This window comes from Furipterus horrens, unplaced genomic scaffold (genome assembly GCF_987537825.1).
Source record: "Furipterus horrens unplaced genomic scaffold, mFurHor1.1.pri manual_scaffold_17, whole genome shotgun sequence".
Classification (NCBI taxonomy): domain Eukaryota; kingdom Metazoa; phylum Chordata; class Mammalia; order Chiroptera; family Furipteridae; genus Furipterus; species Furipterus horrens.
The window spans coordinates 92,972,658-93,095,513 of NW_028327187.1; the positions used below are offsets into that span (position 1 = coordinate 92,972,658).

Consider the following 122,856-nt stretch of genomic DNA (forward strand, 5'->3'; position numbering starts at 1 on the left):
AGTCACCTTAATTAGATTTTCAGACTTGTTAGCTTCCAGGATGCGTTTTAGGAAAGAGCCAGGTTGCTCACCTGGGTAGCATATTCACAAAGCAGCTCACAGAAAGAGATGGCCTCATTGAAGTATCAGCTTCTGGGTTTTGCCAACTTCAGAAGACAGGCTATGAGATGTGCAATATGATTTCGGTTTTGCAAATAAGGAGGACAGGGTTAGAGAGCTGTTATACAGCAGAGGAGGGATGAAATCCAGGCCTCAGTGGCTCCAAAGACAAATTAATACTCAGAGGATCTGGGTTGTGTCAAGAGCTTTATGATGGTACTTTCTGGTGTGTAGATGAAAACATGTCAAATAAGTCTTTAGAACTGTTTCAGTCTAATGATTCTCAAAATGAGGTCCTTGGACCAGCAGTATCAACATCCCTGGAACGTTGTTAAAAACACAAATTCTCAGTCCCCAGTCCAGAAATGCTGAGTAAGCAGCTTTGTGGGGAGCCAGGAAGCCAACACAAGGGCAGATCAACTAAACAGCTGCTAGGGTTGCCAATTTGAAAGGTACTAAAATATCACAGAAATAAATTTTTAAAAATGCTGCATCAGTTAACTCGGATCTACCCTTCTGCAGAGAAAGCCAATTGGTCTCTTACTCCATGCAGCTAATAAATTCCTTGTTATGAATTTGAACATGTGACAGGAAAATAATATTTGCTTTGTATAATGTTCTACATCCTTCTAAGAAAGGCTTATCCTGATAACCAGAAATTTGTTGCTTGTTAAGACAAGTTTTTCACCATTTGTCACCATTTGGCCTTTTACCTCCCTATTCTGTCCTTGATGCCTAAAGGATAAGCAAGCAGTATAGCACAGACCTCTGAAAAATCTTTCTATGGGTCATCTTAGATCAAATTCCCTTGAAACAGAGCCTGAGATGGGGATTCTTGTGCAAATAATTTATTGAGGAAGCACTCAGGAGAAGCAAAGCAAGGGAAGCAGGTTAGCAGCAGGGAAAGAAAGCTAACCAAAGATGTGGTCTCAAACAGATATTAGCTTTAGCCTGATCCCATGGGGAGATCTGGTGCATTAATTTCACCACAAAGTTGGTCTAGAAGGAAGGGAGCCAAGTTCTGCTACACCTCTCTATCAGTCATTCATTGACTGTGGGCTTCTGGTGGTGGGATAAGGGTGAGAATATAATCTCTTAGGCTAAGTGGTTCCTGGTGGCTGAGGGTAGCTCTTTAGAAAAAGAGGTGGCTGTGAGCCATTAGCAGTTAACTCTGACAGCCACTGGGGGATGGGTGAACCCAGGTAGAAGGGATCTTAATGGGATACCAACAGTGTCTACTACATGGAAGGCATTTTTAAAATTTCTGTTCATATCCCTGGATAGCTGTACCATCCCTGCCTCAGGTATGAACACTCCTTTCTATCCCTTGGCCTCACAGAACCATAGTCCTAAACCAGGCAACTTCCTATTCCTCACTCAGCGTATGAGGTAAATCAAGTCATGCTTTTACATTTGTAGGATCCCAGATAGTTTGCAGAGGGATGCTGGATAGTTGCATTATCTCTCCCTATAGAATATATTTCTGTCCTAGGAACATTTTGTTATGTCCTATTTTCTTTTGTAAAATGAAGGAGTGGTCTGGATTTTTTCTAAATCTCATTCTGTTTTAAAAATTCATTTGCCTAAGTCAGTTGTGCTTGCATTTCCTCTGGGAGTGAGTTAAACAAAAACATTGATTAGAAACTGAGTCTGGCTGGCCCTGGCCAGTATTCAGTTAGCTAAGAGCATTGTCCCATACACCAAAAGGTTGCAGGTTCAGTTCCCGGTCAGGGCATGTACAGGAGGCAACAAAACAACCTCTCTCCCTGCCTGTCTCTCTAAAATCAATACAAAAGCACATATCCTCAGGTAAGGATTAAAAAGAAAAACTAAGTCTGGTGTCATTAATATAAGACAGACACTATTAAAACTATAAAAAGATTTAGTCCGTATCAAGGAATTCCCTTCCTTATGTTCTGACCAAGATTCTTTTATCAATAATTGATATTAATTTTTCTAGGCAATTATTAGGGATAAATTTCTTTTTAAAAATTATATAGTGCTATTTGGATTTTCATGTTTAAACCCTTAGCCTCAGCTTGTCCAACAAAACAAAACAAAATTTTACTTAGATTCCTTACACTGTGGGTCTGGCTATAGACAGGCCTTGTTTTGTTCTTTTCACCCCTTGAATGTTAAAAATTTCTTTAAATTATTAAAGAATTGCACAATTGACCTCAAATTCCTGCTTCAATTATCTGTGTCATGTATTTGCCACATAAAGATGGACAGACACTCTCATTTCGGTTATGGAGTCTTAATGAAACTGGCAGAAACTGAGGCAAGATACCAAAATCATCACTGAAGTGTCCCAATGTGTCTCATTTTAATCAAATACAAGGTGACATTAAAAAATTCCTGATGTAAATAGTTGATATGAGGGCCAGCCCTACCAGATACTGGCCCTTTGTGTGACTTAAAACAAAGCACCTATTGAAATTTGTTCTGAAAATTGTTCCCTCTGGGTGGACAACTTACAAAAATGTCACCCCTTCCTCCTGGTTGTAAGGCCTGTAAGGGGGCATAAGACTTGGTAACTGAAGTACAGACCAGGTTTCTACCCTTACACTTTTCACCTGAGACATTTGCACAGCATAAAACTTGCATGTCATTTTATAGTGTTCCTGGTTGTAGGCATCTGATCATCGTAACTTGACTGTTTTTTAATTCTTGGATATGGCCTTTCATATTTGTCAAAAGACATCAATCCTACAAAATTGCTGAGTGGTACCAAGTCTCAAGACATGCCTCAACCATCTCCATAATCTAAACATTGATGAGAGCTTCCAAGACTAAAAGGCCCCAAAAAGAACATGTTATGGATACCATCTCCGTATGTATTCCTCAGTTGTTTTTATGCCATGAGAAAACTTGCTTCTGACTTGCAGTCCTGGGGAATATGAATACAGCCCAGAGATCCACTAGCAGCTGACTGTCTGGTAAATGTTTACTTACAAATTTATGTGGGTGATAATTTATTAAGGTAATAAGCATAGATTACATTTAATAGCTTAGACATTACACATTATGAACACAGTATTATATGTTTAGTTGAGGTAAATGTATACGATTATTAATATGATGACAAAATGTAACTCAGAAATTGTGAATTAGTTAAAATCAAGTCAAGCCATGTATTACAGTGCATCAATACTTAAATTAAGGACTTCAGGAAAGTTTCACAATGGCAAAGTAATATCATATTGTTCACCTATACCATGTATCATGATTTGTTTATTTCTCTTAGATTCTCTTCTCTTTCCACCATAAACTGACTCATTCTGCTACTGAAGAACATCGTTTTCTCTCTTGTCAAGCATCACAGCATTAAAACTTCAGCTTCGGGAGCTGAGGTGAATAATCTGTCAGCAGGGACACCATGACAGCCTAGGATGACACAACAAAGAAAGAGAAAAAATAAATGGGTATTAGCAAGAGTCTGCTTAAGGACCTAAGGAAGAGGAAGTGGGTTGCAGCTTTGAAGGCCTGTGGTTACAATATATTTTCCCATGGAAATGATAAGGGGATAGTTTTGATCTAATATTTATTTATTTATTTTTTAAATATATTTTATTGATTATATTGTTACAATAGTTCCAATTTTTCCCCCTTGCTCCCCTCCGCCCAACACACCCCCCTCCCCAACAATCCCCTCTCCAAGTCCATGCCCATGGGTTGTACATACAAGCTCTCCTGCCTCACCCTTTCATATATTCTTCTTCTTTTTTAAAAATAATTAATTAGTTAAATATTTTAACAATAAAAAATAACAATCCCTCCCTCTCAAACTTAAGACTCTAATATTTATTTTTATTTAGATAAAGAAAGATCAAGAGGAATCAGACTGACACAAATATATGCACAAACACCCTGCTTACTTAGCCCTCATTCCAGGACTAGTCGAAATGATATATCATAGTGGTAGCCATGATTAGATGTTCCAGTCATAAGTGAAACCTAGGTATTGACTGTTTTTTAAGAAATGTAATCCCTCCCATTCTCATGCTTATACCGTGGTTTTGTCACTTATAACCTAAATTAGATGTAGAATAATAAAAATAAATCATGTGAGATAACAAATGATGTCTATATGAATCTGAGTCCTCATGAGAAAACATTTATAACCAAGAGTACAGCTTCCCATTAGGCTGTCAGCCACAAATGGTAATTTTCATTTTCACTCTTCCCAATTTCCACTATAATGGTAATAGTATTAATATCAGACAATGATGACAAATGTTTATTGAGTGCTTACTATGTGCCAGACTAAGTGCCTTATCATGTGTTAGTGAGTTAAGAAATATTTGCCAAGCTCTGTGCTAGGTGCTGTGGTGAGCTAGAGAGAAAAATATTCATGCATTATCTGATTTAATGCAACAACTGTCTATGGTAGCTTCTATTATTATCATTTATAGATGAAGAAATCTGTCCTGGTAATGACAGATAATACAGAACTGGGTTGGACCCAGATTTTTCTGACTCTATTCTTAAGAGATAGTTTTACTACCTTCCACGTACTTGCTCTTTCCTTTCCACCATTCTCCAAATGTGTCCCTAGTCCATATCAGAAGTACAGGTCTTATATTTAAAAGGTGTTCATTGAGTATATTTTTTGAGCAGTTAGCGTGTTCTGAGCCCTATGCCGAGTGCTTTATGTGCATCCTAATATTGAATATCCTTTCCTTCTGTGTGAGGTGGTAAGGGACATAAGATACAGATGAGGGAACTGGGGCATAGGTATTTTCCTGAGGGGTAGTAGTAAGGGATGGATCTTCACCTGCCTGTCCCTAGACCTTGACCACTTCACTCAAATCACTCTTACCTCATTTAATCCTTGCAATCTTATGAAGTTGTTTCTAATTTTATCCCCATTTTATATGAATAAACTGGGCTTTGAGAAATTATAGTGCTTGATCAAGATTACACAGATAGCCAGGATTTTGACTTGATTTCCAAAGCCTACGTTCTAGGACAAGTACGCTATATTGTCTTCAGGCTACAAAAATGTATTGAGCACGTATTTAGGGTGTTTGTCAGGCACCATTATAGGTATAACAAAGAACATTACAGCCAAAATCAATGCTTTGATGCAGTTTTCATTGTACTGGGGGAATAGGCAAGAAACAAAATATCCCATAGTGATAAATGTCATTAGAAAATAAAATAAAAATGGTATAAAGGGGCATGGGGAACCACTTAAGGGTGGATGGCCAGGAAAGACCTTGTTAAAAGAGTGACATTTAAGTTGATACCTGAATGACAAGAAAAAAGTAGAAAGGCCAAACCCTGGGATAAAAGCATGTTCCAGGTAAAACATTTTAAGCTTCTTTATAGGTGCCTGGGACCACATCTCAGGTGTGGTTTTGTTCTTAATTGCCCTTACATGTGTCAAATTTATTTTCAAAAGTAAAATCTTAGAAAGTCCACTTGAAGTAGAGTTTCCAGATTTAGCTAAACAAATAAATATAGACAGACAGTTAAACTGGCATTTTGGAAAAATAACAATTTTTTAAGAACTATAATTATGTTCCAAATCTTGCGTGGGACATTAGCTATTCAAAACAATTATTTGTTTACCTGAAATTTCAATTTAACTGGGTGGCCTATATTTTATCTGGCACCCCTAACATAGAGATAAGTAAAAGACCATAAAATACTGTGAATTATATTTGCAATGGTGTTGTGTGTCTGAGTGTGAACCTGATAGTGCTTTGAAGTGTCAGCCTTTTGCACAGTCCTTTTAAGTTACTTTAGCTCCACAGTAAAATTTGTAGGCAGAGGAAGAAACCCTACTGATTTTTGTGAGCTGTACAGCCTTACTAATTATTGAAAAATTCCAAAGCAAGCTTTAGGTGGTGGAGAGGGTATATTAAAAAAGGTGGGGGATCCAAAGGCCTGTGCATTATGGAGAGAATGATGTGATTACTAGAGTATTCTGAACAACACTGCTGGAAATCATCCAGCATGGAGGCCTTAAAAAGCTATCCTGAGAGCTGAAAGAATACATTTTTACTTTAAAAAAATCACATGCTTTTATAAAAAGTCCTTCACCCTATTTAGTTAAATACCTTATTATGTACCAGTCATTATAGGCATTTTGGAATTGGAAGGTAGTTTCTCTGTTTCCTTCTTCCTTCCATCCTAATTTTAGATGAAATTATGTGAAAGTCATTCTGTAACTGTAGTACCGTTCAATAGAATTTTCTGCTGTGATGGAAAAGTTCTAGGTCTGTGCTGGCAAATACAAATAGTATAGCCTCCAGCCATATGTGGCTATGGAGCCCTTAAAATGTGGTTAGTGTATTTGAGGAATTAAACCTTAATTTTATTATATTTTAACTAGTAAAAGTTTAAGTCTAAATAGCCCATGGAAATGGGCAACAGGGTGTGGAATGACTGTTGGAGAGGGGGGAGGTGGGTGGGGCAGGGGAGAGAAATGGGGGGAAAGTGGGACAACTGTAATAGAAAAACAATTTAAAAATAAAATTTTAAAGTTTTAAATAAATAAGTAAATAGCCACATGCACCTAGTAACTACTGTATTGAATAAGAAAATTCTAGAGGAAAACAAATATTGTGCCTTTAGAATATCTCAGAAAAATCTAACAAAGAAGTGCTGAGCCTAAATGCCATTCCAAATAAGCTAAGAAGAATTTCTTTGTCTATAAAATAAGAATTTAGACTCTACAGTCTCTAAGGTCTCATTCCACTTGAAAATACTATGCTTTTAAGAACTGTGCAGGCTGCAGGGACTCCACAATATTTATTTTTTAATCTTCAAAGCTTGGCAGAGAATCTGGCACACAGTGGATGTTCAGTGTATGATTGCTGAAGTGAGCTTAACTCAATGGGATGTCCAAATTATCTGGCTTAGAAACATAAAGTGAGCATGTGTGTCATCCCCTCCTTTCCAGAATCCATGTCAGGTTATCACTAGTCAGCTACGTCACTCTTTCTTTGCAGAACTGCAGGCAAGCTTAGAACCTTCTGAGGATAGTACTCCAAGTAGCCTATTGATGATATTGAGGACCTAAGTTTAAAAATTGTTTGCCATCTTTATAGCTTGATCTGCTCATTTTGTATATGAGGAAACTAGAATCTAGAGAAGTAATACTTATCTAAGATGACAGCTGACTAGTATTAAAGACAGTTATAGAATTCAAGCCTTCTCACTGCCAGTTGAGTATTCTTTGTATTTTAGACTCTCCACCTTCATTTTAACATAGCTATGCTTCCTGTTTAAAATATAATTTCCCCTAATAACAGTGGGTACCTCAGGAAGTCGGGGGATAGAGAAAGAGTGTTAGAAAATAGAAGGATGGAAAAATGGGTGGGCATAAGATTTCATTGTCTATGTATGTATATATACACATATATGTACATACTTATATTTATTCTTATACACATTTCAACCATGCGAATATATTATGTATTTAATTTTTAAGATAAATTCAAGGATGTCGTTTAATAAGCTCTTTAAAAATTGACAATGGGGAGGGATAAGATTGTCGAAGAAGGGGTTGGCTGGGGGGGAGCAATGGGGGAAAAATGGGACAACTGTAATTGAAAAATCAAAAAATAAAATTTAAAATAAAATAAAAGAGGCAAAATGGAGAAACACACACACACACAAAAGTTGAGACGTACAGAGCTTCTTAACAAATGATATGTTAGAAAGCTTTCTTTTAGTTTCCCCCTGTCCCCCTGAATTTCTAAAAGGAAATATTTTAACAGATTTAGGTAGATTTATTTTTGTAACTCAAATCATATTCTGATAAAGACTAGAGCTTGAGGAAAGGATTTTGTTGTTGTTGTTGTTGTTGTTGTTTTTATTTATTTATTTGCTATGTTTCTTCCTGAGGTATATGGTTGGACAGCTCACATTTTTTTTCAAGCATTTGCTGCATAGGCACATAGCCTGAATGGTGATCAAAGCATCATTTTCCTTTCTTCCTTTTTAAAAATAGTCTCTGTGGATGCTTGCTGCTGTCTGCTTTATGGTGGTTCTACCTTGTATGTTCTGTTGTTTGCCCACACATTTTCCTTTTCATCATCTAGATCTTTGCTCCTCAAATGTGGTCCACAGGAGAGCAGAACCAGCATTACCTGGGCACTTGTTAGAAAAGCTAAACCTTGGACCCCATCTCAGACTCACTGAATCCAAACTTGAACTTTAACAAGATCTCTAGGTGATTCAAATGGACATTAAAGTTTCAGAAGCACTGGTCTATGTGACAAGGCAATTGCTATCTGGCCACAGTTAGCATCCTGAAGTGGCAAACTAAAAAGTACAGTAAAAAAATCATCCTTCTTATTAAATATGACAAATTTAGGCCTGATATACAACTTTTCATTGCAAAGGGAGTCATTATTGGCTTCCAAACAGCCATAGTGGAGCTTGAATTTCTGCTTGTTTCTGTATTTGATCAACAATGAAAATGCTAGTAATAATTATAATAAAACTATAATTGTTATTAGATACCATACTAAGTGTTTTAAATGTATTATTTTAATGCTCACAGTAACTTTATCAATCCTCATTTATAGAATTAGCAGATAGTCCTGGCCAGCTTGTTTTCCTCTACTACAGAGGTTGAAAGCTACAAACTACATTTCCCAGACTACCTAGCAGCTAGGATGCTGACATGCCACTTAGCTGCATATACTCAAGACTTGGAACCATAAGTGAACTAAATGCAGTGGAAGCCATTCTCTGGGAGATTGGATCTTCTTGTGCATATGTAGGTAAAGGTATCTAGTTCAGCTGGGGCAGCTATAATGCAGTATCTAGCATTTAGTTTCAAAGACCTTAGTTACCAGCTTATGGGTGGCTGTGTCAGTAGTATTTTTGGCTACAAAAGTACCACAGTGTTGTTGGGCAATTTTCCTGCCTGTGTTGTTTCTGAATGTGTGGTATCCACGAATGATTTGCTACACCCTCTTTCCCCAGATATTCTGGGGGCTGCTTAATGTCTTTCAATAAATTTCTTTCCATTTATCTACCTAGAGTAGACTCTATTGTTTGCCAGTAAAACCTGGCTACTATAGTAATTGAGATTGGTTAAATCATTTAAAACTGAAAACAAAACAATGATGGTGCTAAATTACTGCACTTGAGTATTGTTTTTCAGAAAAGGTGACATTTGGGATATTGTAAAGTAGAGGCTTGAGGTTAATATTTCCCAGAATAGCAGTGATGAAAATGAAATTAGTAGCATTATGTTAAAGGAACCAATAATTTTTGTTACTTTTGCTGCAATTCTGGAAATGTTCCATACCTAAAAACAAATGTGTCTGTATGGCCAAAGTCAAGTGGAGAACCAAAACAATTATCTAGGCAACTTGTGAAAGGAAAGAAGAGAAGAGGAAGAACATAGGATTACTTTAAATGCTTCTTTTGTAGCAGGCACTGAATAAGGGCCTCTATAAACATTGACAGGGGAATTGTAAATTGAGAATTATACAACTTGTAATGCTTGGCAGGCAATGGTGGCTAGCACTCAGACTGATCAAGAGGAGTAAGAATTTCTATTAAAATAGATAATTTCGGAGTGGGATTAGTTTTACTAAATTAAAATATACTGTAAATGATAATGAACAGTAATACGTAATCTATTGTAAGAGAGTGAACAGAAGCCTCAGAATTTGGGGGACAGGACTCAGTGGAGCAGAGCCACTTTCCTGAAAGATACATTTGCATATCTATGGCTGGTAGTTAGCTTCTTAGTTGTGCAAATAGCTATGGCCACTCAGAGGCACCAAGGAGATGGGAGGGGCTTTGACCATAGAATGGTGACAAAAAAAAAGTTTATGGGTCCTGCATGAGATTCTGTGAGTGGCCAGGACCATTCACTACACTGACTGCATCACAGGCCATGGTCAGGGTTTAAAAATAAGGTGGTAGCCATGTGAGGAGGAGAGCCATGCGGTTTTGAAAGTATGTAGAGGGACCCCCATGGGGTCTGGGGTGTGAGAGAGAGCCATAATGTAACAGCTATGTAGTTTGTAGGGATGATTTGGCCATATGGCCTGGGTTAGTAAGAAAGCAGCCATGCTGCTATGTTGATTGTGCTGGCTCTAGCTGATTCCGATTGCCTTGCAGACCTGGACTCTATCTGGACTCTTGGAACTTGGGACTGTGGACACTCTCTTAGGACTTGTGCCTTTCCTAGACTTCACCATAATCCAGTGTAACATGGCACATGCTTTTCTAGACTGTTACATGGAGGCTGATAACTGCATGCCCCAGATCCTGAAGGAGAGAGCTGACAGATAAGGGATGGGGAGCTATTGGTTTTGGGGTTGGCTTACAGCCTTTTGGGAAGCAAGGGAAGTGCTGGGTCTCATGGGAGAACAGCGCTCTGAGCTAAAGTGCTTACAGCCCCCACCCAGGTTGGAATATTATAAATAAAAACCTGTTTTTCTCAACACTAATTGTTGGGTCTTACACCAAGGTACCACATGAATGAGCCTGGCTTTGCTCCATAACATGAGCTTTCTGGGAAAAAAATAGATGCCATATAAGCAAGCAAAGGAGGTGGATAATCTCAGTTGCTTATTTGCCAAAAGGCATGAATGACCTACTTAGGGCCACAGAGAACTCCTTATTCTCCATTCCACATTTCTTGCTTACCATGATTGTCCACTTTCTGTTTTCAGCCTCTGGGAATACTAGTGATCGTGGAGAATAAAACACTTCATCATCCACTTCTTCTGGCTTTCTGGGCAAGCAGTGTAAAAATGTCCAGTCAGAGGCAGCAACTTGAGCAGTCTGAGGAAGAGATGGGGATAAGACTGTGTTTTGACTACTACATGTGACCATCACATTTGTCTTCTTTAATATTTAAAACGCATTATGGCCTGGAGTCAGAGATCATTGCAAAGGGAGAGATGAAGGAACATGCAAAGAGATAAAGAAGGGTGTAAGCTCAAGGCACCCAGGGGAAATGTATATGGTCCTTTCAACTTTTGGAAATTTACTGTTATTTTTTCATTTGGGAGATCATCACTCTGAATTAAACCACTAACCCAGCTTTTTGATAGTCTCTCTAGGGGGATAGTGGACATTTTAGTAAAAACCTCTACTAGTATAATATGTGGCTGGTAGCGAAAGTCACCAATTCTATCCCAATATATTTTAGAAGTTGCTTTTATGTGATTGTGTTGTATTTTGAGCTTATCTCAAATTATGGTCTTTAGCACTTGAAGCATATGTTATCACCAGTTAAAACAATTTTGAAAAAGAGCACTAAGATAGGAGTGCATTAAACAGGATTATTGGTACGCTACTACATGTTTCATTCTTAATGCAAATGTTCTAACAGTTTTAATTTTCTCCAACAGTTAATTCCTGAAAGTTACATTTTTCATCCATTTCCATTGCTCACTTACAGATTCCAAACTACATTCTATCATAATTTCTTATAGCAAAATTACTGCCTTTGTACTTAAATTTTGTTTTACCTCCCACTTTAGGTCTAGGTTCAGAACCTTCTGAGTTTCTAAATACTGGAAAAGTGACAAGGGAAAAGAATAACATTTAAACCTGTCATACATCAGTGAGATTAATGCTCTTCATGTCAACAGTTCCAGCAACAGAAAAATGTCTAAGTTTTTCAAGGTAAGTGTAAACCACAGAGAATTTAAAAATTCTCCATGAGTACAGAGAACAGACTGACAGCTGTCAGAGGGGAGGTGGTAGTGGGGGCTAGGTGGAAAAGGTGAGGGAATTAAGAAAAAAAACCTAAAAGACAACATTATGATGATTCCCAAAGGGAAAGGAGGGTTTGGGGGAGGTAGAAAAGAGTAAAGGGGGGGATAAATGGTGATGGAAGGACACTTGACTTGGGGGTGGTGAATACACAATACAATATACAGATGATATATTATAGAATTGTGCACTGAAACCTATATAATTTTATTAACCATCATCACCCCAATAAATTCAGTTTTAAAAAAGAAAAATATAAAAACTCTCCATGAAAGTATTTGCCACATATATGACAAGGGATTGGCCATAATTTATAAATAACTCCTATAACCAAAAATAAAAGGCAAAAAAAGACAATAGAAAATGAGCAAAGGATATGATAGTGGTTTATAGAAAAAGACATATACTGACCAATAAACACAAAAATATGTTTAACTTCATTAGTAATCAGTTAAATGTAAATTTAAAAAAACATGAGCTACCAGTTCTTAAAATTAAAAATTAAATAACTAAGGATGGAGAAAGTTGTCAACCCTTCAGATGGGCTATTTTGAAGCATTTCCCATATTTTAAAATGTATATGCCATTTCACCTAGAAATTCTTTATCTAGGGATCTATTCTCCAGTAATGTTTTCACATAGAAATATGTATAAGGATTTTCATTAAAGTATTGTTTGTAATTGGGATCATTGAAAATAGCCTAACTTTTTAACAGGAAGCATTTTAAGTGAATTATAGTCCACTCATGCTTTGGAATCCTATACAGCCGTTAAAAAGAATAAAAAATATCTAAATGAATGGGTAAGTGAAAAATATAACTTAGAATAATATGTATAATATACCATGAGTGATAAATCAATAGTTGTGTGTATAGGCATATGTAAATACACAGAAAAGTTCTGCAAAGAGACACATCAAATTGATAAACACTTGCTACCTCTGGGAATAGTCACTGTTAAGGGGAGGGAGAAAGACATTTTCACTTTTTATTTTTCAAACTTTATTCTATTTATATATATATATATATATATATATATATATATATATATCGTCGGCGGCGGCAGCCGTCCGTCTCGAGAGACAATGGTGTAGCTTCTTAAGAGTCTATCTGCACCGCCGAGAATGGCTGTGCAGTCCGATTCGGGAGTGACACGGTATCTGTCTCCTCCCGTGTTGAATCGACATCTTGCGATGACGCTGGAGTGTCCTCTCCAGTGAAGCTGAAGCTACAGAGCCTGGGCAGGGTGATATGGAGGGTCTGCTGTTGCCCATGCACCAGACCCCCCCTCTCTTCGCAGCTGAAGGGTCCAAGGGAAAGACGGAGTCGATACAGCTTGGGTTCAGGTGCGCCGCAGGAGTTGCCGGTGTTGGGTGTTGACTACAACGTCAAACCGCCTTAGGGACTCCGGCTCCGGATTTTCTGTCGGGGTTTACTCCCTTAGCCTTTCCCCTGAAGAGGTATGCTGCAAGGCAGCGGAGGTTTTTTGGAGTCAGAGTTTTCCTTCTCTGATATATATATATATATATGTATGTATGTATATGTATATATATGGAGCTTATATTTACATATTACTTTATCAATAAAATATCTACTATAATTGCTTAATCCCTTTCTTCAGTTACTCTGCTGACAAAATCCCAATGTCCACCTGACTTTTAGGGTTTTCCTCCAGAACAGTGATTCTCAAAGTGTGACCCTAGAGCACAGCACTGCATCACCTGGGAACTTGGTAGAAATGCAAATCTTGGGTCTCCCACCTGACTTACTGATTCAGCATCCCTACTGGAGTGGAGTCCTTTCAGCTGTGTATTAACACTTCTTCCAGGCAATTGTAATGCATGCTCAAGATTAAGCATTGCTTTAGGTATTCATGAAAAGCATCACAATAGATAGGATTCCCCTGGGAATGCCCTGGAGGCAGTTAACAAAACTCAGCTGGACTTGAGTCCTTAGAAAACAGAGTCGAGGACTGTCCTGAAGAACATGATTATGGGGCATTTCTTAAAGAAGAAATCTTAAGAACCTGCATGCAACAGAAGTAACTATGTCTCTAAACATATAAAGTGTAAACCATTTTGATGCCTCCATTGCTGTGAGAGAGAAAAGTGCCTTTCTAAAGGACGTAGCTAATCTTCAGGGGTAGAGACATCCCTAGGGGATGCAGTCAGTGAGTCCTTCATAGGGAATAAAAGGACAGTCTGCTCTTCCTAAAGTGAATGAGTGATTAGATGGTTCTGGCCTTTATGAATGGAAGTAATGAACCTTCAGAGAGGCATCAATGTGTACCTTCATTGTAATCTGGTAACCTTGGAAAGCCTGAAGCCGCTTTTTCTTCTCCTCTTCTTGTCCCATGCTTATCCAAGTATCTGTAATTAATACATTTCCTCCACGAGCTGCTTCCAATGGATCATTCGTCAGCAACAGCTTGGTACTGTTCTAGAATACACAAGCATGCTAATTAAACATGGGACACATAAAGGTGATAACAACTTTATATATAGGAACATACCTCCTTGGCATACTGCTCTGCCAACTTGATTACACTGGGATCCGGCTCATAACCCTGCAGGGGGAAGAATTTAACTGTTATTTAAATGATTTTATTCTATATGCTTTCTTACATATGGATTATATTCTTTTCAACAATATTCCCACTCTTCTTCCCTTTTTATGCTTTAATTTGTAGCACAATCGTGTTCAGTAGTATATGATATTTACACCTTGATCAAACCTTAATAGTACCTTGGCATTTAAAAATATAACCAATTGCCCTATTTTTCTTGTATTGTTTTAGAAACGGTGCAAATATTTCCCGTAGCCCATGGTTGGGGGATGGGGGGAGGAAATACTATAGCTTTTAAGGCACTTTGCATATCTATGGTAAGCTGGTAGCTAGATAATAGCTGTGCTGCCACCCCAGGGCAAAAGGTGGACTGACTTTCAGGATTTAAAATGACGGGCAGGCAGCCTTGAGAGGAGGATGTTGTAGCAGCCATGTGGGAAGCAGCAAGCAGCTATGCAGTTTATAGTCAGGATCCGGCCATGCAGGCACGTGGCTGCTTTGATCGTGCCCACTCTAGCTGATTCCAAAGCCACCAAGGACTCTGCCTTGCAGACCCAGACTCTTATCTGGACTCTTGGAACTCAGGACATGCAGAGAGGACACTCCTAGGACTTGTGTCTTTCCTGTTCTTCACCATGACTCATTGTAACATGGCACAGGCTTTCCTGAACTATTACACAGAGGCTGAAGACAACGTACCCCAGATCCTGAAGGAGAGAGCTGACAGATAAGGGAAGGGGAACTACTGGGCTTGGTTTTAGTTTATAGCCTTTTGGGGAGCAAGGGAAGTGCTGGGTACCGTGGGAGAACAGGGGTCTGAGCTGAAGTGCTCCCAGCCCCCGCCCCCCAAGATTGGAATATTGTAAATAAAGACCTGTTTCTATCAACACTAACTGCTGGGTCATACACCAAGGTGCCATGTGAACAAGCCCCAATTTGCTCAGTAACATTTTGACCTCTTTTGTCATAAAGTCAAACATAGTAGGGTGCTTTTAAGCTCTTGATTGCACCACTTCTTGTTCCTCTAATAGCTTAAGAGGATCATATACATAATTCTACAACCTTATGCATTTTTGTCTCAGAGTCTTTCCACAAGCTGTTTTTTTTTTTAATACTCTTTTGTCTGAAATGCTTTTCCACACCCACTCCATGTGGAAAACACTCTCAGGTCTCAGCTCAAATATTTCCCACTCAGAAAAACCTCCCCTGACCTCCCCAGCTGAATACAAACAGCTTACACGCACACTTTATTCTTTTGCACTCACTGGCAAGTGTTCTGACCTCTGGGCACTTGCTCTGAAATGGCACTTACACAGCAAGCATCCTGTTTTTGCTAAAATATATTTATTTGGGATGGTTGGGTGAGAGAAGTGTTAGGACTTAAGTGAGGTAAGCCTAGGGCACAAAATCTAAGGAGGCACTCACTGTCAGAATCCTGCAAGTACAAATTTTGAACACTCTAATCTCAGCTCTAGGTGAGAGGACATTATAGGAGCAGCTAAAGCCACTCGCGCTATTCCAGACCCCACAGGTAGCCCTCTGCCTCCATCCTTTCCTTCTAATCTCTTCTGTACATTATAGCAAGAATTGCTTTCTCTGAAGCCTTCAATGTTCACTAGTTTTTCTTAAGTCAAAGCTGATTAAGAGTATCAAGGCTCCCCACTGACACCCCCTGCTTCTGTCTGTTTTAATTCTTCTCACCATCTTGCTGTAGGAAAGCCAATCTTAGCTGACATCCCTGCACATGTCTTGCTTTTTTCTGCCATCACAGCCTTTTACCCTTGAGCGCAACCCACTTTGTCCACTCCTGGGTGTCTTCAAAGGAACATGTCAGCTCCTCCTTTGTCAAAACTCTGGCCTAGCTTCACCTCTACACGCTCCATATGGAGTCTTGTCAGTCCAAACACCATAATTATTCTCACTTTCCTTCATGCTTCTCATTTTCCTGAATTCTTAGCTTTTATTATGAGTTGGTTTTTATAAATCCTCAGTAGGGCATTGTGGTGAATGCTGTGATATGCCACCCAGATTCCCCTTTATGAATAAAGGACTTACTCCCCCAGCTGCTGGGCATGCTGCTGAAAGATGACTTTCAGCTGTCAGCCTTCTTTGGGCATGGCCTCAGCTACAGAGAGCTGACACACCCAAGGTCACATACCTTCACAGTGCAACCTACGTTCCATGACTGGTTGACAGGAGGGTATGAAAACCACACTCCCTCCTCCCACCTCAGAACAGCTCTGAATGACCATCTCAGATCTAGAACTTTCCATCAGGTCAGCAGAAGCGGTTGTTGGGCCTGCATCACAGCTTGGTTTCTCTCTCTGCTCACTCCTGCTTCCTTTACCTCCCTTCCACAGTTGTTGATCCCAAGGGCATGCCCTAATAAACATCCTGCAGGATAAATTCTGTCTCAGAGTCTGCTTCCCAGGAATCTCAACCTGTGAAATGTATGTTCAAGTTTATTCATTTTAAATTGTGTTTATTTGCACATGACTGTCTACTGTAATTCCTTCTCTCATTACAAACTTCTTTAGGAGAGAAACTATTCAGCCCTGGCTGGGTGGCTCAGTTGATTGGAGCATCATCCTGTACACCAAAAGGTTACTGGCACATGCCTAGGTTGTGGGTTTGAACCCAATTAATTTACTGGAGGCAACCAGTTTGATGCTTCTCTTTCACATAGATGTTTCTCTCTCTTCCTCTGTCTCTAAAATTAATCAACTGATCACAGGGTAAGGATTTTTTAAAGCTGTTCAGATGTTGATGATGATAGGTACAGACACTTGAGGAGCGTTACTATCTTTCAAAGAGCCATAAAGTTTGGAATTTTGTTTATCAGGATTTGGGGAAGGTACCATATTTTTCACACTGTAAGAGTCATCTGACCATAAGACACACCTAGGTTTTAGAGGAGGAAAACAAGAAAAAAAAATATTCTGAACCAAATGGTGTACTAAAATATTTAATAAAATATAATGAAATAATACTTCAACCATGTAAAGTGAACAGCAGTCAACAGCGGTATTAAGAACCATCATCACTGTCATTAACAAATGAGGAGAGACTTGAAGGTTCAAGTACTCTTCTAGTTTTCTGGGAACCCCAAGAACTCATCATCGCTAGTGTCACAATTTATGAAGCTCAGTTGCTCACAATAACTGATATCACTTTCTTCACTATTTTCATACTGACCAGACACCCTGAGATTCAACAGTAAATTGGGACATTTAAGCGTCCCCAGGGGTTTCGCGTGGGCCCACCGCTTCCTCTTCTAACAGTCATTGCTACCGCTGACAGGTCAGATAATACACATCACGATCTGTGACGCAATATTCACTCCATAAGACGCACATTTTCCTTCCACTTTGGGGGAAAAGTGTGTCTTACGGAGCAAAAAATATGGCAATTAATAAAGGTTTGCTAATTTAGTAACTAATGCTGTGACCATTCAAACTGGTAAATATAAATGAAGAGACTTGGCTATTACCTCATGTGCCTCCTGCCCTAAAAATTTAGCCTTCCCTTTGAAGAGCAGGTTTTTGTACTCTCTAAGTATAATTATTCTTAGAGAAGGAATCAGTAAGTACCTAGAAAACCAATGAAGAGGTTTGGAAATTAGAAAATCACCCAGCCTTGTATGCACTGGGCCATGACTGAGAATACAAAGTGGAATTTTTATTCACAGCTCAGCCTTCAGTACTAACTCATTCATTGGCTTTTACATAAATCTTAAAACCAGAGGAAGAAGGTGATTAACAAACCCAGTTCAGTCTAAATATTCACTTAGAATGATGTTAAAATCATCGCCATCAATAGTTTATGGAGCAATTTTACAATCAAGGACAAAATTATGTTTTCTGAACATATAAGTTATTCTTGGTTGAAGAATGAGGAAATAGATTAATTTTGGCCTTGGGCACTTTTTAGTGCTTCTTAAATTTACAATAAATCTCCTAGCTCTATCTTTAAAGGAAATAGGTCTACTTATAAATTGATGGAACAACTTCTACACTATCAAACTTTCCAGAAGACATTTTAAAACTCTTACTCCCACCAAGAATTAACCAGGTTTTAGTACACTTTATCATTTAAATGAGTTTCTGCATAAGAACAATACTGAAATTACTCTTTAACATTGGAATTTTTTTCTTTGATGCTAATAAAACATCTTTGACATGCAATAAAATGTTTAAATCATTATTTCTCCAATAGAATAAATCCTTTCCAAAAACATTTTATAGCAAGGAATGATTATTGTTAATGTATGTTTTATCTGTAAAAACTAAATGTAGTAATAGTTCACATTAACACAGCGTTTTCCTCAAACTAGATTTGTAGTGAGAGTGCTAATTCTTTCCATAAAGTGAAGAAGCACCAGCTTAAGCACATGTCGCATCTGACCCTTTATTTCAGTTTATGCTGAACAAAAGAGAATTGTCTGTTGTAAAAGTTACCTCTATGAGTCCCCAGAGTTTATTTACCATAATAGGGTAACTGTTTTTTTCTTCTGTGGCAAATGTATTAGGCAGAATAGTGTCCTCCAAAAAATTCATTCCCACCCAGAACTTCAGAATGTGACCTTATTTAGAAGTAGGGTCTTGGCAGATGTCATTAGTTAAGATGAGGTCATACTGGATCAAGGTGGGCCCAAATTTAATATGTCTTCATAAAAGAGAGACATTTCTAAACAGAAACACAGACCAAAAGGGAAAAAGATGGAGACAGAGGTTAAAGTGATGCAACCACAAACTGGGGAATACCTGGGGCCACTAGAAGTGGGAAGAGACAAGGAAGGATCCTTCCCTAGAGGCTTCAAAAGGAGTATGGCCCTGCCAGCACCTTGATTGTGGACTCTAGTCTCTAGAATGAACAGTGAAACAATAAATTTCTGTTGTTTTAAGCCACCAACTTTGTGGTAATTTGTTAGCCCCTGCAAATTAAGGCAGCAGGGTGCATTGACTCAAACTGATCCAGCAAGAACACTAGGGAAAAGCATTTTGTTTTGTTCTGTTTTGTTTTGGCAGGATGTAGCACACAATGCTGATGCTCTACCCAGATGCCATCAGAAAGTCCTTTTTTACAGCTTTTGCTCCCTCTCTCTATTTCATTGTGCTTTTCACACAGATCACTTACTCTTCTTCAGAAAATGACCCTCTGGCTACCAGCTGCTTTTCCTGCCAAAAGTGTCAGGAGATTTGTCACTCCATGTCCCCTTGCTGTCCTTGACCAAAGACTGGTTCAAAGGATGAAAGCCCACCTTTCTTTCCTCAGATTGGAATAACTCTGGGGTATAACTTACACTCCAGATCACCTGTGGAATCAAGCTGAAGCTCCCTTTTGTGAGACTGTGCATTACATGGGACTAGGGTGACTAAATTATCCTGGTTTGCCTGGGACTCTCTCAGTTTTAGCTCTGATAGTTAGTTTATGGCCCCAGAAATCCCTACTCTTGGGTAAATCAGGATGGCTAGTCACTGTAAATAGAATTCTTGCTTAGATTCTTCCCTTTCTCTGTTCTGCTACCCCTGTTCTGCTACAGGTTTCCCTTAGGAGACTTTCCTTAATAAATCACTTGTATATAAATCCTCATGGGCATCTCCTTGTGGAGAACCTGGCCCAAGACATCAGTAGAGGGTGAGGGTGAAGACTGAGTGCTTGAACACCTCAAGGGCTGGAATATTTCCTGTTGGAGAAATTCAGCTATTAATCCACATTGTGAAATTCAAGTTCCTAGTAATTGACAAATAAACATCTCAAACTCAAGAAGCAAAAGTTGGGAGGAAGATTTAGTCCTCAAATATTTACTTCTGGATGTCTTAGCTTATCAGAGTAAACCACAGCAGTGACTATTGAGATAACAGCAAACACATGCTTGATTAGAAACATACTGGTGCACAATAATTTTGATTACTCATCATTAATGAGAGGATCAATTCTATCTTTTACTTTGTTTCTAAAATGGTTTCTATTTAGGGGAAGTTTCCTTCCAAAAGACTCCTGATAGAATATTAGTATTCAGTGAGAAACATAATGGGAAAACAATTCAATAGAGATTGGATTTTAAAGAAAGATTCTGTGGGAATCCTTCAGGACTGCTTTGTGTTATAAGTCTCTTGTAGGGTTAATTTTTATCCTCTAAAAGGCCTATTTATTTTGAATGAGGCTGCAGGTATCTTAATCTAAGGCTTGTCTTAGGGGAATCTGCACTTTTTATTTTGGTATACTTATTTATGATTTTATGTTATTATGTAGGTAAAGCATTTACATGTTATGAAATTCAAACCATATATAAGGATATGCTATGAAAAGAAAATCTTCCTCCTACCTCTATTCTTGAACCTTCAGTTCCCCTTCTCACAGCAACAACTACATATATTACCAGTTCATTATGTAACAGAACGGTCACTTTAGACCTCTGAAGAAGTCCTGCCTCCTTTACATTCTATCAGAGATTAACAGCAATGTAGGACGCATGTGGGAGTCAGGTTCACAGCCATGTGGGACTGAGATTTTATAAGCTTATGAATCCCTCAAGTTGAGTTTGAAGCACTAAGCTGGTACAAATGCCATCACTGTCACTTTCACATTAGATTGACATTTTTCTATCAACCTCTAGTATAGTAGTCCTCCATTATATGCAGTTTTGGTTTTCACAGTTTTGGTTACCCACAGTCAACCACTGTCCGAAAATACTAAATGGAAAATTCCAGAAATAAATGACTGATATGTTTTTCAACTATGTGCCATTCTCAGCAGTATGATGAAGTGTCACACCATCCCTCTCATCCCATCTAGGACGTGAATCACCCCTTTGTCTAGCATATCCATGCTTTATACACTGCTTGTCCTTACTCACCTTGTAGCCATCTTGGTTACCAGATCAACTGCCACAGTATTGCAGTGTTTATATTTAAATAGTCCTTATTTTACTTAATAATGTCTCATTCACCTCACTTTATCTCATCATGTAGGCATTTTACTATCTTACATTATCATAAGAAGGGAAAGTGCAGTACAATAATATATTTAGAGAAAGACCACATTCATGTAACTTTTATTACAGTTTATTGTTATAATTATTCTCTTATTAGTTATTGTTGTTAATCTCTCTTACCGGGCCTAATTCATAAGTTAAACTTTATCATAGGTATGTATATATAGGAAAAAACAGTGCGTATACAGTTCGGTATTCTCCACAGTGTCAAACATTCACTGGGGCTCTTGGAATGCATTCCGCATGGATAAGGGGAACTACTCTATTCAAAAAATGACAGCATTCTCCCCATGCTTTGTGAGCTCTATGCTGTCTGGATTTTATTGCTTTCTTCAGCCTTTGTGATACCAATGCACAAGGATGCCAGTCATCACTGTAGCTGGTTTCAGGGCATTCGAGGGGATAATTCAGACACAGATTCACAGCATGAAAGGCATCAGCCACAACTATCACTTATTGAAGAGATGGGAAAGTGTACTCAAGAGGCCAAATAGCTATAACAGTAGGGCTGGTAACATAACCTAAATTTTGTGGTCTCACCTGTGCTCTTGAATGGAAGAGAGGTTTGTTTTCACTGGGTAACTGCATCTGGGGATGATTTTGGTCAACGGGGGGTGGGGTGGGGGTGGGAATAGTTTCAAGGCAGAAAGTTTCCCTACCTTTGGAGTAGCTGCCTGAATGTGCATTCCGAATTTTGCTGCACTCATCATGATGGAGTGCAGGATGTTATTCCCATCCCCAATCCAGCTGAGGGTAAGGCCTTTCAGAGAGCCATAGTGTTCCTAAAAGGCAAGAATGGAGGAGATTATATATGGGAGGGAATCCACTTATGTAGATTATAATAAAAGAAACAGTCTTCATTCCAATTTTAATGTTTTGTTCGAATGATTAAACTATTTTTTGTATTATAAAGAGCAATTAAATAACATGAATGCACAATCACAAAAAATAGCAAAATGTCCTACTATCTTAAACCAAGACATTGTATGAACTCATATGAACACTCATATTTTCAAAATTTTGAAATATTAATCTTTGTTTTATTCCTTCATTCATTCATTCAACAAATTAAACACCTTTCATGTCCACTTTCCTTGGCCCTGGAGATATAACAATGAATGAGAAAATAAATCCCTGCCTTTATGAACCTTACATGTGTTAGTATAAGAAAGGAGAAATACAATGTACCCTAGAACAGCGTAGTATAATAGTTGGGTATGTTCCCATGTATTACATATAAAGTTGAAAAGATGCCCATTAATACTCTGAGCTATTTACAGATATAGATGTGTGTAGCTAAAGTATAAACACATGCCTGGGAATACATGTCTATATTTGTAAATACAGACATCGGGATAATAATTTCCTTGTGGGGTGGGAAGAAATGAGATCAGGGAGAGTTACACAGTCAGCTTCAATTCTACCTGTAATGTTTTATTCAAAAACAACAAAATATCCTAAAGTTAGACTTGATAAAACTGTATAATAGGCATGTAAGTGTTTGTTTTATTTTTCATGAAGTATCTGTAGGTTTTATATATTTTTATATTTATAAAAATAATATTAAAAAAAGATAAAGGGTAAGCAATTTGGAGATCACAGAACTACTAGGTCGCTAAGCTAGGATTTAAATCCAGGTCCATCTGATTTAGATTCCATGCTCTTAATAAGCTGCTATTTAGTCATTCAACTCTCACTTTGAGGATCTCCTATATGAAGGCATTGTACCAGGTTCTGCAGGGGACAATATGATGAATAGGACATTTCATATGCCTCAATGAATTTATAATCTAGTAACAATAAAGCCCCAGGGCAAAGCATTAAATTATCTGGCATATATGTAAAGCCAGATCCACCAATAGCCACTTGGTATCTAACACCATTGTATCATCCTCTGCATGAATCTTATCCTCCTCACTGAGTTTCATGTTGAGTTAAACCTTACATTTATATGTATATATCTTATTCAAATGAGGAATAATATAGACCTATCCAGTTTTCCTTGTCTCCACAGAATAGTTCATAGACACAGAAGCCATGGTTTTCAGGATTCCCAGTGGCAAAACAAACAAGATAAATCTTTCAACGTTAGTTATTCAAGTTCCCTATTTGGCATACATGGCTAAATCTGACCCTCAATGCTATCTATTCTGTATGTTCTTAACTCCAGTTTTAAAAATCAGTTTCTTAAAATGATAGAAAATAGCATTCTTCTCAGAAGATAATTTCATAATTGACCATTTTGAATATGCAAAGCACACTACACCACTCTTCGCTCCCAAGTCACAGAGCCTGATATATGGAGGATTACAGAAAGCTTTTCCTTTCTGCATTTCCAGCATTCCCTATTTATCCACTGTGTTAAATGTGGCACCAAAAAGCAAAAGGATTGAAAGAATGGGATAAGAGAGGGGCTAAAAGAAGTTGAGAATCAGGTTGAGAACAAAAGGCTCTTACAATATACCTTGTTCCTTGACTATCTAGTATACAAGCATATGCTATAATTCATTGCCAAGATAATATTTAAAAACAAAACAGCAATACCATCATTGAAACAGTTCCATTTAGAGCTAGTCAAGAACTATTTATTGATTTTGCTGTATAAGGCAAGGAAATAAGCCAACCTGGAGTGTGAGGTAATCAGCCAGGATCTGGATAGGATGGTACAAATCTGACAGCCCATTGACGATGGGGATGGATGCTTCTTTAGCCAGGATGTCCAGATCTGATTGTTTATACACTCGAGCCAACACTGCATCTGTCATGCTAGACAACACACTGCAGCGATCCAAGACAAGATAATCTGAGTTAATTATGCTTAATAATTCCTTCTTTAATACAGAATTTTAAACAGTAATAAGAGATACTGATAAATTATGCCCTGGCTGTTGTGACTCAGTGGACTGAGCACTGGCCTGTGAACCAAAATGTCTCCGGTTTGATTCCCAGTCAGGGCACATGCCTGGGTTGTGGAACAGATACCCTGTTGAGGTCATGTGAGAGGTAGCTGATCAATGTTTCTTTCACACATTGTTTCTCTCCCTCTCTTTCTTCTTCCCTTCCCCTCTCTCTAAAAATAAATAAATAAAACCTTAAAAATTAAAAAAGAAATACTGATAAATTATAATTTTCAGTAAGTTACAACACCTGTCAACACAACAGATTTAAAAGCTAATATTAAACATGTAGTCATTACAGAAGCCTGATGTTGTTCCTCTGACATCCTAAACAGTGACCACTGATTTTACTAGTTTTTTACAAAGAAGAAATCAATGTGGGCCTCACAGTCATAATGATAAATTATAAGAAGCAGTTGATAAAGTTAAAAGGGACAAGACCAAAAAGACATACAGACAAATATTAATGACCTGGCATGTAGCTATTTTTCTTTTGCACCATCCTACAGACAAATATACATTTTCACCATAAAACTGAAAGCCATGGAGGTGCGCACACATTGCCTTACAAGTGAGACCCTTCTGGGAGGAGCACTGATAAACTCAAAGTTCTTAACTGCTGTACCTTCAGAATCCACTTTAGCACTTCTTCCAAGACCCCACTCTCCCCAGGCTGTTCCCACCAATGACTAAGCACGGTGGGAGCACCAGAGCTGGGCCATTCCACCTGACACAGGAATTTTCTGTTGGGCAGTCTGGTGGGGCTCCTCATCAGCCTGGCTGACAATTTCTTAGAGGTACACTGTGTCCGAGGTTCTTTCTATCCCATTTCTTCCTTTTTCCTCTCCTTTCTCTGAGGTCAGACATGCATCACCCTCTGAAGGTGCTCCCTGCCAGATCCTCTCTCTGTAATCCTTTACAGTTGTCTAATTCCATCAAGTGAACTGAAACTGACAGAGCCAGCAATGAACTCTTGCAGAAACTGAGCCTGAGAAGGCATTCAGCCCTTGTCCCTGCACTCTGCATAGCTATCAGCATCTCTGCAAAAAACAGAAAATGTTCAACATCATACAACACACACACACACACCCTCTACCAAGAAAGCAACAGAAATCAAATCATGGCTACAAATTTAAACAATTCATAGAAAGATGGATATTATTGTTCTCATTTTATAGATGAAGGACCTGAGACACAGAAAGCTTAAGTAACTTGCCCTGAATCACAGCTAATTAAGTTGGAGCTCATATTCAAATAAGTTTAACTCAAAAGTCCATGTTCTTAACATTACAACACATGGCCTCAAATTTTCAGGTGATAAAAATCTGAAAGGAGAGTCTAGGATCCAGATTTAAGTTCTTTCCATGTGTCAGAATAATGGTGGTCTCTCAGCTAAAGCTTCAGCCTTACAAAAATAGCAAGAATGGCCTTTAATTTAAAATCTTTTTTTCTTATTATTTAAGGGGAATCCTCACAATAGAGGCTCTAAGCATTTTAGTTTTAAGGAACTATTTATTTTATTTTATTTTATGTTTTATTTTTCCTTTATTTTTATTGACAGTATTGCAGATGTCCCCATCCTCCCCCTTGCCCACCTTCTCCCAGGCCCTGCCCCTTCTTCCCTCTGGCCATCACCACACTGTTGTCTGTGTCCATGGGTTATACATATATGCTCTTTGGATAATCAGGCAAAAAATTTCGGAAATCCTCTCATGACAGTTGTTATATTAAATAGAGTCATAATTATAAGACATCCAGTAGTCTTGGGTTCTAAATCTGATTCTGTAACTTACTAGCTGTGTGACCTTGGACATGTTATTTAATTTGTCTATAAATTAGTTTCTTCATCTGTAAAACCATAACAATATTGATCCCACTGGGTTATTGTTAAAATTACTTGAGATAACCTATATAAAATGCATAGTATGATGGCTTATTCATAGTAAGAGATCAAAAATAGTAGATATTATTAGTGTCAAAAGAAAATGGAAAAAATGAAAGCTAGTATTATTTAGTAAGGGCTTCATAACTTTGTATTTTAATTATCAGATACAGGGTGGGGGAAAAGTAGGTTTACAGTTGTGAGTACATAAACACAATTTATTCTTGTGTTATTATTATTAATTATTGTGTTATTTTCCATTCAAACAACCGTACACCTACTTTTGCCTCACCCTGTATATTTTGAAAATTGGTCCCTCTTATATATCTGAGACATATTATTTACTTTGTAGAAAACTGTCGGTACTTACAAAATTCGCTTATAGAATCCTTGCTCGCAGGGATTAGAGAATCAAAGATTAAACACTATATTCTTATAATAATATTTCCTAGATTCGTATTTTTTTCAAATTTTCATTGATTTCTCATACCCATAGTTCCCAGATTTTCAGATTTCATGGACCAGCAAATTTTTCAAAAACATATGAGATCAACATAAGATTACCAACTTTTTGCTTAGTAAATTAAGGGCATGAGAAACAAGCACATAAATACATGTTAATATCTCCACTTAATAAAAGGACATTTGACACCAAAAAAAGGTGTGAATGACTTTATCTCAAAGAATGATTCTTGAAATTGAATTAGTTTATGTTTATAAAATTTACTATATTGTCTTTATTTTTTTGAGTTCACCACTTCTGATGGAAACTTCTCATGACAGGGCATCAGTGAAGGGTTCAGGATTTGGGAACCAGTGCTCTGAACTATGTAAGCACATTGCATATTATAACATGAAAGGGATGAACAGAAGAGCCTCTTTACAGTTGCAGAACAGGTGATGTTTAATGTTTGACTAAGGGGTTTTCAAATTTTGCTGTACATGAAAGTTACCTCAAAAGTTTTTAAAACTCTTGATGCCCAGGCCATAATCTCTATCAATTACATCAAAAAATAGACTCTCAAGGGGTGGGCCCTAGGGATCAGTGTTTTTAAAAACTTTCCAGGAGATTCCAATATGCAGCCAAGGTTGAGAACCAAAGCAAGCACCTTGCTCCTCAGATCAATAGCCATTAGCACTGTTAGAACTATAGAATCACCCAACCCAGATTTACAGAATCAGAATCTGCATTTTAACACAGCTTTTAGGTGATTCATTTGTATATTAAAGTTTGAGACTTCCAAAAAAGAGGGAATTGAGGTCACCATATTTCTTAAAGTGCCATTCTTTTTTTTTTTTCTTAGACCTCTAACCAGCATCCCCTCTGCAAATATCAAAAGATAACAGACCAGAAAGACAGAAGACTGTCCATCATTTCATTGGTAGGGAGTGCTTTCCAGTTCAATTGAATGAACAGGCAGCTCAAATCCTAAAGAATAAATAATCCATCACCTTCAATTAAGGTCCCCTACTTACAGTAATCAGCTACCCTACCTATTGGATACAACAAAGTAATGGTTTCCAAATTTGTGGGTCAGAAGGCAGCACACTGATGTTCCTTTCACACATTGATGTTTCTTTCTCTCTTTCTCACTCCTTTCTCTCTTTAAAAAATAAATAAAATCTCTAAAAAAACTAAATGAAGAGCTACTAAATGAAGAGCTACTAAACTAGAGATCCAAGCTCGTACAATAGGATAGAGTCTGGATCTTTTTACTTTTACTAAGTTTGCCAAGTAACTCTGATAAGCTTCTAAACTTTGAGAAACATTGTCCTAAGGCATAGGCTATTATCTTTAAAGAATTTTAAATCTTTATTCTTCTTCAAGATCTTAATAAAAATTCCCTTCCCAGTACAGATATACTGATGCTTCATACTATAGAATGCAGGGTTTGTTTGTTTTTTAACTCTATTATGGGAAAGTAATGTGGATAGAGGTAGATAAGTAAGGTCTACAATTATAATCAATCATCAATTCCCTATTTCAGAAGAATTGGTTAATTTTATGATACCTACAATCCTATGAGAGAGAGAGAGAGAGAGAGAGAGAGAGAGAGGTGTTTGACCCCAAAAGACTTCTTTAAATATGCACTTCTGAAAGTGTGTACAAGTAGGATTAAAAATCTGGAATAACTATTGTAGCTGACTTTCTGGAATCTCGGTCAGAGAAACAAATTGGACTTCTATTATAGCCTCTTACAGGTAGGCCATGGTCTGTCAACCTCTTATGGTTTTCACGAACTTTACAATGTGTTGTTGAACTTTGCTAGATTTAGTATATAGCACATATAAACATTATCTTAACCTCATAAATGAAGAAACCAATTTCTCTGAAAACCTTAAGTAATTAGAGCAAGGTTAGGAAAGAGTGAAGAAAGATGAGGCTGAAAGAGGGAGATGCAAGGAGCCCAATTGGAGAAATCAATGCCCTATACACATGAGTTTATCAAGAAGATTGAAAAAGGGCATTACAGTTCCCTCCCTTGAACAATCCCAAGAGCTCTCAAGCAAAGGAGACAAAAGGCAAGCAAGCATTTATTTGCCCTGTTTATAAAGTAGAGTTGGTATCCCTGGAACGTCTATCGTATAATCTGATGAGAGTGTGCCTGGTCTGCTTCATTGAGGTTGTCCAATACCTCCTAGAACAGAGGTCTTCACCTCAGTTATATATTAGTATCACCTATGGAGCTGTAAAAAAAAAGAAGAAAATCCTGATGCCATAGTCTGCCCATTTGAAAGGTTAAATCAGAAGCTATGGTGAGGGATTCACATCAATATTTTTAAAGCTCCCCAATGTAAAGACAAGGCTGAGAACCATTGTCCTAGAAAATAGAGGAGAGGTGTGTGGAGAGAGATAGGGAGAGAGAGAGGAAGTGGATGGGAGGGAGGTATTCTGCTGTTGGATGGAACAATGGGTCAATGTAGAGGAGGAAATTCTTAGCAGTTGGTGAAATCCCATACTATAAGAAAAGGATGAGATCTTATACACTTAAAAAAGAACTATTTTCCTTTTATCTCTGTCACCACCAACAGCAGTCCCTTAGAAGTAGCAGTAGCCATAATCTTTCCCCCCTCAACACTTGTAAGCATTTCTAGTGCCCACATTTTGCTCTTAATACTGTTCTATACAAAAACAAAAACAAAAAAAACAAAACAAAACTAGAAATCTTAAGAGGATAGCCAATTCCATATCCTCAGGCAGGATAAAATCAGTATAGGTCTGTAACACACTATTGTTGCCAGGAAACAAAAGATATTTTTTTAAATGGCAGGGGCAGTGCTAAAAGAAAAAAAAAACAACTTCAAGGATATATGATTGTCAAATTGTGACCATTTATAGTAATAAAAATCATTAAATGAAATAAGATTATGCTTGTAAAAGGCCGTGATGGTCATAAGAGTAACAATAAGAAAATGTACAAAAATATAATTATAAAGATCAAAGAAGGATGACTATTACCATACACATTTAAGCTTATTTACTTAAAGTAGAAAAGTATTTTTAATTTATTTATTTTTTTGTTTGTTTATTTTATTTTTAGAGAGAGGGGAAAGGAGAAAGAGAGGGAGAGAAACATCACTGTGTGGTTGCTTCTCACTCATGCCCCCAACTGGGGACCTGACATGCAACCTAGTCATGTGCCCTGACTGGGAATCGAACCAGCGACATTTGGCTCGCAGGCCGATGCTCAATCCACAGAGCCACAGCAAAAGTAGGAAAGTATTTATATATAACTATATAAATATAGGTGTTCTGTGGGTTTTTGTTAAGTATATTTCTGTTCAAGTATAGATGTCCTGGGGGGAGAAAAATGATGGCAGGGTAGTCAGCAACCTGTTGGTTGTGCTACTGCAGAGGAGACTTGGAGGACAGAGAGCAGAGAATGGGTGAGAGCAGCTTTCAGATAGGGCAAACTGGGACAGAAGCGTGGGAACAGCACAGGATAAAGAAGGAACCCTGGCCCGCACTTTCTAAGGCGAGTAGCCAGGGACCCCCACCCCAGCCCAGCACCTCCAGCTGCACTGTGAGGGAACGCTGGCAGATCAGCTCAGTAGCAGGGATCCAAAGGGGTGAAGAGCGAAGGCCTGGGAAGTGCAGAGGCCTGGAGGCTGCGTTACCTCTGGGGGCGCCCTGTCCAGCCGGGAGGGACTCAATGAAAAGGTGTGCTAGTCTTCCCCTGGGTCTGGGTCTTTGGCTAAATTGTTGAGAAATCATACATACAAGCAGTACAACCACTGAACACTGCCAGGAGTTGAGTTTTCTGGCTGTGGGCGGACACAGGAGGCTGCTTCCTAGCAACCTGTCAGGTGCAGATTGCAGAAGAGACATGTTGCCTGCTTAGTGCCCATGGACTGCGGCTGTGAGTACAGAGAGATTTTACAGCACCTGGAAGGTTTTCCCTGAGAGGTTTTGGTGCTGAAACTCAGGCTGGGCCCACTGGCAGAGCTGAGAGTAAGCCAGGAGGGGTCTGGCTCTAAGAGGCATAAAGCAATGGTTTTTGTTTGTTTGTTTGTTTTTGCCAACCAGGGAGGAACAGCTGGAGGCATCATGAGATTCTTAAGGGGAGCTTGCTCACACACGTGCACTTGTTCTGGGCTACGGTGGGGCGCAACGTGGACATTTAGGGCTGCGGGAGAAATCATTTGGGGAGATCGCTCCCTTCCTGGAGGCTCCCCTCCTGGAGGCTCTAAGAGGCCAAAGCAACAGTAGTTTTTGTTTTGTTTTTGCCAACGGGGAAGGAACAGCTGGAGGCGTGGTAACATTCTTAGGGGGAGTTTGCTCGCACAGTTGCCCCAGGCTCCGGCAGGGGGTGAGAGGTAGATTGGAGACTCGGTGGCTCCAAGAGGCATAGATCAACATTTTTGTTTGTTTATTTGTTTGCTTGTTTGTTTTCGCTGACCAGGGAGGAACAGCTGGAGGCGCAGCAAGATTCTTAAGGGGAGCTCCTGTGCACACTTCTTCCGGGCTCTGGCAGGGGCGAGAGGTGGACTGGAGACCTTCAGTGCTGTGGGAGAAACCAGCTGGGGAGACCACTCCCCTAACTTGGCAACAGCCAGAGGGGAAGCAGTAGCCCCCTCTGAAGAAAGTACTTAGCCCCACCCCATGGTGCTTAAGCCTCATTGCAGATTACAGAGTGACTAGAGTAAACAGAAAAAGAGAGAGATCCTGGTAGAAGAGCACCGATAGTTGAGATTAGGCTGCCTAGATCCAGACTTGGACACAAGCTTAAGTCAATAGGGCAGTTTCAGAAAGAGAAGAAACTGAAAAAATAAACTACAATGACAAATTACACTGTGACCTTCTCATACATATCCTTTAAATAGTCATTCTTTGTCCTCCCAGTCTATGCATTATAAGTAAATGGTCTTTATGTTATAGTTTATTTTGAATCTCATATTTTGCTCCTGCCTTTTATCAACTTTACCATTTGATTTCTGCCTTTTATCAATCAATTTTACCATTTTATTTCCTCCTCTTATCTTTGTTTTAAATTCTATATTTTCTCTTACTACCACTCATTTCCAATTGGCACTCATTTTTCTTCTTTTTTCAATCATAAAATACACTTACTCTATCCCCACCTTGAACAATCTGTGACATTCCTGCAACTTTATTCATAGATCTTCACTATTCTGGTATTTCAAATCTCAAATCTTATTGTTCCCCTCTTCAAATCCATCTGTACCTCCCTCCAGCCCTTTCCTTCTCTCACTTTAAATTTGAAATTTTCCCTGTCATAGCCTGGTTTTCATTCCTCACTGTAAGTATTACTGCTCCCTCCATCATTCCCAAATCACTTCCCTTTCCTCCAGACATCTCTTAAGCTTCTCTTTCTTTCTTTTTTACCTCTTACTCCCATCCGAACTACATTAATCTTAGCTAATAGGTTACTGGTAGTGCTGTGGTGAATTTTTTTCTGTAATTTGGGGCTTATTTTTTTCTCTTTTCTTATTCATTTTCATTATTTTTTTTCACTGTGTGTGTGTTTATTCTTTCACACACACACACACACACTATATGTATATATGTATATGTATATATGTATATGTATATATTTTTACTTCTGTTTAAACCTAATACTACATGTTTCCCCTCTCTTAATTCATTCCACCTTCATCCCTCTCTTTTTAATATATGATATAAATTTTACTTTTTTTCTCTCACTGCCTTGTCCCTACTCACTACTACTATTGCTCTGCCCTCTCCCTTCTCAAAAATTACTTTTCTTTCAGTTAGTCAACTCTTATTTATTTTTCCTTTATTATAATAGTCTCAATCTCATTACATCCTTATTAATACTGGCTCATTAGTATTGACATGGTGATTGAGGATGGAGAATATCTTTGGGTGTGGGATTCTTGCCTGGGCTGGTGGCTTTGTTTTAGCAGCAGCTCAACAACTGTTTACAAAATGAAGTGCGTGGAGTGTCTCTCAGTCAGAAGGCTGGAGGGAAGGACCCACTACAGAGAAACACGACAGCAAGAAAAACCAACATTCTACCACGCAGTCCAAATAAAAGGCATAAAAGGCATCCCAAGAGCATCAAGTTCAGGAAATCAAGAAGTCTGCACTACTGAATCCCAAGGAACTCCTACCACCGAAAGTCACAACACAAAAGCAGGAAGTTAAAGCAAATCAATCTAAGACACAGAAACAAACAAGAACAGCCACATAAAATGCAGAGATGAAAAAACAACAACCCATTGAAAGAAACGGAGGAATTCCCAGAAGGAGGGATAAATGAAACAGAAGCAAGAAAACTATGAGACATAGAATTCAAAACAATGGTAATAAGGAAGCTCAATGAACTCAGCAAACTCAGAGAAAACTACAATGAACTCTGGGGAAACTACAAAGAACTCCAGGGAAACTACAAAGAACTTATTGAGAACCACACCAGCATTAAAAAGGACATAGAAACCATCAATAAGAGCCAGGAAGAAATAAAGAATACAATTTCTGAACTGAAGAACACAGTAGAAGGAATCAAAAGCAGGCTAAATGAAGCAGAGAATTGGATCAATGAGTTAGAGGACAACATAGAAAAAAATTCCCAGACAGTGCAACAAAATGAAAAAAAGACTTAAGAAGAATGAAGACGGTTAAAGAGAGCTGCAGGACAACATGAAATGTAATAATATCCATATCAGAAGAAAGAAAGGGATAGAAAACCTGATTGGAAAAATAATGACAGAAAACTTCAAGAACATGAGGGGAGAAAAAGTCTCACAAATACAGGAAGCACAGAGGGTCCCAATAAAGATGAACTCAAAAAGGCCCACTCCAAGGCACATCATAATTAAAATGGCAACATTCAAAGACAAAGAGAGAATCCTAAAGGCAGCAAGAGAAAAAGAGCAAATAACATACAAGGGAGCTCCGATAAGACTATCAACTGATTTCTCAATAGAAATACTACAAGCCAGAAGGGAATGGCAAAAAATATTTCAAGCACTGAAAAACAAAGGCCTACAACCAAGACTACTCTACCCAGCAAGGCCCTTTCAAAATGGAAGGAGAAATAAGGAGTTTCCCAGACAAAGGAAGACTAAAAGAATACATCTCCACTAAACTAGCATTGCAAGAGATGCTAAAGGGAATGCTTTAAGAAAAAGAAGAAAAGGAGAGAAGGAGAGGAACACAGGTACAAAGCGAAATGAACAAATACCTGTCAATAATAACCTTAAATGTAAGTGGATTAAATGATCCAATCAAAGACTTAGGTAGCAGAATGGATATGAAAACAGGACCCACATATATGCTGTCTACAAAAGACATGCCTCGAAACAAAAGATTTACACAAACTAAAAGTGAAAGAATGGAAAAAAAAGTATTCTAAGCAAATGGACATGAAAAAAAAAGCTGGGGTAGTAATACTTATATCAGGCAAAACAGATTTCACAGCAAAGGCCATAAAGAGAGACAAAGAACAGCATTTCATAATACTTAAGAGAACAATCCATCAAGAACAGATAACCCTGGTAAACATACATGCATCCAACATAGGAGCACCCAAATATATAAGGAAAATATTGGAAGAATACAAGAAGGATATCAACAGCAACACACTCATGGTAGGGGACTTTAACACCCCATTGTCAACAAAGGACAGATACTTGAAGCAAAGAACACCAAGGATATTGAGGCATTGAACAACACTCTAGATCAAATGGACTTAATTGATATATATAGAATGTTTCACCCCAAAGAAGCAAAATATACATTCTTTTCAAGTGCATATGGAACATTTTCAAAGATAGACCACAAAGAAAGCCTCAACAAATTCAAGAAAATTGAAATTATATCAAGCATCTTCTCAGATCACAATGCCTTGAAACTAGAAATCAACCGCAAAGAAAAAACCTCAAAGATATTCAAACTCATGGGGAATGAATAACATGATATTAAATAATTAATGGGTTAACAATAACATCAAGGAAGAAATCAAAAAGTTTCTGGAAGCAAAAGAAAATAAACACACAACAGCGCAAAATCTATGGGACACAGTGAAAGCAGTCCTGAGAGGAAAGTTCATAGCAATACCAGCCTACCTAAAAAGGACATAAGAATTTCAAATAAAAAAACTAACCCTACAGCTACAAGAACTAGAGGAACAACAACAAAGCCCAGAATGAGTACAAGGAAGGAAATCATCAGGATCAGAGCAGAATTAAATGACATAGAGACCAAACAAACAATTCAAAAGATCAATAAAACCAGGAGCTGGTCCTTGGAAAAGATAAACAAAATCGACAAGCCTTTAACCAGGCTCTTCAAGAAAAAAAAAGAGAGAGGACCCAAATAAACAAAATCAGAAATGAAAGAGGAGAAATCACGAGCGATACCGTAGGAATACAAAGGGCTGTAAGAAATTACTATGAACAACTGTATGGCAAGAAATTTGACAACCCAGATGAAATGGACAAATTTCTGGAAACATATAATCTTCCAAAACTGAATCAAGAAGAAGCAGAAAGCCTGAATAGACCAGTAAACAACTAATGAAATTGAAGCACTAATCAAAAATCTCCCAGCACATGAAAGCCCCACAAGAGATGGCTTCACAGGTGAACTTTATCAAACAATTAGGGAAAGAACTAACTCCTATCCTTATCAAACTATTCCAAAAAACTCAAGAATAGGGGAAACGCCCAAACTCTTTCTATGAGGCCAGTATTATCCTAATTCCAAAGTCAGGTCAAGACACAACAAAGAAAGAAAACTACAGGCCAATATTGCTGATGAACACAGATGCTAAAATTCTCAACAAAATATTAGCAAACCAGGTCCAGCAACACATTGAAAAGATCATACACCACAATCAAATGGGATTCATCCCAGGGATGCACACATGGTTTAATATTCACAAGTCAATGAACGTAATACACCACATAAACAAAATGAAAGACAAAAATCACATGATCATGTCAATGGATGCTGAAAAAGCATTTCATAAAGTATGACACCCATTTATGATGAAAACACTCAGCAAAATGGGAATAGAGGGAGCATACCTCAACATAATAAAGGCCATATATGAGAAACTTGCAGCCAACATCATACTCAATGGACAAAAACTGAAAGCTTTCCCTCTAAGATCAGGAACAAGACAAGGATGTCCACTCTCTGTTTCTATTCAATATAATTTGGAAGTTCTAGCCATAGCAATCAGAGAACAAAAAGAAATAAAAGGTATCAAAATTGGACAAGAGGAAGTAAAACTGTCATTACATGCAGATGACATGATAGTGTACATAAATACCCTATAGACTCCACCAAAAAACTACTCAACCTAATAAGTGAATTTGGCAAAATAGCAGGGTACAAAGTCAATATTCAGAAATCAAAGGCATTTCTGTACACCAACAATAAAATATCAGAGATAGAAACTAGAAACAAAAACCCATTTACTATAGCAACAAGAAAAATACTTAGGAATAAACTTAACCAAGGAGGTAAAAGATCTGTACATGGAAAACTACATAACACTGAAGAAATAAATTAAGAAAGATACAGATAAATGGAAGCATATACCATGCTCATGGTGGGAAGAATCAACATCATTAAAATGTCCATACTACCCAAAGCAATTTATAGATTCAATGGCATATTTCACAGACCTAGAACAAATGCTTCAAAATTTATATGGAAAACAAAAAAGACCCTGAATAGCCTCAGCACTCTTGAGAAAGAGGAACTAAGTAGGAGGAATCATAATACCTAATATCAAACTACACTACAAGGCCACTGAAATAAAGGCAGTCTGGTGCTGTCATAAGAACAGACATATAGATCAATGGAACACAACAGAGAGCTCCGAAATAAACCCAGGTCTCTATGGTCAATTAGTATTTGACAAAGGAGGAAAGAGCTTAAAATGGAGTGAAAATAGCCTCTTTAGCAAATGGTGCTGGGAGAACTGGACAGGGGCGTGCAAAAAAATGAAACTAGACCATCAATTTATACCATACACCAGAATAAATTCAAGATGGATCAAAGACTTAAATGTAAGCCGTGACACCATAAAAGTCCTAGAGGAAAACAGGCAGGAAAATTTCAGATATCCCATGTAGCAATATTTTCACCTCATACCTGTCAGAATGGCCATCATAAACAAATCAACAAACAAGTGTTGGCGAGGATGTGGAGAAAATGGAACCCTAGTGCACTGTTGGTGGGAATGCAGACTGGTGTAGCCACTGTGGAAAACAGTATGGGATTTCCCCAAAAAACAAAAAATGGAACTGCCTTTTAATCCAGTGAAAACTCAGAATTTATATGAAAAACAGGAATAAGGATCCTAGGGTAGATAGGATAATGCTCCTCCCCAAAGATGTCTACATTTTAATCCCCAGAACCTGTGAATATATTACCTCACATGGCCAAAAGAATTTTGCATATGTGATTAAATTAAAGATCTTGTGATAAGGACATTATCCTGGGATGGGCCCAATATAATTGCAAGAGTCCTTACAAGAGAGAGGCAGCAAGTCAGAAACAGGAGACGATGCAAGCTATGCTACTGGCTTTGAAAGAGGAGGCATGGAAACATGAGTCAAAGAATATAGGCAGCCTCTGGAGGATGGAAAGGACAAGGAATTGTAATCTCTGGAGCTTCCAGAAGGAACACAGCTCTGTCGGCTCATTTTATATCTCTGACCTCCAGAAATGTAAGAATAAATTTGTGTTGTAAGTCACTAATTTTGTGGTAATTTGTTAAAGCAGCAATAGGAAGTTAAAATAGAGCCTATGATAAAAGTGAAAACTATGTGACAGAAATATATTCAGCCTAGTGGCCAGCGGCTTGAGTTTAATTCATCTTGAATTTAGCCACCAGTTCCCAAAACCCAATCAACTTAAGTGATTAGCCATCCACTTAACTTGCATTCCTAACCCCTGGAGATGATATTTTCCTTCTAGTCTTGTAAAATTACAAACATAAACACTAAAAATGTATAAAAATCATCTCTGATAGAATTCCAGACAACCCAGCAGTGTATAGAAGTTTAAATTCCAGAACCATGTAAGGATAAGAATAAAAGTAGGGATAAGAATATAAAACTATTAAATCTGTGATATTAACAGCATTATGCCCAGTTTTGTTGTTAAATATTAATCAGCTCTATAATCAAAGTGATATATTATGTGTATCTTTTCCTTTTTAAAATGTTTAAAGCATTCAAGGAAATCTGAAATGCTAGGCTTGTGATTGAGTTAAATGTTAAGCATTTGATTAAGTTTGCAATCAGTGTTTAAATGGCTGAGTAGACTTGTTTTGTTCATTTCATATGTATTTGATTTATTGGTTGGATAAGTAGTATGTGAGTGTTTAAAGCAATCATTCTGAAACTTGAACATGCTTCAGAATCACCAGGAGAGCTTGTTAGAGCAGCCAGTCATGTTTCTGGTTCAGTAGGTCTGGTGTGGGGCCCCAACGAATTTGCATTTCTAACAGGTGCTGCTTATGTTGCTGGTTTGGGGAGCACACTTTAAAAACCACTGAGGAATGTTTGCTATTTTATGTTTAGAGGAATACTAAATGTTTGATATATTCATAAGATTAACAGATTGGATTGTAAAAAAAAAAAGTACAGAGTTGGGAATAATCCTATAGACACAAAAAGCCCTTGGACATTAAAGCATCTATGGGCAAAAGGAATCGCAACAAAGCTTGACAGAAAATACCACTGCAATCCTCCTTCAGCCACCAAAGGTGAAGGTGAAGTGAAATCAGTGATGTGGGGGAGGAGCAGCAGCTCCCAGGTAGTTTTCACACTGGAATCACTTGGGGAAACAGAGATATTAAAGACCTTTAAGTAGACCATTAGTTCATATTATTTTATGAATGATGTTGCCTCTACTTTATGTTAAAAGTTGATCTAAATCATGGAGAAATCACCATTCTTATTTTTCTTCTTCCAGGCTACTAAACATCTTTAAATATAAAAAGCCTTTTCACTAGAAAAAAATGACAAACCTGTAAATAGAGCTGGACTTACATGCACATTAACTGTAATCTGGGCTTTCTGTAGTCCCGTGTCAATTTAAAACCTTTGCTTTAAACATTGTAAGAGCTGTATTATATGTGCTACAAATGAAAAGTTGACAAGTTAAAAATGCTCTCTGGCTCTGTAATGACTTTTCATTTGGTCTCTTTTCATTCCCATCAATATATAGAGTTCTGTTTGCCTTCCACTGGATTTCTGAAATTTCGTAGACAATTTTAGGCATCTGTCCACAGCTTTTGCAAAATCCAAATTACCCAAATTTAAAATGTGTCACACATATCAGTTTCCTCTGGATGTTAAATAATTGATATTAGAATAAAAAATAATTAACAAGTTAAAAATTTATTCAAATTAGTTTTGCCTAAAAGTTTAAAATGTGTTCAGTTGGGTTTCATGGAAAAAAAAAATGTGTTCAGTCTTTGCACTATCATCTCTCTTGCTGCTGTTTAGAAAAAAGAGAAGCATGGCATAGGACTTTAAATGGAAAGATGGTTCAAGAGATAAAATGTTAACATTGATTATTTCTAGACGATGGCAATATTGGTGGTTCTATCTATATTTTTAAAATACCTTTTAGTAGGTTCTACCAAAAGCAGTATATTGTAATTACCAGAAAAAAAAAAAAACATTTTAAAAAACATACGTTTGATAGTAAGTGAAGATAGGCTAGGGCTTCTTAGAGCAATGGCTAATTCTTGGCCTTGGTAAAGAAATGTGCAAGATGAGTTTGGAACATGATGGCATATCAAAAAGCAAGGGAACTAACGAAGACTAATAGAGTTATGTCAAAATGACCCAGTATCCAACTTGAATACAGAGCACATTGGCTAAACATGGGACAATTTGAGCATCAAAAAGAATAACTACAATGAACTGAAACCTTAAAATATGTTAAAATGTATGAATTTCTAAAGACAGAAAAAAAAAAAAAAGAACATTGAGAAGAGTTATAGCAAGACCATTTCTGATACTGGATTTTTTCCACTCAGGCTCAAGGACAATTTTGAAGGAATGGTGTGGAGCCATGAAAAAAAATGGTTGGTCTAAGTAATTCACGAAGACCTTCCAAAGCTCGAGTTTCTATTATTCTTTGATATTTTATCCTTTGGTTTAAGATCAAACTTGTTTAGGAATTAACTAAAATACCCAGAGGCCAAAACAAACAAATAAAGAAACCCCAAAGCAACACAAAACAAAAAACACCATATACAAAGTCTTCCCCCATAGACCTGAAAGGTCTCTGTGGTTGAGTGAAAAGATACTTAAAAAACAAAAGAAAACAAAAAAACACAATAGTATGCTGGACCCGATCATAAGAGCAAATGTGGATATTGATGAGACAGACAATCACACAGCAATCTTGGTGCTCTAGAGAGAGTTGAGTTGTTCCTAAAGTATTGGAACATAGTGATTGTGCTTCAAAAGACAAAGGCAAAGGCAAACAGATGTTATATTCTCATAGGTTCTTGTCATGCATTCTTCCTTTTGTTCCATTCTGCCTTAAGTAAGACCGTGTGCCCCTTACATTCCAGTTTGTTATCAATGATATCTCTTATCAGTAGAATACCTTACTGGCAAACAGTTGGAGGAAATTTTTGGCTGTGCATAATGATGTCATGGACAACCCTGTAATCATTAAAAAGTATGTTTCCTATTATTTTATCTTATTTTTTTAATCAAAGCAGGCTAAGGCCCTAGAGGAGACCTGGATTTTATCTCCAATGTAAACTGGTAAAGTAATAAACTTCCTGACTGAGTCTCCCTCTTGGGGAATATTCCAGTACCCTGGTATCTGGACCCAGGTTATAATTTTAGTTATATCAATGTAGGAGTGATAAGAAAAAAAAGATAATGGTTTCAGCAAACCTAGGTGGGCTCCTCTCAAATGGGCTGGTGTTGGAAGAAGCCCAGGGATGTTGAATGAGATTGCTATATACAATTTATGCACAAAGGCTTCTATAATAGCCAGGTTATTTTGACTTAGATATTAGTTCCTATCTTTGAGGAGCCAGAGATAAATGGCCATGGCATTCAGAATAACCTACTGAAAATGTGCTATAGGAATTTTAGTTTTTTTGCCAGTGTAAGCTGCCTAAGAGACCACAGAGATGGCCAGAATTGAGTCAGAGCTTATCCTGATATTGAGTTAGGCCATCACTGAGTGAACCATTACTTGAATTTCTTCTGTGTGCCTGTCCTTCACAAGCATGATCTCATTTATCCTCATACAACTCACTCAGATAAGTATTTCTATCTCCATTTTACAGCCAAGGAACCTAAGACTCAGAAGCAAGTGGTCCAAACCACAGGGTCAATGTAATATGAGCTGTGAATTAAACTGAAGCCTGTTCCTGCTTGAGAGCCCCTGCCCCTTACACTATGGCGAACTGCCTCTAAACTATGAATATATCATATTTCATGCTGAGAGGGACTGCCTTTTGTTACCATTTTACCCAAAGACATATAACTGGATACCTGCTAGCTTCTTAGTGACCTCTGTAAAAACTATGGAGATGCCATATTTCCTATTAGATACCAATTATGTACCTAATTAGGTGCGTATTTCCCATTAGATGCCAATATTTTAAAATATTTTACTAAGAAATCTAAAAGATTTTTTTTTGTTATAATATCATTGCTATAAGTATCTTAACAGTATTATAGGTTTTTAAAACATTTCTTTCAGTATGACTGGTTCATTCTTTCTCTTGAAGACCATGACTCATCCACAATCACTCTATAATTCCCATTATTTGAGTTACTAGAATGACAATGATTTGAAACCCTTTCATGTTGTTGCAGGAACATGTGCACATGTGATTTATAGGGGTTGAATGATGTCCCCTAAATTCATGTCCACCTGAAAACTCAGAATGTGACCTTGTTTGGAAGTAGGATCTTTGAAAATATAATTAGTTAGGATGAGGTCATACCTGAGTAGTGTGGGCCCTGACTCCAATGACTGATATCCTGATAAGAGGAGAGGATACATGGAGACATACAAAAAGAAGCCCAAGTGAAGAGGGAGGCAGAGTTTGGAGTGATGCATCTATAAGCCAATGAATGCCAAGGATTATTGGAAGCAACCAGAAACTAGGAAAAGGCAAGGAAGGATTCTTCCCTAGAGCCTTCAGTGTGAGAATGGCCCTGCTGACACATTGAATTTTAGACTTCTAGCCTCTAGAACTGTGAGAGAATAAATTTCTGTTGTTTTAAGTCACCAAGTTTGGGTAATTTGGAGCTCTAGGAAACTAATACAGTGGTTTGTGCTGATCTTCCTTTCTACTAGTTTTACATTCACAGAACACACTTTAGCAATCACTAAGTAAATTACATTTATAAGTAAAGTAAGTAGAGCAGAACAACATTACATTATTTGGTTTTATATGGAGCTTTTCATACACATGGTTCCTGAAGCTGCATTATGAAGTACTGTATTAAACTGAAAATGACTGTGAAGCTATTATGCACCTTTCAATGGTGGACTCAGAGCATTAGGCATGAACAGCTGTCATTAGGGAAGAAACAGAAAGCCTTAAAACTGGAATGATAATGTCTGTCTGCTGTTCCTAAGTTCGAACTGATTTTAAACTTCCAAAAAAATACAATGATCTGAGTCATGCTAAGGTGCCACTTCTGGTGTCACATATGAAAAAACAAGCCCAGAGCAAGGGAAAAAAAAAAGAATATCCAACTCAACCACAGAGAATTGACAACATCTGAAAATAGCCTCAAATCTGAAGCAAATTTAATTGAATATATATGTATATGTTTTGTGTCTTCTGATGTTAGGGCATGGAAAAGAGTTGCTAAGAGACACTTTTCAAAAGAGGGGAGTGAGCAATGATTTGATTTTATCTCATGAGAGTCTGACCTACAGGAACCCACACTAAACTGAGGACACAATCCAAATCTTAAGGTGGTCCTCCCATGGGTGTATGATACACTCCCTAACCAGTTAGAGTATAATGTAGGTAAAGGACATTTCAAAAAATCCAAAAGAGAGATGAGAGCCCTATTGTGAAAAAAAAAAGGAGAAGGAGAAGAAGAAGAATTAACATGACTATCTTCAAACAGTCTGCTTACAAGGTTGGCCCTTCACTAGTCTCTGGGAAGTTGGACTCTGGGAGGGTTTCCACCATTCCCAGAAATAATGATGGCACACTGCCTAAACTGTCTGTATAAACACTATGGATTATGCTGAAATGCCTGCTTTCTTTTAGGGAATCTAGAATTTGCGTTCATGCTGGGCAGAAGATGCCTATGTGACCAGGCCCCAGTTAAAATCTTGGGCACTGAGTAAAGACTCCCTGGTAGACAACATTTCATATGTGTTGCCACAGCCCATTGCTGGACAATTTAAGAATGTCCTGTATGTCTCTACTTGGAGAGGACCTTTGTGCCTGGTCTCCCCTGGACTTGGCTCCATGTGCCTTTTTCCTTAGCTGGCTTTGCTTTGTATTCCTTTTTATGTAACGAATCTTATCCAGGAATAGAGTCATACGCTGAGTCCTGTGAGTCCTAATTAATCATCAAACCTGGGGGTGATCTCGGGGAGCCCTGACACACCAGTTTCTCAACAGCCATCCACAGCTTCATTTCAGTGCTCCTTCGCTCTCCACTAGCAACCTTAGATTACACAATGTTTTGAAGAGTGAACAGGTTTTGTTATTTTAATCAAGAAAGAAAAGAGCAACACATTCAATTTTAAATGTGTATTTAAGTTTTTTACTCCTTGATCTGATCTTGTTTCCTTCTTTTGGTGTGACAGGACCAACTGGTAAGGGTACTTTAAAAAAAATCTGTGGATTTAAAATATGTATATTTGCAGACTTTAAAACATTGCTAGCTATCCTTCTGTTCCTGATTACATCAAGCTTACCTTAACCTTTTGTACCAGCAGCTTTTTGTGTCTGTGATGCTCTTCCCACAGCTTTGCATGCCTGGCTGTATCTTTTCAGTGAGGTCTCAACTTAACTGTCACTTCCCCAGAAAGGCCTTCCCTGATCACCCAATTTAAAGTAGTCCCCACCTCACCCACAGATCACCTTGCTTTAGCTTCATCGTAGCGCTTATTTCAACCTACAACTCTATTCGTACTTCATTTATTTGTTTGGTGAAAGTCTCCTCTCTCTAGAATATAATTTCCACTCAAACAAGGCTTTTGTTTTATTTGATCAGCATTTTATTCTCAGTGCTAAAACATGCCTGGAAGGAAAACTAGGCATTAATAAATATTTTCAAATAAATAAATAATTAAATCATTTGACTAAATAAGAGAGACACTTTGGAAATTGCATTTAATAGCGTTCAGGAGACTAGCCCAGTTTTGCCTTTTTTTTTTTCCTGTCACCACATTCACTGTATTCCCTACCAGGTTCTTCCTTCACCAATGGGAAGTCACTTTAATATTCTGCCAGGCTCCCAAAACAGCCCTACAGGCAGTCGGGGAAGCAACACCATGAATCACTGTCAGGTGATTTAAAAGGGAGAGCACTGTTATTTAAACATATCCAATCTCTTTGCATCTTACAAAGTTTAACTTCCACAAAAAGCAGGAAGGCAATTGCTATGGATTGTATAGTGCATATTAACAGGGTAGATGTCATTAAGATTCACTTCCTTCCTTTCCTTGTTCAATTGCTTCTGTGAAAGGCAGTGGGTTTCTCTTGTATTCTTCAATTTAGATTTATTGAATTTCTGAATCTCAGCCATACTTTGTTTGTCAGATATTTTGGCAGATTAAGTAATAACGGGGTACACAAAAGAAAGTGAAATTTCTGCAATGGCTATTCTACCCCTCTTCCTGACATTCCCGTCTCCCATTGCAGCCTCATCTGATATTGCACTAGCCTCCTTCTCCATGTATCCTGCCCATCCTTAATTGCACCTGTCCTCAAGGTTGAGCCTTCTGCAATTCTACCAAAATGAAACTCTGTAGCTCAATTTCTACCACTGAGCTTACACTTCTATTTCCCCAGCTTTCAACTTCACCCAAACTCTTTACCTCCAATGGTCTGTGGCCAACTATTTGTATTTGGAGGTTCAACCTTTAATGAAATATGTCCAATACATAATCTATCACCTTTTCCCCAAAGCAAAAACTTACTTTCTTTCTTCCAATATATACATACATATTTTAATAATAACTAATCTGAAATCATTTTGTCTCCATTATCAATGTTCCCTTCATAATCAGTTATCATGAGACCATATAAATAGCTTACTAGCTGTCTCTTCTTTACCATTCCCTTCACTAATGCACTAGCATAGACTGACAGCACAAGAGCCCAGAGTTACAATACAACCTCCCAATTCAGGGTCTCTCAAAGTGTGGTCTAGCCACCCTTGCAGCAGAATCATTTGAGAAGCTTATTAAAATATAGATGTTGCCCTGGCTGGGATGGCTCAGTGGATTGAGTGCCGGCCTGCAAACCAAAGGGTCGCAGGTTCAATTCCTAGTCAGGGCACATGCCTGGGTTGCAGGCCAGGTCCCCGGTTGGGGGTGCAAGAGAAGCTACCACACATTGGTGTTTCTCTCCCTCTCTTTCTCCCTCCCTGCCTCTGTCTCTAGAAATAAATGGATAAAAATCTTTAAAAAATAAAATATAGATGCCAAGACACCACCTGAACCCTAACCTGCAAAATTAAAAATTTTCTCTCTACTTTCTATGTCTACTCCAATCCAAATTACTCTGCAACTGTCTACACATGGTTTACATTAGGACACACCTCTGTTTAAGGACTACCTCTTTGTATCTAATACACTTGCATGCATTTGAGAGTATAAAGTTAACCGTAAGGATCAGAATTCCCTCACATTTTAGAAACTGTAATTAAGATTCAGAAAAAATTTCATGTATGGAAGTTACAGAGTACATAAGTGGCAAAGCTTGGACTAGATCTCATCTTGTGATTTTCAAACAATGCAGAAAAGAGTTAACACAGCAGGCCTGACTGCTATCCTTTGAAAGCCCTGCTTGTAAGATGCCCCTGGATGGCATCTGGGAACTTTGATTTGGGCAGGGTTTCCACCATTTCCAGGACTGATAAGAGTTGCTTACTGTGCCTAAAATGTTTTTACAAACAATATGGTTTAAAGTAAACACCTGCTTTCCTTCTGGGAGTCTGGGATTTGGGTACATGTCAGAGGATGCTACATGATCATCCCCCAGTAAAAACCCTGGGCATTAAGTCTCTAAGGAGCTTCCCTTGTTGGCAACATTTCACATGTGTTGTGACAACTTGTTATTGAGGGAATTAAGCATGTCCAGAGTGACTCCACTGGGAGAAGACACTTGGAAGCTTGCACCTCGTTTCCCTTACACTTGCTATCTGTGCCTTTTCCCTTCATTGCTTGTGATTAGTATACTCTCACTGTAATAAATCATAGCCATTAATATGACTATATGCTGAGTCCTGTGAATCCTATTGGTGAGTCATCAAACATGGGGGTGGTCTTGGGGACCTTATGACACAGAAAACAATGATTTCCATAATATTTTACTGACCCTCTCATGGGATATTAAGAAGAGGCAGTAGGAGTAGTCAAAACAATATAGACTGAAAAAAAAAAAGCAGGATTTAAATGCTGACTTAGCTGCTAAGTCTGAGTCATGGTTTCATTGTCTACAAAATTGGACCAATAATACTTTGTAAGGTTTTTAAAAAGATTTGGAGATAATAGTACAAGAGGTTCATAGTATATACCCTTTAAGGAGGAGCTATTATTGTCATCCAGTCTTTTGGATAAGATGGAATGATCAGAAGGAATTATATGGATCAAATTTCATGTATCCATTTATTCATGAAGCAATGGATCTAATTATGTATGTGGATTAAAAGGTCCCAATCATGTTGGAACTTTTGAGCAGATTGTTTTTCTCATGACCTGGGTAGAGCTCCTCCAACTAAAGACTTTCAGTGGGAATTGCGTGAAGAGAAAGCACAGAAAAAAACATGCTTATATTCATCCTCAGCTTTCAACCCATGCTTGGATATTTGTGTCTTGCTTTTGGGATCCTGCCCACTCCACTGATTTCTGGGCCCTGACCTCTTTGTGGCTGCCAAGCTGCACTCCTTAGCTATTTATCAAATGCTCAGCTATCCCTCCCACTGTACCCTTTTCCAACCTCTGGTGAACAAAGACTCATTCACCATTAACCACTTGGTCCTATGTGGAGGATCCCCACTGAAAGTCTATCCTGGCTGTGTCCCTGGCTTCATCTCTTGACTGGCTTGTAATATTTGCCCATGAATAAAGTATAGTTTACTTTTGTGAAAGGAGAATTACTAGGCAAATATAATTCCAGTCAGTGGCAGCATATTTGGGAGAAAAACTCATTTATGTTTATGTATTCTTTTTGTCCAACACTTCCTAATGCTAACATTGTCTCATTTGAAATAATGTAACAAAAAGATTTAAAGTTCAGTTATATCTCTTCAGCAATTCAAATGAAGCGGTTTCTTTAATATATACTAGGGTAGCTGCCATAAAAAGCAGTGTCTGCAAGGAGTTGCTTTATGGTGCATCATTTTCAGAAAAAAAAATCATTAGTCTTCCATATCAAGGGTAAAATATTTAAACGAAGACATTTTCTCTGTATTTCTCAACCAGGTATGACATAATGGTGAGAGTACTGCATTGGAAATTAGGGGACCTATGTTTTGATCTTTAATTATAATAGAGTTGTTACGAGCCTTTTCCCACCACCACTTTCATCTAGCTAGGGGGTTGCTACTAGAACTTGCCAATAGAATGTGAGTGGAAGTGATGTGTCACTTCTCTGCTAAGGTGGTGTTGAAGCAAGCATCCCATTTCCATGCTCTCTTCCCCTAGCTCCTGGATGGATGTTGACACCCAGGGTGACTTTAGAGGCCACATATTCAAGACTGTAGAGCCACTCTCCTCCAGAGTCTCTCAGTGGCCATATAAATAATCAGCTCTTCCCTCTTACCAATCAGGAACAACTGCGCTATGTTAAGCCATTGACATTTTGAGATTTTGTGTCATAATAGCTAGTATGTCTCTAATTAAGTTGTTTCACCTCTTTATGTCAATCTCTTTGGGTTGTTATCAGGATTAAATGAGTTATAACAATGCTGACACATAATAAATGCTCAATAAATGTTAGCTTATTACCTGTTTCAATGTTAACTAGTTATGAGACATTGAACATGTCAATTTTCCTGGACCTCCATTTCTTCAATTGTAAAATGTAAGAGTCATGCATGATGATTCCTAAATGCCCCTAAATTTGTAGTTTTATAATCAGAAACCTTTTCAAACTGCTAAGAAAAAAATTATCTTAACTGACAGGAAGTGGCCAGAAGATAAGGTAGAGTTATTCAGAACATCAAGTAAAGAGGACAAGAAGGAAAACAGACAACAACACATAGGACACTAAGAGAAAAAAAATTATCAAAAGAAAATCATATTTTGTTTTTGAGAAGTATCCATCAATTTTCAGATGAGCTTTGAAGAGAAGAAGATTTACAAACCGGGCTGTGTCCGTGAGACTTTCATTCACACCCAAGTGAATATCTTGTGTGGTAAGAAAACAAGGGTGTCCTCCCAGAATTGCAAAGCCTATAATAAAAGAAAGAGAAAACAAAAAACATTTTGAAAAAAAGAACTAAAAGAGGTAACACACTTAGTAAGAACTGGCACCATGGAGGTAGGGATTTTCACTGATGTGTCACTCTCAAGAACCTAGAATAAATACTGGTACATAGTAACTGCCTGACAAACACTTGTTGAATGAATTTAGGAGGGCTTTTGACTCTGGAGAGAGGATCCATTCTTTTCACTTACAAACATCTGATTTTGTTAACAGAAAGAACAGAACGTTCTGTTACATGTGAAGTGAACTAATGTGATTTAGTGATGACTATAATCACTAATCACCCTTCCTGAGTACTTCATCTGTTTATAAACAGGGAAAAAAACCTAAGTAAATATGAATACTGCAAATTCACCAAGAAAGTACTTATTGTGTGCCTACTATGTGTCGAGTATAGAGATGAATATCATTGACGTTTGGAGACTATTGAAGAACGTTTCACACAAAGTTTAAGACCTCCTGGCAACTCTGCTCCAAGTCACAGTCTTAATTCAACTAGAAGTCATTTTGCTGCAAAAATCCAGGATTAGATTGTTACCTTCTCACTTTCCACTGTGTGCTATAAAGAAGAGGCACATCATGCCTGGACTTATGAGGTAGGGGGAGGAAGATGGGTTATAGAAAATGTTAAGAAGTAGGAGTCAAAGCCTTTAGCCTCTGAAAAGGAATTTCCCTCTGCAATTTGGTCACTGATCAGAAAGAAGCCTTAGACTTTCTTCCAAAAGTACAGGTCAAGTATTCACCAGGTTATGAAACCTGGATGGCAGTAACTGCTTCAGAAGGATGTCAGAGGTTTTGAGAAGCCATCAGGAGCTGCCATTGCCGAGAAGAGGAGAACAGGGGGTCAGATCTCTACTCCCTTTTCTCCCTTCATCCAGAGAAGTCTGCTTTTATGTTTCATTTTTTTATGCATTCACATCAGTTATTTTTGAACGAAAGGTTTCTTCTGTTAATATCTTAATTTATGTCTTGGAAAATAATAGTACATTTTACTTTGCTCTTTTTCTCACAGACCCCTGGAAGCTTTCAAAGAAGGGATATAAAAGAATGCATGCAGGGACAAGATGGAGGCTTAGACTGACATGCCCCATCTCCCTCTACAACTAAATAGGAATACAACTACTTCAAAACCAAAGATAACCAGAAATTCCAGAAAATAAAACTACATGGAAGCCCAATATATGAAGTTATAAACCAGCGGTGCTCGTCTGGATGGGTAGGAGGGGTGAAATCAGAATTAGGACAGAAAGATTGGGCTGTGCTGTCTGCGGTGGCAGCGGGGAAAGCCGGCGGGACTGCGAGAAATGCCAGGGGAGCAATCCCGGCTGTGGTCAAGACCCAGAAGCTTGTGATTCCAATGCTGGCAAATGCAGCCCCCCCATTGCCTTGGACGGTGAGGCTGTGGGGAAGGAGCCTCCTGGTCTCTCAGTGGAGAGTAATGGCAGAAATCTATCTTGGTCCCCCACCCCCACACAAAGTACCACAGAGCGGTGAAAAAGGTCGCCTGTCGCCCGGGTAGTGACGAACGCACAGGGCGCCACCCCCTACAGCCCGCCCAGGAAACAAAGGTAAACAGAAAACTGACAGTATGAAACAAACCATGATTGAAATTCCGGTGATGCAGCTCACCAGGCAGCAGATGAGGGACCTAACCGATGAGCAAATAAGAAATCTTTATGAGGCTCAGTTCAGACCTATAGTCATAAGGTGGCTTACAGAATTAACAAAACATTTGGAACAAGATGGGGAAGGAATGAAAGCTAGTCACACTGAAACGAACGAAAATACATACAAGACAAGTGGTGAGGAAATGAACACCAGAGATCAAATCAACAAATCGGAACATAGGGAAGGAACAGTCAACCAGTGCAGAAAGAGGAAACAAAAAGGAAGGAACACGAGGAGAGGCTCAAAAACCTCTAGGACAGCTATAAGCGAATGAACATTTGAATAATAGGATTGCCAGAGGGCGAAGCAGAAGTAGAAATAGAAAAACTATGTGAAAAAAATCATGAAGCAGAACTTCCCGAACTTGGGGAATGAAATAGACTTACAGGTCCAGGAAGCACAGAGAGTTCCAGAAAAACTGGATCCAGGGAGAACCACTCCAAGACACATGATAATCAAATTGTCAAAAATTAAAGATAAAGAGAGAATCTTAAAAGCAGCAAGAGAGAAGAAAACAATCATGTACAAAGGGGTCCCAATTAGACTATTAGCTGGTTTCTCAAAGGAGACTCTGCGGGCAAGAAGGGACCGGCAAGAAATATTCAAAGTAATGAAAATCAAAAACGTACAGCCACAAATACTCTATCCAGCAAAGCTGTCATTCAGAATGGAAGGGCAGAGAAAGTGCTTCCAGGACAAAAGAAAACTGAAGGAGTTCATTAGATCCAAACCACTGTTATATGAAATGTTAAAGGGACTTGTTTAGGAGAAAGAGGATCAAAACTATGAACATTAAAATGAAAACTGCATCACAACAACCAACAACAGAAGCTAGGGAATCAAAACAAAGGCAAACTAAGTAGGCAATGAGAGTGGGAAAAGAACTATAGGTGTGGGGAACATATTGGGAGGTCAGCAGGGGGGTGAAGGGGGAAAGGGAGGGAGATGGTACAGCAATTGAGAAGCATAGTAGGAGGGAGTGGAGTAGACAGGAAGATGTTGAGAAGAACTATATGCACAACCAATGGACATGGACTAAAAGGGGAGGACAACTGAAGGGAGGGGGTCACTGGGTGGTGGAGAGCAGAGGGAAAAGAAATTGGGACAACTGTAACAGTATAATCAATAAAAGATATTAAAAAAATAAAAAAATAAAACATTGCCCTTAAAAAAAAAAGAATGCATGCACTGCAAATCTGAGGGCTTTGTAGGCTCTTCCTCGCAGAACTAAGGCAGTCATTAACCTCTCTATTCTTCACTTTCCTACCTGCAGAATAGTATCATGATTTTTATATTGCCACCTTCGTAAAGGTGATGAATTTGAAACAGCTTAGAAAACACCAGCTTCTATTTCACCTTGAAAGTCAAATACCAATGTTAAATAATGAAAAGAGTCATCTCTTAGGATGCTCTGTGCATTTTTCTATCAGCTACTGCACTTACCGAGATTAATAAATGTATCTGTCTATCTGCTCAATTAGCTTGCAATGAAAGAATATAATCATCAGTAAACACACAGGAGAATTGCACGGTTTGCCAGGCAGGCGTAAACAAAGAGTGGGTGAAGAATAAATGATCTACATCTACACACAGTGACATTGATACATCTCCCAAACCTAATGCTGAGCAAAATAAGCCAGACACAAAAGAGCATATGCTGAATGATTCCATTTATATACTGTTCAAAAATAGGCAAGACTCATCTGCAATATTCGAAGTCAAGATAATGATAATTCCAGGGTAGGGGTTGTAGAAACTGGAAGGAGATACAAGGGAGGACTTCTGATTACTATTAATGTCCTGTTTCTCTGTCTGGGTATTAGTTACAAGGATGTGTTCACCGTAAGAATTAATTGAACTATGTGCTTAGTGATTTGTGTATTTTCTATAGATGTGTTACACTTTAATAAAAATATTACATGAGTAATTAATATGGCTTAAGTCGCATGGAAACTTTTATTCTGTCCCCTGGTATAAGCAGAAATACTGCTATATCTCTGCAATTCAAAGGACTGTCCTATGAGGGTCACCTCGTCCTAGAGACTGACACAAATCCAGGGCAGTAATAAGCAGTCTTAATTACATCATATTTTCATTCTAAGTACCCAAGTAAAAGATTTTTGATGAAAAATTGTGCCAAGGGACAACTACTAATATACACATATACATAGCAGAAATTTCTGCCATGTTCTTGGTTGAGGTCTACCATTTCTGTAAGCATTTAAAGCAGCTACTTACTCTGACTGATTCTCCTAGTGTTGAGCTTGGCAGAATGCCATATGCAATTAGAACCCAGGGTATTTATTGAGGATAATGATGAATACTCTGTGAACCATAACTTTTTATGGTCTTATCTTCATTTTCTCATGTATTTGTTGTTACAGTTTGCGATTTTGTGCAGGTTGCAGAGCCCTTCTTTATAGACAGCCATCATTTAACAAATGCTTAATGCCACCTGTAGAAACAATTTTACTGGAAGAAAACATGACTATCACATGTCTAAATTAAATTAGATGCTGACAAAATACATTTAATAATAGCTTCCAATCCTGCATCTGCCATTTATTAGCTATGTGTCTGTAGGCTATTTGCTGAACCTGTTTTAGCCTGTTTTCCTCAACAGTCTCACCCTTATAGACTTGTCATGAGGATTAAGTGAGATAATCCATGTAATTAATGTAGAGTACTTAACACAGGCTCTGCACCCAAAAGCTTATTAAATAGTCACTCTTGGTTTTATTAATAGCTTAACAACCACATTATATGTGAAGAGTAAAACTGATCACTTATTCAGGGATATTTAATAGCAAAAATAACCTGAACAGAGAAAAGTGGTAGAAGACACCATCAACTAAGAAGAATTATATTTAAGAAACTTAAAATTGAGAAACTTCTATGTATTAGTTAATTCTTTTGATAACTTCAAAAAAGAACATTCCTCATACTAATGATAAAAAATGATAAAATAAAATAAAATTCTGCCCAACTCTTGGAAGACCCATGTTGAAAGGAAGCAGAATTTGAGAATTACTAATTGGTTTATACAATATTTATTTTCTCTTTATTTAAGAGATGTCCATGTGATCTCTTAAAAGAGCCAGATTTAAAAATCAAAATGTTCTCATCTGTGTTCTTTCTATGACTTTAAAGATTAGGTGACACCTTATACGTTTCCCTTATTCTTCCTTCCTTCTTTCAGGGAACAATGGGAGTGCATTTTTAAGAACAATGAACTTGGGATCTGAAATCCCGGTGCTATTTGTATTAATTAAGTGGACTTAGGAAGTCACTTAATCCTTCTGAACTTCATTTTGTTATGTACTTAATAACTTCATTACTGATCATTACAAGGCAAGAATGGCACAAAGTAGATGTTTGCTTCTTAGCCCTAGAAAGCTCTGATTCTTGTAAATGGGATAAGATATTTCAAGAATCAACTAACGTGTTTCTGTTTGTGACACTTCATCCTTGTTTCTGTCCATTTGCCCATTTGGGTAGTCATATAATTTATTCAAGGAAGATCTGATAGAACAGAAATGCAGAGAGAAAGAAAATAAGCAATATATGCTTATAAATTTCAAAATAGACTCTTTGAAACTTAGTACAGAGGTAATCATTTGAGAAAAAAAAATGTTCATTTTAACAGCTGAGGATTCCAGCTACAAATAATAGATTTGAAAGAATACATGGGGAGAGCAAGTTTTTTCTCCTGCTTTATCACTGGGCCTCCAATACTGGGACATGGAAGGGGAAGAAGAGGAGCAAGAGAGAAATAGAAATTGGTGGGCCTTTGACATTGTAAACTCCTGTCTATACCCTAGACCAAGTACTTCAGGTTGGGAGCATAATGGAAAATTTAGAAAAGTTTGAGGAACCCCAGAACTAAGAAGCCCTGTGTCATGCTTTCAAGACAGAGATCTAAAAGGCAACAAATGTAGAATTCCCTGGAACCCAGCATAAGGAAGGATATAGTAGAGAGAGCCTTGCGGTGTCTCTATGCCCAGTGTGGCATAGAGAGCTGCAAAGAGATTGAGAGACCCAAACTAAGATGTATTTCAGGCCTTGTGATTAGAGTGAAGCAAATTCCACGGTGAATGGGATAGAGCCAAGGTCCAATGTGAATACAGAAATCCCAGCAGACTCCAGCATTGATCTTTGATTACCAGATACCCACAGCCCTAGATGTCTTAACATTCATATATTCTCTAGGATTTAACCACAACTGTAATGTAAGGGACAGGAGACAGGAGACTAAACAGACAAAGCAAATCTTGGAATGACTGGGGATTGCCTAATATTGCAGAGGTTAGGTTTCCACCAACCAGCAAAATTGATACAAGTAAGATAAAGTTCTTTACATGTCAGAAAAATACACGTTTCTTCACCACATGAGTTTGAGGCATGAGAATTTGTGCCTACTTACATTTTGTACTTAACATTAAGTGCTATTTGGGACTACTACTGAAGTCCTCATTGAATTCCTGCAGATGAAGCTAATCTTTCTGCTTTCAGCATCTATGAGAATTGGAAAGGGCATTTAGAAGCCTGCACTGCTGCTCCCAGAGACAGTATTTCCCCTCTGTGGTTGCAAAAGAGAAAAGACAGATACCTCTCCATCCCACACTGGACTGCTCCTCCCAGGTCTTCACTCTCTGGCCCCCTCTTCTACATAAGGATGAGTTTGTCAGTGGACTCACCTGTTTCTGTGGACAATCTTGTTCGAGTACTTCTTTTTTCAAAAATCATGCCTAAAGACTTGCCTTGCAATAGAGGCAAATACTGAAAATTAAGGACAAAAAATACAATTAAGATGAAAGATATACAATATTAATGATTATGTTTCAAAATTTATTCTTTACATTATCAAAAATATAGAATAATTAATCACTGCTTCCAAATAAGTATTCAAAATGTTACTTAAAAGGTGAAGTTAAAGTGTTTTTTTTTTTTTTCATTTTCTATACAAATGGGGTAAGGGAACAGGAACTCCCAGATTATTGACTTATAATCAGAAAGTATTATTAGCTGCTTTGGATTCAGTCTGAATACTTGTTTCAAAGTATATTAATATTTCACACTGTAAATCCATGTAAGTTCCCATCAGTGTTCAATGATCTTGAAGGTGCTTGGTTCAGAAAGGTTTTCTCAGCTAGGAACATGCTACCCTGTCACAACATGGGGCACTAAGACTCCTAAAGATGAAGCCTCGGAGTGTCAGCTACACTTTCATTATGCATCTTATGGGACTGCAAAGGCTTTGTTTCCGAAAGTTGAGTTTGGTGTCAGATGGGGCTCTTCTTCTTTCCTCTTCTATAGATGGACTGTCCTGATAGGATGAGCTCTGGAACAAATAGATTCTTGCCTGTTAAACATCCTCACACTCAATGTAAAGAACAAAGGCTTGGGACCTTGGGGGACCTTTTCTTCTTTATATCAGATCCTCTAAAGGAACACCATCCCATAACAGTTGGAGTCACTCTGTTTTCACTATGTTCATAGGAACTTGAAGAGCTCATGAACTAGATAAGAAAATCAAGGTTGTGTAAAACTTTCTCAACCTGAAACCAACTTTTTAAAAAAGCTTTTAAACAAGCTTGGAATATGCAAATGCTTTCACAATTAAGCAGTCTAAATGAAGCCACTACATTGTGTTGCTAACATAAATTGCTCAAAATGTGAAATAATGATTACAGCTAAGCACCATAACCCATCTTTTCTCCTACTCGATTACCATTTACTTTTTTTCCTCACTAATCTTAATTTTTAAGACATTGTCACATTACTGTAAATTTTTTGACATCTTAATGATCATATATCTGATAAGCACTCACAATTGAAATCTGTGGCTAGAAGAAATACATTATACTTATTTTTAACTTGATAGAAAACACATGGAGAAAAGAAAGGAGGTATAAAAATAAAATATTTCTGGAGAATGATTCTTTAGGTTCTGATCCAGTTAATAATGAATTTCAACATTCCACATGAAAGCAGTGCAATGAAAAAAAATGACTTGTCATTGAATAACTTATTTTTATGCTTTCTATATGCCTGTACACTCAGTGATAATCAATTACCTTGACTGTATGGTTTCATTTCTTGCTACTGTTTAGGAATTTAAAATTTTTCTTTTTCCCTCTTTCTTTGTAAGGCTGTCTTTTAAAAAACTGATTGGTAGTAATGGAAGGTAAGATGAAAATGCTACATACCTCTCCTTTCTGTTTTATCCTAAATTTCAAATCTGCTGATAGCCATAGCATATACTTAATTTCTTCTCCTGTAAAGTTCTTTAGAGTGAGGAGGTCGCGACCCTTCAGCTGTACTTTATTTTGTAGTGGTTGGCCACAGCTACAAAAAAAGAAAAAGGAAAAGGAAAAGAAAGAAGAGAAATATATATTTAAGACAAAAAATCATGTCCTATGGTGATTCGTTGTTTTATTCTTGAAACAAAACAGTAAATCACATGTAGCCTCATGTGTCTCTGCAAAGTGCTAATGCATTGAATTTGATGTGGCTGTGGTGACATTTTAGCTATTTTGTATTTTGGTTGTTGAGAGAAAAGAATTTGAAGACAGAAACTGAATTCTTATTTGCTGCCAATAGCCATATGAGTGGCTTTGCCACTTAGTAGGTGTGTGTAACTTTGGGTAACTGAACCTCTCCCTTATAGGGTTTGTTGTTAGAGTGAAATGATTTAATACATGGAAATCAGACAGTGTCTGGCATATAATAAGCATTTGATAAATTTTAGCTATCATTATTGAAATCATTAGATTGTACAATCAGAATTTTTAATATACATACAATAGAAAACAATGTTGTTGTTTTCTCCCCTACGGCCCTTCAAATCTATTCTTTGAGATTTGTTCTTTTACTTGTCCCTGGTCAAATACAATGGACCAGGGGGGAAAAAGTCCTCTCCTTGCTTTATTACCTCAGAGTCTCAGTAAAATGATGTGTAATAATAAGAATTATGTTTCAGTTTTAAGAAGTATATTGCAAGTTAATACCTTTTGCCTTCCAGCTCAACCCTGATTGAAGCTGGCCTCCTCTATAGGAGGCTGTTTTCTCTGATTCCCTGCCATCAGTTCATCCATGTAAAGCCAAGGGAAGATGAGGATTTAAGGGCCAGGCAAACTCTGGGTTGGTTCGAGCAATCTAGTATTGGTATAGGTGCTTGGGTCTGACACTTTCTCTCATGAGGTGCTTTTCAGGGTCCCTTGGAGTACTCTCTTATCACTGGGAATTTCTCACAGCAGTCTTTGATGACAATTACATTTCCCCTGCCATCCTGCCATCCAAGAGGTTACCTCCAGACTCTTCTTGCTGACATCTTCCCACCCCTCAGCAGTCTCTTGGTCATGATGTGAAATAATACCATGCTAGGTCTCTCGGGCATTCCACATTGGTTCATGAGGAACCCTTCATGTTCTATGCTCTTACAAAAGTCAGGTCCATCCCATTGTAGACTCCTCTCTTGTTCTGCCATAAAAACAGCTGGCCAGCCAGTCCCTCTTACTTTAGATTTTCCATGTGTAAGCTTGAGATTAATGTACTGTGTCCCCAAGCTCTCCCATTGATTGGTGCCATTGGAGCCACTGTCCCTAGGCTTGAGATGAGAAAAGAGTAGCCCTCTATGTGGGACACATCATACACTTAAAAAATACCCTGCTAATCTACTACCTGTTTCTTGGTTTCTGCACACATTTTAGAAGCCCCAGGAAGTCACAAATGGGTTGCAAAACCAACTCTTATGTATATTCTTTGCAAGTCCTGCATTAATGATCTGGCATCTCACTTTGGAATGAGGGAAGAGTCAGCACCTATTGGGCCTGAGCAGAAACTAAGACAGAAAGAGTCCCATTTTAACATTCTATTACATTGTAATGACAATAATTGTTATTTGTGATGATCAGTATATAAAATGGACAGCATTTATTCTTTCAGTATTTCCGTTGTTATTTCTACTTAACAATAATTAATACTATATATCATTAGAAATTACAAATAACTCAGGGCAAATTGTGGTTTATCACATGTATTAAACATTAATTTTACTGGAAGTAGAACAGTAACAAAATGATCATGCTTAAATTCCAGTCTAAGAAGAGAGCTTGGGCTACTTGAGATAAAGAGTGAATTCTCTGGTGGGATTTATGTACGTCCTTTTACAATGATGATAATAAGACGACAAGTAGAAAAATCATAAATTCACTCAATTTATTGCCTCTACTGCATGATGCCAAATAACTTTAAACAAATGAATATTTCTCTAAATATCCAACTTTCTGGCAGAGTTGGTTTGTTCATTTAGTATTCAGTAGGTGAGTAGATTTTTTTCAGTAGACCTTTTGTGAGATTAAGCCCTTCAAAGATGCTAGTTATTAAGGAAACTAACTTCCATAATGATGGTTTGTGTGTTAGTTGGCTAATGGTTGATTGACTGATTTAAAAGAAGGTACTAATGACATATTCAACTCCAATAGAAAGCAGTGTTTCCAACTTATATGTGAATCACAATTTTGGTTAACATTCCTATTTCAAAGATAAATCATTTTTTCAACTTTTAAAATATGTGATTCATATATTCTCCAAGTGAAAACTTTTTTAAAACATAAATCCTCATTTTTTACTATATACACCTTATATTAGTTTATTATATGTGTTAGTATCCTAATAGATTATGTACATAACAAAAAATGAATAAAAATAAATTAAAAATTAAAGGTTTAGACTAAGAAGAACCAAATATTTAAAAATAAATAGTAAATATGAAAAATATTTTGCTTGTTAAATAAATTTCTAGAATAGATCTTAATTTTCTTTCTTCTATGGGAACCCTAGTAAAAAGCTTACAAAACTGTGTCCAAGATGTGGACAGTAGTAGTCAGCAATTTACTAACTTTAGAGACATGGCATTAGGTATGAAATTTGTTTCTACATATATACTTTGGTTGTGTGTATTGGTTCTGATAACCGATATTGCTGAGAAGTAAACCATTTAACTGATATTCATGCATTTTTAGGTTCAACTGAGGATTTGTTTTCTGAGGATCTGTAAACAGGTTTAACATGTCCAGCCTGGAATGGAGGCGTGGCAGCTTCATCTTTCCCAATTCACGTTTAGGGCAGTTTTGAAGAATATTTTTTTCTTCTGGAATAAAGTCCAAGCAACATAAAATCATAGAAGATAAACTCTCTTGATTCTCTGTCTTACAATAATACATTAATATTCCTTGGCTTAACACTTCCTCCAATATTATTTTAAAAGGGGGAAAACTTTGCTGGAAAGCTCTGCTCCCCAAGATTCAAGAAATCTGGGAAACATTACTATAGCTGTTGAACTCACATCTATCAACAACAGGAAAACAACCCATGAGGCTTTATTTTTGTCTAGAGCTCAAGCAATATTTTCCTGGTTATTTTGGAGCTCACAAAACCTGAGTACCTGAACTGCTACACTTAAGAGATTCAATACCCTCCTCCAATCTCAGTCCCTGTAGGGTTTTGTTGTATCTATTCCCTTCTAAATAATCACAGGACTACATGTTTCATTTAAGAAAATATTATAGATTTTAAAATTGTTGTTGAATCTCAGAAAAAAACTAAAAGTGAAAAATTTGCAGGGAGCTAAATTATTTTCTCCCTTTTCCATGCAAGGAAATCAAAAAAATAACGGTGAAAGAAGAGGCCTAACAACACTTTTAGCTACTTCAAAAAAGCTGCAACTTTGCCCTGGTCTGGTAGCTTAGTTGGTTGGAGTGTTGTCCTGATAAAAAGTTGCAGGTTCCATCTTTGGTCAGAGCACATAGAGGAATCAACCAGTAAATGCATAAATAAGTGGAACAACAAATTGATGTCTCTATCTCTCTTAAATCAATAAATAAAAATTTTTAAAAGCTCCAACATCCAACTCTTATTACCCCAACAGAAAACAAATTGAGGTTTTCTCAAATTTGTCCTTACATTCTTCAAGATGTTTCTAAGTTGGAGGTGTGGTTAGAGTTCATTTTAGGGTTCAGGTTAATGTTCTGCTATTGAGATCGCATTGTGAGACACTGCTCTTTTTACTTCTGCATTGACAGATTTGAGTTTAAAAGTAGAAAGAAGACACAAAGATCCTACATGCATGCTCCTTTTTGTCCAGACCTTTCATTTTCAAATTTATATAGCAACAGAAACTTTATTTAACATTATTTTTCTCAGACCACACGTGATCAGAATAGCTCTTTGTAACTCTAGTCTCCACATGGCTGCTGATAATGTTTCTCTCACCCTGTTGCCCTGGAATTGTACCTCCAATAAATGTTAGCAGATAAGCTTTTTTTTCCCCAGACAGTTCTGGCTTTGAGTGGTAGTATGGGACTGTAAATAACCATTAAATCTGAATAATCAGTGGGGAAATCACAATTATTCTATGACTTTCAAAATTTTGTCAAAACATTGAAAAGTCTGTTATTATCAGTATAAATACACAGGAAAATTTAAAACCTAGTAAAACTGATATATATTTAGTACACTGTAATTTAAAACATTAGAAACACTGAGAATTATAGTGTTTCATTTTTTATACGAACTGTCAAGAGTAGTTTCAATAGTGCATGCCATATCCTTATCTTATAACTTAAGATATCAGGCAAGCATCCTTTCTATGTTTTGGTGAATTGTCATATTCCTTTCTAAGTTTGAATCAACTTCCAACATTTTATCCTTGGCATTTTCAATGTTGTGAAATATCTCTGAGAATTCCTTTAATGCGAGGTGTTTTGCTGGTGACACTTCCTTTGGAACATCTTTATACTTTTTGTCACAACCACTTTCCTCATTTACATCAATAAATTTGTCTTCACTAAGTTCCTCTGGCTGCATATCTAGAGCCTATCAAATAGTATCAGGGTCAATAATCCCACAGTCAGCTAGTTCTTTCATAAATACATTAACATTTGATTCAAATTTTACTGCCAGTGCTATTTTTTATTTGCCTGCTGCACTTGCATCTCCGTTGGACAATTCCAGCTTACAATTATCAATTTTCATGAAATGCTACATGAGTTTATCAGTGGGAGAAAAGTAAGCAGCACAACTATGCTTTTTGCTGTATGTATGTGAACTGAATAACAGATGTACAGTGAGCAATAACCAACAGACTTTGAAAGAAGGAATGTTATTGGTCACTGATCATGATGTGCACCTGTTATTTACATAGTGATTTGTGAAGTGAAGAGCTAGCAATGATTTTACTTTATGTAACTACTCAGAATTAATATACCATGACAACTGAAATTTGAACTGTGTACTTTAAAGACTGGACTTATTTAACTAAACTATAGTAATTGAAATTCCTGCATATTAGGACTATGCAATGGAAGGATTGCCTGTACTCCAAATGCTTTCCCATTGAAAGATTCTTATATACCATTCCTTCTGTCCTCTGAGTTCTTGAGACTGGCTTTTTGTCTTTCTTAGGCTGGAGGCTTAAATACTACCTCCTGTATGATTCCTTCTCTGACTGTACTGAGTAGTCTCCACTTTGCTTTCATTTTGTTCATAACACTGATCACAACAATTTTTAAATATATATGTTTCTGTCCATTGCTTACTTTTTATCTTTCCATTGGAGTATATGATGTCAGGGATCCTGTCTGTTTTATTCATTAATATTTATGCAGTGCTTATTGAAATTACTGGGATATAGTAGGCATTCAATAAACATTTCTTAGGGAAATGGATGAATGAATGTCTCTGGGGCAAAAGTAAATCAATTTGTATAAGAAATTCAGCAGATTTCTACGAATGAATTTAGAGATTTGTCATCAAGAGATTTTCAATGCCTTGACCAAAATCTGATGACAAAAAAATAAAACAACACCAAGTGCCCCAGAACAGAATTCATGTTGAGGTGAAAGCAAGTATGGGCCTAGTGTGTTGCTAAAGGTGAAATTCCCTGGGGCTCAACCACTCCAGTATAGTGCTTGCAGTACTGAGAATAATGGTTAGACATATGCATGTGAAACAAGAAAGTTAAACCTCGGATCCTAAGCACAACATTCTGAGTCAAGTGCAAAAACCTGGAAAACTGATGAGAGGATGTGATGGAACAAGTTTTCGCCCATAGCACCATGAGGGACAAATCCAAAGTACCTTGATAGTGAACTATACTGATATTTGGTTCCCTCTGTCCACTAACTCCTTTTGGACACGATAAGTCCCCAGGATTCTTGGGGACAAAAGGGGTGGAGAGGTAGATATGTCATACTGACATGTGAGGGCTTCAGTGATTAAACTAGAAAACTTTAAAAATTGCATCTCAACTGGTAAAGGGGGTCATACTGTTTACACAATTGAAAAATCATTAGAGTAGTCACCACCTTTCTCAATTCTGTCTAGGAGGTGGGGCAGGAAATGTTTGCTTGGGAAAAAGAGCTGTTTTTCATAGATATCAAGAGCTAACCAGGAAAATTTATCACTGGACGGAAAGCAAACACAATGGTTCCAGTTTAAATTACTATCCTGTTTACTATCTCCTCATAGCACCCCCACCTTTGCTCCAAAATGAGACTGCCACACCTCTTTCCTAAACTTCTTAAGCTGTCAGAGGGGAGGAGAGTTGGGGGTGGGGACTGCATGAAAGAAGGTGAAGGGATTAGCCAAAGTACATATATGCATGACCCACAGACACAAACAACAGTCAGTGTAGTGATGGCCTGAGGGAATAGGGGGCAAGGGCAGGGGGAGGTGGGCAAAGATGGGGAAAATGGGGACATTTGTAACAGTGTAAACAATAAAATTAAAGTTTTAAAAAGTAAAGGAAAGTAGAAGAGCTTCACAGTTTGGCCATGCTGAAATGCCTCTGCCACAGGCCCCTTTTTTTCCTACTTCTTACCAAGTAGTTCTTACTTTTTGGTGATAAACCCACACTCGAAGTAGCCAGTTGAAACCACTGGCATAAGTGGCTATTAAGTCAGCCTAGAGACCCCATGCTGCAGTTGGAGGCAGCCTCATCTAATTCGGGAGCACCCAGACCAGGGCCAGAGTTACTATTTTATTGTTTCCTTAAAATGCATGGTCTCCTTGTACTTAAATATGTCTCCTTGGTAAGTCAGACCTAAATCACATTATCATTCTTCAGTCAACACATAATAGGGAAGATACGATATTGGAGAAAAAAATGGGAGCCACATACAGATTTTCTGGCAAAAGTGTTGTTGTCATTGCAGTCTGGTTAAAGCCAGAACATTGAAAAAGGCAAGACTAGTTTCTTACATCAATTTTATGCTTTGAAAAAATAATTAGTGATTTCTCAATCCCAAATCACTGAATGCTAAAAAGTTAAGCCAGAGTAATAGTAGATCCTTGTGTTAGTTTTACCCAAATATCTTCCCAGCTAGAAAATGGAAGAGTATTCTCTATTGGAAGAATGAACCTTTTCTTGTTAGAGTCTACATTTTCCAACTCTGGTAAATTGTTTGGGACATGGGGGGAGACCTGGATATGTTCCCTTGTATAATTGTATTTTGTTGGAAGAAAAAGAGCTTGATTCGAGTAAAATGTGATCAGTCAGAAGCAGACTTTGCCAGAGTAGGAAAAAATTCAGTGTTAAATGATATTTCGGTCACCGTGGAGAATTTGAAGTAAAGACTTTAGCTTCTGGAGGCATAAGAGAGGGCCAATATCCCCTATGGCCGAGATTTTGGTGTTACTTTAATGTTGCAGATGGATTTAGCAGTTAAGGCACATTTTCTTTTTTGTTGTTGTTGTTACTGATATATTTTGGCTATACCTAAAAAAGGGACATTGCACAAGGGTACATTGGCCAACTTGATCAATTTGGAAGGATCAACGTAATCAGAGCAGTGTAATGAATAGAGCAGTGGTTTTGAATTCAAATTCTAGTCCTAGTTCAACTATAACCTTGGCAAGATAACTTCCCATCTTTCACCTCAATTTCTCATCTGAACAATTAAGAAAATGTACTAAAAGTTAGCCATCCTTTATATCTTTTTCTTCTACAACATTCATAAGCACAATATTTCCCACAGGCTATACTGGAGTCATCGAATTCTCAGTGCCATAACTTTAATCCTATCCCTTTATTTCTATCTCAAAAGGCATATTACAATGTATACAAAGGAGAATGACTATTTTCACAAACTTCTTGAATCTGATCCTACTGATGAGAAAAGCAAAAATAATATCTAAATCTATTTTATTATTAACAACAACAATAATTTATTAATAAAAATGTACTTGAAACATTTCTCACTATTGCCACAAACTCACATGTGGTATAAATTACTATCAATAGCCAGGTGACTATGTAGTTTCTAAAATATCTTAGATTGTCAACATTTTAAAACTGTGAAATTTCCTCTCATCTGAAAATTGAAGAGTGAGATGATGGTTAGCTTTGTGCAGGGTTGGAAACACAAAACTGATCGAAATCTGTAGGTGTCTCTACTTCTTTTATCTTAGTTAAATTATTAAATTACTAAAAATAACAAACTAGAAATAAAACCCAAAATCTACTGTTGACCAAGGGGGACATTATAACTTCATTTCATTCCTGGTCTCCTGCCTTGTATAGTTTTCTGAAGTCAAGAAATATGCTTTTTAAAAGGCAGTCATTAGTTATGACAGAAAATGTGAATAATCAAAGAGGACTGTTTTCTCTCCTCTATGCAAAAACATGGATGGACTGCAATTGCTTCGTCTATGTCCATGTGTGTATAGATGGGCACAAGTGTGGGATGAAGGGAGCATAATGAGTTATGCCCTTAGAGAGGTCTGGAATGAAATACCTGAAAACCAGTCACCTCTGGCTTCAATCCATAACCTCTACAGAACTGGGTGATTTAGCTCAATATTCTCTGAAGAAATTTCTATTTGTGAGATGAAATTGAACTGCACTTACAAATTGATCTTCTCTGATAAAGAAAGAGATTTTTTAGTGGTTTCTTTAAAAGATATAAGTGGTTTCTCTAATAGGTAACAAATCACAGGACACTGTCTATTATCCAAACACAGCCAGGCTCAAGAGCCTCGTTCTGTAAGTTGAAAAGCCTGTGGATTGGATGTTTTAGGAGATTTTAGTGTCTGATTCTATTGATTTTGTAAAAACAAAATAATAATAATAATAATAATAATAGACTAAAAGTTATTGCTCCAGGAGTCAGCATGAATGGCTTCAGCCTCACTTAAGCTGTTATTTTATCATGTCTATGGTGACATGGCTGCTCACTTCAGAACTGTGCAATCCCTGCTTTGTGGCACTGTCAAACCTAACTACATGTTTCGTATAACTCTCTAGTGGTAAACTTATGTGGTTGGTTTTGTAACAAGGGCTTTCCACTTTTCCCAGGAGAGACTGGGGGGGGGCAAATATTTGTTGAAGGCTGAAAATCAAAGTAAAAGTACAATAGAGGCAGAGTTGACAGGGAGCTTTTCTCTGTTGTTAAGGGGTCATCAAAGGCTGTAGGTCTTATTGGAGATCAGCAATTCTAAATTTATCTAGCTGGCAGCTAGTGTGGCTAACTAAAAGAGTAGAAAAGAAAAATAACCGTGCTACATGAGAATGACACCATTTCAACATTATCCCATTTTTCAATAGATACTCATGCTCTTAACTTCCTAATAACATGGGTGATTTGATGCTTTCACATTTTCAAATAGCAGGTATGAATTTGGGCTAATTTAGCCATACTTTTGCCTCAGCCCTCATTCACTGTAAGAGGTGGCTAGCCAGGATATTCAAAATTATAGTCTGGTGTAGCTGGATGTAGACAATAGAATATTACTAAATATCAAAAAGCTGAAATATTTTGATAATTATTTGAAAAAAATCAGTAATCACTGTACTTGGCAAAGAATATAAGTTTAAGTTCCAAGCTTTGGTTATTTTGTTTTGTTTTGTTTTGGTTTTCAATTACAGTTGTCCCATTTTTCCCCCATTACTCCCCTCCCCAGCCAGCCCACCCTTTCTCCCACAATCATATCAAGCTTTGGTTATTTATTCAATTGATTGTCTTCAGTTCAGTGATGGCTCTTAAAAGCTATGGAATAAAATTTCATCACATTTTTATCTGATGTAAGTCAGTGAGATGCAATAATAAAATAATGAACATTTGACTGTCACTTTATAGTTTTTTTCACACATTATCTCACTGAATATCAGTAACTGTGACTTCATGTGCCTGCAATGAAATATCTTATTTACCTTATTTAGCACTGTAGCTCCAACACCTTGCCTAAGGTGTGGCACAAAGTAGGTGATCAATATGTATTTAGTAAATGAATGATTGAACTACTCTGTGGTGGAAGTAGAACAGGTATTACTCTTCTTCCGATTTTATAGGTGAATCAACATCACAGAAAAGTTAAATGACTTGCTCAAGAGCATATAGCTAGCAAGTGGTGGTGCCAGGCCTTGAATCTAGTTCTTGAGACTCCAAAACCTGAGCTTTCCTCCAGATTTTTGGATATATGGTCTAATGCTGACACTAATCGGTAAACCCCATAATCTCTCTGTATAAAAAGAGAAAGCATTGTTCTGTGGCACTGAGGTCCCTCTTAGGTCTAATACTATGGACTTAATTTACAAATCTTTTATAATGAAACTCTGTCTTCTGAGAGTTTTATATTCACCAAAGAAGTAATGGACTCCAGAGAGCTCAGAGCTGTGAGGTGGCTCAGAGAAGGGAGGCTGAGGGCCACTGTCACAGGGTCACATTCTAACAGTGGGAATAAACTTCAGACTAGAAGCTTCCTCCTTCAGGAAGTGAGTGAAGTTTTTTTGAGGTTGGTTTAGGTTATAAAGAGGCCCTGGGAAAATTCTATCTGTTTGTTAACATGCTTTAATTACTCTAGAAGCTTTCTGGCAACGAAGTCCACATTTGATGACCTTGCTTACACAGCTAGCTCACCACCTTCCCCACAGGCACACTACGTACCATTTTCCACCACATGCTCCATGGTTCTAAGCTGGATGTAGCTTTTATAATGAATCCAGTGGAGACATGCTACCAAGAATTTCAGAGATAGATATAAAATTTGGATTTTATTTTATTTTTGTTTTTCAAAATTTTTAAAAATTTATTTTTAGAGGAGGGGAGGGAGAAAGAGAGGTAGAGAAATATCAATGTGGGAGAGATACATTGATCAGTGCCTTTTGCATACCCTCAGCTGGGAACCTGACCCTCTACCCAGGCATGTGCCCTAACTAGGAATTGGCAACCATTCGGTCTGTAGGCTGGCACTCAATCCACCAAGCCGCACCAGCCAGGGCTTGTGGATTTTATTTTTTAAAAATCATTCTCCACATCACACATAAGGCTCCAAGTAATTAATCCCCATGCAATGGACTGATTTCTTGTTTTCAGGCAAATCCATTGAACACAAGCTGAAAGCCCTGTGTAACTTAGTTCCTCTTATTTTCTTCAGCCAGTTGCTCATTTAGAATGTACACAAACAGAAGATGTCAAGAACTATACCTGCTATACCTGCTGCAGTTAGTATGCCCAACCCCCAGCACACGATGAAATCTGATTATAGAGGACTAAGCAATGAAAGCTCAGCTGGAATTAGAGATAGATGTCTCTAAGGGTCAAAGCTGGGCACTACACCCTGCAGAAAGAGGGTTTTTGAGGCTACAATACTCTGCAGAATAGATAAATTTCATTTATCACCATGATTCCTAAATCAGACTCAAATCTCTGGCTATTGTCACTTACCGAAAATTTCGAACCACAAAACTGTGACCATTTCTAAGAGCCGCATTGTTCAACAGGATCCTCAAATTAAACAGCATCTTCTTTTGCTAGCGAAAAGGATGATTCTATGCTCTTGAAAATGCTTCAACAAAGTAGTCAGTAGGGTCCACCTAAAAGCTAAGAATGCTTTTGATTGCAGTGAGAGAGCAAAGGTAATATTAACCTTCAACTACCTTATCAAATTCTCCTGTTTAGAGATATTGCAGGGCAGGGTTCAGGGGTATTTGAACTTTAAGCCAAGCTTCACCACTGTGTATTTTTTAGAAGGAATCCTGACTTTCTTGGTGCATCGACTCCTCATTTTTCATAATATATTTATGCTGTCACATACTTGTACAAAATCAATTGACAAGTACTCATTGAGCATATAATATATACAAGGCAATGCAGTGCTGGCTGCTGTGAAGGAACATAGAAATAACTCATTCAGAAAATGTGAATTGGCAGTTCCAAACCCCAGATATAGGTGTGACAGCCCTAAGTATTTCCAGTGATGTCACTTTCCTATCTCTAATTCCCAGCCTTGACACAAAAACAAATAGAGAGAAGTATAGAAAGAAGTGACCTGGAAGCTTTTAGTTTTAGCTTTTAAAAACTACTACCACCACCACCACCACCACCACTATTATTATTATTATTATTATTATTATTATTATTTGGTACAAGAAGCTGAAGATAGAGGTATAATAAAAAGGTCTCAGTCCTAGAGCTCCCATTGTGTCTTTCACATAGTAGGTCTTCAATAAATCAGTAGCTGTCTATTAATTCTAGCACAAACTCAGAATCAGTAGAAGTGGGGAGGGTGGAACCATATACTTCTCCTATAGCAGCCTCTCCAGATCACTAAGAGGGCATCCAAAGCTGCATGTTCATTCATTTACCTACACATAAATCAGATGTTTTCAAAATCTATTCTGTGTCAGGTATTGGGTTAGGCTGGAATTTCAGAGGAAGATGAGCTCATCTTTACAGAGTTTACAGTTCAATAAGGGTGATAAGACTTGTAACTAAATACCCCTAAAACAGCCCATAGGAGAGGTCCAGATGAAGTGCTGCCACATCACAGGAAACAGGGAATGCTCTCAGCGGGGAAGGGCAGGAGGCAGGGCAAGAGGGAAAGGAATGAGGGCTGCCTGTGCTGGTCAATTTACCTGACTTTAGCAAACCCAGGTAAGCACTTACTAGAAGTTTATGTAACACAAGAGAAGTGTTATTTAAAAACCAACTATGGCCACTTCAGGGTCAGGGACTGTTGTAATGTCATAATTAATATCAGCAGGGAAATAAATTCTTTTACTTATGGGGAATGATGTGGGATAAAGAGTGAGAAAGAACAAACAAAATTTCCAAACCTCTGCCAAATCTATTCTGGAAAGAATATTCCAGGCAGATGTAAGTGTTTCAAAGCCATGGAGGTAAGAAGATATAGAGTGAATGCTTCAAGTGGGAGAGCAGATGGATACTTTCTTTGAAAAGATCATAAAGAATCTTTGAAGAGGTAAAATGGGCCAGTTGTCGGACAGGATTCGGAAAATGAAATTGGTCTATTTAATATAGGGAAGGAAACTGAATGTTTGCAGGGAAACTGAAGGAGAAGACATCAAACAGCATGCTAATATAAAGTCCATATCTTCAATCAACTGTGCTACTTGCATAGACAGCTCATGTGAGCAATGTTTGGGGAGAAATCAAGAAGTGTCTATAGTGCTGTGGTAGAGAATGTGAGCAGCACTTCTGAGATGTCAAATTAATCCATAAACCCTCATAATTCTATAAAGGTAGCCACTCAGTGCACCAGAGAGAGTAAAACAAACAAAAAACAAAAAACCCTATACCACCCATTACCCCCAGAAATATTGGAAGAGAAATGGTACCTCACAAGTGAAACGAGGTTAAAGGCAATTTCACTGAATCTCAAAAGACAATATATCTCAACTGACACCTGCGTCACATGTGGAAAAACAACTTATGGGGTTTTTCATTTGTCTGCTCCCTCCATGACTCCTCTAATTCCTCTTCAATACCTGTTTTGGCTCTCTACCTCATTCCCTTTGTCCATATAGCCCTCCATTCACTCATTTTTCTCTGCTGCCAACAGCAGTTGTGCAGCCACAATAGGCTGGGTGTCTGTGCTAGGTGAGCTTTTGATGAGTCCCTTCCTACATGGAGTTCACCATTTGGAATGACCTCTGTATCTGTCTCCTGGCCCCACGAATTCTAACCAAGGAGGAGGGACTTGTTCCCTGGTCCCTTGCTTTAGGCTCCATGGGACCTACAACTTGGCTTGCTCCTCATCCAGCTTCCAGCATCGGGGGTGGAAGTAGGGATTAGATAGGGTTCCTGGAGAAGGTGGCACTAATCCTTGATGAACTGGGAAGAATTAGGGAATTGTCAAACTGGAAGGACCTACAAAGGATAATACAGCAAAGTAAGGAACTGGTGAATAGACCCAAAAGAAGAAACAAACAGGGTATGTGGGGCAACAACAAATGATTCACAATTGGAGGCGTGGATCAACCCCACTACTGACCATTTAAACAAGTTATAAAAAACATAAAACCATGAGCATCTGTCTTGTCCATATCCCCTTTGCATTGGTCTTCCCCTACATACCTGCCACTTCTTAGTGCAAGCACCCACAGCTGTCTACCTGAGGATAAAATCCCCATACTCCTCACCATTGGGTTGGCAATCATAAGGTGTTTTAGTCACTGTCCCAAAGGTCTCCAGTGGGACTGAGCCTCAATTGCCCACAGCAGAAACCTGCTCATCAATGTGCCCTGTATTAGCTGTTTTCGCTTCATAGTGTCACTTCTCTCACTCCCCTACCAGTACTTCCTGGGATCAGCTTCCACCTAAAGCAAATCCCTTTCACAATGTCTGCTTCTATGGGAACTCAATATTTGCCCAGGCCTCCCTTCTCAACAATTTTTCCATGCTCTGCTTCTTGTTCTCTTAGCCCTCTTAACTATGATTTGCTACCTAGGCTTTTAGTGTCAACATCTTGGTCCCCATATCATAAGGAACCCCACTCTCAGACTTAGTCCTCGTTACCCTGCAACTGGTAATATGCTGGTAAATTTTTAAGAAGCAGCTTTTCAAGAGAAAAGGAAAAAGGCTTTCATTTGTGTCATTGACTGATCTGTCTGGTGTAAATGTTCCTACCATGCATGGTCAGCTTTAAGCTACCACAGTGACATCACTGAATACAGAGTTGGGAAGAGAGGTGTAAGATTGGCTCTTGCAAGCCATTTTAAACTGGCTCTAGTACACCACTGACTATAACCCCTGTCCCGAAAGGAGGATTTTCTCAAGATCTGAAAAGGAGTATTGGAGTCAGATTGTTGAGGGCCTTAGAAGGCCATATTATAGAATTAAGAATTTAATCTATAGTGAAAGGAAGATTAATAAAATTTAGAGCTGGGGCAGACAAGGGGACGTATGTCATTGCCTGCATTGTGTTTTGAAAACACTAATCCAGCACCATTGTGTAAGAAGTACAGTGAGGAGAAAATGGAGACAGAGACAGAAATTACTGTGTTATAATGGCCTGAGCCCATACTGGGGCTGTGGAAATAGAAAACAGGAGATGGATGCAAAAGAGATTTAGGGATTAGAATCCACCTATCAGAAGAACAGCTGATTGGATGTTGAAGGAAGGGAGATTGAGTAGTTAACGAGACTCCAGGAGTTTAAGTTTGTGCTATCACATTTGAGTCTAAAATTCCAAATAGCCAAACTGGAGATATAAACATTGTGAGTTTCCTGACATTTAGAGTTTGTGAACATCATGTATCAATTTGCAATATTTCTTTGAAATTGTTACTGTGCCTCCCTAGTGAAATCTAAACACTGAGGAAGAAATCAATGTGATGTAAAGGAAAGACTTATGAGGATGTTTGAAGATCAAATGTGACCTCTACCTGGGTTTTTAACTGATGGCGAATTTGTCTTAAGTCACTTGACTCCTCTAAGATCCTCACAGTCCTCATCCCTTCAACTCAAGGTATAAAATGAGCAATTACATTGATTGGTAAACTTTAACATGCTAACCAAGCACAAGGTACAGTGTCTAAGAGCCTCAGCCTAGCTATTGCCAAAGATCTACTGCAAATTTGAGCTCTGTACAAATAAAACATATGGCTGTTACTTCAGTGAGGAGCTCTGTTTATTCAGAATGTTACTAATTACACGAATACTTTTTATAGCTGGTTCTCTGGAATCTTTAAGACCTTAAGGAACCACAGCATTTACATGCAGTACATACTTTAGTTACAAGCTCTGTGATTGTTGCTGGGGATCTATCACCCACTGGATATGAACAAAGAAGTGCATATCCCCATCTGAGACCAGTAGCCATACTGTGACCATGAAGAGAACCAGCTTTAGAATGAAGCTATGGTTTGGCAGAGAGGAAGAAGGAAGAAACCTGGTCATTATGACATCATTTAGTTGCAAAATTAATCAACTTCATGACTCTTCTTATCACTGGACACCTTGTTATATAAAATAATAAATGTCCTTTTTCTTTAAGTCACCCTGAATTGTTTTTTTTTGTTGTTGTTGTTACTTGCAACCAAATGCATGCTGACACATAATTTGGTTTAGGTTTTTGAAGGTTTATTTCTCATGTAACAACACATAGAGAATGATGTGCTTTAAAGATGTGGTTCTAGTTCAGAACATATCATTTATTCATTGAATGACCTTGGGCAAATCAGTTTCCTTATATGTAAATGGAAAAAATATTCTTATTATCTCTTATTTTTTATATTTTGGTTAAATCAATGTATTGATATGTTTTATTTTAATTTTTAGGCTGGATTAGGTGTTATATATTTAACTTCAGAAGAAACTGCCAAAATATTTTCCAGAGTGGCCATATCATTTTGCAGTTCTCCCAGGAATACATGAGGGCTCCAGTTGCTCTGAATCCTTGTCAGCACTTGAAATTATCAATATTTTTCATTGTTGCCATCCAGATAGGCATGTAATCATTTCTAATTGTGGTTTTATTATAGTTTGCATTTCCTTAAAGGCTAATGATTTTAAGCATCTTTCTTTGTGCTTATTTTCTAAATTTACTTTTTAATTGAGCTGTTTGTTTTATTGTTTAATTTTGAGTTCTTTATATATTCTAGATACGAGACCTTTATTAGATATATAATTTGCAAATAGTTTTTCCCAGTCTGTCTTTTCATTCACTTGATAGTGTCTTTTGCAGAGAAAAGGTTTTAAATTTTGATCAAGTTCAACTTACCACTTCTTCTTTCTATGGATTACAATGTTAATGCTATATCTGTAAACTCTTTGCCTAACCAAGGTCACATGATTTTCTGCTATGTTTTCTAAAAGTTTTATAGCCTTACAAGATCCATAGTCAGTTAAGTTTGTTCAAAGTATAGGTTTAGGTTGAGATTTTTTTTTTTTATGGGGGCATATGGATGTCCAATTTTCCTTTGTTTAACAGCCCTTTACGTCCTAGGTCATATAAAATTTGCTGAAGAATCCACAAAGTTCTTTTGTGTTAATGTCCATGGACTGCTTCAGAAACTGTAAACTTGTGTCTTATTGTAAGCATGCATTATTATGTGGCTTGGATCTGCATGGGAATTGCCATAGGAAATAAGTTAGAATTATGATAGTAAAGTCAATTATCCTTGAGCTGGCTACTACTTCCCTCTCCACTTGTATATATGTCACCCACAGAGCTCCACGGTACAGATAACCTGAAAATTACTTTTTAATTAGTAGATGGTAATGGGACTTTGTAAAACGCCTCTCCTCTCCACCCCCCTTCTCACCATATCCTTTCAATTGGACATAGGAAGAAGGTAAAACAGGGTCCTACATGAAGACCAAAATTTTGAATGAGAGCATGAAATGCTGGTCATCAAATTCAAATGCAATCTCCTCTCTTATCATAAAGAAACTACATTTTTGTTGAAGTCACTCCTCTATTAATCATTTACTCTAGCAGTTATCGATTTTAAGTGGAGCCTAGACTTTTTCAGAGCTTAGTTAGGGACAAAAATCTCAAGTTTTCACACATGGTGCTTTTTATTTTGTGATCTGGTAAATTTTGGCATTGTAAGACAAGACTAGGAAATGCACAATTTATGAAGTAGAAAAATGATAAATAAATATGGTTAATGATCTAAACTGTTTCTTAGAGCCAGATGAGGTGCAAAAGGTGAGGTTATCATTCATGGTGTGCTTTTATTTGCTCAAGCTTCCATCCAGAATTCTAGAGACATCTCTTCCCCCATAGGCTGATTCCAATTCCTCCCCTGGGAAGCACAGAGGTCAAGCTGTGCATAAAGGTGATTTATTAGCTGACCAAACGTTATCAGGAATTAAACAAACAGGGCACTCACAGAGGTTCAAGGTTCACCAGTGTCTCAATGATCATCCCTGATGCTCTTTAGGATTGCCAGATAATTTTAGAATCCAAATGATGTGGGGACCCTGTGAGGCTATTGTCATTGCTTCCTACTGCCCAGGGCTTGTCTAGAAGCACTGTCTCAATAATAATGTCCATGACAATATTCTTTCCTTGAGCCCAGAACACATATCCTGATGTCCTTAAAATCACTACTTGGTGAGTGCCTTCCCTGCCTTTTTCTAGTTCTTGAAGAAACCTGCAGTCATCTTTGTGGTTGGTGCCTCTGTCCAGACACTACTTAGGAAGTCCTCCTGATCTGTTCAGGATTGTTTATTAGGCCACATCTTTTAATACTTCTATCCTCATCTTAAACTACTAGCCAAATACAGACTTCTTCTCTTAAGGTTGTTCAGTGGTAACAAACAGTTCTGTGAACTATGAACATGGGACCTACCCAGGGCCCAGAAGATAGACTATGAGAATTGTGTCCCCAAAACAAGAGAGAAACAAGCCCATTTCCTGGGGCTTTGTTGACTCTTTGGACCCTGCATCATGGAGATTGGACACTTATGATTACCAATTTCATCCTCCAGAATTCTTCAACTAGAGTTCAGCACTTTTTCTTCCAAAGAAATATGGAGTGAATGGATTCCCATATCACCCTCAGTTGTCACCCAGTGTGTTACCATCAAGGAATAAGCTAATTACCTGGAAGCCATATAAGGAAAATTAATCCAAGAATTTGGAAGTCACTTAATTAAGGTTGAAGAACTATTTGTTGTGAGCAAATTCCTCTGTCTCTCTAAGCCTCAGTTTCCTTTTATGGCTTTTCTTATAACAGCTCCTATCTCATGGTTTTGCTGTGAAGATGAAATGTGATAATGAACAAGAGTACTGTATTACTCAGTGTTCAATAAATGTTAGCTTTTCTTAGTTACCAGCAACAATACGTATAGTGAGAGCCCCCACCCCTATCTCAGGTAGTTGTTGGCTTATTATTGTTACTTTCCCACAAATAAAAGTGTTCAGGTTCCCTGCTTTTTTTTCACCATTGTCCTCTAAAGCAATTATTTTCAACCTTTTTTCATCTCATGGCTTAAATAAACTAATTACTAAAATTCCATGGCACACTCAAAAATATACTTTTTGCTGAACTGACAAGAAATAGGTATAATTTTCACACCAGACAACTATTGTTGTGTTGACAATCTAAGGGGGAAAAGGTCAGTGCCCCAGACTAAATATTCAGGTATTGCATGTTTTAAAAATACTTGTGGCACACCATTGTACCACTTTTGGCACACTGTTTGAAAATTGCTGCTCTAAACTAATCAAAAATAAGAAAAAAATGCTTCTCAGTGAGAATCTATACTGGCTTTTTCTTTTTTTTCTCTTGTTTTCCTTTTTCCCCTGAATGATGGGAAAACCAGGGAATTTGTTCTCCCTCAATACTTCAACTGCCAAACTTTTTAAGATTCTAATCTTTCATCTTCTACTATTCTCCTTGTGTAACCAACCTATGCTATTTGAGCTGGAAATGAGATAAAGTAATTAATGATTGCTAAGTGCTTTGAAAATACAAAGAACTCTATAAATGTCATGGGTCATTATTGCCTTCCAGTATAATGAAACAGTATAATAAAAATGGGTCATAAAAATCTCTTTGCTATCATGGCCATTACCCTTTCTGACAGTTAAAATTTACAGTTGCAGCCTGTTCGTTCAAAGCAATGAGGGACATGAAAACAATTGTCATTTTCTTTTTTCTTTTGTCCTCACCCAAGGACTTTTTTTTTCATTGCTTTTAGAAAGAGAGAAAGGAAAAGAGGAGGGGAGAGAGAGAAACATCAATGTGAGAGAGAAGCATCAATCAGTTGCCACCCATATGCACCCAGACCAGGGACTGAACCAGCAACCCAGGTATGTGCCCCTTTAGTTATGGGACAATGCTCCAACCAACTGAGGCACATTGGCCAGGGGAATCCAGTCATTTTCTAAAGTTGGTAATGTTGATCGATTGAATACAAAATGACTCTGGAGACATTAGCAATACATTTTGCAAATCCATGTGAGAATAACTCATCATGATCACCTTCAGTTTCTAATGGCATCACTGACTCTTCACACACCCACAAGATCTTTTTCTGCAATGAATATTTAATTCATATCTATTCTACATGAATAAGTTTATATCACTACCAGGTGTTTGTTTTTATGCACCATGCATCATAACAGCAGAGTACTGGATGAGAGAATAAATAATCCAGGTAATGAGACCACTGGCCAAGATGGAGACATAAATACACACACTGCATCTCCTCACAACTAAGAAGGAATTTACAACCACTTCAAAACTAAAAATACAACAAACAGAAAATCCAGAAGATCAAAACTACAGGGAAGTTCAGCAAAGAAATAAAGAAGAAATAATCAGCCAGAAAGGTAGGAGGGGCGGAGCCAGGATGGAGAGAAAGAGGAGTGGAGCAGCAGCTGTGGGGGCAGCGCTTGGGAGACTGCACAGCTGGCTACAAGGCTAGAGGCAGCGCGGCTGGCCAGAGCACAGTGGGCGGGCACAGCTAGCAGTACAGCAACTGTAGCCATGGCGAAAAACACAGTCAGACAATTTAAATCTGAGAAGCAATCCCAGCCCCAAACCAGATGGATCCCAGCCCCAGACCAGACCACATAGCTGGCAGTTCCAGTGCAAGGGAAAATAAAGCTGCATTGCTTCTGACTGTGAAAGCCACTAGGGGTCAGGGCGGAGGAAGATGCTATCAGTCTCGAAAAGGAGTCAGCTTGCTTATTACAGGAAGGAGAAGTGGCTGGAAAAGCAGCAGCAACTGGCTCTGTTCCCTCTCAGACCCCTCCCCCATACACAGCACCAAAACATGGTGAAACGGTCACCAGCTCTAACGAATACCTAAGGCTCCGCCCCTATAACATAACAGTGTGACAACCCTACCCAAATCACAGAAGCAAACACAGAAAGCTGTCAACATGAGACAGAGAAGTACAGCCCAGAAGGGAGGCCAGATCAAGGTCCCAGTGACACAACTAAGCAACAAGAGCAGATAGCGAACCTAACAGACGAGGAGATAGCAAATCTAACAGATGTACAGTTTAAGGCAGTAATGATAAAGATGCTCACAGACTTGACAGAAAAGATTAAACAGGACAGGGAAAGAATTAAGGCTGTCCTGTGTGAAATGAAGGAAAATCCACATGAAACAAGTGGTAAAGGAGTGAAAATCAGGGTTGAATTAAACAAACTGGAACATAAGGAAGAAATAAACAGTCAACCAGTACAGAAGGTGGAAATGAGAATTGAAGAAAATGAGGAGAGACTTAGAAACCTCTGGGATAGCTTTAAACATGCCAACATCTGAATCATAGGGTTGTCAGAAGGTAAAGAGGGAGAGCAAGAAATTGAAAAATTATGTGAAAAAATAATTAATGAAAACTTCCCTAATTTGGGGAAGGAAATGGACATATGCGTCCAGGAAGCACAGAGAGTCCCAAACAAACTAGACCCAGGGAGGACCACACCAAGACACATCATAATCAAAATGCCATAGAGTAAGGATAAAGAGAGAATCTTAAAAGCAGCAAGAGAGAAGAGGAGAATTATCTACAAAGGGGCGCCTATAAGACTGTCAGCTGATTTCTCAAAAGAAACTTTGCAGGCAAGAAGGGACTGGCAAGAAATATTCAAAGTGATGAAAAGCAAGGGCCTACAACCAAGATTACTCTATCCAGCAAAGCTATTATTCAGAATGGAAGGGCAGAGAAAGTGCTTCCCAGACAAGGTAAAACTGAAGGAGTTCATCGTCATCGAGCCATTACTATAGGAAATGTTAAAGGGACTTATTTAAGAAAAAGAAGATCAAAACTATGACATAAAAATGACAACAGAATCACAACAACCAACAGCAGAAGCTAGGGAATGGAAACAAAGGCAAACTAAGCAGACAACCGGAGTGAGAACAGAATCATAGGTATGGGGAGCATGTGTGGGGAGGTCAGCTGGGAGGGGGAAGAGGGGAGAGGGCGGGAAATGGTGCAGGAATTAAGAAGCATAGTAGGAGGGTGCAGAATGGACAGGGGGATGTTGAGAAGAGCTTGTATGCATGACCCATGGACATGATCTAAGAGGGGCATTGCTGGAGGGAGGGGTGTTGAAAGATGGAGGGGAGCAAAGGGAAAAGAAATTGGGACAACTGTAACAGCATAATCAATAAAACATGCAAAAAATAATAATCCAGGTAATGTTGCATTAGCTAGGGGGAAAAGTTTAAGTGCATTATTGAATTTAGAAAAAACTTCTTGATCAACTTAAAGTAAAAGCTGTTTGCTAGTTTTCCTATTATAATTGCAAATGGGACAGCACTTTAAACTTGCTGGATGTAACTGCCATACCTGCAAGCCCACCTATTTCTTTGTGTTTGGAGAAGCCTGAGGATGCTAGTAAGATTTTACAAAGGATTAAGACATATGGAGAGATGGAAAGAATTGGGTTCTTTTATAGTTGTCTCAATTTTCCCCTCTGTCCCCCTCCACCCAGCAGCCCCCACTCCCTCAGGGAATCCCCCACCATTGTTCATATCCATGTGGCATGAATATATATATGTTCTTTGGCTACATAATTTCCTATACTGTACTTTACATCCCCATGACTATTCTATAACTACCAATTTGTACTTCTTAATCTCTCACCTCTTCACCCATTCCCCTACACCCCACTCCCATCTAGCAACAATCAAAATGCTCTTTGTATCCATGATTCTGTCTCTGTTCTTGTTTGCTTAGTTTGTTTCTTAGACTCAATTGTTGATAGATGTATATTTGTTGCCATTTTATTCATGGTTTTGATCTTCTTTTCCTTAAGTAAGTCCCTTTAACATTTCATATAATAATGGTTTGGTGGTGATGAACTCCTTTAGTTATTTCTTGTCTGGGAAGCTCTTTATCTTCCTTCGATTCTAAATGATAGATTTGCTGGGTAGTAGAGCAATCTTGGTTGTAGGTCCCTGCTTTTCACGACCTTGAATATTTCTTGTTAATCCCATTTAGCCTGCAAAGTTTCTTTGGAGAAATCAGCTGACAGTCTTATGGGAATTCCCCTGAAGGTAACTAACTGCTTTTTTCTTTCTGCTTTTAAGATTCTCTCTTTATCTTTAACCTTTGGCATTTTAATTATGATGTGTCTTGGAGTGGGCTTCTTTGCATCCATCTTTTTGGGACTCTTTGGAATGCCTGAAGTTGTCCCAGCAGCTGCTTATATCATCTTTTTTCCCATTATTATTATTTTTTCTTCTTGTTGTTCTGATTGCTTGTTTTTTGCTTCCTTAAGTTTGAAATCATTGATTTGAGTCTCAGCTTCATCCACTATACTGTTTTTTCCCTGTAAATCATACTTTATTTCAATTAGTGAATCCTTCATTTCTGACGATCTTTTTTTAAATGCTGTTGAGATCCTCACTAAGTTCCTTGAGCATCCTTATAACCAGTGTTTTGAAGTCTGCTCCTGGTAGATTGCTTATCGCCACTTCATTTATCTCTTTTCTGGTGTTTTGATCTGTTCTTTCATTTGGGCCATGTGTCTTTGTATCCTCATTTTGGCAGCCTCCCTGTGTTTGTTTCTACGTATTAGGTAGACCTGCTATGACTTCCTGCCTTGGTAGCATGGCCTAATGTAGTAGGTGTCCTGTAGGGTCCAGTGGCACAGCCTCCCCTGTCACACACCAGGGTACTTGAAGTGCACCATTCATGTGGGCAGAGTATACCCTCCCCCTGTAGTTGAGCTGTGGTTAATGTTGGCAGGTCAATGGGAGGGATTTACTCAGGCCAGTCAGCTACGAGGACTGGCTGTGACCTCTGACCACAAACCTCTGCTCTGTGTGGAGGATAAGCTGTGCAGGGGCAGGAAGGACATGCTCTGACATGATCTGTAGTCATCCGCTGGGCATACAGGTGCTGGGGTTTCCCAGGTGGTGCAGGCCAAGGTCAGCCCTCACCTGTGTTTTGCCTGGGGCCACCCTGCCTGAGCTATAAAGCAACCTGAGATGGCTGCTACTTGTACTGAGTTTGGAGATTCCCAGGTGAAGCCAAGCTGTGAATCTTGGCTGGGTACAGGGGCTGGGGGCTCACTGAGACTGGCTGTTGCTTATTTAAGAGTATTTAGGAAGTTGTGAAGCATGAGCCAAGACCAGTAATTCATATGGAAAAGCAGCCTAGGTGGGCCCATAAGTTGGGTAGGACGAATCTCTGAGGATTTCCAATGTGGGGCAAGCAGTGTTAGCCAGGTTGATAAAGTCTCAGAGATGGCACCAGCCTGCCAGTTTTGTAGCTCTGTGGCTCTTGGGGGAGGGTTTAGAAAAGGGACATTGGCCTCTGCTCACCTTTCTGTCTGGGACAATGCTGTCCCCAGCTCTTGCCTTGATGCCAGACATTTCAGTTTCTCTCGGTATGCCACTGCTGCCCTCCAAGCTGCTACCCTCGTGCTGGAGCTCAGAGAGAATGAGTCTGAGTAGGTGAGTCCATGTGTGGATTCTTTAAGAGGAACAACTTGGGACTCCAGAAGTTTCTTCCACTGACTCAATCCCTGCTGGTTTTTGAAGCCAGAAGTTGTGGGGATTTTCATCCTGGCACTGGAACCCTGGGCTGGGGGCCCTGGTGTGGGGCTGGAACTCCTTGATCCTGAGATATTCCTTTCAAATTTTTACCAACCACACATGGATGTGGGACCAGCCTGTTCTGCATCTGTGCCCCTCCTACCAGTCTGGATGGATGTGGTTTGTTTAATTCCATAGTTATCAGACTTCTGTTCAACTTGGTTTCTGATGGTTCTGAGTGATGGTTTATATTTTAGTTCTAATTTTGATGCAGTTATGTGAGGAGGCAAGCTGTATTTACCTATGGCACCATCTTTACTGGAAGTCAGAATTGGATTTCTATTAGGGGTCTGAACATATTTACAACCCAGAATTTAGGGTTGTTTTAAAACCAAACTCATATAAAAGTGTTTAACAATTTTGAAATTGACCACAATTCTGTGTTATTTTTTTCAACCTGACAGTGCCCTCTGATTTGACAAAGTAATGTTGGCACCTGACACTATTCCTTAACTTTATTAAGTGAGTATAATTAAGAGTTATTTGCATTCAATCATTTGCTTATCTGCTTCTTTGACTATGCTTTCTCCTTTCATCAATACCAATTTTAGCTTCATTTAATCAAAGTGGTAAAATAATTAGGTAGATAAGAGATTTAAAGTAAAACTGATGCACCAACCCTGATAAGACCCTAAGGCCTCCTGGAATATTAACTTCCTTTATCACTGTTCTTTCTAAGGTTCACCTTGATTTTTAAATGCATTTTAACTTGTGGGGGTGGTTACTGAGAAAGCCGTTAAAGTCAACATGAACTGTCAAAAGGAAATTAAGGTTAACATACTTCAATAATATTATAGGAGGACCACTACATATATGACTTGCTGACATATGTTGAAGTTTCATATACAATGAGAAACTGGGTCAAAATAATAATTTAAAAGTATTCATTAGCTAAAAGGAAAGATCTTAGAGTATGCATTTATTAAACATTTAATGTAAGTATAGTACATTATTTTAGCCCTGGCTGGTTTAGCTCAGTGGATTGAGCGTCGGCCTGCGAGCTAAGTGTCGCTGGTTCGATCTTCCAGTCAGGGTACATCAGAGAAGGAAAACTCTGACTCCAAAAAACCTCCGCTGCCTTGCGGCATACCTCTTCAGGGGAAAGGCTAAGGGAGTAAACCTCGACAGAAAATCCAGAGCCGGAGTCCCTAAGGCGGTTTGACGTTGTAGTCAACACCGGCAACTCCTGCGGCGCACCTGAACCCAAGCTGTATCGACTCCGTCTTTCCCTTGGACCCTTCAGCTGCGAAGAGAGGGGGGGTCTGCTGCATGGGCAACAGCAGACCCTCCATATTACCCTGCCCAGGCTCTGTAGCTTCAGCGTCATCACAAGATGTCGATTCAACACGGGAGGAGACAGATACCATGTCACTCCCGAGTCGGACTGCACAGCCATTCTCGGCGGTGCAGATAGATTCTTAAGAAGCTACACCATCGTCTCTCGAGACGGACGGCTGCCGACGAGTACATTATTTACTAGATTCTTGAGAGTTTAGAGATAATATAGTGTTAGAAATAGATTGACCCTGAATGTCTTAGTCCAACTCTCCTCCAGAGGACTAGGGAAGTGCAGTGACTTTCTCAAAATCAGGTAAGGAAGGAGGGAGAGAGAGAGATGTAATAGAACCCCCAGGCTGTTTAGTTATGAGGGGCTCGATTGCCTGCCACCAAAAAGCAGAATACTAGTTTGGTGAAAAGAAAAAAATTGTTTATTTAAACGTTATACAGATTTAGATTATTTGTGGATTTCTGCCATTTTAAATCTTACTTTCTTTAAAACACCCACAAACACATAGTTCTGCCTCCCCCTGCCAAACCAGGCTAGTTTTAGAATAAAAAAGTCAGAGGTACCATTTCCTTCTAGATAAATAGAAGTCTGTGGCTTTGCATTTCCCAGACACAGTTCAGCTTTACCGGTGTCTCCTAATCATTCGTGCCTGATTGGGGAGGTTTAGCCTGTGTCTCGGTGTTTTTCAGCTCATAATTCAGAACCACGTGGCACCTTCTTACCCACCTGACCTTAAGGCCAGCTGGTGGGGTGCTTCTGCTCTCTTTCAACCTGCATGGCTCTCTCCTCTTTTAATGGCTGCCACCTTATTTTTAAATCCCTGACTGCGGCCTGTGTCATGGTGGGTATGGTGACTACTGGTGGCCACTTGTGGAATGTTGTGCAGGCCTCGAGAGCTTTTTGTCACCATTCTATGGTCAAAGCCCCTCCCATCTCCTTGATGTGTGAAATGGCCATAGCTATTTACATATTAAGAAACTAGGTATTTCTTAGGATAATGGCTGTGCTCCACTGAGTCCCATGCCCAATCCCCAAACCACAGGCTGTGGGGAATTTTGGGGTTTCAGCCTTTTTCTACCCTGTAACAGAGAGAAAGCAATGAGAGTGAGAAATAGGAAAGGATTCTGGACTATTCCTTATTGACAGAAAAGGGGGGGGATTAACTGCACAGCAGCATCCAAAACTCCCTTCAATTCTCATTGTGTGACTCTTACTGTAGCATCTTAGTATAAAAATCTTCCCTCCCTCTCTTCATCCTCTTCACAACCAGGTCATGGGCACATGACCCAGCAAATGCTCTCACTTAGGGCTTTGAATCTTAGACTAAAGAAAAAGAGCCAGTGAGATGAGATTTATAATGCTGTGATCTACCCACATTTCTGACTGTGTCCAGTAGCTACAACACTCTTATCATGGTGATTAAGCCCAGTGGTGGCTGTGGACTAAGTGAGCAGAAACGTCTTAACCCAACCTCCTGCTTCATTGTCTCCTTGCTTTCTCCTCTTTGGCCAAGCATTCCTCTCCAGATTTTCTGACAATTCTTTATGTTCCTTGATGACTTCACAGTAAGTCATTTTTTCCCTGAAAAACTCTCATTGGTTCAGAAATTGGCACCACAAAATGAGATGCAGGCAACTGACTTTCAAGAAAAGTGATAAAACTGGGGACTGGTTGACTGACATTAAAATTCCCTCTTAGAAACAGAGTGGCAAAATAGCTTGTTAAACAATTGCTTATGGTCACCTGGAATGCTGATTGAGAGTATGATTTAAGGAGAATAGTGTGAAGGGCATGAGAAGTTCAGTGACATCCAATGAGGTAGCCGCTTCTTGTAATGAATAGCTTAATGGTGAAAAAGTCATCTACCTCAGCAGATCTGAGATGGTCAAAGATAAACTCAGGCTTGAGTTTGATCTTGTGTGTTGATGAATTACAATATCAGTGGTATTCACATCCCTGGCAGGTCTCTTAGGTGCATATTGTGGCATTATGTGCATTAGACTAAAAGCTGAAAAATTGGCATGGCAATATGAGACAATTCAGAGGACCCTAAGAATGCCGAGCCCTTAATTCTCATTGAATCTCCCTTGCCAGCTCAAGAAATCTCCTAGCTTATCTGATGAAACTGTTCTTCCCCTGATTGAAGATAATCTTTTATTTGAAGGAGTTACCTTGTAAGATGAAGCCAGTTCTCTTCATCCTCCTCCCTTCTCCACTAATTTTCCAGATTGTCATATTTTCACATAACCCTGGGAGGGGGGTAGCAATGACAAAGTCAAGAGAAGGTCAAAGAACTCCTGGATTTCTAGTTTATATTGGAAAAACTGTAGGATTTGTGTATGGGAACAGAGTATAAGGATGCTTGATCAAGGATGAGAAATATAATTTTAGATTGGTCCGGGTCCAACAATTCAAGACTCACTGCAGATTGAGCAGTTATATTGAATTTAAGGGTTGAAGAAGGGAAATGCTCCGAATGGAAAAAACTTTAAGCAGCACACCTCAATGGCATTTTACCAGGGGAGAGAGAAGACTTGATGCATAGATCTAAACCAAGTCATGAGCAGTGGTTAGTGGCTTGGCCAGATGATTAGGGACACAGAAGGAACTAGATTAAAGACTGGAGACAAGGAGTTTTCAAGGAAAATATAAGTGAACTTCTCAGACTGAGAATGTTGATCTCCTATGGGAAGCCAGGGTGCTTGGTGGTGGCAAATGTAGCTCAGCCCCAGATTGGAAAACCACTGGGAGCGTGGTGGCACGCAGGACCCACTCCACACACCAGTTTTCCCATGGGGAACCAGGCCTGCATTTCTCTAAGAGTTAAAAGCTGAGAACAACAGATGTTCAGCATTAACCTTGAAGCAGTTTCTTAGGGCCTATTCTGGGCCAATTTCTAAGAACAGGATGTGGCTAAATGAGTTATCCTTATCATCCATGCATATGTAACATTCTTTTCTCTGTTATAGAAAAGTAATAATCATATAAGGCAATGACTGGCACAATAACTCACAATTTTCTTGAATGTAGTCCACCTAAAGAATCAACAGAAGCCTGTTAAGGCAGGGGCAAACTGCGCTTTCTCCTTTAGAAAGTGGCCAGTTCTGTTCCCTCTTTGCCACAGGATTCTTGCAGTCACTGTGGAAGAATTCCCTCATCCACAATGCCGTGGACTCTGCTGGTCAGAGGTCCACAACAATCTCCCTTGTGAATGAATGCACATGAAAAGAGACAGCATGTACAAGAATCTCTTATGTCTGTTATTTGTTTCTCTATCCATTATAAAAATGTTACACTGCATTTTTAGGAACATAAATGTAGATGTTTCCTATATAAATAGGATCTGAAAAACATCAACATTGTATTGAGAGAAATATTTGTTCAATGATGTTTAGGTATTAACAGCCTAATAGGTAGGTGTTCTGTCAGTAAAACATTGATTAAAGCATTTTATTGGGTGGGCTTATATATAGATATTTTTTTGGCTGCCCAGCATTTGAACCCTCAACTAGATTTGAGGATCTTAATCCTGCTCTCTTGTATAAAGATCTAGAGAGATAAAGGGTCTTCCTAAGATCGGGAAATAGAGGAAGGAAGGAAATAAGGGAGAGAAGATAGAGAACTGGAAATAAAAACCAAATATCTGTACCCTTGTCTACTAGTTTGACTGTTGCAGATTAATAAAGGAAATTTAGGAAGTCATCTGTTAATGGGGATTTGTCTTTTTTAGAAGAGACAGAGAACTGCCTTATTTTTAAAATTGTTTTATTGATGTAACAGTGGTTAATAAAATTATATATTTCTGGTGTACAACATTATAATTTGATATCTCTATATTCTATGTGTGCTCACCACCAAAAGTCTAGTTTCCATTCATTACCATATATTTGACATACCTTGTTTTTGAACTCTTTCTCAATATTTACAAATCCTCAAATGTGTGAGTCTTGAAAGAAGGCAATAGCCCAGTTCCCACAAGGGAAGCCAAAGACAATATTCTCTGTCTCCAGACCTTGGCAAAGAGGGCAAAGTAGTAGGTGAACTAGCCTCGGACAATTGGATGTTGCCCCCAACCCCAGGAGTTTGCTTTTGAGAATGTGACAAAGATGATGGTACAATGAGATTAGAAGCACGGTGAAAGCAGTGGCAGCATCCAGCAGTGGTGACCTAGCCAGATTGCTCCTGCTTGGTAGCTTTCCTCAAGCTCTGCATTTCTTATCAGTCTTATTCTCTGATATTTCCACTGATTATGTGCACTACCTGATAGTCTCAATGCTAGATATCTACCTAGGGAAGCTGATTTGTATGAACTACCTCAATGAGCTCTCATATCTTCTAGCTTCTGGTGGGATTTGGAATCCCAGCTGGGGAATGAAGTGAATTCAGAATATTCATTCTAATGGTTTCTTATGAAATCACCTTGGATTGGCTGTTGCTCAACAGAAATTCACTGTTCCTCTCAAGGTGGCCTGTACTGCACACCTCTCTCTCTCTCCTTCCACGTTCTAATAAACTCCTCATCCCTTCATCTCTTTGGGCCAGTAACTGCTCCACTATTGTTAATCTTGGTTCCTTGCACTATGCCTTGTGGCTGCCCCAATCCCCTTACAACCCTTTGGAATTAGTTTCTTTGTAAGTAAACCCCTCTCAAATTATCCTAACAGATGAGAGCTTCACTTGTTTGTCAGAAAACTTACTGATATGCCTTAAAGGGCACTTATTTTCTGTTTAACTTTGTGCCAAAGGAACCCAATGAGCTCAGCATTCTATGAGGAGGAGAAAGAAAAAACATAATCCCAGAGTTAGGGTCAAAGGTGAAATTTTCAGTGAATGGTAATAAATGATACTAAATGCAGCCAAGAGGACCTGTTAGGAAAGAGTCACCCATGGGAAGGCACATATAAAAATTGCTCAAAATCTACTTAAGTGTTTTCAAGCCTGATTTCCAGTCACAAAATGGTAATGGCTACCAGCTGATATGAAAGGGAGCTTCTATTCACAGACACAATTGCTGAACAGTCAGGCCATTTATTTTTGTGTCTGTACAGTCATTAAGCCCTCCCTCTCTCCTTCCCAATTCATATGGTATTTTTCACAAAGTAAAATGCACATAGGCTTTTCCAAATGTCTCCTCCACAGTCTTCATCATTGTCAGGGAGACACAGCTGCATCATGGAATGCTGGAAGGCTGAAGCATGAGAAAGCTATTAATCTGGCTCCATCTAGATGCACCAAGTCTAACTGCAGGGCTATCTCCAGTGTCATTATAGGAGTCTACACAAAATAATACATTTTTAAAACCATAGACCATAAAACAAATATTTAGAACTAAAATTATAAGGAAAAATAATATGTAAAGAGCTTACTGAAAGCCAGGCACTACTGATGTTGTACACATGATCTTATTTAAACCACACAATCCTGATAATTAGGAGCTATTCTCCTACTTTAACAGATGATAAATCAAAGGCAAAGAGTAAGTAACATGCCTAGATTACTCAGGTAATAAGTAGTAAAGCCAGAATTCAAAATCATGCCACCCCACAATACTTATATTAGACAAAATAGACTTCAAAACAAAGCATAACAGGAGACAAAGAAGGTCAGTACATAACACTAAAGGGACCAATCCAACAAGAGGATATAACCATGTATGCACCCACCATAGGAGCAACCTAAATACATAAAGAAAATCTTGGTGAACATTAAGGGAGAGATTGACAACAATATAGTCATAGTAGGGGATTTTAACACCCCACTGTCATCAATGGATAACTTCCAAACAAACAAACAAAAAAATCAACAAGGCAACAGGGAACTTAAATGACACACTGGATTGAAGAGATTTAATTGATATTTACAGAACATTTCATCTCAAAGTAGCAGAATATACATCCTTCTCAAGGCACATAAAAGTTTCAAAGATAGACGACATGTTAGGACACAAAAAAAGTCTTAATAAATTCAAGAAGTTTGATATCATATCAAATATCTTCTCTGACCACTATGGTATGAAACTAGAAATCAATTACAAAAAAAAACCCTGGAAAATATTGAAACACTTGGAGGCTAAATAACATGTTATTAAACAATGAATGGGGACTTCCGGCCAAGATGGAAGAGTAGACAGACACGCTGCATCTCCCTCCACAACTAAGAAGGAATACAACTACCTCAAAAATAGAAACAACCAGAAGTTCCAGAAAAGCAAACTGCATAGAAGTCCAGCAAACAAATATATAAAGAAGAAATACTCATCCAGACAGGTAGGAGGGGCGGAGCCGGGGTGGAGAGGAGTCAGTGTGGTGGGGGCAGCAGCAGCAGCAGTGGCTGCAGCTGCAAGCTGGCAAAAAGCACAGTCACATGTTTTAAAAAGTCAGGAGGGACACCTGGGGAGCATTCCCAGCTCCTCACCAGACCTAGCAGCACATGGTCCCAGCACGGGGGAAAATCAAGCCTCATTGCTTTTGACTGTGCAGACCAGTGGGGGTTGGGGCGGAGGCAGAAACTGCTGGTCTCAGCAGAATCCACTTGCTTAAAGGGCCCCCACAGTCCCAGAACACCTGCAGACCCACTCACTCTGGGAACGATGGCCAGGGCAGCAGCTAGAGGGGTGCCAGTCCAGTGTGGAAGTGGGAGCATGCCTGGAAAAGGGGCAAGTGCTGGGCAGGCAGCATTGTTCCCTCTCAGACCCCTTTCCCACATACAGTGCCACAACATGGTGAAACAGGTTGCCCTGTACTGACAAATCCCTAAGGCTCCGTCCCTTACAATGTAACAGGAGTGACAGCTCTACCTGGGATGCAGAGGCAAACAAACACAGGAGCCTGTCAGAATGAGGAGACAGAGAAGTATAGCCCAAAAGGGGGAATGGATCAAGGTTCCAGTGGGAGAACTAAGCGACGAGGAGATAGATAACCTAACAGACGCAGAATTCAAAACACTGGTGATAAAGATGCTCACAGGCTTGACAGATATGCTTGAGTACAGCAAACGCCTAAGAGAAGAAGTGAAGGAGGCTATGCTAAGTGAAACGAAGGAAAATCCACACAAAACCAATGGTGAAGGGAATGAAACCGGGGTTCAGATCAATTCTTTGCAACATAAGGAAGAAAAAAATAGTCAACCAGTGCAGAATGAGGAATCAAGAATTGAAAATAATGAGGAAAACTTCCCAAATTTTGCAAAGGAGATGGACATACAGGCCTGGGAAGCACGGAGGGTCACAGGCGATCTGGACCCAGAGGGGACCACACCAGGATGCATCATGATTGAGATACCAAAGGTGAAAGATAAAGAGAGAGTCCTGGGGGCAGCAAGAGGCGGAGAGTTGCCTACAGGGGTTGCCTATAGGACTATCAGCTGATTTCTCAGAGGACACTTTGCAGGCAGGAAGGGACTGGCAAGCAGTATTCAATGTGATGAAAAGCAACCTACAAGCAAGATTACACTACCCAGAAAAGCTATCATTTGGAATGGAGGGGCAGATGAAGTGCTTCCCAGACAAGGCGCAGCTGAAGGAGTTCATCATCACGAAGTCATTATTATATGAAATGTCAAAGGGACTTACTTGACAAGATCAAAACTATAAACACCAAAATGACAACAAACTCACAACTATCAACAACTGAATCTAAAAAATAAAAACAAAATCCAACTAAGCAAACCAGAACAGGAACAGAATCCTAGGTATGGGGATCATTTGGAGGGTTATCAGCTGGGAGGGGGGAGGGGGAGAAAGGGGAAACGGTGCAGGGACTAAGAAGCATAATTGGTTGGTACAAAATAGACAGGGGGGGGAGTTAAGAATAATATAGAAAAGGGTGAAGCCAAAGAACTTATATGCACGACCCATGGACATGAACTAAGGGGGGCGGATTGCTGGAGGGAAGGGGGATACTGGGTGGAGGGAAGCAAAGGGGGAAAAATTGGAACTACTATCCGTCGGCAGCCGTCCATCTTGAGAGACGATGGTGTAGCTTCTTAAGAGTCTATCTGCACCGCCGAGAATGGTTGTGCAGTCCGACTCGGGAGTGACACGGTATCTGTCTTCTCCCGTGTTGAATCGACATCTTGCGATGACACTGGAGTGTCCTCTCCAGTGAAGCTGAAGCTACAGAGCCTGGGCAGGGTGATATGGAGGGTCTGCTGTTGCCCATGCAGCAGACCCCCCCTCTCTTCGCAGCTGAAGAGTCCAAGGGAAAGACGGAGTCAATACAGCTTGGCTTCAGGTGCACCGCAGGAGTTGCCGGTGTTGACTACAACGTCAAACCGCCTTAGGGACTCCGGCTCCGGATTTTCTGTCGGGGTTTACTCCCTTAGCCTTTCCCCTGAAGAGGTCTGCCGCAAGGCAGCGGAGGTTTTTTGGAGTCAGAGTTTTCCTTCTCTGATGTGCCCTGACTGGAAGATCGAACCAGCGACACTTAGCTCGCAGGCCGACGCTCAATCCACTGAGCCAAACCAGCCAGGGGCTGGAACTACTATAACAACATAATAAAACATACTCAAAAAACAATGAATGGGTTAACAATGAGATCAAGGAAAAATAAAATATTACTTGGAAATATATGAAAATGAACATATAACAATCAAAAATATATGGGACACAGCAAAAGCAGTCCTGAAAGGGAAGTTCATAGCATTACAGGCCTACCTACCTCAAGAAGCAAGAAAAATCTCAAACAATCTAACTTTTATTCAACAGAGTATTAGAAGTACTAACCACAGCAATCAGACAAAAAGAAGAAATAAAAGGCATACAAATTGGAATTAGAGGAAGTAAAACTGTCATTATTCACAGGTGACATGATATTGACTATAGGAAACCCTGAAGTCTCCACCAAAATACTACTTGCTCTAATAAATGAATTTGGCAAAGTAACAGAATACAAAATTAATATTCAAAAATAGGTGGCATTTTTATATACTAACAATGAACTACCACAAAGAGAAATTAAGAAAACGATCCCACTATTGCAACAACAACAACAACAACAATAATAAGATACCTAAGAATAAATTTGACCAAGGATGTAAAAGACCTGTAGTTGGAAAATTACAATATACTGAAGAAAAAAGTTGAGGAAGATACAAATAAGTGGAAGCATAGAGCATCTTCATGGATAAGGAAAATTAGCATCATTAAAATGTCCTTACTACCCAAAGCAATCTACAAATTGAACGCAATTCCTATTAAAATACCAATGGCATATCTCACAGATCTAGAACAAAAATGTATATGGAAACAAAAAAGACCCCGAATATCCTCAGCAATATTGAGAAAGTAGAACAAATTTGGAGCTATCACACTACCAGATATCAAACTATACTAAAAGGCCATAGCATGGCATTGGCACATGAACAGGCATATAAATCAATGAAACAAAATGGAGAGCACAGAAATAAACCCATACCTTTAAAGTCAGTTAATATTTGATGGATGATGCAAGAAATACAATGGGGTAAAGACAGTCTCTTTAATAAATGGTGTTGGGTAAATAGGATAGATACATGCAAAATAGAATAAAACTAAACCACCAACTTACACCATAAACAAGAATAAACTCAAAATAGATTAAAGACTTAAATGTAAGTCATGGAACCATAAAAATCCTAGAAGAAAACATAGGCAGTAAAATTTCAGAAATTTCTTATAGCAATATTTTTTGCCAATATATCTCTTAGGGCAAAGGAAACAAAGGAAAAATAAACAAATGGGACTATATAAAATTAAAAAGCTTTTGCACAGCAAAAGAGACTATCAATAAAATGAAAAGGGAACCTGCTGAATGGAAGACATATTTGGGAATGATACATTTGATAACGAGTTAATTTGTATATATACCTTGTATTGCCGATTTGCCTTTTTAAAAAGACATACCTTTTTAAATTTCCACAAACTGAATAGATGTGCTTATGTCTCCTGCTAACTAGACTGGGCAGTTTTTTAAAGAATTCTTGCCAATCTAATAGGCAAAATAAATAAATAAATTTTATTGTTTTTGTAGGGAACCGCTCCTTGTGGTTTAGGGAATTGCAGCCCCGGCCTGAGCATGACCTGCTTCCAGCATTCTGGCTGTGCTTGTCTCTAAGTCTCAACAATGGCTGCGTGGGAGACATACCTGAAAACTATTCAGAGGGTTTCCATGGGTGTTGGATTCAAAGAATACTTGTTATGCTTTAGAACTTGCTCTGCTTTCCCTTGTCTCTTAGTTAATTATAAACACTCTCTAGCAGGGAGTATATGAAACCTTGTACCTAGTGCCAGTATGGGGTCAGGATGTTTGATAGACCCTGGCACAGACTATCCATTGTATCCGTTATACTGGAATGTGTAATCCAGTAATTATCAATTGTAACCTAGGCACCTGAAAGCTATTGGTGATTTATGAATTTTGATCTTGTATCTCCCACGCGTATCTTTCTCAATAAAAGGCATAAGGGACAAAGGTCTAGCTGCTGTTCTCCACTAGAGAGAGCAGACACCTTCCTTCCCCCAGACATAATGAAGTGTCCTGGGTAAAAGTTTGTTCCGCCGTGGTCATGAAGACTGCTGGACAGAGCAGCTTCCAAATGAGCCTAGTGTGTGTGAGGCACCTCTGCCTCAGTTTTACTTTCACTCTTAATAGTGGAGTTAATTGTCTTTTTAAATGTTGAAAATTTGGATTTTTTTTGTATAGACTCACTAGTTTTGTTCATCGATTTTTTTTGGTTGGATTCTTTTTATTATATTTTTCCTTTTCTCTTTAAAATTTGAAGAAGGCAGGCTATAAGCTGGGAGGAAATGTTCTTTTAAAATAAAAATCCCTGGATGTGGACCTATGAGCTCTTAGTTCATATATCCTGAATCTATACTACAAAACTTCAGAAATCAAAGAAGCCATTAGAATCTGATTTGTAAATCTGGATGCTTATGGTATTTCATACTGGAGTTTTCAAAGTGGAGACACCCCTGTTTATCTGATTTGAAACAGAGAAATATACAATGGCAGTTGAATTTTAATGCAACTAAAAAAAATAGCCTTGTAAGTTTTGTTGAATGCTGGCAAAAAAAGGATGTAAAAAGCATAATCCATCAAATGTCTTCCTTGTTCATACATGCCTCTATTTTTAGTTGACATAAAATGCTTCAGAAATGAATATCAAGTAGAATTAATGGGGGAAGTTGCCAAGAGTTGTACATGTTGTCATGTGGGTGTTAACTTCTGTATATCAACATGATTTCTTGAGAAGTATATGAGTAGTTGGCCATGGATGAAGGGGTTATCAAATGAGTCATAAAATTATACCCTTTTGAACTCTCTCCTTTTGTTACAGAGTGGGGTCTCCAAAAATCCTCAGAACCTGCGGGTTGGGGGATGCGGAAAAGGGAACGGCTTTTAAGATGCCTTTGCATGACTATGGCTAGTAGCTAGTGTCTTAGTTATGCAAATGAATTTGGTTCTTCCAAGGCCCCAAGGAGATGGGAAGGGTTTTGACCATGGAATGGTGCGGAAAGAGCACATGGAGCCTGCGCAAGGTTCTGTGAATGGTCAGAACTGGTTACCATGCCCACTGCATCACAGGATGAAGTCAGGGACTTAAAAATAGGTGGTAATCATTTTAGAGAGGAAGAGAGGAGATCCACGGGGTTTGCAAGGAGGGTAGAGGATAACTCCATGCAGCTTGGAAAGGAAAAAGAGAACTCCATGCTGCTTTGAAACGGAAAATACCATGTGGCTTTGAAAGGGCAAAGCACATGTTTTCCTGGACTGTTACACAGAGGCTGATGACATCATAGCCCAGACCCTGAAGGAGACAGCTGACAGATAAGGGATGGGGAACTTCTGGGCATGTTTTTGGCTTCTAGCTTTTTGGGGAGCAAGGGAAGGGCTGGGTCCCATAGGAGAACAGGGCTCTGAGCTGAAGTGCTCACTGCCCTCCCCAGGCTGGAATACTGTAAGTAAAGACCTGTTTTCCTCAACATTAGTTGTTGGATTTTACACCAAGGCGCCACGTGTTAAGAACCCCCTTTCGCTCTGTAACAGTTTCTCCAACATGAGTGGGGTGACTTCACAGGCTGAAACCATTTGGCTATATGGATTGTGGCTGAGGTATTTACTACTCACTGAATGCCGTGGTGTAGTGCACAGCACTACTGAAAGGGATTCGAAATGAAAGCACAGGCACTCTGGATAGTGACAAGGAAAAATGCTTTATTAGGGAAAAGAGTACAAATCAATAGTAAGACACAGGGAAAAGGCAGGGGGAGTTTCAAGGGCAATGCATCACCAACTGAGCAAATAGCATCTAAAGTCACAGAGCGACTCATCTAGGAGAAGGAGAAGGGAATACATCACCAACTGAGCTAATAACATCCGAAGTCACAGAGCAACATGCCATGAAACCCTGGGGCAGCAGTCCTCCAGAGCCTCGGTGGGACACTAGGGGTCCTGGTAGTGCGTCCACTCCATGGGTGAGGCTTCAGAGGACCGATCCCCGCTCCCTAGCTCATATAGATTTTACTAACAATAATTATATGAAGATAAATGCTCTCTGTGTGACAAGAAACACCTGGTGGGTCCTTGGTCCCTGGGAATTGGCCAGATTCCCAGAGTACATGGAGCCATCCTCCCACCCTTCTAGTGTTCAAGGTCGGTACAGTCTTGTTTTTAGGGATGCTTATATAATAGCTCTTGGCACTTTTCTATTCTGGGGTTGTGTCCAAAACCTTGTCCCTGGTTCCCTTTTTATGCCTCAGCAGTACAATTCGGTCCTTGAATCCAGTTCATGTACAGGACACGACCTTAACCTTTACCACAGGGTCGGGGAATAGGGCAAGACATTGGGTAAAGAACAAACAGCTACATTATTTGCCTATATCATTCAGGGGATGGGTAATATTTTAGCATAATCAGGAATATATACACAGCACTGGATACCAATGGCTGCACATACACCCCCTTGAGCAGCCATCAGCAAGTCCAAAGCCGTTCTGTTTTGGAGTACTACAGTGTGCATGTTGATGTGTTACAGCCATTCCAGCTGAGGTCGGAAACTTGGAGTAGATCCAGCGATTTGATGGATTATGAGCTTGCAAAATGGTACCAGCCCATTTCACAATGGTATTTCCCTGAGTCTATCCTGTCTTCATTCCTATAATTCCAATGATTATCACCATCTATTCATGGGACCACAATCAGATAAAGGAATGTCAGTCCACTTTTCTTGTCCTAGAATCATAACAGCTACAGTATTATCTATTCCTGGTGTAACAGAACCCATGGGCTGCCCCGATTGAAACAGAACTCATGGGCTGTTCAGTTATGAGGGGCCCAATTGCCTGCTGCCAAAAGCGTAACTCTCAATACCAGAGTTTGGTGAAAAGAAAAATAATTGTTTATTTAAAGGTTATACAGATTTAGATTATTTGCGGATTTCTGCCATTAAGTTTTATTTTCTTTAAAACACCCACATACACATAGTTCTGCCTTCTCCCACTAAACTAGGCTAATTTTAGAAAAGTCAGAGATAAAGTCGTCCTACTTCCCAGACACAGTTCAGTTTTACCAGCAGCTCCCAATCATTTGAGGCTGATTGGGGAGGTTTTTGCCTGCGTTGCGCTGCTCTCCAGCTCTTAATGTGGAACCACATGGAGTTCCCAGCCTCCTTGTAAACTGCATGGAGTTCTCCCTTTCCTTTCAAAGCCACATGGTGTTCTCCTAGCCAAAATGTCTGCTGCCTATTTTTAAATCCCTGACTGCGTCCTGTGATGCAGTGGGTGTGGTAACCAGTTCTGACCATTCACAGAAACTTGCGCAGGCTCTGTGTGCTCTTTCTGCACCATTCCATGGTCAAAATCTCTCCCATCTTTTTGGGGCCTTGGAAGAACCAAAGCCATTTACATAACTGAGAAACTAGCTACTAGCCATAGTCATGCAAAGGCATCTTAAAAGCTGTTTCCTTTTCCCCATCCCCCAACCTGCAGGTTCTGGGGATTTTTGGAGACCCCCACTCTGTAACACTGGGGCAATGATGTCTCCTGCAACAACTGCCTGATTGGGCTGCCAGACCCAGACCTTGGTCCTTGAGACATGGTCAGTGGACCCAAAGCTTCCAGATACTCTGGCTGTCACTACCGTGGGTGCAGTTCCTTCACTGAATACTCCTGTCTGATAAGGGAGGATCAACAGTTGGGCAATTCAATCTTCTTCTTGAACCAAGTACATCTTGAGAGCCCAAGTTTTGGAGGATTACCTTAACTTCACCCTGATAGTTACCATCCATGACTCCTCCAAGCACATGAACACCCTTAAGGGCTAAGCCAGTACGGGGAGCAATACATCTAAAATGTCCAGGCCCTAAATGTATGCCAATCCCCATAGCAATAGGGGTAATGGTGCCTGGGGACAGATGGATCTCCTCTACTGAATAGAGATCAAACCTGGTGGCACCAGCAGTGGCCTGCAGAGGCCTCCTTCCCTTCTGATTAAATTTCCAATAAGTAAATTGGAGGTGCTTTTGTTACAAAGTGGGGGTCTCCAAAAATCCCCACAGCCTGTGGGTTGGGGGATGGGGAAAAGGAAACAGCTTTTAAGATGCCTTTGCATGACTATGGCTAGTAGCTTAGTGTCTCAGTTATGCAAATGGCTTTGGTTCTTCCAAGGCCCCAAGAAGATGAGAGGGGTTTCAACCATGGAACGGTGTGGAAATAGCATACAGAGCCTGCACAAGTGTCTGTGAATGGTCAGAACCGGATGCAATGCCCACTGCGTCACAGGACATAGTCAGGGATTTAAAAACAGGTAGCAGGCATTTTGGCTGGAGAGGAGAACTCCATGTGGTTTTGAAAGGGAAAGGAAAACTCCATGCGGTTTACAAGGAGGCTGGGAACTCCATGTGGTTCTGCATTAAGAGCTGGAGAGCACCACAACACAGGCAAAACCTCCCCGATCAGGCTCAAATGATTGGGAGCTGCTGGTAAAACTGAACTGTGTCTGGGAAGTAGGAAAATGGTATCGCTGACTTTTCTAAAACTAGCCTGGTTTGGTAGGAGGAGGCAAAATCATGTGTTTGAGGGTGTTTTAAAGAAAATAAGACTTAACGGCAGAAATCCGCCAATAATCTAAATCTGTATAACCTTTAAATAAACAATTCTTTTTCTTTTCACCAAACTCTGGTATTGAGTTATGCTTTTGGCAGTGGGCAATCGGGCCCCTCATAACTGAATAGCCCATAGGCTCTGTTTCAACTGAAAAGCCTGTGGGTTCTGTTACACTTTTGGCTGGAACATATCTGTAAGTTAAGAGTAACCATTGAGGCGCACTCTTTCTTTCCAACTTGGGCACAGCATAAGCCCCCTTGTCGCCTGAGTTTAGATGGCTCCCGCAAAGAAAGGTGGTAAGAAAAAGGGCCGTTCTGCCATCAACGAGGTAGTGACCAGAGAGTACACCATCAACATCCACAAGCGCATCCATGGAGTGGGTTTCAAGAAGTGTGCCCCTTGGGCACTCAAAGAGATCCGGAAATTTGCTATGAAGGAGATGGGAACTCCAGATGTGCGCATTGACACCAGGCTCAACAAAGCTGTCTGGGCCAAAGGAATAAGGAATGTCCCATATCGTATCCGGGTGCGGTTGTCCAGAAAACGTAATGAGGATGAAGATTCACCAAACAAGCTCTATACGTTGGTCACCTACATACCTGTTACCACTTTCAAAAATCTACAAACAGTTAACGTGGATGAGAACTAACTTCTGACTGTTGAATAAAGTTATAAAACTGCCAAAAAAAAAGAGAAAAGAGTAACCATTCACATCAAAGGAGTTTCACCTTCAGCTACTGGGTGATTATTCAAAATTAGTAAACCCATTTAGGTGATCCCTCCATTTCTAATATGATTGGCCTCTCAAATGAAACAGTTGCCACTTTAATAAGCTATTCATCTATTCTATCAGTCCTGCAGCTTGTGGGCAATATGGAATATGAAATATCCATTGAATGTTTTCTTCTTGAGCAAATTGTTGTACTAATTTTCCTTTAAAGTGGGAACCATTGTCACTTGGGATTTGTAAAGGTATCCCATAATAGAGAATGATCACTTCTAAGGTTTTAATAGTGGTTACCTGGGTGGCCTTGCCATAAAAGAGAGCTATTAAATATCCAGAATATGTGTAAACAGCAGTGCATAGGTATTGACTTCCCTTACAGTGAGGGAACTTCCTGTCGCCTTCATCTTTGATTGATTTAGATTGAATCACTGCACTTTCTGGTTCAGGTTACAATCCAGGGTCATGACTAAGATTGTTAGGTAAAAAGACGTCTTCTGGTTTTAGGTGCCATTAGGTGCCGTCTGGTTTGGAGATCTCCATCTGTTTAAAAGGTATCTTCTGGTGCCATGAGGTGCTGTCTGATTTAGGGAGCTCTGTCTGTTTAAAAGGCATCTTCTGGTGCCGTGAGGTGCTGTCTGATTTAGGGAGCTCTATCTGTTTAAAAGGCATCTTCTGGTGCCATGAGGTGCTGTCTGGTTTCTGACAGCCTCGGTTCCCACGCCCTCCCCCCTCCCCCCCACCTGCTTGCAGCTGCCTCGGAGTTTCCCGTGATACAGGAGTGCATCAAGCTGAGCCCTGTTTGGCCTTGATCGGCCCGTCATGCTTACAGCTGCAAAATAAATGACTGAATTCAACAGTTCCTTTTTTCTTCCCTCTATAAAACAGTCCCCTCCTTCCCTAGGAGTCCGGAGTCAGAGCCATTCTCTCATGGTACGGCTCCCAGCCTGCTTGCTAATTCCCTCAATAAACTTTTTCTGCTCGCTGCGTCTTTTTTTTTTTTAATTGTTTATGTATTTATTTATTTATTTTATGTATATTTTATTGATTATATTGTTACAATAGTTCCAATTTTTTCCCCTTTGTTCCCCTCCGCCCAGCACCCCCCCTTCCCTGACAATCCCCTCCCCAAGTCCATGCCCATGGCTCACCCTTTCATATATTCTTCTTCTTTTTTTTTAAATAATTAATTAATTAGTTAAATATTTTAACAATAAAAAATAACAATCCCTCCCTCTCAGACTAATTACGTTGTAAATCCAGACTAGTTCTGGGAGGAAGTTAGTGTAGCTTCCACTTACTCCTCTGCCATCTTGTTTCTCTCTCGCTGTGTCTTGATGATTCTCTGAGCAACTCCATTCTTACATTATGGTGCCAAAACCTGGGATTGGGACACCAGCTTCTGAGTCAGACTCGGGCCCGAGCCGGCCGCAGTTCTTCAACCCAGAGTCGCTCAGACCTCCATGAGTCGGTGGCTCGAGCCTCCCCTCTGGCCTGCTAACCCCATCCCCCTCCTTTTTCCTCTGACCCCCCAATCAACAGTGGCCCTCGGGATTCATAGGTGAGTCTCCACCTTCGTGTCTTCCGGTGGTTCTGTTTCCTAGTCTACCCAAGACCATTCCAGGCAGTCTGGCCCTAAATCTGAGCGCTCATTCGGAACCACTTTCAGGGTCAATCCGAACCCTCTCTCCAGGGCCTGACGACTCCCGTGGATGCCTGGGATAAAACAGCGCCTCTCCTCTCTGCCTTTGGCCTCTCCACTCTCTGGTCAAAATGGGGACGCTCGTCTCAACAGAATGTGGAGCTGGAACATTGATTAGATTTGCCCTGCACCTCCCCCTCCTTCTCGGACTCACATTTAACACCTGTCGCCGTGGGAATCAGCCAGTCCCTCCCACCCAAAAATACCCCTCTTGGGTATTTAGTCCATAATCTCAGATCTCTCCAACTAAGTGGAGAAATCAAGGCCTGTCGACTTGTCTTCCTGTCCACTGTCATGTGGCCCCAATATCCTCTAAATAACCAAAGTTTGGTGGCTGGAAAATGGCACACTTAACTTCTGAATTCTCACAGACCTCCATAACTTTCTCCGGCAGTTGGATAAGTGGTCCGAATTTCCGTATGCTCAGGCTTTCTGGACTCTGCAGAGCAAACACTCTCTCTGCAAACAGCTCACTACTCACAAAATTCTCCTTGTAAAAAGCCACCTTCCTCTCGTCTTCTGCACCCCCTCCCACCCTCCCTCTCCCTCCTCCGTTTTTCCATGCTCAATACTCCGGAGTTATAATATAACACAATTAACTAAATTAATTAAGGGTAATCTGGTTATAGGTCTATCTCCAGCCCTTCTTTGGAGTTTCCCTGTCTTGTTTGCTGGGCTGTCTAGCTGAATTTTCCCATTTCCCAGGGTTTGGTAATGAACATCCTCCCCTCAGATTTTGGATGCCCATGGTTCTCAGAGGCATTTGTGCTGAGCCACGGAATGCTCCTTTTCTATTGCTAATATTGTTAAATATGGCTCAAAAAAAAAAAAAAAAAAACAAAACCCTCCAATTACATTTGCTCTTTACTGCTAATTATTTTCTACTGGTCTGGGAGCCACCAGTTTCCTTGCTTCTTACACTTGGACACTTTCGCTCCTGCTCCTGCTCCTCCTGGCCCTGTGCTCCTGCCTCCTCAGCCACTGGTGCGGGATCTCACCAGCTGCACTGAGGCCAGGCCACCGAGGACTGAGGCACATGATTTACCCTCCCTCCGCCCCCTTCAGAAACCCCTGTCACCTGACTCCTCACAGTTTCCAGCCCTCCAAGACTCTGGACCTTCTCCTCCCCATAGCCAATCCCAGGGGCCTATTCCTACCCCCACTCCCTGGGTCCCTCTCAGCCTCTGATCAGCCTCTCCTCTCTAGTCCCCATCCCCTCTGCGAGGTCTCTGATAGAGACAGTGTCATGCGGATACATGTCCCACTTCCTTACGAGTCTCCTTGCTGGGATGCACAAATTAGGCTTTAAAGCTATCAGCTATAACAGAACTCTCAAAACCACCCAAAGTCTTAATAAAAATCCAGCTGTCTTCTTAACAAGACTCACAAAAACTGTCCAAAAATACACCAATCTAAACCCCACTTCGCCTGAGGAACACCTCTTCTTACACACCAACTTCATTAGAAAATCGGCCCCAGATATTCAAAAAAGCTCCAAAAGTTACAAGCAAGCCCCAAAATCCCCCAAAGTGAACTTATTCACGTCGCCTTCCGCATATACAAAATCCAGCAAGAGGAGAGGGAAAAGGAGTGACAGAAATGGAAATACAAGCATTCTCTTTTGCTGGCTAATGCCCTGGGAAACTTCTCCAAGGAAAAATAATAAGCCTAAGGGCAGAGCCTCCACCATCAGGTGGCCTCCAGGCCCCTATTTCCAGGGCAGTCAGGAGAAACATTGGACAAAGCTCTGTCCAAACCCCCGCTTACCTCTTCCCGGTCCCTGCCCTGTCTGTCAAAAGACAGGTCACTGGAAAGCTGGCTGTACAACAGTCTCTAAACTGAGGGACTAGACGGCCTACCCCAGCAGTGGATCTGGAAAGGCCTTACTGCCCCAGACCTCCTCGGACTTTCCACCGCCTGATGGGCCTGCGTTCAGAAGCTCCGCCTTTCACCATCACAGCTGCAGAACCCAGGGTAAACATATTGGTGACCAGTAAGCTTGTCTCCTTTATCCTCTATATGGGAGCTATGTATTCTGTCCTGCCCGAATTTCCGGGGCTCCTAACTCCCTCTGCCATATCACTTAAACAAATAGACAGCAAGGCGACCCAACCCCTAAGTACCCCTATCCTAACCTGCCTCATTGGGCATCAGGCAGTCACCCACTCCTTTCTAGTACTGCCCCACGGCCCAACCCCACTTCTCGGTTGCCATATTCTAACCAAACTGCATGCATTTATATGTCTTGGTTGTTTTAATTCCATGCCCCGACCAGATAATCCCACCCCTTTCATCCTCCTTCTAATTTTAAGGCAGTCCCTTCACACTATGCCAGACACTTCCTTGCCATCCTGGCTAACGGCGGTGAATCCCAGTAACTAAAACACAAACAATCCTTCCATCACCTCTCACCATGCTCCGGTCTCTGTAACCCTAAAAGAAGCCTCCCATATCCCCAACAAACCTCAATACCCATTAAAACCCCTCAGCCTTAAATGGTCTGAAGCCTATTATAGACCGCCCACTGGGAGCAGGCCTGCTTCGACCTGCTGCCTCTCCCGCCAATTCCCCCATATTAGCAGTAAAAAACCCAATGGGTCTCACAGTCTTATCCAAGATCTCCGTGCGATCAATGAGGCCACCATCTCTATCAACCCCATCATCCCTAATCCTTATTTCCTCTTGTCACACATCCCACCTCAAACCTCCCACTTGACCGTCTTGGACTTCAAAGATGACTTATTCACTATCCCACTCTCCCCAGCCTCCCAAGACCTCTTTGCCTTCACCTGGACCAACCCAACCATGAAAATAACCCAGCAACTGACGCAAACGGTCCTGCCTCAAGGGTTTCAAGATCGTCCCCACCTCCTCAGTCAAGCCCTAGCAGTGGACTTACAGCAGCTTGACCTTTCCCCAAGCATCCTCTTACAGTACGTGGACGATCTCCTCCTCTACAGTCCACCTAAAAACCTTTCTCATCTCCATACTGCCCAACTCCTAAACTTTCTTGCCAGCCGGGGATACCATATCTCGCGAAACAAAGGCCAGTTTTCTCAAACTCGGGTCACATACCTTGGACCCTCCATCACCCCCACTCATAAACACCTAACTCCAGAAACACAGGACCTAATAACTACCTTCCCCCTGCACCATACCAAACAGAAACTCTTATCATTTTTAGGCCTCGCCAATTTTTTCAAAACTTAAGATACCTAATTTTGAATCCCTAGCCAAACCTTTGTATCAGGCAACAACTAGAGACTTGTCTGAACCCTTAGAAAACTCTCGAGCCCTCCTTAAGCCTTTTACCACACTGAAAATAGCACTCAGCCAAGACCCAGCCTTAGCCCTTCCAAACCCAAATAAACCTTTCCTCCTATACACTGGCACAAAAGATGGCTTTGCTCTCAGGCTGTTAGCACAGCAATATACACCAAACCAACAGGTTATAGCCTGTTTTTCCAAACCACTCCATTCCCCCTTCCTAGGGTGGCCAGCCTGCCTCTGCGCCTTAGCAGCTGCAGCAATTCTCAATCAAAAAACCCTTAAGTTAATTCCCTTTACCCAGGTAACAGTCCACTCCTCCCATGCTCTTTTGGGCCTACTAATCCACCAGGCTATTGCTGCTGTCTCCTTTTCCCGAATTCAGATCTTACGCGTCCAACTGCTTCAAAATCCTCAAATCTCCCTACATAAATCAGCTCTCCCCCTCAACCCTGCCTTATTACTTCCCCTCCCCCACTCCCACACCCATACACATCACTACACTAAACATCTCTCCTCCTTTTCACACCCCTTCCCGAACATACAAGATACCCATCTACCCCAGGCGAAATCCTTATTTATAGATAGAAGCTCCTACAAGACTGGCCCAAAAGGAACAGAATAGGCCATCACTACCCTCGCCTCTGTCATTGAGTCGGGACACTTGCCCTCCGGTACCTCTTCCCAACAGGCGTAACTTATTACCCTAATGTAGACGTTGGCCCTTACAAAAATCATCAGGTCAATATATACACTGACTCCAAATATATCTATCACACATAAAAATCACCCAAGCCCAACCCTCCTCTAAATGAGCCTTCCACGGGGCCTACTCTTTACTCATCTCATCTTGCAAGAACTTTTATTATATGAAAAGCGCCCCTCCCCAGACTATCTCTCAGTTTTTAGAATGCATCTCAGATGCCTGGCTGCAAGGCACTCTCAGCGACTACACCCCTAATGAAATTTACTTTTACACTTTCATCCTACTTCTGACCCTCAATGACTTACTCGAATCACCTAACCATACTGACTCCCCTCACAATTACATTTATCACCCTTCTAACCTTTGCCGCCTCATATCAACATCCTCTAGCCCCCACAATACAGCGAATAGTACACTTAACCAACAAAACCAACTGCTGAACCTGCCCCCACTCCTCCCACCACCCAGACATTGAGGTAACTGCCCTCCCACCCAATCTCACCACCTTATATAACCTTACTGCCCACTTTCTTCCATCCCCTACTACATGGGTTTAGCAGATCTTCCTGGAGCAGCCCAGCCAGTAGCCACCGTCACTCATATTATGGGTCCTGCCACTCTCTGCATCCGCTTCAGACATGTCAATGGCACCCACATTCAGCCTCGCTCCTTAGGCGCATTCAACTCTTCCCTTCTCTGCAACCACACCCTAGACCTAGACTTCATACACTATAAAAGCTGACCAAAAACTCCTACTCGTCCTTAAATATTAGCCCAAATTCACAATCATACTAACACTTCAAATTTTCCTACTATCCCTACATAAACCATAAATTTTCGATTTAACCAATACAGCCAAACATTTCTTCACAAAATCTTCCATAATATTTAATACCAATCAATAAAAAACAAAACTCACCCCAGTTACATTGCCATCACCAAAGCAAAACATAGCACTGCTGTTTTCCCTTCCAGGGATGGAATATCCCTTCCTATATAGCACACAAGCATACCTAATAATTCCTCCTTAGTAGACTGGCACCTACATAATAGTCTCTCTAATACTAGATACCTCTATACTAAGCCTCCAGAAAATAGCCACTTCCGAGGCAGTCCCCAACCTTGGCTCCTTCCTCGAGACCTCCCTCTTGTCCTGCCCCCGACACAAACAAGACCAGCAATAATCTGAGTTTAGCGGACATATGTACAGCAACCCTATCCTTAAACAACCAAAAATAGGGCACTGCATATATAAAAACTTGTTCTGGTTCATAAAAATACTCCAATTACAAAAAATCAATACTAAATCTCTCTTTACCCCTTCAAAAAACTTAGAATGCCACCCTCCAAGCTCTAAAAAAGCAGCAAAAATCCCTAAACAGCCTAGCAGACATAGTTCTCCAAAACAGGAGGGCCCTAGACATTCTCACAGCCAAAGCAGGAAAACCTGTGCCATACTAAACAAAACTTACTGTTTTTACATTAACAATAGAGGCACAATAAAATTTTTACAAATACTTAAAAAAACACATTGATATTATTACCCAAGCTAGGGAACAGGCATATGGAAAATCCTGGTTTGGAACCTTCCTCTCATGCTTTTCCTCTCCCTTCAAAGCAATTCTAGTACCTCTCATAACCCCATTGCTTCTTCCTATTATTCCATACCCTTGGCCCTTGCTTCCTCATACTACTAATTAACTGTATTAAAAAAATGATTCAATCCATAACATCCTCTACCATCCATAATATACTCTTATTAAGATCTTTCAGATATCAACCCCATGGCAAGAGACGACCCCCAAGCTGGCAGTCAGCCCCCTCCCATTGTCCTAACTCAGCAGGAAGTCATTATAGAAGAGAAATTTTATGACCCCTCTCCCAACCAGTCTCTGCCACCCCCCCAAAAAACACACCCCACCCCTCACCTCTTTTTATTAAAACAAAAAGGCTAGACTGACAGCCTTGGTTCCCATGCCCTCCCCTTCCCCCCCTCCCCCGCCTGCTTTCAGCCACCTCAAAGTTTCCCATGATAGCGGTGTGCGTCAAGCCGAGCCCTGTTTCGCCTTGATTGGCCCGTCATGCTTACAGCTGCAAGGTAAAAGACTGAATTCAATAGTTCCTTTTTTCTTCCCTATATAAAACAGTCCCCTGACCCTGGCTGGTTTGGCTCAGTGGATTGAGCATTGGCCTGCGAGCTAAGTGTCGCTGGTTCAATCTTCCAGTCAGGGCACATCAGAGAAGGAAAACTCTGACTCCAAAAAACCTCCGCTGCCTTGCGGCATACCTCTTCAGGGGAAAGGCTAAGGGAGTAAACCCCGACAGAAAATCCGGAGCCGGAGTCCCTAAGGCGGTTTGACGTTGTAGTCAACACCGGCAACTCCTGCGGCGCACCTGAAGCCAACCTGTATTGATTCCGTCTTTCCCTTGGACCCTTCAGCTGCGAAGAGAGGGGGGGTCTGCTGCATGGGCAACAGCAGACCCTCCATATCACCCTGCCCAGGTTCTGTAGCTTCAGCTTCACTGGAGAGGACACTCCAGTGTCATCGCAAGATGTCGATTCAACATGGGAGGAGACAGATACCGTGTCGCTCCCGAGTCGGACTGCACAGCCATTCTCGGCGGTGCAGATAGACTCTTAAGAAGCTACACCATCGTCTCTCGAGACGGACGGCTGCCGACGACGATAAAACAGTCCCCTCCTTCTCTAGGAGTCTGGAGTTGGAGCCATCCTCTCATGGCACGGCTCCCAGCCTGCTTTCTAATTCCCTCAATAAACTTCTTTTTCAGCTCGCTGCGTCTTGATGGTTCTCTGAGTGACTGCATTCTTACAGTTTGGAGATCTCCATCTGTTTAAAAGGTGTCTTCTGGCGCCATGAAGTGCCCTCTGGTTTAGGGAGATCCGTCTGTTAAAAGGCATCTTCTGGTGCCATGAGGTGCCATCTGGTTTCTGTGATATTACATAGCTCAGTTTGGTAGAATGGGGGGAAAGCCTCTGTTCCAGGAAACAGCCCTTTGGGGCGAATTTTGGCTGACTGGTCAACCTATACTTATAAACCTATGACTAAAAAGAAAATGCTTTTTTTCATCATAACACTGTTTGGCTTATGCATTGTATAATCTATGCTCAGGAGAGTGCTGACCACCGAATGGGTCTTTAAATTACTGTTTTATATTGTAACTAGAGTTGTTTTGTTAAATATCAGAGAAGTTGGACAAAATGCATTACCTAGAAACTTTCATGAATTTACCTAATAAAGATGCAGGATTAAAGGGAAAGAAGTTAATGGTACAGAGAAAAGGGAATTTGCCTGTGACAGATAGCTGAAACTCAAGAAAGGGACCAGGAAGATCTAGATATTATGGTCCCAAAATCATGGTCAGGATTCCCATGACCTCTCTAGCCTTGGGGGATCTTCCTCTTTACTTGACTGAAGGAACTGGGGAAAGTAAGCCTGAACTGGTCTCAAATCCTTCAGGGAACCAAATTTGGTGGAGGAAAATCCCCTTGCAGGGCAGGGAAATACCCTTTGTGAAAACTTCCATTGGGAGAAGGGCCTGAGGGCAGCCCACTGGATATTATTAAGCATATACTCCATTTTGTACCCTGGCTGGTTTGGCTCAGTGGATTGAGCGTCGGCCTGCGAGCTAAGTGTCGCTGGTTCGATCTTCCAGTCAGGGCACATCAGAGAAGGAAAACTCTGACGCCAAAAAACCTCCGCTGCCTTGCGGCATACCTCTTCAGGGGAAAGGCTAAGGGAGTAAACCCTGACAGAAAATCCGGAGCCGGAGTCCCTAAGGCGGTTTGACGTTGTAGTCAACACCGGCAACTCCTGCGGCGCACCTGAAGCCAAGCTGTATTGACTCCGTCTTTCCCTTGGACCCTTCAGCTGCGAAGAGAGGGGGGGTCTGCTGCATGGGCAACAGCAGACCCTCCATATCACCCTGCCCAGGCTCTGTAGCTTCAGCTTCACTGGAGAGGACACTCCAGCGTCATCGCAAGATGTCGATTCAACACGGGAGGAGACAGATACCATGTCACTCCCGAGTCGGACTGCACAGCCATTCTCGGCGGTGCAGATAGACTCTTAAGAAGCTACACCATCGTCTCTCGAGACGGACGGCTGCCGATACTCCATTTTGTAAATCAGATCTGTTAAACTGGAAAAACTCTGAAAAGACCAGAGTATTATCTCTTTAGAATGGACAAAGGAGTGCTCCCAGGCTTTGGAGTCCCTGAAGGCACACCTGACTTCTACAACAGCCTTGGGGCTTCCAAACCTACTAAAGCCCTCTGTTATACCTTCATGAAAGGCACAGGATTCCTTAGGAGTTCTCACCCAAATACTTAGTGACATTTTGCAACTCATTGCTTATTTGTCAAGGAAATTATATTACACTATCCGGGGATGGCCAGGCAGCTTGAGAGCTGTGCTAACCCCCTACAAGCTCCTACAGGAAACTGAAAATATTCCTTGGGACAGCCTATCACCATTTAAGCACTCCACCAAGTGTTGAGCCTGCTGGAGTGAAAGGGAAATTTGTGGCTCCCTTCTGGAAGAGTGGGAAGGTACCAAACCATTCTTCTCGACCATCACAATGTCTCCCTGAAAACAGTAAGTTAAATCCTGCCTCTCTTCTCCTAGAACCTGACTTGGCTGTATTAATACATGACTATGCTGAGGTAATTGATGAAGTTTATTCTAGCAGAATTGATTTACAGGACTATCCTCTAGAAGAGGCAGACTAGACTCTATTGGCAGATGGAAGCAGTTATGTGGATGAAGGATACAAGAAGGATGGGTATGCAGTTGTGACTCTTGAAGGAACAGTAGAGGCCAAGGCCTTGCTACTAGGAACCTCTGCTCAGAAAGCTGAACTGATTGCACTGACAAGGGCACTGGAATTGTCGCATGAAAGAAAGTGGGTGTGTATATTGACTCAAGGTAAGTTTTCCTAATTTTATAATCACATCATTCCATCTGGAAGTGTAAGGGATAAAGAAGCCAGTAACACTCAAACCAGTCGTCGGCGGCGGCGGCAGCCGTCCGTCTCGAGAGACGATGGTGTAGCTTCTTAAGAGTCTATCTGCACCGCCGAGAATGGCTGTGCAGTCCGACTCGGGAGTGACATGGTAGTATCTGTCTCCTCCCATGTTGAATCGACATCTTGTGATGACGCTGAAGCTACAGAGCCTGGGCAGGGTGATATGGAGGGTCTGCTGTTGCCCATGCAGCAGACCCCCCCTCTCTTCGCAGCTGAAGGATCCAAGGGAAAGACGGAGTCAATACAGCTTGGGTTCAGGTGCGCCGCAGGAGTTGCCGGTGTTGACTACAACGTCAAACCGCCTTAGGGACTCCGGCTCCGGATTTTCTGTCAGGGTTTACTCCCTTAGCCTTTCCCCTGAAGAGGTATGCCGCAAGGCAGCGGAGGTTTTTTGGAGTCAGAGTTTTCCTTCTCTGATGTACCCTGATTGGAAGATCGAACCAGCGACACTTAGCTCGCAGGCCGACGCTCAATCCACTGAGCTAAACCAGCCAGGGCAACTCAAACCAGTAGGAGATAATTAACAGATGAATCATGAAAAAGAGGCCAGGAAACAACATTCTGCAACTCCTCTCACATATCTCTGGGATCAAAAGGAGGAAGATTGTCATCACCAAACACAGAGAAATGAGAAGATGTAGCTAGATAACTTTGCAAATAAGTTAGAGATAGACCTATAACTAGGTTACCCTTAGTTAATCACACCCTGAGTTAAGTAGTTAATCATGTTAGGTTGTGTACCCAGAGTAAACAGTAGTGGAGTAACATGGGAGAAGGAGAGGGGAAGGAGAGCTATTCGAGTTAGTATAAAACCAGTTTTCTTTGTCTACTTCGCTCATGCATGCCCCTGGCTGAATGTGCGCCCAATTCTGCAGACTCATGAATAAAAGCCTCACTTTGCTGCTGAAGTCCCATGTCCCAGTGTTTTATTGTGAGCATTTCTCACAATCTGGGGGCTCGTCCTGGATCCTCCACCTGTGTGCGGGAAGAGGCTCTGAGCTGAGGTGGGGAGATGCATCCTATTCGCTTTTGGGAGGCCCGCTCGACTCAGGGCCCACTGCCTCACAGTGTCCTGAAACGAACTAGAGACTTCTTGTTGAGACACAGTAGACCGACACAGGGGAGAAACAAAAGCAAACACCACGGTAACCAGGCAACCTTGTGCACTGGTCAAGGTAAGAAAATTGGATTAATTACTGCCTTGGTGGTTGGGCATCCTTGGAGATTGTGTGTGTGTGGCTGAGACGTATCTCAAGATATGAAGCAAGTGTAGAGTCCCAATCCACAGTTCTGTTCTCCTGCGAGGGAAATGGCCAGAGACGGACAAAGCAAATCTGGGGCTGTGTGCAAGAAATCTCCAGTACAGGGGGTTGAGCACACAAGGTATGGACAAGAAACCTCCAATAAGGGGGGTTGAGTTCATGGCCATGGGCAAGAAACCTCCAATACGGGGGTGTTGAGCTCACAGCGTCTCTGTATAGAAGAAACTTCCAGTATGGGGGGTTGAGTATACAGGGTGTTAGCAAGAAACTCCCAATACAGGGGGTTGAGCTCATGGGTTTGTTTTCAAGGAATCTCCAGTAAGGGGGGTTGAGGACCACGACGAGATTCAGCCACAGCCACAAGAATATACTGATGATACGAAATAAAAATTCTAAGCCTAGGGAAACTAAATAAAATGGGGCAAAGAAACACCCCATAGACATTCCACCCAATAGTCCATTAGGGAAAATGTTAGAGCATTGGGGAGAAGATCCTCGGACCCAGAATAAGGAAAAACAGAAAACGGTAAAATATTGCTCCTTTGGCCAAAGGAACCCAATAAGGGGCAATCTGTTTTCTGGCCCCAATTTGGGTCTGATAAAACTTGGGTTTGTCAAGCCCTGATCTTATATGTGAGTGATCACACATCAGCTTCTAAAGAAAAGAAGGAATATGGCCTCTGCTGGTTACAACCTACCAGCAGGTCTACAGGTCTCTTCCCTGTAAAAGAAAAAGAAAATAAATCCTGGGACCCTCTGTCCTGTCTCCCACTGCCTTATAGCCCTGGCCAGCCGGTGGCCAACTAGGTACAGGCACTGCAGACAGAGAGTACAGACAAATCAGGCCAGGGACACCTAACAGGTGCCCAACTGGTAGCTGTGCCTACAACACCCATGAAACTGATGGGAACTTACTCTAGATTAAGAAAAGAATTAGAACAATCTAAACAAGACCTGAAGAACTTTACCATTCCCTCAGAGTAGCCGGCCCAGGACAAATTGGCTATGTCAAATGCTCCTTTAAAAAGCACTGAAGTTAGAAACTTCAAGCACAATATGAAGTGCTTGGTAGAGGACCCCTTTGGATCAGCAGAACAATTAGATCAGTTCCTTGGACCAAGCATATACACATGGATGGAATTAATATCTATATAGACATCTTCAGTGGGGAAGAGAGGGGAATGATCAGACCAGCTGCTATGAGGATATGGGAAAGGGAATATCCTCCTGGTCAGGGAACTGTCCTGGCCAAACAGAAGTTTCCCAATATAGATCCTGAATGGTATAATAACAGGCCAGAGGATAGGGCTCAGATGAGAGACCTTAGGAGCCTCATCATCAGGGGAATCAAGGAGTCCATTCCCCAAGCACAGAATGTCTCCAAGGCATTTGAGATACAGCAAGGAAGAGATGAAACCCCATCGGGATTCCTACAGAAGCTCAGGGACCATATGAGAAAGTATTCTGGTCTAAATCCAGAGAATGATACAGGGCAGGGAATCTTAAAAGTCACCGTTTTAACAGAAGGTGGCCAGATATTTATAAGAAATTGCAGAAGGTAGATGAATGGGCCAGACAGAACAATTGAAAACTCAGAAAGTGTACATTAGAAGCAGAAGTTTGTTTAAAGCTTCAGGTATCTCTGCAAATCTAGGAACTTTTAACTGCCAGATACTGAGTTTGAGTATAGTCCTTCACAGTGTGGAAAAGAACAAGGATTGGAAGCAAGATATGGTTAAATCTAAATAAATAAAAGGTATTTAGAAAGTTTGTGAATGTTGCAGAAGGTCTGCGAAAAGTTGTAATAATAAAAAGGAAACAGTTACGGAAGTTTTAAACCTGGGAAAAGGAAATCTCAGCTGCTTGTGTTCTGATTTTATAAAAGTGTATTTTCATCTGTTCTGTTGTGGAATTCTCTGTATCTGTTTTTGCCAATGAAACCTAGGAAAGGTTGTCTGTAAATCGGTCGGGGAGAATGCCTTTTGTGACCTGGGACCCAGGATGGATCGTTCAGGGCTGATGAGCATTCCAGCCTGGGCAAGTGAGCATGGCTCTGCCAAGGGAACGTTCCTCTAGGAGGCCAGTGGACATACTAGAGAGATGGCCTAGCTGTCTGTGCTTTGAATTATTGCTCTGTCTATCCTCTGAAAGGAAAAACTGAGGTGTCCCAGGGAAAGTTAAAACTTCACATGAAAGAAAGGGAGCTAGGGAAAATGTAAGGCGTGAAAATAAAAAAAAGTTTGTTAAAAGTTTATAAAAGTTTTGAAAAGAAATTTTATGGTTTTAGTAATGGAAGGTATAATGCATGGAAGTGCAATTTTGAAGGACAAGGATTTTCCTTCATGTCTTTATTTTTTTCTCCCTACCTCATCCCTCCAGTATTTGGCATTCTAAAGAAATAAGTAATGACATAAGGTTCCTTTGCATAAAACTAATAAGACCAGTTACTAATGGTGGTCTTGTCAACCAAGGCTTTGACTGGGATGTCATGCCTGAAGGAGGCACGCCTAGGCTCTGGTTGTTACCAGAAAGCCCTGAGGAATGGAAATTGACTTTCAAGGCTAATGAAAGCCAAGGATGAAGAAGCCTGATACCCTGGTTGCTTGTGCGGTTTGTGGCAGTCTTTCTAGGGAAGGAATGAAGGTTGCTTTCCTGAAAGATGGCTAGGAGGAACCTTAAGGCATGATGGAAAACCTGAGGGTCTTGTAAAAAGCATGGGTTTTACAGGCAAGGCCAGATGGCAGGTGTGTGGCTCAGCTTCTGTGCCCAGAAGGGCACACTGAAAGTCTACCTGAAGGTTCCTTGTGTGAGTTCCAGCAAAGCAGACTTAAAAGATTATATGTAATCAATTGGTGCTCTTGTTGTGTTTATGCAAATGATCAGCCTAAATTAAAACTAGACTTAATGCAGGCCCTTTAATGACAAGGAGGGTAATCTTAAGGAGAAAAATCATGATTTGAGGACAATCACAATGCTCAGTGGTAGACTATAAACTAGTGCAGCTGTCTTTAAAAGTTTGTTTTCATTTAGAATTAAAACTAGGTTTGTAACATCATCAAAAATGTTCAATCTATAGGCAAGAAGGACTTGTCAAATTGCCACTGTTAAATATCATTCCAGCAAAGGCCCTGTGACAGGATGTCTCCACAGTCTTACAGATTCAGAGGCTGGTTTGTGGGTTATGTTGTGTGAATTAACATGTGTATTCTTCCTTCTGTTTGCATAGGACATAAGTCTATAATCTCATTACCTGAGTAACTGTCTGTATGTATAGGCCTCACTTAAGAAGCCCACTTGCAGCTACAGCTGGTGTGGCTCAGTGGGTTGAGTGCTGGCCTGCAAACCAAAGAAGCCCACTTGCATTGCCAACTCCAGAGACTCAATTTTTTGGCTGAACTAAGTGGTTGGGTTGGTAAAGTGTGGGGCAGTCTGTGGGCTTCACTTTAAAACTGGTTTCTCTTTTTCTGTCCCATAGCTTGAACAGAAAGGGCCCCAAGTTCTGAGAAGGGGGAAACCATAAATATTCCCCTTGGCCCAAACTAAGTTTAGTGCACGAAAGGGCTTTGAACAGGTGTGATGTGCCTTGCACTCCTTCCACCAAAGCCACCAATTTTTTCCTAATGCGGGACATTAAACATTAATCCCTGCCTGTTCTCATCTAATGGTTATAGTTTTAATTATGACTTTTAACCCTGTTGCCAAATCTGTTGTCTCCAGAATACAACAAGGATGCCAGCTTGTTTAGCAGTGCCAGCTCTTGGAAATTGAGCATGCAGCTGCCCGGGGACAGCAACTGACCTGACCTGTACTTTACAAAATCCTTCCCCATGTGGGAAGGCCACCCTACCCTCCTCACTCCCACTCTGTTAGGCATTTCTAGACTCTAGGGTAGGTAGGACAGTGGCCATGTCCAGCTTGAAGCAGCTAGAGGAGCACGAGACCTTCGCCCATTGTCCTTTATAACATTATAAAGGGTTTTAAGTCTGAGAGGGGGAACTGTTACAGAGTAAGGTCCCCCAAAATTCCCCAGAGCCTGTGGTTGGGGGATGGGGGAAGAGGACAGCTTTCAAGATGCCTTTGCATAGCTATGGCTGGTAGCTGGTATCTTAGTTATACAAATGGCCTTGGTTCTTCCAAGGCCCCAAGGAGATGGGAGGGATTTTGACTATAAAATGGTGATGAAAAGGAGGTCAACAGCCCCTGGTGGATCATTCGATCCTTACATCTATATTGATGCCACTGGGGTCCCTAAAGGAGTTCCAGATGAGTTTAAGGCTAGGAATCAAATTGTGGCAGGGTTTGAGTCAGTCCTCTTCTGGTGGTCAACAATTAAGAAGAATGTTGATTGGCAAACCATATTTATTATAATCAGCAGATATTTATTAATTATACCAGGGATGCTATAGAAGAAATAGCTCAACAGTTAAACACCACTTGTTGAATGACCTGGGAGAATAGGATGACACTGGATATGATGCTAGCAGAAAAGGGAGGTGTATGTATAATGCCCAGGGGACAGTGTTGCACTTTTATCCCCAATAATACAGCTCCTGATGGGACTCTCACTAAGGCTGTGCTGGGACTGACCACCCTAGCAAATGAACTAGCAGGAAACTCAGGCATGGACAATCCTATAACAGGATGGTTAGAAAACCGGTTTGGCAGTTGGAAAGGAATAATCACATCAGCTCTTATTTCCCCTCAATCATAGTAGTAGCAGGCGTCCTTACTGCTTTAGGCTGCTGTATTATTCCCTGCATCAGAGGTTTAGTTCAGAGATTAACTGAGACTGCACTAACTAAACAGATGTCAGTAACTTACCGACACAATAATCTCCTCCTCCTGGAGGCTGAAGAAAATCATTGCTATGAGGCAGAGAGTCGAGAAATCCTCATATGGTTTGAAGGGACAAATTAGAGATTTGAGTAGTCAATTTTCCAAAAGAGACAGGGGGAATTGTAAGGGATAAAGAAGCTAGTGACTTCCAAACCAGTAGGAGATAATTAACAGATGAATCATGGAAAAGGGGTGAGGAAATGACATTGCACAGCTCCTCTCACATATCTCTGGGATCAAAAGGAGGAAGATTGTCATCACCAAACACAGAGAAATGAGAAGATATAGCTAGATAACTTTGCAAATAAGTTAGTGATAGACCTATAACTAGATTACCCTTAGTTAATCACATCCTGAATTAAGGAGTTAATTGCATTAGATTGTGAACCTGGATTAAAGAGTAATGGAGAAATGGGGGAGGAGGAGAGGGTAGGGTGAACTATTTGAGTTACTATAAAACCAGTTTTCTTTGCTTACTTTGCACACGCATGCCCCTGGCTGGCTGTGTGTCTGACTCTGCAGACTTGTGAATAAATGCCTCACTTTGCTGCTGAAGTCCTGTGTCCCAGTGTTTTATTGTTAGCATTTCTCACAGAAGGAAAAAGAACAGTTAACCTCCAATAAAAAGGAGAGTAAACAGCCAACAGAATTTTTACAGTTATTAGAAGCTGCTCAGGTACCTTTGCAGGTGGCAGTTATGCACTCCCCTATGCATCAGAAAGAAAGCACTGAACTGGCTAGGGGAAACAATCTGGCTGATCGAGCAGCAAAAGAGGCTGCTAAAGGAACATTTATAATGCCTTTGGTACCTGTTCTAGACTTGCCAGAATTTGACCCTGAATATTTAACTGCAGACTTAGAGATAGCTAAAAGCTGGAGTTTTGATGAAGAAGGAGCTGATAATGGATGAAGAAGGAATAAGAAAGGAGTTATATGCTTCCTGAACATTTAATAGAACCAGTCATGAGCATTTGCATATGGCTACTCACTATGTAAGGGACTCATTAACCACATATATTAAACTGTGGCTTTACAAACCCCAGAATTCCTAAAGCCATATGAAAAATAACTGCTAGATGTGTTGTGTACCAGAAGAACAACCCCAAGTCAGATCCCCACCAAAACAAAGAAGGGGAACAATACCAAGGGCGGTGTCCACTTGCGAACTGGCAGATATACTTTACCCAGATGCCAAGGGACCGAGGATGGAAATATTTGCTAGTCTTTGTTGACACCTTTTCAAGATGGGTAGAGGTCTATCCTACTAGAACTGAGAAATCCTCAGAGGTAGTGAAAGCCTTACTGAAGGAAATAAACCCTCACTTTGGCCTCCCTGGCAGCATAGAGAGTGATAACGGACCTGCTTTTCTTGCAGAAAATACGTGGAAGGTTAGTAAATTTTTAGGAATCAAGTGGAGACTCTACAGGGCATGGAGACCTCAGGCTTCTGGGAAGGCAGAGAAAATGAATCACACCTTGAAGAAAAATACTGTATAGTCAAGCTGTGCCACAAAACTCATCTCCACTGGGATAAAGCTTTACCTATTGCCCTGCTCAGGATGAGGGTGGCTCCTCGCAGTGGGACTCAATTGAGTCCTTTGGAAATTGTGTACGAGTGACCATTTCAGGCTGTGATTGGGGTGGGAGATACGTATGTAGATCAAGAAGTGAAGATAATTAAAATGTACATTTAATTCAGATCTTGGCTATAATTAATAATCTTGCTTGTATTAGAGGCCTCTCCCTTACAGGTTCGCTACATATCTTTGGGCCTGGAGGTAAGGTGCTACTCAAGACCTGGAAGACAGGATTTCCAGAGAGCCAACTAGAAGAAATGAGGACTGGACCTTGGGATATACTCCTTACCACCCCCCACCATGGTGAAGTTGGCAGAAATAAAACCCTGGGTTCACCGCACCAGAGTAAAGAAACCACCAGAGGAACAATGGACCACCAAGCCTCAAGAAGACCTGAAAGTCATTTTTCAAAAACAATGACTTATATTCTTTTCATTAATTTTTGTTCACCCCATGTTATGGAGAACTTGTCCCTTTCAAATGAGACGAAAATATTTGGGTATTTTTAGCAAAAGTGTTCTAAACACCTCTGAATTTTGTCTTGCAGGAGGAACTTATGTTGAACAAACTTTCACTGTGTGTCTTATATGTGTTTGTACTCCCTTGGAAAGCGTTCAAAATTATACTTTATTTGCTAAATAACCTACTCCAATATTTATAATTGGGAATCTGTGGTAACTGTAAAAGACAGGGAAATGCTTTTCTTAAAAGTCACTAAAGTAGCCCCAGCTGGAGAGTGTACACCTTTTGTCAAATGTGCTAAAAACTGTTTTGTGCTTTATCATACTGTGTTGTAGCATAAAATGCGCCCCTTATGTGAATCTGCAATTAAATATATTCCTAATACTAAGATATGTGCTCAACAATAAGATGAGTACTTTCAAATGAAACTGATCTTATAGAAATAAGATATTTTAAACTAACAGTGGGGGAATGACAGGGGACTCAAATGTTGGAAAAGTTTAGTTTCAGGTAGCAGCTAATAAGCTTAGTAATCAATGTATGTAAAAAGCTATTGTTTCAGGAACTGGACCCACCTGGACTCCAAGAAACCATAAGCACTTCCACCTTTGTGCCTCAGGAGGACTGCAAGCAATCATGATGGTATCTGAGTTATTGTACTCCAGGGTGACCACAGCCCAGGACACAAAGACCAATGCCCAGGGCACAAAGACCACTGCCCAGAACACAGATGAAAGAATGCTGCAGCTTTTATCTGATTAACCTTTTCCCTGAATTCCAAACCCCTTAACTACACTTTTATTCTCCTTATAAAAAGGGTCCATTTATAACAGAATTTAAGACGGTCTATCAGGGTACAAACCCGCTGTCTTCTCAGATCGCTGACCATCTGAATAGAGTATTCCCTCACTTATCGCGGGTGTTATGTTCTAGAACCGCCCATGTAGGAACCTTACATTTATTCTACACTCTTAAACCTATGTAACTTTAACAACGTACGTACACAGTACCCCAAAATCCCGCGATATAGTGAAAAATCCGCAATAAATAATTAAATATAATATTTTTAAAAATCCCGTGATACAGTGAGGCCATGATAAGTGAACCACGATATAGAGAGGGACTACTGTAAAGCGCCCGTAAAGATTCAATACCTGTCTCTGCTTATTGGGTCTGGTGGATGACAGGCAGCACGGACACCGGCTTTTCCAATTTTACCTTTACTGTTTGAGGTAACTGTCAGCCCTTGCTATGTTGGCAGACATGGCAATCAGTTCTATAGTTATAGCTATTCCCCGATCCATGTTCCAGCTGTACGTAGCTTTCTCTCCTAAGTGGCCACATTTTTTATGTGCCTGTCAGGATCTAAACGTCAGAATTTTGAGGCAGCCAGAATGAAAAATTGCTGATCCCCTGGCCAGAATAACAAACGTGGCAAATACAGTCCCCACTTGAGCAGTGAACAATTGCTGACCCCATGACCAGGATAACAAACGTGGCAGACATAGCTCCCTAATCAGAAACTTTCCCATGGCATCTGGTGTTGCGGCTGTCACGGTTTGCAGGCTTAAAGGGTATGGCTTGGCAGAGGCCAGAGAGACTCCTATAGGCTCTCAAAAAAGTCCAGGGGTCTCCATCCCTCTACTCTTATGGGCCCCCCGAGGTGGTCTGGGAGTAGATTCTCTCTCACCCATTCCCTACTTGCTCAATAAACTGCTTGTACCTTAAGCCCAGTCTCCCGACTCTCCTTCCAGCAACTGCACCTGACATTTTGGTGCTCAAACCTGGGAAGGGGTCTTTTGGGAGTGATCCACTCACTCCCCCTCCCCTTCCCCTGCCTGTCACTGTGGGACACTTGTCTGTTTGACAACTGCCCCCTTCCCTCGTTCCCTTACCGTGGCCTTCTCCGCATCAACACTGGACACATCGTCAATGGACTTCACCTCGAAAGGTGAGTCACTTTACACTGGGTTGGCCGTCTCAAGTCTCTGTGACTCCTGAACTTCTGTGGTTCCTGCAAATCTGTGGCCAGGCCAACCAACCCCATGAACCCCAGGGGTTCTCAGGGATGTTCTCAAGGCAGGGATGCCTGCCCCCTGGACAATTCATTTCAGTTTCTGGAGACAGAATTCTAAGCAGGGATGGCCCTTAACTCTTCTGCTTCTCCCACATCTTTGTCAGTATTCACCCTCTGGGTCATTGGTCCTCCCAAAATGGAGGCTTTGCAGTCACTCCTGCTCAAGGAGACCCCCCTAGGGTGTTTGCCATAACATTAAGACTCTCCAATTACAGTGAGAAGTCAAACTCAAAAACTGATTTTCTTCTCAACAGTGGCTTGGCCCCAATATGCTTTAGACAATCAAAATCGTTCGCCAGAAAATGGCATTTTCAATTTTCAAATTCTCACTGACCTTGACAATTTTCTCAGATGCAATGGCAAGTGGACCGAACTTCCCTATGTCTAAGCTTTTTGGACAATCGGCAGGAGACCCTCCCTCTGCTCTGCTTGCACTGCCTTTCAAATACACTCCTTATGCAACAGGGACTCCCTCATCCCCTGTTTTCCCTTTCTGCTTCCTCAGGTCCCCTTCCTCTTGTCTTTGTTTGCCAAGGAAGATCCTGCTGACCTTGCTCCCCTGCACCCTCCCCCATATATGTCTCTGCCTCTCTCTCCCTCTTTGGAGACTGCACCCTTGGCTCCCCTCTCACCTTCTTCTACCTCCTCCCAGGACATACCAGATGTGCACCAAAAGGAAAAGTCTCTGTCCCTGCCACCTTCTAATTCTCCCATTTCTCCCCCTCATACCCATTCTTTTGCCACTCCCATGCTGTCGCTCCTTCACTCTTCCTCCAGCCTTTACCCTCTCCACAAGGTCACGGGAGTGTAGGGCATAATACTTCATGTCCCCTTCTCCTCAGATTTGGCGCAGGTCAAACAGTGCCTTGGGTTGTACTCCACTGACCCTACACGCTACTCCAAGGAGTTTCAATATCTAACCCAAACTTATTCCTTCACTTATCAGGATGTTTATATCATTTTAACCTCTTCGACTACACCAGAGGAGAAGGACCGCATCTGGTCTGCCATGACTGCTTTTGCTGACACTCTCCACATCCAGAACCCCACAAACCCTCCGGGCCCCCAGGCAGTACCTTCCACCCTGCTAGACTGGAGTTACCAGTCAGGGTCCCCAGATTTGGCCAAAATGTCCAATTTCCTTACTTATTTAATGGAGTGAATAGTTAAGGCTGTTAACTATGACAGAATACAGGAAATCACACAGACTCCCACTGAGAATCTGGCCTCCTTCATGAACCGCCTTATAGAGGCCATTCTCAAATGGCCCCAACTTGGAAGAAGGCAAATTATACCTACACTCCCACTTCACTACACAATCAGCCCCTGACATTAAACGCAAGCTCTGGAAGCTTGAGGAGGGGCCCAAAACACCTCAGAAAGACCTAATTTGGATTGCCTTCCAGGTATTCAATAACAGAGAGGAGGAAAAAAATCACAGGAAACTGAAAAGAGACCAGATCAATACCTTATTCTCGCCACTGTCCTGAGGTGTCAGCCAGTTCCCAGTCAAGCCAAACAGGGCCAGCCTAAGGCACCACCAGTGACATCTTACAAGTGCAAACAGGTGGCCTACTAAGCAAGAGACTGCCTCAAGCCCTGGCCACCTCCAGGACCCTGCCCATCATGTGGGCAAGGGGACCACTGGAAGACTGACTGCCCTCTAGCCTCACACCGGGGAGCGGGTAGGATACCCAATCAGCCCCCAACCAGCCAATGCCAGCCAAGGGCTTTGTAGTCTCTGATCTGTTGGGACTGGCCACTGACAACTAAAGAGGCCCAGACTCAGAGCCCCCAACTCTGACCATCTCGATGGCTGAACCCAGAGTAATTATGGCGGTGGCAGGTAAGTCAGTCTCTTTTCTTATAGACACGGGGGTGACTTTATCTGTCCTTATAGAATATGCAGGTCCTTTGTACCCATCCCCCACCTCTGTTACTGGAATTAATGGGTCCACACCAAAGTGTTAGCTCCTGACCCTCTAACATGTACCATTGGACATATGACATTTACACATTCCTTTTTGGTCTTGCTGAGTGTCCAGTTTCCCTCCCAGGGTGGGATATCTTGGCCAAATTGCAAGCATCCATATATTTTCACACAAGTCCCGGAGGCCTGGATACCCTCCTCCTGCCTCTAGCATAGAAAATTGGCCCCTAAGAATCAATGCCAGGTCCATCTTCTGACCAGGAGCCCCACATTAACCCTCAGGTGTGGGACACTGAACACCCTACAGTAGCTAGGCACCACCTGCTGGCATGTGTCACCCTTAAACCAGACTTCCCATTTCCCAGCCACCCTCAATACCCCCTCGGCCTATAGGCCATGCAAGGTCTGCATCCAATCATTCAAAAGCTGCTACAGGCAGGCCTTCTATGCCCTGCCAGTTCACCAGCCAACATGCCCATCCTCATGGTCAAAAAGCCAAATGGGTCCTACCGCCTAGTCTAGGACCTCCGCACAGTTAACAGCACCACCATCCCAATTACTCCTATTGCCCCAATCCCTATAATCTCCTCAACTCAATTCCATCAGACACAGCCTTCTTCACAGTCCTCAATCTTAAGGATGCCTTCTTCACCATTCTGCTCAGTTCAGAGTCTCAAGATATTTTTTGCATTTACCTGGACTGACCCAGAGACATACAGGACTATACAACTAGGACTGTGTTGCCTCAGGGCTTCAGGGACAGCACCCACTTCTTTGGCCCGGCTTTAGCTAAGGACATTGAACAGCTCGGCCTAACTGCGAGCTGCTTCATCCAGTATGTTGATGACTTTCTGCTCTGTAGTCCAACCAGGGAGGACTCTCAAACCCACACAGTGTAGCTCTTAAACTTTTTGGCTGCAAAAGGTTACAGAGTCTCAAAAACCAAAGGACAATTCACACAACAGAGCATCACTTATCTTGGGCTAGCCATAATGCCAAATAGCAGAGGCCTTACAGAGGGCCGGAAAACATTAATTAAGACCCTACAGTTTCTGGCCACTCAAGCTGACCTCCTCTCCTTTTTGGGGCTTGCCAACTTTTTCTGTGCTTGGGTTCCAGCGTTTGGGGTACTGACAAAACCCCTTGTCATGGAACCCAATGCAGATGCTTCCTGTCCGGCAATCAGAAGAATATGCAAGGCAGGGTTGGAGTTTCTGACAGTTCCTTTATTGCAGACATTACAATATTAACACTTGCCTTCCTCCCTTAGGCTTACACTGGACCACCAGCCAGCTGCTGGCCACGCTCCCGTGGCTCAGCTGCGCCCCCACTCACTGCGCCAACCAATCTGTGGGGGTTTCTTCCCCTTTTATATTATGCATAGACAAAACCAGTTACTAGCCAAAATATGACATCAATGCTTATATAACTGCTAGTGCGCTGTACATGTGAATCTAATTGTTATCTCTAAGCAGCCCACACCTGGGCATATGAGGTGAGGGAGCCTGACTAGATTCCATTGTCCTTACATCCCTCTACCAGGCTTCAGTTGGACACCCCTCTGACCCCCTAGATGAGGCCACCAACCTCAAGGGCTTCTTTGTTCAGTTAAGGGAGGCTCTAGTCTCAGCACTGGTGCTGGCCCTTCCCAACCCTGAAAAGCTGCTCCACCTCTATGTAGATTCCAGTAAAGGCTTTGCTTTGGGAATCCTAACTCAACAATCACAACCACAAATGAAGGCAATCGCCTATTTCTCTAAGTCCCTGGACTCCTCATCACTTGGCTGGCCAACACGCTTGAGAGTCCTAATGGTACAAGATACACTCAAACTAGTCCCCTTTGCCCAAGTGCATGTGGTAGCCAGTCACTCTTTGAAAAACCTCCTGATTCATCAGGCTGTGATGGCGACATCACCCTCATGCATACAAGTCTTACATGCCACCCTGATAGAAGATCCACGAGTGGCTCTGGAACATGGTAGTTCTATCAACCCTGCCAAGTTCTTGCATCTAGCCATGTCCCCTACTGAGGACCTGGTTAAGGTCTCCCATGACTGCAGAGGTAATAGACTCATTTCTTAATCCCTTCCCAAATATCCCAGATACTCCATTACCTGAACCCATGC

The 122,856-nt window shown here is 40.3% G+C and overlaps 1 protein-coding gene and 1 pseudogene across 1 annotated transcript; one reads left to right on the forward strand and one right to left on the reverse strand.

Moving 5' to 3' along the window:
- Positions 1 to 2,401: 2,401 nt before the first annotated feature.
- OTC (ornithine transcarbamylase) lies at positions 2,402 to 67,834 on the reverse strand. The gene is made up of 10 exons (XM_090264895.1): positions 67,677 to 67,834; positions 56,160 to 56,298; positions 54,648 to 54,729; positions 48,161 to 48,248; positions 23,995 to 24,148; positions 22,030 to 22,152; positions 14,320 to 14,373; positions 14,097 to 14,246; positions 10,732 to 10,869; positions 2,402 to 3,486 (listed from the first exon to the last, which is right to left on the reverse strand). Exons 1-10 carry the CDS (start codon positions 67,751 to 67,753, stop codon positions 3,427 to 3,429), a joined length of 1,065 nt encoding a protein of 354 aa, XP_090121021.1. The 5' UTR covers positions 67,754 to 67,834; the 3' UTR covers positions 2,402 to 3,426.
- Positions 67,835 to 97,384: 29,550 nt separating this feature from the next.
- LOC149991600 (large ribosomal subunit protein eL31 pseudogene) lies at positions 97,385 to 97,790 on the forward strand (annotated as a pseudogene).
- The last annotated feature ends 25,066 nt before the right edge of the window (positions 97,791 to 122,856 follow it).

Bases quoted from the DNA above. Each gene is read 5' to 3' on its own strand.
- OTC (XM_090264895.1), bottom strand. From the start codon at position 67,753: ATGCTGTTTAATTTGAGGATCCTGTTGAACAATGCGGCTCTTAGAAAT. The intron at 48,249-54,647 runs GTGAGTCCACTG...CTTTTATTATAG, and splicing joins AAGATTGTCCACAGAAACAG to GCTTTGCAATTCTGGGAGGA. The intron at 24,149-48,160 runs GTTTGTAAATCT...GGATCGCTGCAG, and splicing joins AGTCTCACGGACACAGCCCG to TGTGTTGTCTAGCATGACAG.